A 123,959-nucleotide genomic window follows, 5' to 3' on the forward strand; every position below is an offset into this window, starting at 1 on the left:
TGGATATCATCCATCTGGGGAAGGGTACTTCACAGGGAGGGAACAGCCAACATGGTGGCCAGGAGGAGGGAGCCTGCTTGGTAGCTTTGAGAAAGAACAAGCAGGAGCATCAGTCAGGGCACAATGTGCAGGGAGGGGAGGGAGGGGAGTGGGAGAGGAAACCAGAGGCAGGACATTCAAGCTCCTGTATGAACTTGGGCTTGGACCCTGAGCAAGTTAGAGCTACTGGAAGGGCTTTGGCGGTGGCATCCAGAGACTCACACAGCTGAGTCAAGAATGGGGGGAAGAGGGCCAGGGCACAGGTTGGTGACCAGCGAATGGCAGTCCTAGGAGGTGAGCTCCGGGCTCCCCCACCTTACAGAGGAGGCACAGGTGGTCCAGCCCCCTGGATGGAATGGCAAGGCCACACCTGGAACCCCAGTCCCTGGAGGCCAAGCCTCGGGCCCTTCCCCTTGTCCTGCAGAGGGGCAGTGAGACAGGCGCCCCTCCACAGGGAGTCCCACAAGGGGCCTCACAACTCAGCCTCCAGACCCCCAAGTCCCCTCGTCTGACCCCTGGCGGGCAGGGACCACTGGCCACCTTGACCTGGTTCCCCTCCCTGCCCAGCAACACCCTGACCTACCGAGTGGCCCTGGGAAAGCACAACCTGACAGTGGACGAGGAGGGCTCCGTGATCCTGGGCGTGGACACCATCTATGTCCACGAGAAGTGGAACTCCTTCCTGATTCGGTGAGTCCCCCTGCCCAGGGTTAGGGACGGTGGACAGGGAGCTGCAGAGCCTGCCCCACCCCAGCCACACCCTGTCCCCCCCACACAGCAGGCAGGTGATGAGGCTCTGCTAAGAGGAGCAGGGGACCTTCCTACCCCATCCTTACCTAAGCACTCCCAGGAGGTGCCCCAGGAAGGAAGACCCCACCCCTCCACACTGCCTCCCCTGACTCTCCTGTACTGGGTCTGGGCCACCCACGAGGCAGCAGGCCTGATAGATGCCCTCTCTCAGTTAATCTCCCAGCAGCCCTGGACAAGCCACCAAGACTCAGAGAGGTTAAGGAATATGCCCCAGGGTGCACAGCCCAGCACAAGGCCAGCTAAGAATCAAGCTGGGTCTGTTTAGGGTTCCCAGCCTCCATTCTGGTCATGGAAAATATTGAAATGGCATCTTTTATTATTATAAGCACGCTGTTTTATCATTATACATACCCCGCTTTTATTCTTATGATTTTCAACTTCATTTGTGATGGTGCGCACCCCGCAAGGTTGAGAAGTCTTCTGCTTCCCGTCTCTTCTGATCTGCCTTTCACAGTTGGAATGCTTAAGGACACTCTCTGGTCACCTTTTCGTGACCACAGCTCACAACCCCAGGTCTCCTAGCACAGTCTGGAGAGGTCAGGGCCCCTCTGCCCACTCATGACCTCTGCTTTGGATTCCAGCAATGACATTGCCCTCATCAAGCTCGCAGAGCCTGTGGAGCTGAGTGACACCATCCAGGTGGCCTGCCTGCCAGAGAAGGACACCGTGCTGCCTCAGGACTACCCCTGCTTTGTCACTGGCTGGGGTCGCCTCTCGAGTAAGTACAGACACAGGGGGAACCTCCAGAGGCTTCCTGGAGGAAGCAGCTGTCAATCAGCAGCCACACACACCTCTCTTCCTTTCTGCCTGAACATTTTCACCTCTTTTTGAACTGTACAATAATAACTGCTAATATTTATTAAGCACATATTATGTGACAGATGTTAACAGATGCATGTAATGGGTGCAGGAAGGATTAAATAGATTTGTTTAAGGCAGGGCTTGGCATGTTGTAAGTGACATATGAGCCCACTAAATAAGCCATGTGGGGGTGGGGAATTAGATCTTATGGTATACCCCATGCCCAAATAGATTGCAGCTGAATTAAAAGATTAAATGCAGGGGCAGGGCATGGCTCAGTGCAGAGCGCTGGCCTAGCATGTATGAGGTACTGGGTTCCAACCTGAGTACCCCATAACAAATAAAATAAAGGTATTCTGTCCATCTACTAATACAAAAAAAGGTCTTTATAAAAATTTTAAAAAAGGAAAAATATAAATGCAAATGAATGGAACTATGGGAAACAGATTCAGAACAATTCTTAGGACATTTTGGGTTAGAATGATCCTTAAATATTTAACCCCAAAGTCAGACCTACAGGGAAAGGAGTGAGGATTCAACCCCCAGAATCCCAATGAAAGACAATTCAATCTGGGCACCGTAGCAGGAAGATCACAAGTTCAAGGTCAGTCTAGCTACCTACCCATTCCCAAATTAAAAACAGAAAGGGCAGCCAGGTGCAGTGGCACACTCCCATAATCCCAGCTGCTCCAGAGGCTGAGGCAGGAGGTTCATGAGTTCAAAGCCAGCCTCAGCAATGCCCAGGTGCTAAGCAACTCACTGAGACCCTGTCTGTAAATAGATGTGGCTCAGTGGTTGACTGCCCCTGAGTTCCATCCCCCGTAACAACAACACAAATACAAAGGGTTGGAGATACAGCTCATAGGTAGAGCACACTGGGGTTTAATCTTCAGCAACACACACACACACACAATGTTTTTATTTAAATTTAAAAAAAAAAAAACAGACAACCCAGCACACATCTGTGTCTTGAGGCTCTGAAGGTAGCCCCTGCACCCCTTCCCCACCTTTAGCAGATCCTTGGCTGGCAGAGGGTCCCAAAGAGCACTTGTGTGGTCCCTATTGAGTTGTAGCAGGACTCAGCTGCACCCGTCCCAGGCTCTGGCCCCCGCAGGCCTGGGCTAGGAGGAGCAGGGCAGCCTGGCTGCTCCCTGCTCACGGCCCACTCCCTCCCTCCCCAGCCAATGGCCCCATCGCTGACGAGCTACAGCAGGGCCTGCAGCCCGTGGTGAACCATGCCACGTGCTCCAGATGGGACTGGTGGAGCTTCTTGGTGAGGAAAACCATGGTGTGCGCAGGGGGCGACGGCATCACCTCCTCCTGCAACGTGAGTGTCCAGACCCCACACAGGCCCTGCTCCAGGCAGCCACACCACTGGGGACACTGGAGGGTGGGGCAGACCACATCTCTCCTGGCAGGAGACTGAGCCCTGCCTGGGCCTGGTAGGCTCAGGGGAAACCTGTCACCACTGCCCCAGCACAGGGTGACAGGAGGAGAGCTGAGCATGAGCAGCTGCATTCAATTCCCTGTGCCACCCCTTATTAGCTCTGTGACCTGGGGCAGACTGATGAACCTCTCTGGACCTCAGCCTTCCCTCTGATGGAAAGCGCTGTAGCAAACACTTCCCAGCCTTGCTGTGGGGACTAATGAGTCAAAGGGCCACAGAACAGGCTTCACTGAAGTCTCTGTGCATGTCCCTGCCACCAGCTGCGTCAGTCCAGGCAGGCTGGGGCGTCAGGGAGTCTGAGAACCACAAAACTTCTAAGATAACCAGGGACTGTCCTGCTTCCTGACCCACGCCCTCTCCCCACTCCCACCCTCCTGTCCTGCCCAGGCTCCAACAGGGCTCCAGGCCCCAGCGGTTCTCTGGGCAGCTCACAGAGGCTTAGCCATGCAGACCTGAACACCCAGGAAACCAGGGCACAGAGAGGGCTGACATCATCCCGATCATACAGCCAACCAAGGGCTATCCTGATGCCCCAGGACTCCCAGAACCAGGCCAAGGCAGCCCCACGCCACATTTCTGTGCCTTCCTCACCAGGAGCAGGCTGAGGCCAACAGTGGGTACTGAGGCTCACAGCTCAGCACATGCCGGCCCCAGCCCACTGCTCAGTCCCCAGCCTGTCCCTGGGGGAGGCCTGGGGACTGATGCCTGCTGGGGTCACCTGCAGGGGGACTCGGGCGGCCCGCTGAACTGCCAGGCGGAGGACGGTGCCTGGGAGGTGCATGGCATCGTCAGCTTCGGCTCCAGTAAGGGCTGCAACGTCCGTAAGAAGCCCGGGGTCTACACCCGCGTGTCTGCCTACATCGACTGGATCAACCAGGTGGGCCCCGTCCACGCCCCGCCCAACCCTCGCTCATTGACAGAGTCGACCACGCCCACTCCCGAGCCCCTCCCTCTCTTTGGAAAAGCGCTGGCTGAGTGCTCACTGCTGCTGACCTGAGTTAGGTGCAGTGAAGGTCACAGTCAGGAGTCCCATCCAGCCGTCCCTGGGCTTCAGCACACACCTAGGTCCCCGCCCAGGACACATCTTTCCCCCAAGAGGGAGCTTTTTCACCGTAGGGAGCGGTGGGGGGTGGGGGGAGTGCCAAGTGGGGCTGGGTCCTGGGTTAGAGACCAGGGCGACTTGTCTGGGCCAGAGGCTGGCTGCTGTGCCATGCACATCCCCTCCCCAGGCCACCCGCACCCACAGAGCCTCGTGCTGCCCCAGAAGGTGGCAGGTCCCAGCGGCCTAATACTGTCCCCTGCTCCTCCAGAAAATGCAGCTGTGATTCGTCTCTGGGAACCGCCGCAGCCAATCCCACAAGAGCAATAATAAACTTCCTTCCCTGAAAGTGGCCTGGACCTTGATTTCTGTCCCCCGCCCCTTCTCTGCTGCCTGGCCAGCTCCCCAGGAGCTGCCCCTCTCTACACAGAGGCCCACTGAGAGACACCCTCAGCCAGGCTGGCAAGGCCTAGGAGGAAGCCCCTGGGGGTGTTCATGGGTCAAGGGAGTCCTGGGGCCACGTGGGTACCTGAGGGGCCAGGATTAGGACGCTTGGAACATTTTTCCCCTCCTCTGACCAAGCTATGAATGAGGTGGCTCTGATAAGCTGACATCTTCTCTGGTCCTGCCGCCATAGTGAGTCTGGAGGGGCCTCAAGGGCCCCAGTGCAGGTGGAGCATGGGCTCTCCCCAAGAGCAGCTCCCCAGCCCAGAGCAGCCAGGCCCCAGGAGGATGCACAAGCTCAGGCCCCACTGGCCCCTTGGGGAAGGAGCTCCCATCAGGCCCCCCAGCCCCAGCCCCAGGTGATGTTGGCCTGGGCTCTGTGCTTGGAGCAGCCTGTGGTGAGCCCTGACAGGGCGAGATCTGCAGGGACTCCAGGGGGAGCTGTCACTATGGAGGGACAGGGAGGGAAACTGAGGCCCCCAGAGGAAGAGGGGCCAGGGCCCCGAACACACAGCCTGAGGAGCTCGGGAAAGGAGCTCTCCTGTGGCCCATGGAGGGCCACAAACACAAGCAATCCAGTGTCCAGTGGGGGACAGCCGAGGAGGGCACGCACCCTCCTTTGGCCACTGGGGCTTCTAATCTGTAGTGCTCCTAAGAAAGTGCTGATCTACTGGGTGGTCCCCAGCCCTAGACTCTGGCCTCATAGGAGAGCCTTAGCTACAGCTTTTCTGATTGGTCCAAAATTATTCCATTTCCCTATCAGACTTCAACTCCTGGAGTTTAGGACCTGGGACCTGCCTCCCACCCTCCCATGATGCCTAGCAGATTGTCAGGAAAGACTTTATTTACTCAGCAAGAAATGGATTCCACAAGGAGCCAGGCACCTGCTTGGTTCTGGGAATCCAAGGATTGTTTGGACAACATCCCTGTTCTGCTAAGGGAGCAGATTGCTGCATGCCTCAGTACTCATGCAAAAATAGAACAAGAGACTGGAGACACTGAAGCCACTGTCAGCTGGCAGGAGGAGTCTGGGATGGCTTCCTGGAGGTGGTGACACCTCAGCTGAGTCTTAAAACTTAATTAGAGGATCTCTGTGTACAGAAGATACTGCTGATTGCCTCACCAAAACTGCGTTCCCAGCCACCTTCTCTCATGTCTGTTTCTGTTGGAGATCATAAATGCTAATTATTGACTGTCCCCAGCTCTGACCTAGGGTAGCACCATTAATCTCTATGTTGATTGAGCACTTAGTATGTGTTAGGCTCTCTTCTGTAGGTTTTACATTTATCTCTATACCCCCAAAACAACCTTATGACTTAGACTGTTATTAACAACATTCGCCATTTTACAGATCAGAAAACTGAGTTCAGAGAAAGCCAGTGACTTCCCAGCGTGGCTTAACTAGAAAGTGGTGGAGCTGAGATCCAAACTTTGGTAATTTGGCTCCAAAACCTATGTATCTGACTACCACGCGGCACCGTCCTGCTGTGTAAGGAGAAGTTTGCTAGAAAAGTAAATGGTTCCTGCCAACAGGGGCCTGAAACAATTGCTGCTATGCCTTCCCCTTCTTGTCCTGAATATAGTCATGATGGCCAGAGCCAGGGAAGCTGCCTTGTGGCCAAGAGAACTGCAAGGACATCAGCTCAGACCCCACCATGTTACACATCCCAGGCCAGCAATCTATCTCTCCTAAATGTCTTGCTACATAAATAAATAAATAAATAAATAAATAAATAAACCTGATTCATTTTTGCCACTGTAGTAGGCTTTCAGTTACTTGCAGCTCAACACTTTCCTGATTCATATCAGAGGGAAAAAACAAAAGAGGTCACTTTCCTGGCTGAGGGGACAACTTGAGCAAAGCCACAACTACCACACAGAAAGAACTCTAGCAGCTGGTCTTGCCAGAGCAGAGGAGGTGTTGGGGTTTTATTCAGAGGACACCCATGGAGAGGTTTTAGACAAAGAAGTGAGGACTGAGCCAAGCACAAAGGTGCAAGCCTGTAACCTCAGCAACTCAGGAGGCTGAAGCAGGAGGATTGCAAGTTCAAGGCCAGCCTCAACAACTTAGTGAGACCCTGTCTCAAAAAAATAAAAATAGGGGCTGGGGATGTGGCTCAAGTGGTAGGGCGCTCGCCTGGCATGCGTGCGGCCCGGGTTCGATCCCCAGCACCACATACAAAACAAAGATGTTGTGTCCGCCGAGAACTAAAAAATAAATATTAAAATTCTCTCTCACTCTCTCTAAAAAAAATTAAAAAAATAAAAAAAATTAAAAAAGGCTTGGATGTGGGTCATGATGAATTGCCCCCGGGGTGTTCAATATGTAGAACCAAAAAATTAAAATAAAAAGGACTGGGGATGATGTAGCTCAGTGGTAAAGTACCCCCGGGTTCAATCCCCAGCCCCACAGAAAGAGAGAGGTAAAGGCTGAGGTCATGTGTACAACGAAGTGTTCTGATGACCATGTGGAGGGTGGCTTGGAGCAGGCAAGAGGGGAAAGAGTGGAGGCAGGGAGGCCAAGTTAAGAGGCTTCTGCAATTGGTGTAAACCAAAAACATGTGGCCTGGGCAGAAGCAGTAATGGAAAGGAGAAAGGGAGATTCAGTTATTATCTAAGAGGTACAAACTGAAGTGTTGAGAAAACTCCCAGCCCCAAATCTATATAAACTTTTGGGAATGTGATCAAATGATTGTAACTACTATTTATTAGCTAATACATAGTAAAACATGAGCGCTGTCCTGTTCATTTAACAAGAGTATGAAACTCTCAGGCTTAGAGACAAAATCTGCTTTTGTCCCCAAGAATCAATGCCCTTGGCCCCAAAACCTTTGCACATGATGCAACGTGGCACAAAGGGATTTTTCAGGTATGACCAGGTATCCTGAGAAGGGGTGATCATCCTGTATTAAATGGCTGGGCCCAGGGTCCTTGTACAAAGGAGACCTGAACTGATCGCAGGGATGCACACCTGTAATTTGAGTAACTGGGGAGGCTGAGGCAGGAGGATCACAAGTTGGAGGCTAGCTTCAGCCAGTTAGTGAGACCCCATCTCAAAATTAAAAAGTAAAAAGGGCTGAGGGTGTAGCTCAACAGTAGAGCTGGTTCAATCCCCAGTACCAAAAGGAGAAGGAAGAGGAAGAGGAAGAGGAAGAGACCTAAGGACCAAAGCAGGAGTCGGTCAGGGAGAGATATGCAGATACTTCCCTAAAGGCTTTGAAGAGGGAGGGGGCTCCCAGCCAAGGAGCACAGTGACCTCTAGATGCTGGAGGAGGCGGGGCCCTCCCTCCTCCGTCCAGAAGGAGCACAGCCCTGCCAACACCTTGACTTTGGTCCAGTGAGATAGTGGCTTTCTGATCTCCAGGGCTGGAAGATGATAAATTGGCCTGGTCGCAACACTGCACCCGGGGTGACTCATTATAGCAGCAGCAAGTTCCTGTGGCACCAGCCACCCTCCTGGGTTGGAAGGAACTTTCAGAGAAACTGGGTGAGCAGGAGTGCAGGCTCAGGAAGGACTTCCTGGGACCTCTGGGATTCATGGACTTTATCCAAGAGGTCCTAACCTGACTGTTGGAAGGCAGGGAGCAGAGACACCAACCCTCCACTCGGCCTCCATCGCCTGCCTGAGAGGAGGGTCCAGCCAGGGTGCCAAGAGCCCTGTGCCAAAGGTCCACTGCGATGCCACTAGGTGTCCGGCTGTGGTTGCTATAACTAGTGTGTACCGAGCACTTGGACACCTTGCTGGGCACCAGCCAGGGCCCTCGCCTACACTATCTCATCTAATCCTCACGAACACCCCCATGATTATCCCCCTTTCTAGAGGCTCAGAGTGAATTAAAACCTCACCCCAGATCACACAGCTAGTGACGGGACACCAGGACTTAAACCCAGGGAGTGTAACTGCAGGGCCTGTGCAGCCAACGAGTGACCTGCCCACGCTCAACGCTCAAGTCCTCTAGTGACAAGGGGGGGGGGTGCTGGAGGGAACTGACAACTTCAGTGACGCAGACAGGGAGCCCAGGGACATGAAGACGGGAGGAGAATGCTCCACATGGCTTCCAGCCACCTCATCAGCTGCTGTGGGGTGCAACCACCTGACCACAAGGACCCTGTGGCGGGCCACGGTGAGCATCTGTTGGGGCCAACCAGGGGTCAGTGGTGAGGCTGCCCGGCTCCCTCGGCTGGCCTCGCTTCTCTGCCTGGTGGCCTGCTGGGGCTGGCTGCCTGGTGGGACCCTGGGCAGCTGGGCTCTGCGTCTCTCGAGCTTACCCCTGGAGGCCACTGTGCTGAGGTGCGGCAAAGGGCATGGATAGGAGGGGTGGAGCAGGGCCACCTGCCACTCCCATGTCACCTCTGACCCAAACTCACAGCATAAATTACAGCAGGGGAGAGGAGAGGGCACCCCCAGGGCTGCAGCTCTGAACCCCAACAGTGACAGGCAGTGTCAGCCACCAAGGCACTTACCTTTCTGAGCCTCGGGTCCCCTCATCTTCAAGTGGACACCTGCCCTGTGTCCCTCTAGGGAGATAATGAAATAACAGGGCTGTGCGTTGATGGACTCACTGCCGCCACAGCCTCACACCTGAAGCCCTGGTCTCAAGTCTTCCCTCTGCCCTTTGTCCCCTGGGAGAGGGAGCCTCATTCCCAGCAGGCCTCAGCCTCCAGCATGTCCATGGGGACTGTCCCCAGAAGCTCACTCTTGTCAGCTTGAGACACGTGTCTACAAAGAGTCACGTGGCAATGGGCTAAGGAGCCACATGAAGACAGAGAATGAACTTCACAATGGAATAAACCCAGCTCTATGACAAGGTCGCCAAGTTCAGCTGGGTGAGGCCGTGCACACCTGTAATCCCAGTGGCTAAGGAGGCTGAGGCAGGAGGAGCGCGAGTTCAAAGCCAGCCTCAGCAACCGCAAGGCACTAAGCAATTCAGTGGGAGCCTGTCTCTAAATAAAATACAAAATAGGGCTCAGTGGTTGAGAACCCCGGAGTTCAATCCTTGGTACCCACCCACCCACTCAAAAAAAGTCACCAAACTCAATTTAAGCTTTTGAGATGAAGAATGAGACTTCCAAAACAGTTCACCGCTGTGCTTTCTGCGTGCTTGACTCCAGGTCACTGTCGCTGCTGTAAATGAGAGCCTACAACCAACCCAGTTTTGTAAATAAAGTTTTATTGGAACATAGCTATGCCCATATGGCCCCTTGGCCCTACTACTGCAAAGTTGACTGGTTGCAACAGAGACTATGTGGCCTGCAAACCTAAAATATTTGCTGTCTGGCCCTTTCTACTAAACCTTTGCCCACTCCGATCCACTGGGATTCTTGGGAAAGTCTGAAGAACTGTGCTATTCTGATCTCGAGGTTTGCCTGACGAAGGAACTAAGAATGGACGTTTATTGCGCATTTACCATCCTAAGTGCCTTAGATGAATAACAGGTGTTCAGTTCTAGCCAGCACAGAAAGGGCTCCATGCCATTGTTATTGTTTCTATTTGACAGGTGGGGGTGGGGGGGTGGGGACAGGAATAGAGGGACCCAGCCGCGACCTGGTACAGAGCTTCTCAAACCTTAAGTGAGGGGAGCAGGGCCCCCTGGAGAATTGATACACTGCAGATGCGGAGGCAGAGGTCGGGTGGGGGGCTCTGCATCTCCACCCAGCTCCTGTGCACCAGGCCACATGCAAGGGTCCAATCCAGTCACTGTGCAGAAGCTCTGGGTGTAAGGCCAAGCCCTGAGCCCCGAGCTAGGTGGCTTGGAAGCCTCATTCTGAATGAGTCATAAACCCATGAGAATTTCACATCTGCCCCCACGGAAACCCCAAGGTTGCAGCCCAGTTTAGAACTTGACAGACTGCCACACGGTCAAATAACCTGGGGAACTGCATCCCAGACTGGGACAGGGCTGCAGCGGCTCCTTGCTGTCCCCCTCTGCAGCCTCCGCTTTCTCTCCTCCCACTGCAGTAGCCTGGCGCTTTGCTGGGGGGGCGGGGGCGGGCAGCCCCAGCCGCAGCCCCCGCCCGGCTTCACCCAGGGTCTGAGCGGGGCCTGGATGCCCAGGACCCAGGGGGGAGCATGTGCTCCAGGTCTAGCCAATGGATGCGCTGCATTCTCTCCCATACCACAACAATTGGTTCAGGGATGGTCAAGTGACCAAAGGTCGGTCCAATCAGAGAGTTTGCAGGACTGTGGGCGGGGAGCAATCAGAAGACTGTGACCTTTTGCCATGAGGGGATGTGGGTGGGCAGCAGAGAAATGGGGAGAACTCTGGAAGAGGGTTGATTTTGCCCCCCAGGGTACGTTTGGTAATGTGTGGAAACGGTTTGGGTTGTCACAGACTGCAGTGGGTGATAGTGCTGGTATCGGGTGGGTGGAGGACAGAGACCTTGCCAAACATCCTCTAGTGCACAGGACACTCCCCCTAACAATCATCCAGCCCCAGATTCAGAGCTGCAGTTCAGAAAGGCTGGGCCAGAGATTCTGCAGTGATCTGGTCCCAAAGGAAGGGAGAAGCTGGTGCTGCCACAGGCCACTTGATGGAACCTGAGAAAGTAGAGACAAAAAGCAGAGAGAAACCTGGGACCATATCAGAGTCCTGAATCCAACTGTGCCTGAAAGGAGCTCTGCTCCTGGATTTCCATTTTGGGGTCCAATGAGTGACTTTTTGGCCTATGCCCATATGGGTGTTGTTTTGTGTCCCTTTCAAATCCTCACAGCAATGTGGCGAGACACATTTAGTCAAGCGTTTTCAATGCCAGGACCAAAAAAGTCCTGATGAGAACAATTTCAGGAGGAAAAGCTTATTTGGAGGCTCAGTTTCAGAGGTCTTAGTCCATAGACAGCCAGCTGCATTCCACAGGGCTCCAGGAGGGAGGCAGAACAACCTGATGGAAGGGTGTGGCAGAGGAAAGCCAGCCAGGTCACGGCCACCAAGAAGCAAGCCCTCAGGGACCCACCTCCTCCAGCCACACCTCCCTGCCTACAGTCCCCAACCAGTTAGTCCCTGTCAGCAGATTAACACACTGATTGGGGCTAAGGCTCTCATAACCCAGTCATTTCACCTCTAAGCTTTCTTGCATTGTCTCATGCCGCAGTCTGGCTGGGCACAAATCAGGAGCCACTCAAGAGGAACAAACTTTATTTCTGAACTCCACCAGCACACTCCACACACGCTCCCCAGGAACTCTCCCGAACAACACGTGGCTCCTCCAGGAACCACCAACCGGAAATCCCGCCTCCGGCACTTCCCCAACCAATGGGAACTCTCCGGGAATCCCTAGGAGAACTCCAAAGTAGCAGGCTAAGGTGGACAGCAGGGGTCTAATATACACAGCTTAACATAACCATTATCATCTCAATGGCTTGCTGGCGTCACCTCTCAACCACGCTGTTCTGGCAAAAATGCCATGCGTCATTCGGACTCGGCTATGGCTCTCATCAGTCTCACACATGAATTTTTTGGGGACGCCTCAATTCTGCCCCTGGCCCCCAAAAGCTCATGCCTGTCTCACAGTGCAAAATACAGTCAGTCCATTTTCAAGATTTCCCAAAAGTCAAAAGGGCAAACTTTCCCATTCCATGAGAGGCAAATAGGGACACAGAAAGAAGGGATGGGATCAAAACAAGACCAAAGGCATCTGGGGCACATGACATTCTCTCCAAATGGGCTTGTGTAGCTCCCCCCTGTGGCTTTGCTGGTTGCAGCCCACCAGGCTGAGAAACTGATGTGACTCCATTTTTGAAAAAAACAGCCTCTACTTCAGAGCAGGGCCTGTCCAAAGGTGGGGGTGCAGGGATGACCCAGGTTCCTAGGCATGTAGCTACCCTGCTGAGTCATTTGTCGTAAGTCCTTGACTCAGCAAATGCAAGTTCCCGAAAAGACCAAAAGAATGCTTGAGACCTAATTTCGGACCATAGCAACAGCCAATCAGAGCAAGACAGGTAACAGATCTGAAATGCCAGGTGACCCTCCCAGGAGTTTCGGTGATTGATAAGGTGATTAGGCCACCCAGCAGTTTAGCATATACACTCTTGCAACCCCTGGAGGCCTAAACCAATCAGTTCAAAGGAATCCCCCTCTTGTACTAACCAATCACCCCTACCCAACTTGTTCCCACCAGGGAACGTGCTAATCAATGTTAAGAGTTGTTGTTTGATTTTCCCCTCGGTGTGAAATGATTTGCTGTGTGACGTTGTGACACATAGAGTGTCCCCAAGAACCTATAAAATCTCACTGAACAAAGGACCAGGACTCAGTCCCTGGGACCGCTACGTCGGGAACGGTTGTGAGTCCAGGCTCGAGCTTGCAATAAAGACTCTCATATGATTGCATCGGATTCGGCTCCTGGAAGTCTATTGGGGTCCCATGAATCTGGCATCACATGGCCTCTCTCTTGGCTTGTCTTCGCTTGATTCCTGGAGCTTTCCTCAGGCCTGGCGTTCCTTAATCTGGGGAGGAGGGGTCTCCTTAATCTGGGGGGAGGGGTCTCCACCGCAGCTTTGGCTTCCTCCTCACATCTCCACCTGTCACCCTCTCAGGAGCAGCCTGCAGGGAATCCACCCCTGCTGCACCTTGCCTGGCCTCCCAGGCCTTCCTCTGAAAGTCCAGTGGAAGCCCCCAATGACCCCCTGACCCCAGAGCTTTCCTACAGAACCAGCACACATGGTTGCTGCCAAGGTTTCCCTCCATCTTGAGCAATAGCCAAGCCTCCAGGGACCAGGGCTGCAGCAGCCTCTGAGTGCCTGGGTGGCTGGGCCTGGTGAAGCAACTTCCTAGGCCCCCCTGTGCAAACTGGGTGCCCACTGGTCTCTTCTCTGAGGAATTTTTACTTTTATCCCCTTGAGCCTGAGATGCCCTCAAGCCATTTTACCTATTGTCTCAGGTTAAGGAATTTAGCATTTCTTTAGTAGCTATAATGTCTTTAACAAATCCAACTTCTTTAGCCACAGTTTTACTTGCAGTTTTCTGGCCAAACTGCAAACTTTTCAGACCTTTATGCTTTGCTTTCTGCTCCTGATTATCACAGTACACTTGGCCAAAAGCTGCCGGCCATATCCATGCCACGGCCTGAATGCTCTGCTGCCTGGAAATCTCCTCTGCCGGATTAGCTAGTCCATCACCTTTAAACACAGTCTCACACAAAGTCTCAGGTCATGGACAAAAGTTGACGACTTCTTAACCAACACATCACATGAATGGCCTCTCCTCCAGTTTCCTCCTCTGAAGCTCAGGACCCCGGTCTCGACTGTCCACAGTCTCCCGGCAATCCGGTCCTCTGATCTCCCACCAGAATCGCCTCTTAAACTCTGCTTACAGCAATCCAAAACCTTTCCAGCTTGCATCTCTAAAGTTCTCAAAACTCCTCCCACAGACTCCAAAAACCTCCTAAAGCTTCTAAACGGCATGGCCAGGCTAGTCGCAACAGCAACCCCGCTTCAAGCTACCAATTTCTGTTTCAGTCAGCTTTTTGGCTGCTGTGACCAAAAGACCTGACAAGAGCAATTTTAAGGAGGAAAAGTTGATCTGGGGGTGGTCAGTTTCAGAGGTCCTAGTCCAAAGACGGCCAGCCCATTGCTGTGGGCCCAAGATGAGACAGAGCATCCCGGAGGGAAAGTATGAAGAAGAAAGTAGGTCAGGACCCGGCCTCCAGGAACCACAGAGAGAGTTCTCACCACAACAAAATATTAACCCCAAAGGCTCAACCCCAGGGACCCATCTCCCCCAGCCACAGCCTCCTGCCGACAGTCACCCAGTTAAGCCCCACCAGGGATCGGGTCAAGACTCTGAACCCAGTCACTTCAGCTCTGAGCTTTCTGGCCTTGTCTCACACACGAGCTTTGGGGGCTGTGAGCTGCAGGGTAAACTGAGTACCCAGGCCCCACGCTTCCTTACCCTTTGGGTTATTTGGCACCTTTTCCCTTTACTTCCTCTTGTCAATTTGCAACCCACGCCTAGCCTATGCTCAGTCCACTTGAAGGCAGAAGATGACACCCTTAGCCACCACTGTGTGACCCAATCAGTGCACACCAACAAGGCAGCTTGCAGACCCAGGGACCCTATTAGACTTAAGCAGCACACCAAAGGGCTATTAAAACTTTCTCCTGCCAGCCCCCTCCCCCTCCCCCTCCCCCTCCCTCTCCCTCTCCCTTTCCTTTTTTTCAATAAAGATCTCTTGGTCACTCCAAGTAATCATGGTCACTTTCCTTCCTAGGGCCACTTCACATCTAAACCATAATGCCTGTTTTGTGAAAATGGGCCAGAGCGCCTCTGTGATTTGCCCAAGGTCACACAGCAAGTCCCCGGCAGGTATCACCTGGTGTTTGTCCAATGACTCACAAAGGAAAACTCTGTTTTTATATTAAAACAAACATATACAGAATGCCACATTCACATTTACCTTTAAGATAAAATATGACGCCTCAGGAATAGCTGGTTGCCGTAGTCTAAGGGTCCAAGGTGTTACAGAAAGTCAGGAGTAGGACGGGGACCAGAAGCCAGGTCCTCTGACATCCAACCCAAGGGGGATTCTGCAGCCCAGGTCCCCTCACCCTGTGCGATCCTTGGGAGGTTACCAAGTTCTTGGACTCCAGATTCTAACACATAACACAATCCCACAAAATACTGGCAGGCAAAGACTTGATCCAGGTCTACAGCTGATGTCTGAAGTTTTTTTCCCTCTGCTTTTCTGGTTGGAGAAAGAAGTAGAGTCTGTGACCACAGAGCAGGGCCACCTCACCCGCACCTTGCCTGCCTGGCACTGTGCTCTGCCCACAGCAGGAGTTAAGGCCCCAGGAAGAGCAGGAAAGCCCATCAGGAAAACGGGCTCTTTTTCTCCACCCTTCTCTTGCCAACAGGGGGCTTTTACAGTACTAAGATGTCACGCAGAATGTCATCTTCAGTGGCTCAAGTAATCAGACCTTGGCTCTGGAATCAGACCATCCTGGGTTTGAATCTTCATTCTGCTGCTTAGAAGCTGTGTGGTCTTGAGCTAGTCACTTCACCTCTCTGAGCTTCAGCTTCCTCATCTGAAATAAAGGACTTTCTTGCAGGGTTGTCTAAGGTTTAAATAACAAATGTGCCAGCATCTAACCTATCTAAGGTGCTTGGTGAGTGTCAGCGTGTCTGCCTTTATTGGCTCCTCTAAGAAGCTCTTGCTTTGATCCCATTTGGAAGACAGAGTTTGGAAAAATGCAAACCACTGTTGTCTTAGGAGCAGACCACAAAAGACATCTGATCCACCCCAGGGACGCTGTCCTCTGCCAGCACTCTCCTCTGTCCCATCACTGGGACTGCTAAACCCCAACTGTGGGGGTCCACCTTGCCCTTCTCCTAAGCATGTTCCCCTATGCTTTGCAAATCCTCCAATGCTCTGAGACAAGCTAGGTACATGTTTCCCTCCCTGTTTCACAAACAGGTGACCCTGGGCCTAGACACTTACATGACTCAACCTGGGTCACACACAAGCTATGGCATTGCCTGGAACAGGGTTTCTCGATCTCAACACCACTGACGTTGGGAGGGGGACAGTTTCTTATGCCCTGTGCATTGTAGGGTGTTTACCAGCCTCTCTGTTCCCTTCCCTCCAGATTCCAAGAGTACCCCAACCCCAGCCCCAATGACCCAAAACAGCTCCAGACATCATCCAACGTCTCCCAGTAGCTAAACCCGAGAACCACGGGCCCGGGGGCTCGTTGCCAGTTTCATCTTTTCTTTGAAAAATGCAACCCCAAGAACCAATAACCCATAATTTTCTTCTCTTGACACACACATAACCTCTTGAAAGTAGATAGAACTCACATTTCAATAGCTACCTTTGGCATCTTTATCGGTGTGTTTTCAGGATGACGGTAGAAGACGACGGAAAAAAACATTTGGACGCCAACCTTTTATTCCATTGAGCTTTGGGAAAATCTCCATCTTGCAGCTCCTGCTATATCGCCTGCTGATAATCAGCTCATAAAACAAGGGCTCAGCCACGGCCGGGCTTCCAGAACTCCCACGGACTCACCATGATCAAGACCCTACTGCTGTCTGCGTTGGTGGCTGGAGGTAACCCCATCACCCGGAGGCGCCGCTCTCCCAACTCCTGGTGGGACTGGGAAGGGGACCTCCCTGCCCTCCATCCCCACCTGGCCCTCTCCCACTGCACTCCACCCTGTGTAGTTATAGGAAGGTTGGAGTGGAGTTTCAGAGAAGCAAAGCAAAGCTGGACTGAGACCTCTCGGGGTCCTTCTAGAGCAAGGCTTTTCTATCTGGGTGCTGGGTGTGCAGCAAGCATAGTCTCCATTGATTGGGTGGCTGCTTCCTGTACTCGCCCCCGGTTCTCCTTCCACAGCTCTCAGCTGTGGGCTCCCCACTCACCTGCCCCAACTGAGCAGGGTGGTTGGAGGTGAAGCGGCGACACCCAACAGCTGGCCCTGGCAGGTGAGTCAACCACTCTGTACCCTCCTCCCACCCCATCATTTCTCATCCCCCCTTTGCCCTCCCACCCTGGGGTCTGTTATGCTGGCAGAGTTGAGGATTGGTGGGACCTCAGAAGGCAGCTTGGACAACTTCACCAAAAAAAAAAAAAAAAAAAAAAAAAAACCCACACATTTTTGTGTCCTTGGCCAACCTTGGGGCTGGGGAAGAGGTGCCTTTTCCAGCTTCCATAAGGAGCCACGCCACCCCACTACCCCTGCACCACCCCACTACCCCTGCACCCAAGTTCCTAAATAGTCTCACTCTGTTAACCAATCAGACATTTGCTTACACAAGTACTGTTATTTTTATGAGCCATTCATCACCATCTATGCAAATGCCCATGCTTTATGAAACCAATCAGTGCTGCTTATGCAAATTAATCTTCAATTCCATGTTATCAATGAAAACAAATGCTTCCTTACCTTGACGTAATATACAGAAATCAAGACTGAAACACTGTCTGGGACACAGGCCCACATTATAGACTTTTAGTGACCGGGCACACAAAGATGAGTGAATTTACAATTGCATAAACAAATGTAGGAAACTCTCCTGTCTGACATAGTTGGGACTGAGTAATTGAAAAGTTGGTATAGAAAAATCATTTTCAATCCTACATGTATGCTTTAAACATTTTATTTTGATTTAGAAATGCTTAATACACATTTTACTTATCTGTTCACCAATCTTTTGAATTCTTAACTTTCTTATAAAAACCAACCCCTGTAATATGGCACCTACGTCCATTTCTTTCAAGTAGAGCAGAACTTTTTTTTTTTTTTTTTTTTTTTTTTTAGCTACACATGACATTACAATGATCTTGGCAATTCATACATTTGAAACAATTGGGGTATAATTTCTCATTTTTCTGCTTGTACAGATTGCAGAATCACACTGGTCATAGAGTCACCTATATACATACAGCAATCATAATGTCTATTCTATTCTGCTGCCCTTCCTATCCCCCCTTCCCCTCCCCTCCCCTCCCATCATTTCTCTCTATCCAATCTAATGTGACACACTTTTTTTTTCTCTTCATAACATCATACTTGTATTCTGTATAATGATGAGGGTCTCCTTCCATCTTCCGTGCAACTCCCCTTCTCCCTCCTTTTCCTTCCCACCTCTCTTCCCTATTTAGTGGTAATCTTCTTCTCATGCTCTTCCTCCCTATCCCAAGTAGAGCAGAACTTTAAGCTGCTCCTGAAGCAATCTGGGTAATGAGCTGGTCCTGACTTTTGTCATCTCTGCCCCATCCCCACCCCTTCCCCGCTTCTTTCCACTTTTTTCACAGATGCCTAATTCAATAGCCCTTTTTTTTTGGGGGGGGGGATTGCCATTTTTTAAGAGTCACCATTAGCCAGTGTCTTCCAAGCATTTAATTTAGTTTCTCTATAAATCACAGCTCTATTTTTTAAAAACAAATTTTTAATACCTTTATTTAATTTATTTTTATGTGGTGCTGAGGACGGGACCCAGTGTCTCATGCGTGTTAGGCAAGCGCTCTACCCCTGAGCTACAACCCCAGCCCCCACAGCTCTATTTTTGAACTCATATTTCATCAGCTCTGTGTCTTATCAAAACACATTAATTGCAAGTGTAACTGATGGAAACAGGCTGGGAACAGACCCAGCTGGATCAGGGCACATTTCTAACCCAGGTGGTCAGAGTACCCGTCAGAGATGAGTGCCCAGGGGGTCCCGTGCAGCAGGTGCATATTTCATCGAGGGAATGGCATCTAGATTAAGGAAGTGACAACTGGGGTGTGGGGCGTAGCTCAATGGCAGAGCGCTTGCCTGTCAAGCAGCAGGCCCTGGGTTCCATCCCCAGCACAGCAAAAAGGAAAAAGTGTCAATGACAGAATGGTGCCTGATATTCCCCAATTTACACCCTTGGCTCTGTGTACTTTTGCTAGTTTTTCACCTTTTTCAGTCTCACACTGTTTTCTGTGGGAAGTTGAAGGGGGGCAACAGCCCCTCCCCCTGGGATCCCCAAACCCAGAGTGTATTTGTGCTGAGAAACTAATTGATGTTGCATAAAATACTTCCTGGTTCAATCCTTGCCTTGGGAACCAATTAATGTTAGTCTTGGGGAGCTCCCGCCCCTCCTGCTTCTGTTTCCCTGAGGAGGTTTTTGTTTGTTTGTTTGTTTGTTTTGTTTTTTAATTGGGTCGGGTGGGCAATCTAGCCCAGGCAGAGTCTCAGGTGAGGCAAGTGAAGCCCTCAATTTGGGAGAATAATTTAAGGCTCAGCACCCAAAATGAGTAATGTTTTCATGCAACATTTTTAAAAGCAAACTATGCAAAAATATCCAGGATGAACAAAATGTCAGAACTTTAGACAAAGCCAGGATTAATCAATGTGCCTGGCACTCTACTGCCTTCGAGGACTCTCCCACCCACCCCAAGACTATGGCCCTACCTCAATACCCCTAAATCCAAACCACAACGTGCTCTGCTCGGAAATACCATAAGCACTTTAGAAGTAAAGTAGAATTTTTTACTTTGTTATTGGTGTTCAGCATAGCAATAGGATTCACTCTGACATAATTATAAAAGCATGGGCTATAATTTGCTCTAATTCAGTCCCCAGTACTTCCTCTTCCCCTTCCCCCTCCCCCCTTCCCCTCCCTCTATTCGACTGCTCTTTCTGCTATTTACTTTTAGTTGATGATGGAATTCACTGTGGTATGTTCATATATGTACATAGAAAAAATAGGTCAGGTTCATGCCACTGTCTTTCCTATCCCTCCCTCCTCTCTTCCCTTCATTCCCCTTTGTCTACTCCTTTGATCTTTCCTCTATTCTTTTTTTTTAACCTCCCCCCTCCCTTATTTTGGATTAGCTTCTGCATATCAGAGGAAACATTCAACCTTTGATTTGGGGGGACTGGCTTATTTAACTTAGCATGACAGTCTCCGGATCCATGCATTACAAAAAAGTGTTCAGGAGCGGGGACCAGGCTCAGCTCTCTGCTCCGCCAAGTACTGTTGGTATGACCTGGAACAAGTAAACTGCCTTTTTGCACACATCGTATTAGAAATAGTTAACAGTCTTTACGGCACAGACCACACTGTACACGTGCTCACAGCTGCCTTAATTAAGACATGAGCCAATGCACACTCTGAGCTTAGGGCCGTGCTGGGCACAAGGTGAGCGGTCAAATTACTGGAAGTTCATAGTGTTGGATACTGTGATTATTAATCATCCTGAGGGCCCTGCATGGTGACCATTATGGTCCCTATCTCCCGTATAAAGCGATCAGGACCCAAAATGTGCCCAAAGTCACGCAGGCTTCAGGAGGAGAAGGTAACCTGGAACAGAGACCCAGAGGAATGGAGGAAATAGTTTGATACCTGGGAGAAAAATATTCCAGCAGCAGGAATATTTTATAAATATTTTATAAACAGGAATATTTTATAAATATTTTATAAACAGAAGCCAGGGCAAAGGCCCTGGGGCAAAAGTAGGCTTGGTATATTTGCAGAACTGATGGAGGTCAGCATGGCCAAGGGGAGGAGAGTGGGAGGCTGAGGTCAGAGAGGTGATGTAGGACCTAGTAGACCACCTGAATTTTGAGTTTTCACTGGGCAAGAGGGGGAGCCATTGGAGGTTCTGAACAGAGATATAATCAGATTTATGTGTAGAAAGGATCATTTTGGCTGCTGTGTGTTTGGGGTGAGGGGTGGGCCAAAGTGGGAGCTGGAAGAAAGATAGGCGACTAGGAGCAGGGGTGCAGCTCAGTGGTAGAGTGGGTGCTTAGCATGTGTGAAGCCCCAGGTTCCATCCCAGCTCCACCACCCCCCCCCCAAAAAAAAAAAAACCCAGAAGACCAGGATATCATCCAGGCAAGGGATGAGGCGTCTGGGACAGAGTCAAGATACAAGGGAAGCATTCTCTCCATGTATAAAGTTACCGCTGATGGGGTTTGGTTTTGTTTGCGTTGGTGCTTGGTATTGGGTATTGAACCCAGGGGCACCTGACCACGGAACTACACCCCCAGTCCTTTTTATTTTTTGAGGCAGGGTGTCTCTCAGTTTCCCTGACTGGCCTCAAACTTGTGATCCTCCCACCTCAGCCTCCTGAGTCTCTGGGATTGCAGGTGTGGGCCACCCAGCTGGCTCGCTCTTGGGTTTGAGTGAGGGGTAAGAGAGAAAGAGGCCCAGGGCGGCCCCAAGGATTTTAGCCTGAGCAGCCAGGAAAGTGGAGGTGGCATTGACCGTGCAGGGAATCCTGAGGATGGAACAGGTTTGGGGGAAATTAAGAGTTTGGGTTTGGACATATTAAATTGGAGGGCCGTGTCCTAAGGAAATAGTTCCGAAGAAGGGGCATATCCCAGAAAGATGTTCAGAAGTTAATTTTTAATAGTCTATTTAACTTTTCAATATTGTTTAATCATGCCTTTTTGTGTAGATTTGGACTATTTATATTCTACAAAGCACTAAAGGGTTTTTTACCCTGATGACTGAGGTTCAGACACCCCTTAAGTTTTGCACCTGGGGCGAGAGGTGCCACCTCACCTGCTCTCAGAGGAAGAACTCAGCCCACAGGTGCCTCTCCACAGGTCTCCCTGCAGTACAATGCCAATGGCCAGTGGCGCCACACCTGCGGAGGGTCCCTGGTGGCCAAGAACTGGGTCTTGACAGCTGCCCACTGCATCAGGTAACTAACTGCCTTTCCCAGGTCACCCAGGCCGCTCGCCCCACCAGCCAGTGCTCACCTCCAAGAGAGGGGACCCAAAGGCCTGAACCACACTATAAAGGGGCCTTGCAAATAACCACTTGCCTGGCCAGACACAAGTTTTAGATGACCTATAATTCAGTCTGCTGTCGACTGACAATCTTGGCTGGACTGAGGGACGGTGTGGAGGACGGGGAGGCCCACTTTCTGCCCTCCTGGGAGTATCAGATGTGGCCTCTCCATCTGGAACTGGGTCCACTTCACAGTGTAAATAACTTCTCTAAGTTTTAACATATCCCCAAGGAAAAAAAATGAGATAACAGAATTTTTTTTTTTTTCAGTACTACCACTAAGACACATTCCCCTGCCATTTTTAAATTTTTGAGACAAGGTCTTACTAAATTGTCCCAGCCGGTCTCAAACATGCCATCCTCCTGCCTCAGCCTCCTGGGTGGCTGGGATCACAGGCGCCTGGCAGTCATAACAGAATGTAGTGTGAATTAAACGAGAGGACACCCTCTTCCTCCCCATGTCCGAGGCTTACCTCACCTGGGCTGGAACTCTTCAGCATTCCACGTGGGTTGGCGTGGGTTGGCCCTGAAATTGAACCTACCCCCACCGGATGTATAGGCTTTCAGAGGGGGGTGGGAAAAACAAAGAGGCCGGGTAACAAGGCGTCCTGCCGTTCTAGATTCTCTCTGGACTCTTTACCCCTCCCTGGGCCTCAGTTTCCCCAAGAGAAAATAAGGGTGGAGAATTAAACTAAAAAGGGACTCTTATTTTTCTCATTCCCTCCAGAGTAGTATCAGATTTCTATTATCACAACTTTTATTAAGTCAGTTTATAGTTAGTATAGGGTTGTTATAATCGTCACATGGTGATGGGTTTTATGTTATGGCATTTCTCCTACCTAGTAACCAACAGATGGCTCCCAGGAAAGACGAGGTCCCCATCCCCACTACTGGCTCATGCAGCCATCACTTACTTGGGCCCATCCCAAGTGGCTCATCTCCTGGGTGTCCCTGCCAGGGGGGGGGGGGGCCTAAGGGCAAGGGACTGACCCTCTGTGCCCTCCCAGCTCCTCCAGGACCTACCGCGTGGTGCTGGGCCGGCACAGCCTCTCCACCGAGGAGGCGGGCTCGCTGGCCATCAAGGTCTCCAAGGCTGTCGTACACCAGAAGTGGAACAACAATCTGGCCCAAGGGTACGCTCTGTCTCAGGGCTCTGGGGGTGGAGGTGGCAGGAGCACAGATGGGGTGTCACCAAGGCCATGGGCTTACCCTACCCCCACCGCTTCGATCCTTCTGTAAGGAGGGGAAGGGCTCTGACCTCATACAGGTTTGGCCCGTGCAAAAGTTGCCTGGGGGGGGGGTGATGGGGGGGGCAGGGAGCAGACTCGGGGAGCAACCTGGGTCTCCTGCCTCCTGAGCCTGTAGGCCTCTGTGTGCCCCAGGCCATCACTGACCATGTGTGTCTAGTCCATGACAAGGGACACAGGGATGCTGATCTCAGTGGAGCAGGACACAGACCCTCTGTACTTCCTGTCCCTGAAGCCTCCTAACAAGGTCTTTTACATTTTCAAAGATGCCCAGCTACACTCCCTGGGGATCAGCCCAGGGAAATCTCTCTGCACTCTTCAAAGCCCTGCTTGGCTAATGCTCTTGAGCTCTGTCTCTTTCCTGACCAGGAATGACATTGCCCTGCTCAAACTGGCCACACCTGTCACCCTGACTGATAAGATCCAACTGGCCTGCCTCCCACCTGCCGGCACCATTTTACCCAACAACTACCCCTGCTACGTCACAGGCTGGGGCAGGCTGCAGAGTAAGTGCTGGCCCTGGCCGGGAGCACCCAGGCCAGGCAGGGAAGGAAGGTGCTGTCACCTGTCAGGTTGGGTCTCTCACCCCACTAGTCATCCAAGGTGGCCTGGGTTCAAATCCCAGCTCTCTCACTATTTGCTGTGTGACCTTGGGCACATTACTTGGCCTCTGTGCTAGTTTCTTCATCTGTGAAACGAGGATAATAACAGCACCTACATCCCAGAGAGGATTGAAGGAGATAGTCCAAAGGAGGCACTCAGACCAGTAACAAAGGCACATAGTAGCTGCTGTGTGCTAGTTGTTACTGTCACTGGGATTGAATGAACGGTACAGAGACCATATGACACTTCTGCGTAGCACAGATGGGCCCAGAACAGCACAGATTCTGGGACCTCAAGGTTCTGGAGCTCCACAGAGGTCCCTGGAGCCCGCATGGACACCCCCCCCCCTTATCCAAACCTGTCTCCTGGGCCACTTGGTCTTGCTACTGAGAACATGGTTGAGCGTGAGTCTTCTTTTGACATAAACCCAAGGGTCAGAAATCCCATGACAATATGCCACCAAAAGGGACAGAGCACCTACCCGTCCCTTATAAAATCACCAGAGGTTTAGAAGATTCTAGGGAGGTCTGTGCAGAAGAGGGATTTATTTTTCATAATGACATAAATCTATGAGTGACAGATGAGTACATCAACATTGATGCACTCGGAGAAATGACTACGGCCCCCTGACTAGCTTGTCTTCAAAACCAAGGACACAGGAAAACTGTGCAGAAGCAAGAAGTGTGGAGGGGGCGTCTCATGCAAATCAGATACAAGTGTGCCCACCTATTTGTTACCCAGAAAACCCCAGGGCAGGGAGATGGTGAGATGGTGGAGTGGCCAGGGCCAGGGATGTTCAAATGCTTGCCTGAAGATCACTATGTAACCTCAGCAACCCCCTCTGGACCTTGGTTTCCTCATCTTTAAAGTGGAAACTCTGTTGGTGAAGATTAGAAGACATGTGTGATAACGTGCCAGGTGTTATCCGAGTGTTAATTATATATCAGTGAGAGTGATCTTAGGCAAGGGACTTCATTTCTCTTGATTTCAGTGTCCCATGTATCAAACAATATTTATTGATATTTCTTCCAGGACTGCCTCTTTGGAAAGCCTAGTAAAGGGCAAGAATGCAAATGCTCCTTATCCTCTCCATTAGTAGGGGCGGTAATGCTGATGGGGTAGTATGTGACGGTGGCAGTGTCACAGGGGGCTACTAGGAAAGTGCTACCCTGACCACACCAACGATTTTTTCCAACTAGTGTGCTTTAAGATTTTAAGGATTGAAGAGTCTCAACCCTGGGGCAGAGAGACACAGCCAGCCATTAGGAACAGGCCAGAACCAGGAACTGGAGCCTGGAAGAAATTCATGAGCACGCCCTCGGAATTTCTTTCCTGGGTGGGTCCCCCTCAAGCTTTTCTCCATGGAGAAAAAAAAAAAAAAAAATGGCAGCCACTGCTGAGTCCTCCCTGGGAGGGAATTCCTCGTCTCCAGCCCAAATTCCCAGGAGAAGAAGCTCATTGGCTTAGTGTAAGTCAGGTGCTCACCCCCGAACCAATCAGCAGCGGCCAGAATACTGACCAATCAGCTGTGAGGGCACAGGATAGAAAACATGGCTGCTCCCACTAGAGCCATGGGAGACCGTGACAAGGGCCACAGCGAAAGGGGCTAGAGGGACAGCCCAACAGGTGTCACCACTTCCTTCTTACTCAGGAGTCCCCCTGTCCCTCTGATCCATTCTTTCTGGTCTCGCTCAGCCAATGGGGCTTCTCCCGACATCCTGCAGCAGGGCCTGCTGCTGGTTGTGGACTACGCCACCTGCTCCAGCGCTAGCTGGTGGGGCAGCTCCGTGAAGACCACCATGGTCTGCGCTGGGGGTGACGGTGTGACTTCCAGCTGCAATGTGAGTATCCAACGTCAGGGCTCCCTCGACAGGGGACGGGGAGAGGTCCCAGCATCCGTCCTCACCGCTCCTGGCAGAGCACTGGAAACCCCTCTGGACATTCCAGAATCTGGTCCTTATAATCTCCAGAAAAGGTGGCTTGTAGAGAGGCGCTCTACCACTGAGCCACAATCCCATCCCGAGATGGTGTCTTAACTGGGCTCTGCAGTTGAGTGGCGACTGAGATGGAAGGGGTTCTCATGTCCTTCAGACCAAGTGTGCCCTCAGTCTGCCCACACAGACCCCAGGAAACTCCTTGTCATGGGAGGAGGTGGCTGGTGGTGGATAAGAGCTCAGCAGCCTAACTGGTGTGCAGCTCCGCAGGGTCATTTGTGCCAGGACAACCTCAAGCAAGGTGTAGCCTCTGAACACCCCAGGTTTTCCTCTCAGGTGAACTGGGTACTCACAACACTTGCCTCATAGCTTTTGTAAGGAGATGAGGCCAATAAAGTGCTTAGCTCAGCTCAGGACACTCAGGGACAAATCAGCTCTTGTAAGTCCTACTGTCGCACCCAGAGCTGTGGCAACCCACGACAGAGCAGCATGAGTGCCTGAGAACAGGGATCCCCCTGGGCAGCCCCTTCCCTTCCCTTCTCTTCATCTGACTCTTGCTCAGGGTGATTCTGGAGGGCCCCTGAACTGCCAGGCGGCTGATGGCAAGTGGCAAGTGCACGGCGTGGTCAGCTTCGGGTCCACTCTTGGCTGCAACTACTACCGCAAGCCTTCCGTCTTCACCAGGGTCTCCAACTACATAGACTGGATCAATACGGTAAGAACCAGACCAGTCCTGAGCCCCATGGGTCCTGCCCTGCTCACCTGGCCCCACAAATGCCACCTAGGGTCTCTCAAAAGAGTTGGAGGGGGGGGCCCTCAGAGGAAGCTGCATAATCGCATCCAAAATTTCTGCATGTCAAATTGGGTGAAAAGCAACAGAGAGGGCGAGTTTGCCCAAGGAGGTTGGACACAGGACACCCCTCAGGCTTTTTGAGTGGGTTCCTTAGGATTAGTGGAGTATTTCATTTTTGCTTATCAGTGTGGGGGCCCAGACCCCACCATCCAGTGCTATAAATGACCATATTTATTTGCAAAGCCCAAACCTAATGGTCTGAGATACCCCCCAACCTTAATCATTAGAAATTAGTCCCCCTGGAGAGTATTCTGTAGGGTGACCAACCATCCTGGTTTGCTAGGACTGAGGGTTCCTTGGATGAGCGTTTTCAGGGCTGGGTTGGGATGCTTGTGGGCAAATGGGGCCAAGTTGGTCCTCCTGTGACTGTGAACATGTCCCCAGAGAGCTGTGTTCCTATGAGCTTCCACAACAATTTCTATTTTTTATTACAACCAACAAATTTGTTTACAACAATAACCATAAAAATCATTAAAAATAATTTAAAAAATAATCACTGGCCAATGGCTCAGGAGGCTGAGGCAGGAGGATCACAAATTCAAAGCCAGCCTCAGCAATAGCAGGGGGGTCTTCACTCAGTGAGAACCTATCTCTGAATAAAATACAAAATAGGCCTGGGGTTGTGGCTCAGTGGTAGAGCACCCCTGAGTTCAATCCCTCATACCCCAAAAATGATCATCCTCATCACTGGCACCAGTGATTAGAAGCAACTGGATGACAGGAAGACTCATCCCTAAGAAAGGGACTCTGGGGGCAAGTGGAGGAGGCGCACTGTCTGGGGACCAAAGCCAGGAGGGAGAGAGACTGCCTCGAGGCAGGTTTTAAGCCACCCCAGCATTGCCACCAAGTTGGTTTGCTCTTCTGTAAAGTGGGACTTGAACTCCACCAAGGCTCCTCCGCATTCTCAGGAGCCAGAGCAAGTGGGGACTGCGGTGCTTCTGGCGGAGCCTGCAAAGGAGGGAGCTGGCATCTGATCTCATTTTAAGTTTAATCTGCAGGAAACTGTTCAATTGAATTAAATTGTCGCTCTGTTACAAAACAAAATAGGAAACTGCAGCGTGAGCCTGGCCACACGAGGAAAACCATGCTGTCCAAACAAGCAGGTGGCTGCATCCGAGTTGGCCCAGACTGCTTGGTGGCTCCATGTTCATTTGTCCGACTTTGGGCTCTGCTTGGCCAAGTGGCCACAAGCCCCAGAGATTCCAAAACCGTTAGTTGATTTTCAAGGTTGTGTTGATGCTGGGGTATTGTCTGTCGACTGGAGAGCCTGACTGGATTTGGCAGGACACTTGCATGCCACTTTCAAGGAGCCACCAGCACTGCTGAGGGCCTCGCTGACTGAATGGAAGGCCTAGGACGCTGTTCCAGCCCCAGCTGCCCCGTGAGTCTGTGCAGCTGGGCCTGGCAGCACCTTTAGACCCAAAGCAGGGCCCAGGGCAACTGCCCTGATGTGTTGCCCAGCCTCAGCTGTTCCCAGCCCCAGAAGCAGCACAGCAGAGCAGGCCAGATGGCAGGGGGATCAATGGGAAGCCAACCTTGGGTGGCAGCTGGATGGAGGCTGCATCCACCCCAAAGCACCCAGGGCGGCACCAATGCCCAGCCACGGGTTCCGGAGTAGACAGTCAGCTGTCCCCTGGCAAAGGCTGTCCCAGCAGCTGCAAGAGGCTGGTAGCACCTTGCAGGGGTCCCAGGCCAGGGACACACCATGAGCAGCAGGAGGCACAAATAGCTAAACCCGGGGGGTGCTTGGGAGTACCTGCTAGGTGAACCTAGACAGGTGGTGGGTCAAGGTCAGGAGCTGCCCACGAGAGGCAGGTGCAGGGAGGAGATGGGTGGCCTGGATCCCACCCTCTCAACAGATGTCCCCTGGATGACAGCAACACATGAACCTTCAGCAGTCACTAGCTTTGTTTTCTTTTTCAGAAGGTAAAATATTTCTTTATAAAAATATTAAAATAATACAGAAGGGCATCAGGTAAAAAAGATGACGTTCCCCCACTTTCCGTCTCTACTCTGCAGACATCGTCACTGCTAACAGTGCAGGCTCGTGACCTGGGCTATGTGTGCAGATAAAAAATACCTACAGATGTACAACGATGCTCCCAGACTTCTAGCCCAAAACAGGGTCCAACTCCTGATCTGCCACTTAGTTCTCCACTTGATCCCCTGTCACATTTTGACCCAGGTCACTCCTTTGAGTGGTAACTGGTTTCCCCACTCCCACCATGAGGAGAGGGGCTTCTGTTTCCTGTTTCTCACCCTTACGTCGCTACGGTGAACATCCCTGCACACACATCCCGCACAGCAGCCTGAGGATCTGTGCTGCAGAGATCCAGAAGCTTCAGTGGGTCCTGGATCATCATAGTAAAGTGTTCAGGGGCTGGAGGTACACCTCAGTAGTTGAGCAGGTGCTTAGTAGGTGAGAGGCCCTGGGCTCAAACCCAGCACCAAAAAAAAAAAAAAAAAAAAGCCTGAATAGAATCTGGGAAGCAGTCTCTGAAGGCAGGTCGCAGGTGCCTCACAAACAGCACTTTGGATTTGAGAAACAAACTAAATAAAATCTAAGCCCACGCGCATCTGCATATGATTTTGAGGGGTTGACAGGCCCCTGATCTAAAGCCCAAACAGGACTCCAGGCTGAGACCCCTATTTACTGTAAGACCCCAGGAGTCAATGAAAAGCTGTGGTCTCCCCTTTCTCCCAAATGTCATCAGAATTCCTCAGGTGGAGACACTGCGGCACGGGCCACTGGCTTATTTTCTTGTGTGTGTCCTGCAGGTCATTGCAAATAACTAACCAAGGAAGCCTCTGGACATCAGAACTGGGAAGATGGCAGAAGCAAAATACTAATAAAGTGGCAATCACCACGATTCACATCTTGGTGTGACTTATTAGCAGACCATCCAAACCTCATGGTCCTGCAAACAAGGACAGCAGGGCCCAGGGCCAGGGCAGGCTTGGGCAAGCCTAGCATTGTCCAGGGCACAGCACGGTCATCTGAACCTGAATGGGGTCCCTCAGCAAGGAAGGCACATGGGAAGCAGGGGTCAGAACCTGGAAGACCTGGATCTGGCCAGATCTGGTAACCGTGTTCCCCTGGACAAGAGACTTGCCCTCTACGCTTGTGGTCTCACCCCTCCCCTGGGATGGAGGGGGATCAAGAGGAATAAGACCACTTTCTCAAACAGGCAGTCTCCATTATGAGGAAGTACAAAGCACCCGAGCAAAACGGGGAGACAGGCCAGAGGGCCCATGTTCACCTGAGAGCTGTTTGTGAAGACTAGATAATGCAATAAATTTCTGAAATTCAGAACTCCCAGGCCCCTGCTGCCACAGTCCAGAGCCCGAGCTTGTTGATTTAAGAGAAATGCCGGCTGGTTTGTAGCCCCAAATCCCTGCAGATGGATGATTCTCAAGCGTGGGCGGTTCTGTCCCCCAGGGCACATTTGGCAATGTCTGAAGATATTTTTGGTTGGCATGACTCAGGACTGGGGAGGGATGCTCCTGTATCTGGAGGGAGAGAGCCAGGAACAGGGCAGGGAAGGCCCATAGCAAAGGGCCGTTTGGCGCTGCTCCAGGGAGAACATGGGGTCACAGATCCAGGACTGGCCACTGATGAAGAGGTCCTGTGGATCCATGACTTTCTGCTCCTTTCCACACAGTTGGCATCTGCCTCCAGACCAGAAGCTGCCCTCCGGGGTTGGGAAGGAGCAGGCCCTGCACAGGCCACGGAACCCTCAACTTGTAGGAGGCCAGGCCTCTCCGCCTCCAGGACCGCAGCAGAAGGTCTTGGGATGACGATGAGGCAGGGGGAGCATCCCGGCCCCTTTAAGTTTTAAAGAAAAGTTTTTTCCGGAGGAAATTAAAACAACCAGGAATCTGTTTGTAAATTCCTCTCTCTGAAACAGCGTTAGCCACCTGCAAGAAGGAGAGCACAGGGAGTCAGAGTTCAGTTCCCAGCTGAAGCAAGCCAGGCTGGGGGGCCAGCACCAAATGGGCCCGGGGTGTGTGGTGTGCAGAGCTGGGACTTACCGCCTCTCTCCGTTATTACTTTTTTTTTTTTTTTTTTTTGCAACAGGGTCTAAGTTGCTGAAGCTGGCCTCGAGCTAGCCATTCTGCCATCTCAGCCTCCCTAGTCGCTGGGATTACAGGTGTGGCCACCACACCCAGCACTACTACAAGTTTAAAGAGCACAAAACACAAAATTTCAAAACCCAAAACTTAACAAAGTTCAAATCAGAACAAAAGCTTCACATGAAGAAAGGTCGAGAGAAGAGACTAGACCAGGAGTCCTGGTGGCCTCTGGGGGTCACCTACTCAGGGCTGTGGCGCCTACTCCCGGCACTGTGGGAGGTGGCTGCTTGCGGCCTTGGCTCTGCTGGGCCATGCTCAGGCCACAACCTCCCTCAGAAGCAAGCACGACCCCTTAGAGCCCCTTCTCATGGCGCAGAACACCAGGGCGGAGCAGGAGGGTCCAGAGGCAGCCACATACTCTGGGACCCTTGGAAGAAGCAGCTGCTCCAGATGGGGTTTCCAAGGAGCGGGCCGAGCCTGTCAGGCCGCCCTGCCCTTCCCTGTCTGTCACTCCCTGGAGCCCTGGATGCACAGCAGGGGCATCCAGGGTCAAGAGTAAAAACTATGCCATGGGGGGAGGGGACAGGGGGCCCACCACCAGCCTTCACTGAGCCATCCACTGTGGCAACAAGGGCAGCTATGTCAACGGGGACTCTCGGCCTGGGGCTCTGACAGAGCGAGGGGGCGTGGCCCTTGCAGGCAGAGAGTATCAAAGCCCAAGGCTCAGAGGCACACAAGGCCGCCTGTCCCTTGCCTTTGGTGTGGGCTTGGTGTGCTGCGCCCGCCCATGCCCTGAGGAGGACATGCTGCCCTCCAAAGTGAAATGGCACCCACCCTGAGCAGCAGGGACAGCAGGTCTTCAGAGTGAGCCCAGCACTCGAGGACGCTGTCCAGGGTCTCGATGTACCAGGAGCCACTCGAGGTGTCCCTCCAGGAGACGAAACCTGCGGGAAGAGGAGACTGAGCTCCACTGGAGAGCTGCGGGGGCCACCTCCGGACTGGGGCCCATCTGCTTGTAGCGGAAGGAGCCACGTCCCCGTGGCCCTGAACACTGGTGACCTTATTTCAACCTCGTGATCACCTCCTGAGCCTGGCTGCGACTGTTTTCCCAGCAAGGAAACCGAGGCTCTGAGAGCCCAATAACACGGGGGAGAGAAGGACACGTCTCAGCCCTTCCTTCCTCCTGTGTGACAGGCACTGTGCTCCATGATGCGCCAGCTCCTTGGATGATCCCCAAGAACCCCAATGTAGGATTACTATTCCCATTTTAAAGTGGAGGAGGCTGAGGCAGAGCTGGGGGAGGGTGAGGCAGAAGCACCCCAACTCAGTGGCTGTGCACCTCAGGCATCTCACCTACTTTGCCCTGAGCTGAGGCTCAGAGAAGTGAAGTAACTTGCTTGGGGTCACAGAAGCAGCAAGGTTCAGAACCAGGACCTCACAGCATGGCTGCCTGTGAGGCAGATGGGAAGACCCCCAGGGATGCGCTCACCTGGGAAGGTCGAATAGGACACAAGGATATCACTGGGTGTGGGCAAACTCGACACTGCATCCAGCTCGTCAGAGGTCCTCGGGCCTTCCTGGAAGGGGACAGCGTCTGGCTCAGGGTTGCTGCCAGAGGCCCTGTCTCCAGGAGAAGCGTGGGCCACCATAAACCCATGGTCTTTCTGCTCTGCAGGAAGCAGAAACAAGCACTCATCACCAAGACACACAGAAGAAAAGCCCTGGCCCTGAAGGCTTCGCTGGTGAAAGATATTAAAGCCAGGTGCTAAGATGTGATGATATAACTGCAGACTAATAGTCCTTATGCACATTGCTGCAAAAGTCCCCAATAAAATAACTAGCAAGTCAAATTCAGCAGCACAGTAAACAGATCACACACCATGGCCAAGGGGGAGTTACTCCTGGAATGCAAGGATGGCTCAGCACTGAAAACCAATCCGTGTAACCCAGCTCACCAACAGAATGGAGAGAAACTACATGACACAGAAAAAAACATTTGATAAAACAAACAACCTTTCATGATAAAGACACAACAAACTAAGGACAGACGGAAACTACCTGAATATGATAAAAGCCATGTGAGATCAGCAAAATAAAGGAAAGGGACCCAGAGGGTGAGAAGATGGAAGCGGGGGAGTGACATTAGCCAAATTACATTGTATTTTGTGCACACAAATATATAATAACAAACCCCACCATTATGCATAAGTAATATACCAATTAAAAAGGTCTAAAAACAAAAAAGCCACATGTGAAAAACCCACAGTGAACATCGTACTCAATGGTGAAGACTGAAAGCTTTTCCTCATTGCTATGCAACATGGTACTAGAAACTCTAACCAGAGTAATTAGGCAAGAAAAGGAAAAGGCGTCCTGTGTAGAAACTTCCTCTGTTCACAGAAGGCTTGATCTAATTAAGTAGAAAACCCTGAAGATTACACCAAGAAAACTGTTAGGACAGATAAAGATGAAATCAGCAAAGGAGCAGGGTACAAGTCAACACACACACACGTGCAGTGAACTATATACCGAATAATGAACAATCAGGGAAGAAAATTATGAAACCAATTCTAGCATCAAAACAAAAAGTTAGGAATTAACCAATGAAAACTACAAAACACTACTGAAATAAATTAAAAACAGGGCTGGGGCTATAGCTCAGTGGTGAACGCTTGCCTCGAATGCATGAAGTACTGGGTTCAATTCTCACCACTACATATAAATAAATAAAAATAAAGGACCATTAACAACTGAAAAAAATTTAACTAAAAGAAATTAAAAACAACATAAATAAATAGAAATACTACCCATGGCTATGAGTTAGGGAACAGTATTGTTAGGACATCAATATGACTCAACACAGCTATAGAATAAATACAATTCCCGTCAAAATCCCAATGATTTTTTTTGTTTGTTTTTTTTGATGGAGCTGGGGACTGAACCCAGGGCTGTGTGTATGCGAGGCAAGCATTCTACCAACTGAGCTCTATCCCCAGCCCCCAATGATGTTTTTTGCAGAAATAAAAAAACAAATTCTAAAATTCAAAAGAAATCTCAATGGATTCCAAAAAAGCCAAAACAATGTTGGAAAAATAAAAAAGAATAAAGCTGGAGAACCTCCTGACTTTAAAACTTACTACAAAACTAAAATAATCAAAACAGAGTGGTGCCAGCATAAAGACAGACACAGAGACCAGCAGACTAGAATGGAGCCTCACTGCAGTCCACTGATACTTCACAAGGGTGCCAAGACCTTTCAAGGGGGGAAGCACAATATTTAACAAACACTGCTAGGACAACTGGATAGCCACATGCAAAGGAATGAAGTTGGACCCTTCCTTAATACCATATACAAAAAATTAACTCAAATTGGATCAAGACCTAATTTTAAGACCTAAAAGTATAAAACTCTTAGAAGAAAACATAGGGTAAAATCTAGAACCATGAGCCAAGTAAACCATTTTTCTTTATAAAATAACCTCAGGTATTCTATTATAGTACCAGAAAACTGACTAATATGTGGGAGAGACCATAAGGAGGACCAAAGGAGACAGGGATGAGCAGAGACTGTGTGAAAATGAAAGGACAAAGTGGGCTCAAAGACAGGGGTGTGCGGGAAAGGGGAGAGGCTGAGTCATACAGAAATGCCAGCTGCATCTCCACACATGTGTTGTCTTCACACTGCAAATCTGATGCAAAGGCGTGGCCTTCAGGGTTATGCACTGTAGGCACAGCTTGGTTCTTAGCCTCATTAACTCAAAACTCCCTATAGAGCAAGACTAATCCCCACAGAATAAACACACAGCAGGAGGAGGGCTCCCTCCACACACAACCCACAACCACAACTAGGTGGCACATGTGCCTGCTGTCTGCCTTCTCGGCTTGGTGTCTGAACTCAAGAGGGGGTCACCCCAAAACTGACAGCTGAGCCTCATCAAGGCAGCCACCTGGCTTCCATCACGTGGACCACACGTGTCATACTGTGTCACACTGACTCCACACCAAGTTACTGACTTCAAGGCCTGCTGTTCAGCCCTGGAGCCATGCCACCTCTCAATGAAGGGGGTGGATAACATTGTGGCATTTTAAAATTATCTTAAATTATAACTGAGTTCTAAAATAGCATAGTCACCAAAATGCAGGGCAGAGTTTCTGATGCACATAAACAGGACACCCTGCAAGGAATGGGCACAGTTCTGCATTTCTGTTCTCGGCTGATGTGGCGCCACCGTGTGGCAACAGCACTGAACACCAGGCAGCAGAGCAGATGGGGAAAAGCAGCAGAAAAGAAACTCCCCAGGGGCTTGTCCCGCCGCTGCTGCTGCTGCTCCGGTGAATTCTGCTTTGTTTTTGTGGCGGCTTCCATGCTGTAGAGTCCCCTTGGGTGGGCTGGGCAGCTGTGTGGGATGATGGTGCCCACTTCTCTTAACAGGTCCGGCAAAGGGACAAGGAAACGACAGGCCTTTCAACTGTCTCAACCCCTGGAGAGTCCAGGCAGAAGGGACACCTGGGACAGAATTTCTGGCGTTCCCCACTATCACCACCATAACCAAGCCAGGAAAGCAGCACTTCTCTTTTGTCTTTTTAATTTTTTTTTTTTTTTTTGGTCTCTTTGTTTTGATTTTTGAGATGGGCCTCACTATATTGCCCAGGCTGGTTTCAAAATTCTGGGCCTCAAATGATCCTCCTGCCTTAGCCTTCCTCCTAAGTAGCAGGGACTATAGGTGCTGCCATCACACCCAGCTTCTTTTCTATATGAAAACCAGGAAATAAGCTAGGTGCAGTGGCACATGCCTATAATTCTAGGTACCTGGGAGGCTGAGGCAGGAGGATCACAAGTTGGAGGCCAGTATGGGAAATTAGTGAGAATCTGTCTCAAAATAAATTTTGGGGACGTAGCTTAGTAGTAGATCACCCCTGGACTTAATCCCGGATATGAAAGATAGAAGAAAGAAAGGGAGAGAGAGAGGGAGGGAGGGAGGGAGGAGTCGGAGCAGCAGCATACACCTGTAGTCCCAACTACTGGGAGGCACAGGCAGAAGGATCACTTGAACATGTAAGTTCAAGACCAATCTAGCGAGATCCAGTCTTTAAAAATCAGGAAGTGGAGAGGGACCCAAGCTTGTTCTGTCTCTCTCTGTGACACTCTCGCCAGGCTGACATGCACCAAGACCCTCCCATGCACCACAGCCTGCCCTTCCTCACCTCCTGAACCTTGAGCTACACAAACCTCTGTCCTCTATAAATCACCCAGTGTGTGGTATTTGATTACGTAACAGAAAATGGAGTGACACAGCATAAAGCAAAACTACAAATCATCCTTTAGGTTTCTTAAATCACCAAGACCCGGATTCTGGGGAATCCCAATGGCTAGATTCTTCGGTTTCTCCCTGTCGTTCAGCTGTGGCCTCTCTCCCCCCCTCAGTGGAAACGAAGGTCAGAGGCAAGACGACCAGGAAAACAGAAAGACAGTTTTCCACTCTCTCCACTGCTTTGTTTTTACCAAAATTCTGAAGTTGCCAAAGTCACAGGAGCCTGTGACGCTACTGCAGTGTAAAATGAAGACCACCCTGTTCAGAGCGGACAAGCCTGGGCCTCCTCTGGACAGCTGAAGCACGGCCACCCTGCAGCAGGGACCGTGCCTGGTACCTCTGACTGCCTGGAGCGGCCCTGTGGACACGGGAGGTGCTGCTGGGGACGGGAGGGACAGAGGCTCCTTCCCCATCAGGGCTGCTTACCCCCACCACAGGCCTGGATGAAAAAGAGCTTGGGCTTCCCCCCCAGGCTGGGGCAGCTGGTCCCGTTGAAGATGTTCACAATCTTCTCAACGGACACAGAACATCCATCTGTGCCGTAGACAGCACCCGGAAACTGGAGGTGGCTGGCCTAGAAGACAAGGACCCTGGTTAAAACCAAGACACAGAGGCAGAAATCCAGTGGCCTTTCCAGAGGCTTTGTGGGGGCCACACACTCAGAAGTTCCCCCTGGGGCTCTGGACTGACTGACAGAGCAGGTTGATCCTGGAAGGACCCTGAGCAGCATCTGTCCCTGGTCAGGCCAGCTATCAAGAGTGCTGGCCAGATGCCGCTAGACCAGAAGCCCCCCCAAGTGTGATCCCTGGACCAGCAGCATCCGCATCACTCAGAACATTCAGGAAATGAGGATCCCCGGCCCCGCCCGGGCATCCTCCCAAGGCGCTGAGCAGTCAGAGCTGCTGCTCCAGGGCTCTTCCCGTGCACAGGACCACATGGCCACCTGTCAAAGCTCTGGACACAGGTCCACATGGGGCCTGAGACTTCTCATGAGGGCTCAGGGGACACCCCTGCTGCCACACTGTGAGTGAAAGCCCCAAAAGGTAGCGCCTGCTGGTGACAGGCCAGAGTTCCGCTCTGGGAGGATGGCAGGCTGGTGGGCCAGACCATGATGGTTTCCAAGAAGGGGAAATCCTGATTTTTATGTGCTCTGAAAACACGCTGAAGGCCACAGGGGTGACTGTTGGGCTGTCCAACCCCCAGAATAAAAGATGAGGACTCCAAGGCCCGGGCAGGGGCAGGGGCTTGGCCACGGTGAGTCAGCACATCACTGGCCAAGCCCTGAGCATGTCCCGGTGCCTGAGTCCCCCAGAGCAAGGGCCTGAACACCCTGCGGGGCCTGAGGATTTGAGGGCCGCACACAGCTTCACACAGAACCGGGTGGAAGCTTCGAGAGTACAGCTCGCCCCTCCCTCGTGTCCTGCGGGCTTCTCTCAGGAGGCTGCCCACCCGGGGCCCCCTGGGAGAACGGCAACAGGTGGACAGGGCTGCACGGTTCTTCACAAAGCCGAGGGTGTGGTGGACATGAGGGACAGGAGTTCTGCAGGGCCTCTCGCCCAGCTTCGCCTGTGCCTGACGGGGAGCAGGGTCGGGGAGAGCCTCCTACCTGACAGCCGTGGGAGAGGATGACCACCGCACAGCAGTCCAGGGCACGGTGGTCCTGCTGCGCCAGCTCTACCAAAGCCTGGACCATCTTCTACAAGGGAAGGCTGCAGGTGAGCCAGAGCACTGGCCATCAGGCCACCCGCCTGCCGCAGAGGGCAGGGCCCAGCATTCGCCCTGCCTCCAAGGGCCAATTCTGAGGTAATCGTCACGACAGCCCCATGCTCAGGGGAAAAGGTCTGAGCTCAGGCACCTTCTTGTAATCCCACAGCAGCCCCCCAGGGGACTCTTCTGGCCTTCTAGACAGGGACACTGAGGCACGTGTCACATGCAGGCAGCAGGCCTCATGCCCTCCTGAGTGTCACCCTGGGCCACACCCCATGGTCCTACAGGGGCAGTGCTCATCTGGGAAGTCCCCAGCTTGCTCCCAGGGTCCCCTACAAGGCGCTGCCCACTTGCCTCGGCTCCCCCACATGCGGTGACAGGTACCTTGGCAGTCAGGTTGCACGTCACCTCCACGGTGAAATGCAGCGAGCGGAAGCGGCGCTGCATCTTCTCACAGTCCACGTTGGAGCCCAGGCGCGTGCTGAGCCCCGAAGCACGGGAGAAGCTCACATTGTTGATGATGAGGCAGTGGCCGCAGGGGTCCGCGCGCAGGACATATGCCTGCCCCAGGGACAGGGGACAGGACCAATGTGATTGGGGCTGTCCCACTTCCTGGAGGAGGTGACCCTGCTTCTCACTCAGGGGATGACAGCTGAGAGCTGGGAGAAGCATGGGGATCCCTTCCACTGCAGGCCCCACCTGGGACTCCAGGACACAGAGGGACTCAGGGAGCCGCAGGGCGGGCACTGGCTGCCCCTCTACCGAGAGACGAAGGCTCCCGACTCTGTGCTCAGGGAAGGAGCAGCTGGCTTAGAAAGCCTGTGACCCACTGGTGCCACACACCAGTCGGTGGCTCTTACCCAGGTGCACCTGGTGGGCATGAGGCAGCTGTGTCCGCAGACTTCACCCAGGTCTGGCCCCGGAGGCGGAAGCCACCTCCCCCGGCCCAGCCCCCTGCGACCCTCCCACAGCTGCCTCTTCCTGCTCTGGGACTTGCTGCCCTTTATTTGCACCTTCCCTTGCCGAACTTCCCTCCCCTGCCAGACTGAGGGCTCCCTGTGGCCTCCATCCCAGGGCAGTGCCCAGGAGCCACCCAACAATACACAGGTGGGGACAAGAGCTCGAGTGTCCTGGCATGGAACAGCGCCACGGCCGGTGCTGACGACGTCCCGTTAGGTGGGACCTGATTCTACCACTGGGGTGAAGCAGGCCCGCTCGATGGCTTCAGTGAGCACCAAGCCCAGGTCAGAGCCATGGACGGCGGGCCGGAACCTCGTTCCCCAACTGGGCTGGGTCCCCAGGACTCCTGACGGCTGCAGGGAAGGGGCGATGAGAGGGACAGGCCCCTAGTCTCATGGAGACTCACCAAATCTGCGTTTCCCCTGGACAGCTCCTGAGCATCTGGAGAGACAGACAGAAAGAGAAACGTGAGTGTTGGGGCCCCAGGGAAAGGCCAAGGGACCACGCCGGGACTCGGGACCCCGCGCTCTGCTGGTGATGGGATCAAGTGGCACAGCCACCGTGGAGAACTGAGTGGAAGTTTCTAACAAAGTCGAACACACACAGACCCTGGGCCTCTGGCCACATCTCCAAGAGGCCTCCTCATAAAGCCCCTGAGCGAAGCTACCAACCCAACAACAGGCTGACGGACACACAAACTGACAAGCAGCCACACAGCCCCCCACAGAACGGGCTACCACACACGCGGTGCCACAGGTGGCCTTAAAACAGGCGCTGCGTCAGAACGCCAGACGCTGAGGACTGTAGACCGGGCTCCACTTACTTGAATCCCAAAACAGAAAGGGTCAGAGACGTTCCAGGCAGCAGATGCCCATGGTCTGTGGGATCCGTGGCCTGGCACAGTGGGTCCTCCAGAAATATTTGCGGAAGGAGAATCAATGAGCGAAGATGACTCGATAATTTCAATTAGCAAGAATTCAAGTGGCCGCCAGCCTGTAAAGCTCTGAGACATTCTTTCCTTTTGAAGCAAGGAGGCCACTGTGCTGCCTGGGGTGACAGTGGTGCCCTGCTGTGTTCTGGCCAAGGTGCCACTTATGGCTCAGGGCTCCCACCAGGTCCCTGATGGGAACTACACCCTTGCCCTTTTAAACAGCAGTCCCTATGCACTTTATAAATTAGAAATGGCCTGATCTAGCCCAAGGACTCCTGTTAGTCTGCAGGCTTCATTCCGAGAATGTTTGCTCATTCCCAAATTTCTACTCACCCCCAAAAATATAACCATTAACCACTACCAAAGAGTTCACTGGTTCCGAATGGGGCTCACAGGCTGCAGGCGCTGGAAGGAGCAATTCAACTCACACACCAGGGGAAAGTGGGCGGGGCCAGCAGCAACAGGGACAGAGACCTGTGCACAAGAGCAGCTTCTCTCAACTTGTTCCGTGGACGTGGGGAGAACGCACTCCCATGGCTAAGTGTAAAGTGTATGTACAAAAGAACCAGTCTGATGGCCCGAGTCACTGGCACACGCCCATGTCTCCAGTAAAAAGGGGAGTGTCCAGGCCGGTCAGCGGCTTCCCTTCCCTCTCTTCTTTTCCTTCTCTTCTTCCTTTCTCTCCCTCCCTCCCTTCCTTTCTCTTTTCAGTACTGAGGACTGAACTCAGGGGATTCTCTACCACTGAGCCACACTCCAGATTTTTCCTTTTTTACTTGGAGACAGGGTCTCGCTAAGTTGCCCAGTGGCCTCAAACTCACGATCCTCCTGCTTCCGACTCTCGAGCAGCTGGGATTACAGGTGTGCACCATGGCACCCAGCTACCATTTCCAACTTAACACTTGAGCTGTGACTGTGGGAGGCCAACCTTACGGGTGACTGAGTTACACTCCCCAGCTGGGTGCTGAGGCGCTCAGTCACAGAAATGGGTGTGTCTTGCTACAGCCCCATGGGTGAAGCTATGCTCACCTGTTCCTTTGTAATATAACCCCTTGCCCTGTTTAGGAGAGAATGTTCCATGGAAGTGCCTTGTGTGTGTCCCCTTCTCTTACTGTGCCCTTGGGTGTGGCCTACCCAGGTGTCAGTCAACCTGCTGACAGTGGACATCATGAAGATAGACTCAGCCCCCTGAAACCTGACCCCTTGCCTCATTTGAATAGCTTCTCCTGGATAAAAGGGGTCAGCGCGTGCTCTCGCTCTCTCTCTTTCTGCGGACCCTTAAGGTCAGAGGAGCTGTCACAGCGACCCCAAAGAAAAAGATATTTGTGTCTCTTGTGTGGTTATTTCGTGCTGCCCAGTTAGCCCAGTTTAACTAGAATGACCCCTGAGCCTTTTAGTCGAGAGAACAGAAACCCGGCATGTGACTGCTCCTCTCTGCTACCCAGGGAAGGAAGGGGAGGTGCAGAACTAGCCCCTCAGCAGCCCTGGCAATTCAGAAATCAGAGGCAGCGAGCTGACCGACTGGATCCAGGCTCAGGCAGTGTGAGGCCCTGGGTGAAGTCCTTTCCCAGGGCTGCCTCACTCACCCGGAGCTGTGCTTCCAACAAGGAAGTCCTGTCATTTGTCCCTTTGAGCCAGAGGGAATCAGAGGCTAGAGAGCCTGAGTGGCCATAAGAGGAGAGAACAGCCACCAGCCAGGTGAGGGGCCAGGTAGCGTGAACAGCCAACTTCTACTTTCAAGAAAATTCCAACCCAGGTAGGGCATGGGCAGAGAAAGTCATGGTGGTGATTAATTTTTGTGTCAACTTGACTGGGCAACAAGGTGCCCAGGTACCTGGTTAGCCATTACCTGTGGGTGTGTCTGTGATGAGCTTCTGGAGGAGATGGTTGGCTCAGTGGACTGGGCAGAGCAGGGGCCCCGCCCAGCATGGCAGGCCTCCCCCACTCGCCAGGGGCCTGAGAAGAACAAAAAAGCGGAGGAAGGGAAATTGGCTCTCTCTGCCTGACTGCTGGAGCTGGGACGTCCCGCTTCCGTCTCCAGACTGGGACTGACACTTGAGTGCGCCTGGTTCTCAGGCCTTTGGACTCGAACCAGAGTTACATGAACCAGGATTGCAGAGCTGGGTCTGCAGCCTGGGGACAGCAGGTCGTGGACTTCTCGGCCTCCATAATCACACGAGCCAATTCCTTATGATAAGTTTCTTTCTAGATGCGTATGTACACAGAGACTGTTGGTCCTGTTTCTCAGAAGAACCCTGCCTGATACAGCCACCAACAGCTCTCCCAGCTCCCTGCTGCAGGAGGCCCTGGCCAGGACAAGCAGCCACACACGAGCCATCACATTTTTTTTTTAACATTTATTTTTTAGTTGTAGTTGGACATAATACTTTTATTTCACTTTTTTTTTTAAAGAGAGAGTGAGAGAGGGAGAGAGAGAAAGAGAGAGAGAGAATTATAATATTTATTTTTTAGTTATTGGCGGACACAACATCTTTGTATGTGGTGCTGAGAATCGAACCCGGGCCGCACGCATGCCAGGCAAGCGCGCTACCGCTTGAGCCACATTCCCAGCCCCACTTATTTATTTTTATGTGGTGCTGAGGATCGAATCCAGGGTCTCATGCATGCACGGCAAGTACTCTACTGCTGAGCCACAACCCCAGCACCCGCCACCGAGCCATCCCGTTTTAAAAGCTCATTCCATTCTGAAGCAAACGCATTTCCCCCCAGTGTACAGAGACAAAGCTCTGGTGGCACACAAACGGAGACAAGAAAGAAGATGAGCCATTTGTTCTTTGAGGCAGTAGATGGAGTGAGTGAGATCTTGGAGCCAAGGTTCAAATCCTAGCCCTGCCACTTATCTGCTGCATGACCCTGGGCAAGTTGCTCAGAGTCTCTGAGCCTCTGTTCTCCCTTCTGTATCCCAGGATGAGAGAAGCAGCTGCCAGCATCAGGGTTGTGGTGAGTTCCCAGTTGATGGGCACATCAGTCCTGCCATAATTGACAGCTCAGTAACACTGAGTGTGCCCATTTTTGTTTTTATTTACACTACTGCTCCAGAGCAGCAGGGGTACTAACCAGCACCCTGACATTTGGGGCTGGGTTACTCTATTTTGTATGGCTGTCCCATGTGTCATGGGATATACAGCCACATCCACAGCCTGTACCCACCAGATGCCAGCAGCACCCACTCACCTTCAGCTGTAATGACCAGATGTACCTCTAGGCACTGCCATACATCCCTGGGGAGGGGGACAAAATAAAAATTGCTCTTTGCTCAGACACACTGACCTTCTTGTAGCACCCTTCCTGGGCCGACTCAGCAAAGGCCCTGTGAAGTCCAGCCGGTGGCCCTGCTGCCGTAGCCCAGATGTTCCTACCCTCGATTGCAGAATGAAATCCACCTAAGAAAACCCTGGATAGTGCCCATGACCTCATGCCCAGAGCCCATTGCTGCACCGGAACCCTCATGTGACCTGCTCTCAGAGGCCCGCTTCTTCCCCTACAAACTGGAGATGATAACAGAGGGGCTTTCCCTGCCCGCCACTACCCAGCATCATTTGTTTGTTTACTTCTTGAGGTTTTTTAGTGTTTTGGGGCTTTTGTTTTTTTGGTACTGGGGATGGAAACCTAGTGTTCTACCACTGAGTTACATCCCAGCCCTTTTTATTTTATCTTTTTTTTTCATTACAATTCTTATTACACATATAGAGCACAATTTTTCATATCCTTGCATATAACATGTGTTCCTTTTTATTTTATCTTGACACAAGATCTCACTAAGTTGCCCAGACTGGCCTCCAACTTATGATCCTCCTGCCTCAGCCTCTGAGTTGTGGGATTACAGGTGTGTGCACCACCGCATATGGCCATGGCACAGTTTAGACCACCTAGAAAAAAACAGCATGCACAGTAAAGTGATATTCATATTTAAGGTGATCCTATTATCACTAGTATCATCCATCTACCCTTAGGACAGCACACTTCAAGTCCAGACCGTTGGTCCGAAATGACTCAAACGGACACTTCTCAGAACCAGACAGCAACATGGGAACTTTGTGTTTTGCCTGCCTCTTCCCTACCGGGCAATAATGCATAAGAACAATTCCAGCACCTCACTTCCTCATGTTGTTGGCTGCTCTGCTTTAGCAGGCTGTCTGAAGTCACAGTCATCAGGACAGACAGCACGTCTCACACGGCTCACAGGAAAACGTGTAGGGCATCAAAAAGGGCGGTCACTGTTGGCAAGGACGCGGAGGAAGGAGCACCTCTACCCTCACTTCACGAGATTACAAAACACATTTTTGAAAGCCAAGCTGGTAGCATCTATCAGAGGGATAACCACGATTTCTTTTGAAGATATACGTTGTTATGGGCCAGACTCCATTTTACCCTGAGACTCCTTATCATGTACAAAAGGCTTCTCCCATGGGAAAGCCCGCCTCTGTTCCCACTAATAGTCACCTAGCAGAGCATACTTGGCAACACAAAATAGCAATTCTTATACAATGTAAAATTGTTCTCTTTGGTTTCCATTTTTTTAAGAGAGAGTGAGAGAGAGAGAATTTTTTAATATTTATTTTTTTAGTTATCGGCAGACACAACATCTTTGTTTGTATGTGGTGCTGAGGATCGAACCTGGGCCGCACGCATGCCAGGCGAGCACGCTACCGCTTGAGCCACATCCCCAGCCCCTGGTTTCCATTTTTCTTGGGCAACGTACCTTGTCAAGATTGACTGTCTAGAAGTTAGTAACCATTCTCTAACATGAACTGATCATTTTGACCCCCTTCCCTTCTGCTGGCTTGCTGCCATGCCAACCTGGAAAGTCCTGTGGGAAATACCAATGTACCTGTTGCATCGTCTCGCTAACTGCCCAGCTCAGCTTCTGTACCTGCTTGCTTGCAGCTACGGCAACCGGATGTGGTTTTTGCCTTTAACTATCCTAAAATGCTCAGGCTCGGGACTGTTCCTTGCAGAGACACTTCTGGGTCTTGTGGGGGAGCAGTCATGGCCAGGCAGCTAAATAAAGACTCTTCAATTTGGACAAAACTGGGACTTCACGTGTTTTCTGAGCAATGCCCCACAACAACGTCTCCTGTCAGAGAGAGATGTGTGCCGGGAGGGGTGGGACAAATGACACACAGCGGCCCACATGAAGCTGCAGGAGTTGAGTACTCAGCACAGAACAAACTGGTCAATCCACAGCCCTGCTTTGGTGGCACCTAAGGTCTGAAAAGGTAGCTATCTCAGGACGCCTGGTTTGACCTCAGCCCTATAATCTATTCCTCTAACAGCAAGAGAAAGAGATATATATATAGTCAAGGGAGGACAAAGGTATGTTTGCTCAGAAGGGCACACCGCCTAGACTTCTGAACACCACCCTGCGCAGCACAGAGCAGTGATTCCCAGACCTGGGAAAGCCTGGTGCTGGAGATGGAGCCCACGCACCATAAACTCTGCAAAACCAGTTCCAATTAGGACCTGTCAGCCAGGCCAAGACCACCAAGAGATGCCCTCGGTTGTAGTCAACCCCAAGCCCAGAGGTGACACCTGGGCAGGATCTAACAAACTCCCTCCTTCCCCAATAAAAGTTGGGACACCAGGAAGTGAGCTGTCACTCTCCTCTGAGTGCACCTACCCTCTCCCTGGGTGATTTTCCCCATCCTCTTCCTCTTTTAATAAACTGCACTATACTTTGATCAAGTCTTGGGTCTTGCTTGAAATCCTCTCACACAGACACTGAGCTGAGAACATAGCGTGGCCTCCGGGAAGCTCAGGTGTTATCTTATCTCCGCTGCCAGGGCTAGAGAGCGGTCCAGGCAGAGCAGGGTGGCCTGGACAGCAACCCATTTCATTTCCATTTCCACCTTACACCAGCTGTGCGATTTGGGGACAATCATTTCCAAGTCTGTAACTTACTTTGTTCAACAGTAAAATAGGAAAACCATAGCACCTGCTTCACCCGAGTTGGAAAGATTAAATTAAATCATGCAAGCACCTGGCAGACAGCAAGCAGTGGATGACCTAACCCTACTGTTGTTACTAGCTCAATGCCACACAGGGGTCCCTTAGGCAGTCACAGAAGAGGAAGCACATGCCAGGTGAGGTTGTGCACACTGTAATCCCACAAGGCTGAGGCAGAGGATCCTAAATTCAAGGCCAATCTGGGACACTTAGTGAGACCCTGTCTCAAAATAAAGTATAAAATGGGCTAGAGAAATAGCTCTGTGGTAGAGTGCCTGGAGGTAGGGGTGGGGGACATGAAATATCCCTGGAGGCAAAGCCCTAACTGACAATAAACCACCAACAGGAGGTTAGATAAACCCTAAGCTGTTCAGAATAGGAGTTGCCACCACCCGCATGGAATGAAGTATTGACCACACAGCACAGTGACTGGATCCCACAGATATGACAGGAAGAAGCCAGACACTCCAGACTCACACATGGGATGTCACTCACGTTGCACTTCAAGCAAAAGGGATCAGTGATGACAGAGACTGGAACAATGACTACCTCAGGCTGAGAAGGGGGACAGACGGAAAGAGAAGAGTCTCCTAAGACACTGGCATATTCTGTACCATGACGAACTGGGCAGTGGTAACCTGTGTGGAGAGAATCATCCAGCTGCATTCCAGGGATTTATGCATGTTACTGGATGTAACCTTGTGACTTCAGGCAAATATTTCACCTCCCTGGACCTGGCTTCATTCCTGTCACTCAGGACAGACAGCACTAAATACTGCCTTTTAGGGCTGCTGTGAGGGAAGGTCAGGGTGTACACCACGCTACGCTGACCCCCTTCTGCCACAAGCCATGGGCTAGTCCAAGCTACTCACCACGACCCAAAGGCAAATCCAGAACAGCTGGGCTTCAACACTCTGATCAAAAACAGGGACACTCAAAATAGACTTCAGCACCTGCCAAAATTATGTCTCTGAAGACCTACTAGAATGTTCTACCTATCAGCACTCAGTAAGGCAACACCATGATTGAATTCTGAACCTCAGCCTACCTAGCTGTACCCAGTCACCAGTGACCACGCATCATGCCCACCCACCACCCACCCTCTCAGTACTCACGGGCATCCCTGAATTCTCCAGAACCAACGTCCACTGGCCTGAGAACTTCTGGCCTGAGCTTAGCTGGCGGGAGCTCCCTGGGCCCCAGCACCACCGGGGTGAGTTTTCCTGAGGCTGGCTTCACTGGATCCAGCATCATCACACGCAGCTCCTCTGGCACAAGGTCCAGGGATCTGACGGCCTCAGGATCCCGCTTTACCGCTTGCCGACTTGTCCGCAGCAATGAAGCCAGTGTGTCCTGGCCCGTGTCCTCTAAGCAGGAGATGAACAAAGGAAGGGCCTGCCTCCCTCGAGTCTCAAGATCGATGACCAGCTGCCGGGCCTGATCCCGGCGAGACCCAGAGCCTGCCAGCTGTTGGAGAGAAAGATCACACATACATTACCCCAGGCACCTTCATGTGGCCCTCACCTGTGCCCCATTTCCCACCTAGCAGAAGTCTAGACAACCAGGCCACCAGGCAGAAACTGAGCTGCACGTGAGCCCACGCTCCTCTGCAGCCTTTGCTCATCTGGTCACGTAGCATCTCAGAGGCACATGCTATGTGCCCAGCATGGTGCTACGTGCTAAAAGCACAGCAGGGACAGGGTCAGTCCTCAGGTGCAAACACCTAATGGGGGTACAAGGAGGAAAAGCACCGGTGACGCAGCAAGGGAAAGCCCACGAGGCTGTCAGGGTACAACCGCCAGCCAACTCAGCCCTGGGGGCTGGAAAGGCCCCAGGATGGGAAGGCTTAGCTGAGACCCCAGGGAAGATGAAGAATGAACAGTGAACTACAGAAACCGAACGGAGGAGGTGGGTAGTGGTGAGGGATGAGACCTTTGTGTGGCCAGGCCTAGAACTCATCCTGAGAGCTGTGAGGAGCAACCAAAGCGACAGAGTGAGATCTGACTTTTGAAAAGTCACCTGCGGACAGGGAGGACAACGGAAAGGAGTGAGCCACAGCCACACCGGGAGGTGCCAAAAATGGCTGGAATGGAGAGAAATGAGAGGACAGATCAGGAGGGAGAATCCACAGGACATAGGCACTGACTGGGTGGGCCGTGAGGACAGAACGATCAAGACTGACACAGAACAGGCGGAAGACAAGATGCTGGTTATCTGCTGCCCTTTCTTGGAGACCTGACACTGGACAAGTTCTTCAGGATCCACAGGACAAAAATAGAGGTGGGACCTCAAGATCCACAGGGATATGACACCATCTTGTCCTCAAAATTTCTACCGCAGCACTGTCCTAGATAACTTTCCATGGTGCTGCAAATCTGCACCTGAGCTGTTTGACATGCCAGCTATCAGTCACTTGTGGCTGTTGAGTGCCTGGGACAAGCAGATGAGGAACCCAACTTTTAATTTATTTCATTTTAGTTACTTAATATCCATTTAAATAGCCACATGTGGCCAATGGCTACTAAACTGAACAATAGCCCTCCATGTTACTGGGAGGATAAGTGTCTATGGCAAAATGGCTTCCTGCAAACAGACAGTGGTGTTGCGATTTCTCTGGGCACTAATGGTGATATTAGATGCATCATTTCATTTTCCCCCCTCAACCACTTCAAAGGGCTAAGTTACAACTTTTTCACCCTACTCCTGAGGGAAACTGAGTCACCAAAAGTTTTTTGTTTTAGTTTTTTTTTTTTGCTATTCACTAATACAGACTGAGCAACCCTAATCTGAAAATCAAATCCAAAATCCTAAATATTTGGAGCACAAAAATGATACAAGTGGAAAAATTCACTTTATGAAACTTTATTTCATGCACAAGATTACATAAAACATTATGTTAAAAATTATCTTTGGGGGAGAAGGACATGAATGTGTATTTTAAAGATAGTGGTTAAAAATAAATAAATAAATAAATAAATAAATAAAGATAGTGGTTATTTTATTTCTTAAAGTGGATAGTACATGGGTATTTATTTTATAATTTTTTAATGAGCATGTTATTGGTATATATTAAAAGTTTCATATACATAAGAAAATATATTTAATGTAATAATAATAATGACATAGTCAACAACAATAAAATTATTTAATTGTGCATCACTTTGGGAAAATAAATACCTTCAGGCAATGTGTATAAGGTATATATATGACACATCAATGAACTTCTTATTTAGAATTGGGTTCCATCCCCAAGGTACTTCATTATTTACATACAAGTATTTCAAAAATCTCCCAAAATCCAAAATCCAAAACATTTTGGTCCCAAGCATTTTGGATACAAGATATTGATTCAACCTGCATGTAACAAAGCCAGAATGGGGGTCCAGATTCATCTAGGTCCTAAGCCTGTGTGTTTATACCAGCCATACCAGTGGTGACAAAATGGCCACCTGTGGTTACTTGAAAAAAATTTGAATTTGTTGCTAACATCTTAAGTCAAGGGAAAATGACAGAAATTGAGATTCCCAGCCTCTCTCAAAATTTGAAAAAGGTAGCAACACTCAGCTAGAGATGAGGCTGAGGGCAGAGGCTGCTCTAGTGTCCACCTGTGGGCCTTCCCTTTAGCTTGTGGTCCCTGTGCATGTGTCTGAAAGCAAGGACTATGGCCTCGAACCACTTTCACTGCCCAGTATGGGCCACAGAACAGGTTCTCCTGATACTTCTTTTATTATTAACTGGTAATTACCCATATGACACTGGACCACTTTATCCTATTACAGATGCCTTCTCAGGACCAGGCCAAGCTCCTGGATGATGCAGAGGATGGAGCCTTGGCCTGTAAAGCAGCCCCTGGGGCACCAGCCAGGGGCCTCCAGCTGGCCATTCACACCCACCTCACATCATGGCAGGAAATACTCCTTCCTGTATCTTTACAGGCCTGTGGTGAGGCTCAAACTGGGCAAAGATGTGAAAGTGCTTGTTTAGAAAGCCTCAAGTTTGCCTTTATTAGTCCATCCATCCCCCACATCACGGCCTGTCATTTTCAAAACCTCTCACTTCATGCAGGAGGTGGGTGAAGAGGGCACGGGCACTCTGTGCGCCTGGCGCCGCCCCATTTCACATACCGTTTCGCTTCGTCCTCGGGCAATATCACTGCGGCCCCATTTCTCAGAGGATCTGACTCTCTCAGGGGACAGCAGTGGGCGTCCAGAACCTCTGTGCTACCGCATGAAAACACACAGCCTCCTCCTCACAAGACACGCGCGTGGTGGCAGCGCTGACCGTGCGGGGCGTCGAGTCGCCTTAGCAGACCCGCAACCAGGGGGGCCTGGGATTCTCTGGTTCCGCTGCAGGATTTCGGGGGCTCCCCAAGAGGGATGGGCACCGTATGTGCAACGCGGAGAGAGGAGGGCGGGAGCGGGGCCTTTAAGCCAAGGGGTGGCTTCTACAGCCTTCTTGGCACATCCTCGCGGTTCCCACCAGAGACGTGAACGTCCACGCGCCGCGCAAGGAGCAGAGAACGCAGACGAGCAGGGACACACGCGTACCTGGATGTCCTCGATCATGTCGGGCGTGAAGAGCTCGCGACTCAGCAGAGCGTCCCAGAGCGGGGCCACCTGCAGCTCGCTCACCAAGCGCACCCGGCAGCGCCGCAGGAGCTGCCGGTCCGCTTCATCCATGGCCGGCAGAACGCTGGACCCGGGACCCTGCCAGCTTCCGGGCAGCGGGGCCGCGCCCCGCGCCCCGCGCTCCGCAGGCCCCGCCCCTCCATCGCCCCGCGCCCTCCGCAGGCCCCGCCTCCGCACCGCACCGCGTCCCGGGAGCCCGCCCCTAGGCCGAGCCACAGCTACTTCCGAGCCCACTTGGCTCCGCCCCCAGCCTATCGCCCCGCCCCACAACCCGACCCATGACGCTGCTCCGCCCTCGCCCCGCCCAGGACCTGCCCCCACGTCATTCTCCGCCCTTGAGCCTTAACCCCGCCCCCTGCGTGCGGTTACGTCACTTCCCCGCCCCCTGGAACCGCCCCCACACCAATGCCGCCTACTTACCCTTGCCCCGCCCTCAGGTCAACCCCGAGGCCACTGCTCCGCCCCTGAGTCGGGGCTTCCCCTCGGGGGCCCTCCTGCGGCCCGCGCTGCCGCGTGCAGGTAACTGTAAGCGATTTTGCACCTTCTCCCCTCCCTGCCTTCGGCACGATGACCCTCTTTTATAGAGACTCGGGCACTCACACGACTAGCAAAAGGGAAAGCCCGGCCTAGAGCCCTGTCTGTCCTGACGCGTTCAGCCCCGTCCAGCGTGAGGCTCCCCTCTAGCCGCCTGCCTCCGCTCCCATTCCTCCCGGAGACTCGGATCTGGCGCTTAGCTTCCAAAGGCCTGTGTCTCATCCGACCAAGCCTACCTTACACAGTCTCCAAGCCCCCCTTCCCTCCCTCCCACCCTATCACATCCCACCAAGAAAAAACACTGGCAGAAATCTAGTCTTCTGAACGATGATAGTTTTCTTGTGCTCATTTCTTCCTACTTTTCAAAACTAGTTGTTCTGTTGAGCGTCTACTAAACGCCACCTTTGTACTACTCACTTTACAAGCTTTATATCACTTATCCCTGAGTAAATCCTGCCAGAGAAAAAAAATCTTTGCCTGATATACAGATGTAGACACTGGGGTTCAGGGAAGGGAAGTCAAAGATAGGCAGACATAGGCAGAACTCAAACCCTAACCTGACTCTCCACACACTTTCACCCCTACGGTATGGGGATTGAACGCAGGTCTACCACTGAGCTACATCCCCAGCCCTTTCTATTTTGAGATGGGGTTGTTGAATTGATCAGGCTGGCCTCAAACTTAAGATCCCCCACAGCTTCCTGAGTCTCTGGAACTGCAGGCGTGCACCTACTACACTGGACTTGACTCTACACATTTTTTGGGGGGGTACTGGGGCTTGAACTCAGGGGCACTCGACCACTGAGCCACATCCCCAGCCCCATTTTGTATTTCATTTAGAGAAAAGGTCTCACTGAGTTACTTAGCACCTCACCTTGCTGAGGCTGACTTTGAACTCAAGATTCTCCTGCCTCAGCCTCCAGAGCTGAGCTGCTGGGATTACAGGCATGTGCCTCTGCGGCCAGCTGACAATACACTCTTAATCAAGAATCCACTTTGGAATATGTCAAAACAAAAATACTGTAAGATCTCAATTTGCTTCATGATTCTAAAATCAGGAAACACTTCATCCCATAAAATGGAATGAACATTCTGATAAACTGAGCAGGGGAGGTTGACTTTCTAGACAAACCAAAGTTAAGGAAAGCAGAAAGAGGAAACAGAAAACAGATTAGTTGTTTCAAAGTTACTCTGTTGAACCAGGACGCAAAGACAAGACCACTGACTCCAATTTTAAATCAAATTAAAGCCGGGCTAGAGATCAGCCCAGCTCTCAGGAAAGAAAAGGTTTATATAGCATAAAAAGTGACAAAGGGGGGGTGTTTTGGGAACTTACAGCCAACAGGGTTCTGGCAAACATATTACAAGGGCAGATAGCAGCTTAATGATCTACATGTCATGATATTTCAAGGTAGGGAGTAAATTAAGATCCCAACATCAGAATTTACAAGGTGCTGCTGAGGTTTCAGAGAGAGTTGTTATCTGATCAAGGGGAGCCAGGATTTATGAGGCACCACTAAGGTTTTAGAGAGGGTTGTTATCTGATTAAAGGGAGCCAGGAATGGGTGTGTTCAGAGCATGGCCAGGAATTCCAAACAAGTTTAGAAATCTCAGTAATTTATAATAAAATAGAAATTATCTTTTCATGACTTTGTGACAAGATGGCTCCCAATCTTAAAATGGAATTAGGCTGAGTTCATCAACTTTCCTTACAGGTTAAAACAGGGGAGACTTGGGGCTGAAGATATAGCTCAATTGGTAGAGTACTTTCCTTGCATGCACAAGACCCTGGGTTCTATCCCCAGCAACACACACACACACACACACACACACACACACACACACACACAAGGGAGACTTATCATGTTGGCTAAAACTGGCCTGTTTGGGGATTGGCTATTATCTCTCTCCTGATTTCTCAGGTCAGATAAACAGCTTAGCTTTGGCTTGGTGTCAGAATTTTGGCTGGAGAGACTGAAGGATATTCAGAATAATAAGTCCAAGGACATTTCCACTATTTCCAACTGTTCCCCCACCTGTCCTCCTTCTCTGGGGTAAAATTGAAACTTTTGTCATTTAAAAGTCCAGGCCTCGGGCTGGGGATGTGGCTCAAGTGGTAGCCTGGCATGCGTGCGGCCCGGGTTTGATCCTCAGCACCACATACAAAGATGTTGTGCCCGCCGAAAACTAAAAAATAAAGATTAAAAAATTCTCTCTCTCTCTCTCTCTCTTTAAAAAAAAAAAAAAAGTCCAGGCCTCAGCCAGAGGGAAGTAGCACAAAAAGAACCTGATTGGCACCAGACCCCAATACCATAAGCCCCAGGAAATTCCCTATTCACACTCCTGTCGCACCCTAAGGTATCAGCCAACCCAAATACAATGAACTCCAGAAACTACCCTCCTGTCACCACCAAATGAAGCCTATATAACTGTAAGGATGGCCTTAACCTAAGAATGGCCTCAGCCTAAGTAACTCCAGTTTAAAATAAACCTGCAGGTCCACCAGGCACAGCCTCCAGAGCCCTCCAATATGAATCAGGCATAGCCTGATAAGGACATGCCACTCTCTACAACCCTGACAAAACCAAGAGTGAAGACCCTGGTGAGAATGGTGACTTCTCTTTAGGACTCTCTCCTCAACCAGCCATCAACTCCACCCCAGGAGAAGCCTCCATGAGTTCCGACCTGATCACGGCAGCCTGAGTGAGTGTGCATCTGCTGGACTTAAACCCTAAGACTCTAGACTTGGCACTTAAGCTGAGCGTGCAGAGGAAATGTCTGGCATAAGTCTGTCATGATTAAGTGTGTTTGCAGTGCTTAGAGTTAACTTAGAATTGTTTGTTTTGAATTGATTATGTCTACTGCAGTGCCCAGCACTAAAGGTTGTCATTTTCTTGATTAATAATCTAGTTCTTAATCTTGATTAAGTTCTTTATAGGTTCTTAATCATTAAAAAAAAAACCTATAGAGTCAAATTGTATTGAGTGATTTAAGCATTGAAAACAGCATTAGCACATGGACATTCTTCATGTCTCCCCTTGACATCCCTTAGGGTCGCAAGTTTGCCATCCTGAGGATAACCCAGACCCTTGTTTCAGCCCTCACCATTTTCCACCGTGAAAATGAGCCACACAAGTTGTTCCACTTATTGACTCTGCCGTTGAATAAGAAAGAGCTTGCAGATCTGAGGCCTGCTTCCCACTTCCAGCCCTCCTCCTTTGAGCAAAACTTTTGCTTACAGAGACTGTTTTGATCTGTTGGGGTTTAGTACCCACGCTCAGTCCAAAACAACTAATTTTGACTTAACAAATGAAACCACTTGAGCTGCAGAACGGTAGCTCAGAGGCTGGGGTGTAGTTCAACGATTAGAGCACTTACCTAGCATGGGACTGAGAGCCTCAATTCAGTCCCCAATACTGGAGAAAATCAAAAGCAGCTCCATTCTTTCACATATTTCACAAGTATTGGAGACTGCATGTGCCAAGGTCTGTGCAGGCACAAAGAATATAGATGTAGACAACACAGATAAGATCCTTTAAGGACTGAGGAGGTAGCTCAGGACAGAGCTTTGCATATCTAAGGCCCTGAGTTTGATCGCCCTCCAGGACCACACAGACAAAATAAAACCTTTGCCTCAGGGGCTTACATTGCAGTCAGGAGATAGATCATAAAAATTATAAACAAATAAAAGGTATAGCATGATAAATAGTGATAAATGCAAATGATAGAAAACTAAGAATGTTGTGGGGAGACTGCTCAGAAAAATACACCAAATTTGAAATCATTTGAAGAATTTTTATTTTACCTATATTGCCAATTATACCTGTACAGGGGCTGAGTCTAACAGAGTCCAAGTGACCCTCTGAAAGAACAGTAGCCCCCTCTGAGGGAAATTTGCTATGTAAGGAGGAAAACCACATCTATGGAATTTTTCAGTTAGTAAGCAAGCAAGTTACAGAAGCTAAAAAAAAAAAAAATAAGATTAAAAAAATTTAAAAATTTTAAAAAGAAAGCTGTTAGCAGAACAACTCAGTCAACCTCATCTTGGGTCCAGCAGGTGCTAGACAACAGTCAAACAGGTGGTCAGCTGGGGTGAGAATCTACTTCAAAGTCATATAGGTCACCAAGACCACCATATCCTGGGTTGAGTACATTTTGTGGGGAACAAAGTACAGAAGACAATAAGTTTTTTTGAATTTAGCAGGAAACAGCTTTCATTTTGTTTTCTCAGAAATGGGTCCTGCAACTGTCTCTTCATGGAAGCTATAACAGAAAAACTAAGGTGGAGCCTAGAATAGCTGAAATGGAGTCCCTACAGCCACACCTGTTTGCTCCTATAGCCATAGTTACTCCATTCTGCTGCTCCAGCAAGGAGGGAACTGTTACAAGTGATCAGGTAGTTTTACCACAGCAATTGCTTTACACACCCAGGATCAGTCTATAACCTATACCTACAACTTATACTCGTATTGACTTTATTGATTAGTCCACACCACAACAAGAACAGGGCAGGGAAATATGAAAGCTTTCTTCATGCCCCCAAAGGATCTCTGATGGCTCAAAAAAAGTTCACCTCATTCACCTGTGCCTCCACGTTCTCGAGTGGAGCTCCCCATAGGTACACAGGACCAGGAGTCCTGGATTCTAGGACTTGGTTAAGTCCCTGACCTTCTCTGGGCCTCAGCATACGGAGGAGTCAGACTAGAAAAGGATCCCTAAGGCCTCTTGCAACTCTGACGCTCCAGGATTCTATGAATAGGGTTAGAGAGAACAGGGACCAGCTATTGCTTCCCCATCTTAGTAACTGTTGCTAGACGAGGGCCATCTCCTGGTAGGAGTGGAAACCCCTCTGTGAATCCGGGAGGTCCACCAGGCATCCCATAATGCATAGCGACTTCGCCTCGCTAGGAGGCACGTCTCGGTCTCTTTGGTCACGATCAACCCTTCGGATCCAGCCAGAGAGTGCGCCTCGTTTCTATAGCAACCGCGCCAGGTCCATGCGACCACGGCGGGTAGAAAGGGTCAAAATATATTCGCAAACTAGCATATCTAACTCAGGTCAGTCTCTGACTTTGGTGCACGGGCCCTTTAAGTATCACGTGCCTTCCCTCTGCCGGGTCCCCGCCTCTTTCCCCTCCCCAGGCCGGGGTGAGCGCTGGTGTGGACGGGAAGCTCCCGGCCCGGCGGACTAGCTGGAGTGCGGACGCTGCAGCCGGTTGGGCCGGTGCCCTTTCCCGGTAACTCCTTCCCGGCGTGACGCGCAGAGCCGCGGACGCGGCGGGGCCGGGCAGGCTCAGGGATTTCCCGTCAGTTCCTTCTCGTTCCGGTCCCCACTGGGCCCGGGGGGAACCGAGAGCCGACAGGGCCCAGCCCAGGGCTCTCGGGGGCGGCGGGGGAGGGGGCCGCCTCCTGGAAGGTTGCGACCTGTGGCTCGAGGCCCGGCTGAGACCTAGAGCGTGTCCCCGGGAGCCGCCGCCTGGTCCGGGGGATGCTGCCCCGAGGGCGGGCATCCTACCTGTTGGGCAGGTGGTTTCCTGCCCTGAGGCCCGCACCGTGGAGCTCGAGACTGTCAGCAGAGAACTTCACAGCCCCCGCCCCGCACCTCTAACTGAAGGGACTGGACTGACACAGTTGAATCAGGCAGCGCAGCCCTGCGTGGCAGAACTAGTGCTAATGCCGCCCCTCACTGTCGGCTCTGCTTCGTCTTTTACATACGTTTAACCCCCCGTGACGATCCTTCCAGGTGGTGATATTCATTCCCCTTTTATGAATAAGGACTCTGAGGCTTAGTAAGTTTAAGTAACTCGTCCTAGGTCACAGAGTGGCGTAGGACGGTAGAGTCTGGCTCCCAAGCCCATGTGCTTAACCAGTAACCACCTCGCCTTCGCTTTTTTGTTTGTTTGTTTGTTGGACAGAAGAGGTTGTCTTTAGGAAAAAATTGCTTTAGGATTTGATTCGGCTTGCATGCAATTCTGAGCATTGGTCATCAGATTAATCGATTTTGTGGGGACTCCCAGGCAGCATTAGTCTTCCACTTATCAAAAATCCACTGCTGTTAAGCTTTGCCCCTTTTGAATAAAGCATCACATTACACACTTGAACCTTAACACATAGTAGCTTATGAGATGTCAAGACACATGTGGCCCATGGAAAAAGCATTGTATGGTAAACACAGATCATAATCTTGGGATGTGAATGTCTGTGATACTAGCCCTAACATGATCATGAAACCTCCCGGAATATTTCCAAAATCTACAATGAACCCAATCACTACACTCACCAGAGATAGAGCCAAAGACATTTTAAGACCAGGCCTATTCTTCACTCTTTGCCATTAGTTCTCCTTTATGTAGAAAACTAAATAGCAACTGCTTTTTCTCATCTGAAGTTTTCATTTGTAATGACCATATTGGTGATGATTAAATTAAAAAGAAGTTTGATTTTTTTTTTCCTAGTTCGAAGGGACATGATGAGAAAAACATAAAATTGAGGCATGCTGAGACTTGCCTAGAGTATTTCACTTTTATATTTGTACTTACTGAAAGCCCAAGAACAGCATAGTGATTTCACTCTATAGTTCAGCACATGGTAAATCTTGTGACTTCATGATTTTATTTAACATAGTCAGTGAAGTCATCTTAAACCACATATTTTAAGTTTTCTGTCAGGGTAGATGAAATAATGTATTTGAGATATAGTTGCCCTGATTATCTTACTAATGTTTTCACACTCACTTATTTCTTCATCTCATTTTCAGTCATTTTTAAAGCTTTTCTAATCCAAGGATTCTAGAGAGTTGCTGTTATCTTTTCATCTATAATCGTTCTTAATTGTGATATTCAAGAGTGGTAGTGAGATTGTTGATTTTAAAAGATATGGTCAAACAGCTTGACATATTTCCCGCAAAACAGGTTTTGTTTATTTTGTTTTTCATCTATATATCTTATACCTTTACCTGAAAAGCAAGACTGTAGAGGTTTCTACCACTAAAACTTACTGCCTCTTCAATCATTTCAGCTCTGGAAAGGAAGAGAAATGGAAGTGAAAAAATTGAGCATTTCCTGGCAGTTCTTGATAGTTCTGGTTCTGATCCTGCAAATTCTGTCTGCGTTGGATTTTGACCCATACAGAGTCCTAGGGGTCAGCCGAACAGCCAGTCAGGCTGATATTAAAAAGGCTTATAAGAAGCTCGCCCGGGAATGGTAGGTGAAACAAAGAAATGGAAGTTTAATATAAGCTAAGAAGTCAGCAAAGGAATGAAGCCTCATTCATAATTGGCTTATATCTGTCTCTGTTTCTATGTTCAAAATATATATATATATACATATATACACACATATTTGTCTAGAATATTTATGTAGAACTAATGTTTATGTACTACAATTTTTAGTGGTAAGATTCAAGATTATATTTACTATGAATTCCCTTTTAGGAATACTTTGGCTTAAATTCTTCCCTTAGTACTGTTAGCATATTTAGCATTAAACTAAAGTAAGAAGAAACTTTGATTAAAAAAAAATGCAATCAACAATGGGTAAGCTAACCTTCCCATGATATGTTATTCATAAATTAATTCTTTATTAGTATAATTGCTAAGGGGAACACAAATATCATGTTCACTTAAAAAAATTAAAGTGCTATGGATTCAACCCAGGACCCCTCACACATGCTACGAAAGTGCTGTACCACTAACCTACCTCCCCAGCCCTAAATTATTAATTTTTCAGCTTTAATAAACAGTTTAGAGCCAGGCACAGTGGGGCACACCTGTAATCCCAGTGACTTAGGAGGCTGAAGCAGGAGGATAACAAGTTCAAGGCCAGCCTCAGCAACTTGGCAAGGCCCTGATCAACTTAGCCAGACCCTGTCTCAAAATTTAAAAAAAGTAAAAAGGGCTGGGGTTGTAGCTGATAAATGACCCATGGGTTCAATTCCCAGTAGAAAAATAGAGAAAGTTTCAAGAGCTTTTTGCCTTCATTTCAAAAAATAATATTCAGGAACTGAGTACATAACTATTAAGAAAAAAAATTTTAGTAAAATAATTGTTTTTGTTTGTTGGCAGAATAACAATAAATCTAAAACTTATTTTGGATAGACATCATTGGTTTCTCCCATCAAAGGTTTGGCTATGACACAGAAGAATTGTTGGTTATGTAGCTTATGTAGCTATCAGGGAGAGGAGAAAAAAGTTTAGAAAGGACACAGGTTGAACCAACCATCAGCAGTGAAGAAAAGTTTGTAATAGGTGCTGTCATTGAGCACCTACTGTATACTAGCCTTCAGTTTTATGCATCTTATTTCATTGAAATCTTATAATTGGGGTTGGGGTTGTAGCTTAGTGGTAGAGTGCTTACCTTGCACGTATGAGGCACTGGGTTCAATCCTTAGCACCACATAGAAATAAATAAATAAATATTTTTTAAAAAAGAAATTTTATCATTAACCCATGAAAGAAGATATCATTTGCCCTGCTGTACAGATGAGAAAATCAAGGCTTGGGTTGGTAAAGGTACATTACCTCTCAGTTCCATGGTTTGATGTCTGTGCCATTAGTATTTTTTTTGGGGGGGGAGGGGTCTTTTTGCAGTTGTTGTTTTTTTTTGTTTTTTTTGCTTTTAATCATTTAAAGTATGGGTGAGTGGGTTAGTGTTTGTAGGGGAAGGATCTGAAGGGGAGGAGGGACTTGGGCAGGAGCAGAGCTGCCACGTGTGGGTGATGGAGTGTGACTCTGCCTGGCACCGTTCTTCTTCAATAAGCAGATGCATCTTAGAATCGGCCTGGTTGCAATAAAGGTAAAAGAGTTTAAAATATAAGATTTTGAGCCAGATGCAGTGGCACACACCTATAACCCCAGCAGCTTGGGAGTCTGAGAGTATCACAGGTTCAAGGCCAGCCTTGGCAATTTAGCAAGGCCCTAAGCAATTTAGTGAGACCCTGTCTCAAAAAATTAAAAGGCTGGAGATATGGCTCGGTGGTAAAGTATCTCTGAGCTCAATCCCCAGTACCAATATGTGTGTGTGTGTGTGTCCATGTGTGCATGCACACACACATATATATACACACACATACACATACATTGCTCTCAATAACATTTCAAACTCTTGCTTTGTGTTTAAGGCAAAGTATACAAATCTGCAGTTAATCCATATGTATACACTTGGACAGGGAATAGCCTCGAATAGTAGTTTCAGAGCAGAAAAGATAGCTTGGGGACATGGGACCTATTAAATTGTACTGCTTTGACTTTTCTGTCTTCCAGAGCTGAAAGGGGTGTTATGATATTAATTAAATGAGTCATATGCTTCTCTTCTTTAATTAGATTCTCTCTAGGATTAATTCATCACCATACAAAAATATAGTGTCATCTAGTGAAAATCTAAAATTTTATTTTACTTTTGTGTCTCTACTATACTGTTATTTTCTGCAGCTTTGGCCATGGCAGCATTTTATCACTTGGAACAGTTTCTCATTTCACTTCATAATGGTTTCATAAACACTGAAAAAAGCTGTGTTTCCCTTGTAGAAGGGAGAAGTGGTTGTTAGATCATATTTTACTAAGTGATTTACTAACCATTTCTTAGACTTCACAAGAATCTTCCCTTGTTTGGTGAAACCACTTGAAATTATCTTTTTCCCCTCAGGAAAACTATGTTTCTTTCCCAATAATTAAGTTTTCTCCTAGGTACTTTTCATTTGTCATCCATATTAGCAAAATAAAAGGGTCCTTCTACCCCAAGAAAAACAAATTAGTATGGCATGGCTCAGGCAACTGCATGGTTAAATGATTTCGTCTTGTTCTCTGCTGTATTTTTCTGTCTTTGTTTTTATTCCTTTAGTGTTTAAGGCCAAGGTACCTCCTCGATAGCCAGGAGGTACCGTGCACACTGTTCTCTTCACTGGAATTTAAAGGTTGCCTATCGTTAACAGCTCAAGAGATAATTTCATATTCATTGAAAACAGCATTGGAAATACTTTCTTAAGGCTCAACTTATCCTTTTCTAAGTGTTTTCAACTTTGCGGTATCTTCCCACATTTAGGAAAATGCTCTTTCTAAGCTGACACTGTCTTGTGCTCTCCCTGGTTCTTAAGCCTTGGCCACCTTGTCGCAGGATCCATGTTCCCTAAGCCAGCCATCCTTGAGATTTTGCTTCAGTCTCCCCCAAAAAATCCCTTTCTACCCTTCTCCCCCAAATTCTTTTTGTTAAATCATTTGTATGACTGCATAATCTTATCTACTCAGCCTTTAGCCTGAATTTGAAATTGGAAACACTTTGTTTTTTTTTTTGTTTGTTTGTTTGTCATTCAGATCCCTTCTGTGGAGCCGCCCTCTCACTTCCTTAAGTCATGCTCTTTTCCTCACACCTAGCCAGGATGTTTTTCCCTGACTAACATCCATAACAAGGGTTAAATAGTGAAGGAGGCATGATGTCCTCATTCAAGAGCAACCATTTTGAAGTTTCCTTGTTTTTAGAGAGACCAGAATATGTGGTGTAATTAATTCAAGCATATTCTGGCTAGAATAAGTTTGTCAAATTGTAGTTTTTTAAAAAATTATTATTCCAAGACACATGATGTGTTTTAGTCATTTGCTTTCCTGTGAATTATTTTCCTTTCCAGGACCTTTGCTAGGGGAGATTTAGTAGAGGTTAATAAACAAGGTTACATAAAGAAGAAAACTCTTTTGATATACAGGATGTCTTGAAAAATTAATCTATACAAAACACAGATTTAGATCTTGGTGGGTTGCATGGAAGTAAACTTAGCCCCAGCTCCCTAGGGCTTTAAAAGCCCCAAAGCTGAAATTAGTATAAACACTAAAGGGTCATAGAATGATACATGACTTTAAGAAGATGAGACAGTTCATTACCAGCTGTAAATAACAGCAAATGTTGAAGATTTTGTTCATATCAGTTGAAGTAACTCTGCAAGAATGATAGACGTTTTCACAGCTTAAACACGTGGCCTTGGAAAGTCATTATCCTTTCATAGGTAGAAGGCAGAATGGACAACCAGAGTACTGATGAACACTAAAGTGTTCTAATTTGAAAGCAGCAAGATGCTGCTGGAAACCTGCATTACTTTCATCGCAGAACCTTAAAGCTGTTTCTTAGGCTTGCCTGCGCTGTCACAAGACACACCTGCATCAGTATCAAGCTAACATGAGGGAACACTGCTGTCCTGAGAGAAAACACCTGTTCTTCAAGGATAAGTGATTTAGCCTGAACCCACTTGAGCAGCGTTGGGGAGCGGAGCAAAGACAGGCACGTGTCCTCCATCTCAGTGAAGTGCCATGCTATCTGGCACTTTGAAAATTTGCCCAGCTGGGAGGAAATTGCCTATTTCAAAATTTCATTTATTATAGCCATGTGAAGCAAATGATTGCTTCTACCATTTATTTTAGGAAACTGTCCTAACAAAATGTCTTCCATTTGCCTCTGATGTGGTGAACTGTGTATGTAAGGATGTTAAGTAATTGTGGGCAAAGAAGGAAACCCTGTCTCACTGGCTACCCGTCTGTGTTTCAGGCATCCCGACAAAAACAAAGACCCTGGAGCAGAAGACAAATTCATTCAGATCAGCAAGGCTTACGAGGTACTATGTCAACCTGTGGTGCAGCCACAAGTTCTTTGACTTGGGTGGTCAGTTCTAGAATATCCTTTCTGAAAAGCATGCTCCGAGCCGGTTTCTGAAAAATGGTGGAGAAAACCTACTTGCCACATCCACTATGTTGAATCATGTGCTTGATCATCAGCTCTTAAAAAGTCCAGCCTATTTTATTTTTTTTAATATTTTTTAGCTTTAGAGGGACACAATACCTGTATTTCGTTTATTTATTTTTGTGCATTGCTGAGGAGGATCGAACCTAGTGCCTTGTGCGTGCCCCAACCCCAAGTCCTGCCTTTTTTGGGGGGTGGAGTACCAGGGATTAAACTCAGGGACACTCAACCACTGAGCCACATCCCCAGCCCTATTTTGTATTTTATTTAGAGACAGGGACTCACTGAGTTGCTTAGCGCCTCGCAGTTGCTGAGGCTGGCTTTGATCATCCCGAGCCGCTGGGATTGCCTGCACCATCTTGACCACCGAGCCCTGCTAAGTACTGCATTTTTTTTTTTTTTAATTTTTGGTAGTTGTGTATGAACAGCATGCCTTTGTTTTATTTGTTCATTTTTATGTGGTGCTAGAATTGAATGCAGTACCTCAGACATGATAGGCAAGCGCTCTGCCACTGAGCCCCAGCCCAAGTCCTGCCTATTTTAAAGGTTTAATTAGAATTGTAAAATTGCCCAGAACGTGTCTTTATTACCTTTATAGAAACTTACCTTAAAGAATCATACTAGGTGGGGTGGCACACGCCTATAATCCCATTGGCTTGGGAGGCTGAGGTAGGAGGATCACAAGTTCATGCCAGCCTCAGCCACTTAGCAAGGCCCTGAGCAACTTAACAAAACCCTGTCTCAAATAGAAAAGGGGGGTGGGGCCGCTGGGAGTGCGGCTCAGTGGTTAAGTGTTCCTGGGTTAAATCCCCAGTACCAACAAAAAGAATCGCCACCATTGTGCCTATGTTTATTGACAGTGACACAGTGCCCAGATACCTTTAAACACAAGGTTTTCATTAATCTTCCAGCACAGCAGCTCGAGTAGCTTGGTCTGGGATGAGCTTAACAGAGAATTCAGCAAATACAACTGAGCCCCTAGGTTTGTTACCAGACAGGGGTCCAAGGAGGTCCCTTCTGAGAGGCAGTGTCACTTTGACTTGGCCCAGATAGAGTTTTTGTTTGTTTGTTTGTTTGTTTTATTTTTGGGATTTTTTTGTGTGTGTTTTTTTAAATTTTTATAGTTGTTAGATGAACACAATATCTCTATTTTATTTATTTTTATGTGGTGCTGAGAATCAAACCCAGTGCCTCACATATGCAAGGCAAGCGCTCTACCCCTGAGCTACAAATCCAGCCCGACTTTTTTTTTTTTTTTTTTTTTTGGAATGGACATAATTATTATCTATCCAGATATTGAAAGTGAAGTGAGATGTTTGACATTATGGAGCAACATAAATAGAAATGTGCGTCATGAATTCAGTGGATAGGCATTAATTCATTTAATGGGATCTACTGAGACCTCATCCATGTTAAGGTTGGCATTCGGTGTGGGATACAGTGACAAATGAAACACTCCCTGCTTTCAAGGAGTTTTGTTTTTTGTTTTTTGATTAGGTATATATGACAACAATTGCATTTTGATTCATTATACACAATTGCAGCACAACTTTACATTTCTATGATTGTACACAATGTAGCATCTCACATGTTACTAAGGTAACGATGTCTGTCTCATTCCACCATATTTCCCGCCCCCATGCACCCTCCCTACCTTCCCTCCCCTTTGCCCAATTAAAGTTCCTCCATTTTCCCTGCCTCCCTCCTCCACATTAAGGATCAGCAACCACTTATCAGAGTGAACATTCGGCCTTTGGTTTGGGGGGATTGGCTTACTTTGCTTAGCATGATATTCTCCAACTCCCAGATGGACTCTTAACTTATAGCCCGGAAAAGAGGAATTTGAGGGTGTGTGGGAAGGAGGGCACAGGCAAAGGTTGGTCAAAGGGCAGCGAAGCAGAGGCAGGGCAAGGAATGAGCCCTCTATGTGGAGGATTTTGCTGGGAAGAGAAGTGCGGATTCCCAGGCATACTTTTGTGAAAATCAAATTCTGTGTCAATCATTTGATATCCGGGGTTCAGGGTGTTTCATGTGTAAGCAGTCCAGCCATAATCAGTTGTGGGCACATTGTGTAGGTCTGTGGATCTGGTGACATTTATATCGATTATGTTTTTGTTCTGGTTGATCTGGTACAAACGTGCCCTGGAGGTTTTCTTCACCTAACTAAAGTGACAAGCATGGCTGGTCATGCTCATAGATCCGGGTCTCCATCAAGTAAGGTTCTCTTGCTCTATCCCTAAGAGCCCACCTGTATCAGCTTGACTCATCTTCCTAAACAGATTCTCGAATGCTAGATGTCAAAGGCATTTTTAGGTAAAACAAAGCCAACCAACCCACAGGCCCTGGACTCAATTCTGTGGCTACTCTTTGGGACTCACAGCTTTCCCTACCTTGACCTGAACTTTCCAACCTCTAAAGTATGACCAAGTTAGTTTTCCTGTGACTGAGCCCTGGGGGTCAACGCTATGTTAAGTTTAATCTATTTTACTGAAGGGCTCACTGCCTAGATCAAAGTCTTTAATGCTGACACAGGCATGAGTATCTGAACACCTGAGACACGTCAGCCTTGAGTTTTCTTCACTGTTTCTTTCTCTCTCTCTCTAATTAATTTTATTTTTTTACATAAACGGAGCACAACTTTTCTTTCCCTGGTTGTACGTGATGTAGAGTCACACCATTATTACCCATACCTAGGGGTGATAATGTCCATCTCATTCCACCATCCCCCACCCTGCCCTGTTTCTCTTGAGAGAAGTTTCTCGTATGTTGAGACTGTGTGTTTAGAATGTCTAATCATGTCTTATTCTCTACATTTATATTCTTCCTGCTTCTCAAACTGTTTAAGAAAAGTCCTTTAGTTTAACCTTTTTATGGATTAGATTTCTCATCTTTCTTTCTTTCTTTCTTTCTAGATTCTTTCCAATGAAGAAAAGCGATCCCACTATGACCACTACGGCGATGCTGGGGAGAGCCAGGACTACCAGAAGCAGCAGCAACGGGAATATCGCTTCCGCCATTTCCATGAGAATTTTTATTTTGATGAATCCTTCTTTCACTTTCCTTTCAATTCTGAGCGGCGGGACTCCATCGATGAGAAGTATTTATTGCACTTTTCCCACTATGTGAACGAAGTAGTTCCAGACAGCTTCAAGAAACCCTACCTCATTAAGATCACCTCGGATTGGTGCTTCAGTTGTATCCATATCGAGCCTGTTTGGAAAGAAGTAGTCCAAGAACTGGAAGGACTGGGTAAGATAATTCTCTCCATTGGGGGAGACGTATTCACCAGGTGACTTTTATGGGTCTCTGGGGGAAGGGAGCAATGAGCATGATTTCTCAGCACATGGTGATCAGTGCTTTCCAAGGGTACATTTTTGCAGAGGGTAGATGTGTAAGCAGCTTTGGTTTTGCATTACTGATTGGAAGCTTTATAGATACATTAAATACCTACCTAACACATAAAGAAGCTAACAAATTAATTATGGTTGATTAAAGCAGCCCCCAGTATTGGGGTTTGTTTTGTTTTATTTTGGTTCTGGGCATTGAACCCAGGGGTACTTTACCACTGAGCCACACACACACCCTGCCCTTTTTATTTTTATTTTGAGACACACTCTTACTAAATTGCCAAGGCTGGCCTCAAACTTATGATCCTCCTGCCTCAACCTCCTGAGTCACTGGGATTACAGGTATGTTCAACCACACCTATCTTCAAGCCTCAATTTTATTTATTTATTTTTTTTTTATGAGAGAGGAGAGAGAGAGATAGAGAGAATTTTTAATATTTATTTTTTAGTTCTCGGCGGACACAACATCTTTGTTTGTATGTGGTGCTGAGGATCGAACCCGGGCCGCACGCATGCCAGGCGAGCGCGCTACCGCTTGAGCCGCATCCCCAGCCCCAAGCCTCAATTTTAATGCCAGTGGGTACTGCAGATGCTACGGTACTTGTCATTTCACTGTGCATGAGTTTTCTAGGGCTGCCTTAACAAAGTGCCACAGCCTGGGTGGCTTAAAGAAGAGGTTTATTTTCTCATAGTTATGAAGGCTAGAAGTCTGTGACCCCAGTGTCAGTACATTTGGTTTCTTCTGAGACCTCTTCTCTGCTGGCAGATGGCCAGCTTCTCATTGTGGGGCCGCATGGTCATCTCTCTGAGCATCTTTTTTTGTATCTTTACCTCTTGTAAGGACACATCATTTTGGATTAGAGCTCATCTTAATGGGCAAGTTTCACTGAATTCCTTCTAAAAGTTTCACTCTTAGCTCAGGCTGCCACAATAAAACACCACAGGCTAGGTGGCTTAAACAGTAGGTTTCTTTCTCACAGTTCTGGAGGTTGTAAGTCCAAGGTAAGGGGCCAGCTTAGTTGGGTTCTTGTGAAAACTCTTTTCCTGGCTTATGGGCGGCCATCTTGCTGTATCTCATATCTCTTCTTATAAGGCCAATAATCCCATCATAAGGATGTCACCCTTCATGACCTAATTTTCTTCCTCTGGCCCCTGTCCAGATAGCATCATAAATGGGGTGAGGGCTTCAACATAAGGATTTGGGGAGAACCCACATTCAGCCCATAGCAGTCTGCAATAGCTGTAGGGTACACATTAACCTCTCTTTCACCCATATTTACTTCTTAGTGCCAGGAAGATAGTAGTGATTCTACTATTTCCTAAAAGTTGGAATTACTGAAATAAGTATGTGTATGCTGTGTTTTATAGGCATTAGCAGACCAGTTCCTCAGTACTTAAAAGGGAACAAACTCAACCCTAGGGGCTGAGGGGCCTGGATTTCTCTGGAGAGAGCAGGCTGCTGGAAATCATTGGTTCATTTATTTTACAACAGATGTTGAACCTGTTGTCCAGAAGCACTTGGGTACTCAGATTTGGTGGGGTGCTTTCCTGAGACTGACTGAAGCTGCCCTTGAAGAAGCTGAGGGGCAGAGTGTAGCAGGGTCTGGCGTGTGGTGGGCTGTCAGTGGATGCTTAGTGTGGCCAACTGTGAATGAATGAGATTCTAGATAAGGTGGAAGTCACAGAATCAAACAGCTCCTTCATCACAAGGCATAGGTATGTCTCATGCCATGCTCAGTGGTATACTGAAAACTAATCCAGGAGCTGATGTTGTCCTAGAGCATAAACACTAAGCCACTGCATGGTTAGGACCAAAATCAAATCAGGGCCCGAACTGCATTTTAAACATGCCAGACAAACATAGGTGGTGTGAGGCAGCACAGCACAGTGGTCATGGCTGTGGGCTTAGAGATCAGGTGGACCAGTGTTCACATGTCAACTTGTCATTTACTGTCTTTTTATCCTTTTGAAATATTATCTAAGCCAGGTTTCTTCACCCCTAAAGCAGGAGCAATAATGTCAAACCAGCCATATCATTATGAAGATTAAATGAGAAAAACTTATGCCAAGTGCCTAATAGATATTAAGCACCTAATAAATGAAACTTAGGGAATTTCTGATTAACTGGGTTTTATGGTTTACCAAAGTAAATTTGGGGGTTGGAGGTGGGCAGGGGTGGTACTGGTGACTGAGTCCATGGGCACCACCACTTATCCACATCCCCAGCCCTTTGTATTTTAAGACAGGCTCTCATTGAGTTGCTGAGGCTGGTCTCAAACTTTTGATCCTCCTGCCTCAGCCTCCCAAGTCACTGGGATTACAGGCATGCACCATTATGCCTTACACCAGAGTAAAACAAATTTTTTTTTTTTTTTTTTTAAGAGAGAGTGAGAGAGGAGAGAGAGAGAGAATTTTTTTTTTAATATTTATTTTTTAGTTCTCGGCGGACACAACATCTTTGTTGGTATGTGGTGCTGAGAATCGAACCCAGGCCGCACGCATGCCAGGCGAGCGCGCTACCGCTCGAGCCACATCCCCAGCCCATAAAACAAATTTTTTAAAATATTTTTTAGTTGTAGTTGACACAATACCTTTATTTTATTTACTTATTTATATATGGTACTGAGGATCGAACCCAGGGCCTCACATATGCTAGGTGAGCGCTGTACCACTGAGCGACAACCCCACCCCCCAGAGTAAAAATTTTTTTAAGTGTCTGTTATACAAACCCCTTTTGAAAACTCTCTTAGGTGAATTACTCCACTATCTTCAAGCTCATTAACTGCAGAGCACGGCTTTTGACTTATGTTGAACTGACTGAGCCTTGAAGAGGTCTGGAAGCTGGCTGGGCAGAAAAGTGAGGAGTGGCGTCCAGCCGCAGGAGCAGGGCAGCAGAGAAACAGGAGCACCCACAGACCAGCTGCAGCATCGTGGCCGGGCGAGGCTGTGTGGGTGAAAGAGGAGGAAGCAGGAAGAGCAGCGAGGAGCCAAGCAGGAAGGAGCCTGGACTCCAGGCCAGGGGAGCTGGGCTTGATGCTGTAGTGTGTAATAAGGCCAGTAGTACAGGATAGGGTCTGTATCCAGAGGAGTGGCGTTATCACATCTGCACTTCAGAAAGCCTGCTGGGAAGGCCATTTGAAGGGCATTTGAGGAAGGTAAGAACGGAGGCAGGGAGTACTCCAGCCCTGGCAAGAGAGCAGCCACTGACCTGGACAGGGCAGCAGGGAGAGAGAGATGGAAAGTGCAGGCTCTCCTGGAACCATTGAAATGTAAGACATGAGAAAAGAGGAGAGAGGGGTCAAGGTGGACTCTGCACTTGAGCTACCAGGTTTCAGGGAACACAGTCGAGAGCCGAGGCAGCAGGGGAGAAGTGGTCAGAAGTAACTACTGCTTGAGTGGTCACCATGACACACACAGGCACAGTCATGACGCCAGCTCGCGTCCACCGAGTGTGCCGTACACCAAGTGTGCCGCACACCCCATGTCGTTATCAGTGCAGCTCTTATTAGACAGCCTGGAAGACAGGAAGTTGAACGTGTTAGGTTAGGGGCTGGGGCTGGGGCTCAGTGGCAGAGCACTTGCCTAGCACATGTGAGGCATTAGGTTCAATTCTCGCACCACATAAAAATAAATAAAGGCCCACCAACAACTAATTTAAAAAATGTGTTAGATTAATTAGGTTTATGGGACATTTTCCCTTTTGGAACATTCAGATTGGCTGAAGATTCTTGACAGCTGGTTCTACTTGGTTGTAGTTTGGTGACGTTGAGATGAGGTCAGGACCGTCCCCATGGCTGTTCCCCATCTATGAAGTAACAGCACACCTTAGGAGGTTGCTGAGAGAATATTTCTATTTTGAATCGCCAGGAGCAGCACAGCCTCAGAATTAGCTGAGTGATCTGGGGAAGCTTGGACCTCATCTTAGAATTGGTCCCTAAAATGCAGCATGTGGAGGAAGTAGAACAGTTCTGCCTGGAGCAGCGGTGTCACGCCTCTTTAGGGTCAGTCGACAGCTGTGCAACGTTGAAATAACCAGTGTAGAAAAGCAGCCGCCATCAACCGCTGCCCCGGGAAGGAGGGCCCAGAAATGGTCAGCACCATCCCCAGCCTCAGGGAGTGCACCCCTTAGTGTACGCAGAGAGTTAACATGGACCTCGCATTTGCAAATGCAGAACAACATACTGCTGAAGGAGGAGTAGGTAGGGGGACCAGGGAATTTGTCCCACATTCTGTTTTTTGTGTTTGTTTTGTTTTTTGGTACAGGGGATTGAATCGGGCGCTGTACCACTGACTGCATCTCCTCAGTCCTTTTTTTTTAATATTTATTTTTTAGTTGCAGTTGGACACAATATCTTTATTTTTATGTGTGCTGAGGATCAAACCCAGGGCCTCGAACGTGCTCTACCACTGAGCCACAATCCCAGCCTGCCTTTTTCATTTTTTATTTTGAGATAGGGTCTTACTAAGTTGCCCAGGCTAGCCTCAAACATGTGATGCTCCTGTCTTCAGCCTCCTGAATCCTTGGGATTACAGGCATGTGCCACCACACCCAGTTTATATTCTCATTTAAACCTTTTTTCTTATCAATTTTTGTGTGCCAATTATTACATTAGGCACTGAAGAATATGTAGTAATAATTTTACTGGTTGAGCATTTCTTTACCTTCCATTGTGCTAAACACTTGTATGGATTATCTTTATCTGCAAAGCAACCCAGTGAGGGAGAGGCTATTGTTATCCCTATTTTATGAATGTAAGAACAGGCAGAAGAAGGTTAAGGAATAGATTCAAGGTCACACTATCAATAAACAACAATGGTGGGGTAAGGACCCAGGAGTCTCACCCTCTTAGACACCACACTGTGAGCACTGATTCAGAAATAAGAAAGTCCGGCCCAGTGCGGTGGCATATACCTATAATCCCAGAGGCTTGGGAGGCTGAGGCAGGAGGATCACAAGTTCGAATCCAGCCTCAGAAACTTAGCAAGGCCCTAAGCAACTCCATGAGACCCTGTCTCTAAAGAAAATATAAAAAAGGGCTGGGGATGTGGCTCAGTGGGTAAGCACCTCTGGGTTCAATCCCTGGTATTTAAAAAAAAAGAGAAAGAAGTCCTGGTATGTACTCCCAGAAAATTCAAGAGATACAGTGAAAACATCCCAGCACACTAGTACTTGTTGGGAGTTGCAGACAGTAATGAAATGATACTTGATTTCTAGGTTGAGTACCTTGAAATTAAATATCAATGCAGGGAGACCCCATTTGGATGCCCATGCAGTGATTATTCACCATGACTTCTTATTTAAAATGAAAAAATTGGTCAGGGGTGGTGGTGTATGCCTATAGTCCAGCTGCCTGGGAGGTTGAGGCAGGAGGATCACCTGAACCCAGAGGCTCATAGCCTGGGCCACATAGTGAGAACTAGTCTCAAAAAAAGAAGAGCCTGGTGTGATGGTGTACACCTGTAATCCCGTTACTCAGGGTGCTCACCAGGAGGATCACCAGCCCTAGCAGTTTAGTGAGACCCTGTCTTACAATAAAAGCAAAAAGGACTCAGGATGTGGCTCAGTGGTAAAGCACCCCTGGGTTCAATCCCAAGTACCAAAAATAAAAAGCAAAAAATTCCTCTCTTTCAAGTATTTGCTGTGTATAACAATCTCATATAATCTAGGAGAAAAATTTGCATACAAATTGATATATATATATATTTTTTTAATAGCAATTAATTCTGTTTTCTTTCACATCATTTTGCATCTTCATGGTTTGTTTAGCAGCAGGTTTGTTTTTAGCTAAATTTGACAATGGTGGATTCCTCCACTGGCCCTTTAAGGCATATTCAGAGGTGGAAAAAAATAAATGTTTATGTAAGTGTACTGAGTGGGGGAAGGAACATCCCTAAAGGATGCACTGTGTGTGTAGGGCTCCGCAATGACACGAGGATCACTTGGCACCTCAAAATACAGGCATAGCCAAGAGGTTCAGCGCTGCTCAGAAGGAAGGCTCTCAAAAAGAGGAGAAAATATGGTGTTTTTAATTTCCCAGGGCATACAAATTGTCCAGAAACACAGGTCCATATGAGAAACAACATCACTGAAAGATGTCCCCTGTATTTTTTTTCTTTTAAGTTGCTACTAAGGGCTAGAGGTGACACAGTGGCAGAGGACTCACCGGCATGTGGGAGGCTCTGGGTTTGATCAAACCCAGATCTCAGCACCACATACACAAAAACTATGTTGCTCAAGTTTATTGGCCTCTGGGCAGGTCTGTCTGTCATCTAGCCAGATCCTGCTGAATCAGGACAATTATGTGTAAATGATTTCACTTGCTATTGGCCTCTCTCAACTTGTTTTAAGAATCCTGAAATTGTGTGTAATCCCAGCAACTCAGGAGGCGGAAATAGGAAGATTGCGAGTTCAAGGCCAACCTGAGCAATTAGTGAGACCCTATATCAAAATAAAAATATAAAATGGGCTGTCAAAATAGCTCAGTGGTAGAGCAACCTATATTCAGTCCCTAGTGTCACATATACACATGCACAGCATCCTGAAGTTAAGGAGTGGGGAGGGTAGCTCGGTGGCAGAGTGCTTGCCTGGCATGGGAGAGGCTCTGGCTTCCATCCTTAGTGCCCACCAAAAAAAGGAAAAGAATCCTTAGTGGGAGAATTTGAAGATAGAGGAGTTGGTGGAAACTTGTTTGCTGTGACTTGAGACCCTAAGTCTTGCCAGTCCTCACGGCCCTGTTATAACAGTGCTGCGTCTCCCGGCCACTCTGGGTGGGATCCTGGACAGGAGCTGGACAAAAATAACGACGCCATGACTACAAGTTTGGAAGCTTCAGCCCTCCCTCCATCCTCCATAAAGCCCCTGAGCTTCTGGGGGCCAACATGTGGTGTGCTGGAGGGGCACTCCCAGGCAGGCAGTAGCTGCATACCCCTTCCCCATGCCTTGCTCTCTGTGTCACTTCCCTGCAGTTTGTCACCTGTGTCCTTTATAGTATTCTTTGTAATAAATAGGTAAGCAGTCCTCTGAGCCACTCTAGCAAATTAATCAGAGTGAAGGACAGGATCATGGGAACCCTTGATTTAGAGCCAGTCGGGCAGGGGTGCAGATCACAGCCAGGGGCTTTGAGCTGGCATCTGACGTGGGAGCAGTGCTGTGGGACCCGGCCCTGAGCCTGTGGGAGCTCCTGCTCTCCAGGTAGGGAGGTGGCATCAGAACTGGTTTGAATTATAGGATCCCCGCCTTGGTGACCCCTGGAGATCTCTTGCTGTTTAGGGAAACCCCTGAATACCTGGCATCGGAAGTGCAGTACAGATGTGTGTAGGGGTGAGAGTAGGGAAATCGGTTTTGTGTTTCCTTTCGCTTTTATGACTTCAGTGGATAACAGTAGGGCACTAGCAAGGTAGCTTGATGACACAGTTCCAGTGTGCCCTGCTCTGCCCAGCTCTCTTCTGATGCTAGGTACACGTCAGTGAACGAAACAAAGATTTTTGCCTTCATGAGGCCTCTGTTCTGGAAGGAAAAGGCAGGCAATAAGTAATCAACAGAGGCCGAGGCAGGAGGATCATGAGTTCAAAGCCAGCCTGAGCAAAAGCGAGGTGCTAAGCCCTGTCTCTAAATAAAATACAAAATAGGTCTGGGGATGTGGCTCAGTGGTCGAGTGCCCCTGAGTTCAATCCCCAGTACCCCAAAATAAACAAATAAATAAATAAATAAAAATCAACAGAAAAGGGTGGCACCTGTTGTATGTTAGAAGAAGGTAGCAGGGGCCAGGGTCTAGCTCAGTGGTAGAGCACGTGCTTAGCACCTGCAAGGCTCTAAGTTCCATTCCCAGCACCACAAAAGACAACAGTAAGCCTGCGCTGCTCCGTAGGCAGAGGCAGGAGAGGCAGGAGGATCGCTAGTTCTAAGCCAGCCTGGGCAACTTTGTGAGACACTGTGTCAAAAAGGGCTGGAGGTGGAGCCCAGCGGGAGAGCACCTCTAGGTTCAATCCCCAATACTGGGGGCGGGGGGCAGGGATGGGGAAGAACACGGGATAGAGTAAGCACTGTGACAGGAGTGAAAGAAGCAGGGTGCTGGGCCCCGCACGTGGGGAGTGCTGCTTCACACACTGGGCCAGGTTGACCCATGGCTAAGAGCAGCTCCTTGAAGCTGATGAGGAGTGAGAGGCGAGATGCACACCTCAGCAAGCGCCCCCAGCGCCAGGCCCAGGCAGGAGGAACACACTAGCTAGCGTTATATAGGAGCAAAAGTGCAGGGACGGAGCAAGCTGCAGGTGGAGTGGACCCAAGGCAAAGGGGACCAGGAACCACAGCACAGTGGGTTCTGTTGGCCTGTTTGTGGATCGTGGGTTTTATTTTGAGTGAAATGAGTGAGTCTTTGCAGGGTTTGAGCTGAAGAGCATTGTGAACCATTTTTATGATTTAGAAGGAACCACCTAATAACTATATTAAGAATAGACTGTCAGAGCCAGGCATGTGGCGCAGGCCTGTGATCCAGCCACCAAGGGGCAGAGACAGGAGGATGGCAAGCTTGAGGCCAGCCCTGGGCAACTTAGCAAAACCTTGTCTCAGAATAAAAATCAAAAAGGGCTTCCATGCATGTATGAGTTTGTCCGAATGAACCCAACAACTGTGTGTAACTATAAGACTCTTACAAAAAAAAAAAAAAAAAGTAATTTAAAAAATTTAAAGAGCTGGGGATTCGGTTCAATGGTAGAGCACCCCTGGGTGCAATCTCCAGAACCAGAAAGAAAGAAAAAGAAAAGCAGGCAAAACCGAAAGGCAATCTAGGAGATTAGTATAGCCACCCAGGCTAGAGAGGGGGTGACTCAGGATAATAGAAGCGATTTAAAAAAAAAAAATAGTCAAATTCTGGCCACACTTTGAAGAGAGAACCATCAGGACTTGCTGACAGATTGGACGTGGGATGTGAGAAGTTGGAGAAGTGGAAGATGACTCCTCAGATGTGTGGCTCCAGTAACAGGAACGAGGGAGTCACCAGCTGAAGTGGCAGAGGCGTGGGCTGAACAGTCATAGATCAGGAGTTGCGCTTTGAAACTCAAGAGTCTGTTAGGGGCTGGGATATAGCTCAGATGGTATAGTGCTTGCCTCACATGCACAAGGCCCTGGGTTCAATCCCCAGCACCACAAAAATTAATTAATTAATTAATTTTAAAAGTCTATTAAACATCCAAATGAAAATGTTCACTTGTTATTTGTTGGCCATTAATCTTTCACGTGAGTAAATTAATCTTCCAGTGAGTAGCAGAATACTAGCCCTCTAGATACATTGGTTGAATCAAAGAACAAGAGAAGTTATTAAGGAAATAAGGATCAGATGACCCCCACTTTATTTTAGGCATACTGTACATACAGAACATCGACAGATACCAAAATATTAACAGGTCAAGTGGGATGTGGGTTTTCAAGTGATATTAACTTTATAGTTTCTTTTACTTTTCCAGGAATCTGTATTTTACTAATATCTCAATAAAATAATTTCTATAATCCAGGCATGGGGGTGAATGCCTGTAATCCAAGTGGCTCCTGAGGCTGAGGCAGGAGGATCACAAGTTCAAAGCCAGCCTCAGCAGCTTAACGAGGCCCTAAGCCAACTCAGTGAGACCCTGTCTCTAAATAAATACAAAACAGGACTGGGGATATGGCTCAGTGTTTAAGCACCCTGGATTCACTACCCAGTACCAAGATGATGATGATGATGATGATGATGATGATGATGATGATATGTTCCCAAAGCTTAGAGGACTGTGATTTTTTTTCTGTTGACAAATCGTAGGTTTGTTTTTTACCATGCTAAGTTGTTAGACACTAAGGTTATTCATGGGTTTTATTTCTTTATGGGTAGGAGCATGGTGTACAGATTGTTCTTTCACCATTTAAGTATTTCCTCATGATATATTCCCAAAATTAGAAGTAACAGATTTGAGATATATGTGCTTCTTAATATTGCCATTTTGTGGGGCTGGGTTTGTAGATCAATGGTAGAGAGCTTGCCTTGCATGCGCGAGGCACTGGGTTCGATCCTCAGCACCACATAAAAAAAAATAAAGATATTGTGTCCACCTAAAACAAAAAAATAAATATTTTTTAAAAAAAGATATTATGTCTATCTACAACTAAAAAAATATTTTAAAAATAAGCAAATAAATAAATATTGCCATTTCTGCAGAAAAACTGACCAATCTAGAATTTCAACAATGAAGATACAAGCCAGCCTGTTAGAATGGTGCTCTCTCCTGCCGGGTGCAGTGGTGCACATCTGTGATCCCTGCTCCCCAGGGGCTCAGGCAGGAGGAAGATTGCAAGCAAGGTGAACCTGGGCAACTTAGTAAGGCACTATCAACTTAGCAGGACCCTGTCTTAAAAAAGGAAAAGGGCTAGGGATATGGCTCAGTGGTAGAGCACCCCTGGGTTCAAACCCCAGTACCAGGGAAGGAAGGGAAGGGGGAGGAAATTCTCTCCTGCTAAGTCAGTTTTAATTTCACACCGAAAACTTCCTTGTCAGTGTTTCTCCCAGCTGCCGTGGGGCACACAGAGCCTACATGTAGATTTTTCATACTTTGCAGGTGTGGGAATCGGCGTGGTCCATGCTGGGTACGAGAGACGCCTGGCCCATCACCTGGGAGCACATAGCACACCCTCTATCCTGGGAATCATAAATGGGAAAATCTCCTTCTTCCACAATGCAGTTGTTCGTGAGAACCTCCGGCAGTTTGTAGAAAGCCTTCTTCCAGGGAACTTGGTGGAGAAGGTGAGTACCTGGGGAGAATATGGCAGGAAGTGGTTTACCAGGTGCCTGGCTGCCCACAGTCTACCTGTGACACTCTCAGACCTGAGTTTCATTTTGAACAGGATAAGATATATTAATTCATCACTTTAAAATGAATCATTTAAATGAAGACCGTAGGAGACTGAAACAGATGAAGTACAGAGACTGAACAAATTCATTCATGTTAATAAACATCTTGCAGATTTTACCTTGTTATAGGTAAAATTTGATTTGAGCCAAAATTACTTGTTTTCTAGTCAACAACGACAAAAAATTAGATCCCATAATAGGATAAAAGATTTCTTTGTGGCTCATGAATTGGTTCATGCAGAGTTATTTGTCTTGTGAAAATATTCAAATAAAATTACATTTGCTCATGCATTGAATGTTCATATCTATAGAAAACACCAGATTCCATGAACTCAGTTATTATTTTGGGGTCTCTGAAAACTTACAGTGATACAACAATATGGATGAAATTCATGAAGAAAAACTTGATCTAAAGAAATCAGACATACAGGGCTGGAATTGTGGCTCAGTAATCGAGCACTTGCCTTGCATGTATGAGGCACTGGGTTCAATCCTCAGCACCATGTGTAAATAAATGAATAAAATAAAGGTCCATTAACATCTAAAAAAAATTAAAAAAAAAAAAAAAGAAACAGACATACAGTTCATATTAGTTTCTGATTTGTATATTTAAGCACCTTAATGTTTTTCCAAGTGTGTTAGGATAGGGATCAAAGCAACTAGGAAAGGGCTCTTATTGTACTTTAAGTAATTCATTCATTCACAATACCAGAGAGGAATTATAAAAATTTCTACAATATTTTTTACCTGAGCTGTTTACTGACTGTCCCACCAGGGTTATCCACAGGAGAAAGATTCGTTGGAGTTGGCTTAAAAGGTCAGAGAGCATCACAGGCTCCTAAAAAGAAGAGAGGTTGTTACGATAAGTTCTGAGACATTTATAAAACATCTGGTCTTGGGGTGGGGCTGTGGCTTAGTGGTAAAGTGCTTGCCTAGCATGTGTGAGGCACTGGGTTCGAACCTCAGCACCATAAATAAATAAAATAAAGGTATTGTGTCCATCTACAACTAAAAAATGTATTTTAAAAAAAAATCTGTTCAGTGCCAGGTATAGAATAGTGTTGAGGACACTTTCTGAGCAGCTCCTGGGCTTTGGAGTGTTTTGGAGCCCATCCTAAGAATTGGAAAAGGCTTCTTTACAGAAATGGTACCTATAGTGAGTTTGGCAGGTAGGTGAGAAAAGGAGGGAGTGAGCCGCAGGCTCCTTGGTGATTGGGTTAGATGGGTTTACAGGAACCTGGCTGGGAGAGCCTCAGAGTACCTCCAGGCCCTGCAAGAAACCTGGAAGTAACAATTCAAATGTGGAACTTCTAAGTGAAATTACCTGATGTACAGTGGGATGGGCTACCTTATTTTTATTTATGCCATTTAAAAATGGCAAGTATCAACCGGACGAAGTGGCGCACACCTGTAATCCTAGCGGCTTGGGAGGCTGAGGCAGGAGGATCACAAGTTCAAAGCCAGCCTCAGCAACAGCGAGGTGCTAAGCAACTCAATGAGACCCTGTCTCTAAATAAAATAGGGCTGGGGATGTGGCTCAGTGGTTGAGTGCCCCTGATTTCAATCCTGGTACCGTCTCCCAAAAAATAAGTAAATAAATAAAATGGCAAGTATCAAATATCTTTGGCTTTAGTAGATCAAGAAGTACACTCTCAGGTGTTGGTAGTAGAGTACATGCTTGCTTATTAGCATGCAGGAGACCAAATCCCCACCATGGGAAAAAAAAAGTTACATTCTACCATTAAGCAAGAATCAGGGGGCTGGGGATGTGGCTCAAGTGGTAGCGCGCTCGCCTGGCATGCGTGCGGCCCGGGTTTGATCCTCAGCACCACATACCAACAAAGATGTTGTGTCCATCGAGAACTAAAAAATAAATATTAAAAATTCTCTCTCTCTCTCTCTCTCTCTCTCTCTCTCTCTCTCTCTCTCTCTCCCCCCTCTCTTACTCTTTCTTTAAAAATAAATAAATAAATAAGTAAGTAAATAAGTAAATAAATAAATAAATAAATGAAAATGGTGCATGCCCGTAATCCCAGTAACTCCAGAGGCTGAAGCAGAAGGATCAGAAGTTCGAGGCCAGCCAGTATAACTTAGTGAGATCCTGTCTCAAAATAAAAAATGAAAAGGGCAAGGCTAGGGAAGTGGCTCCGTGCTTGAACACAACTCCCCCCACCCCCACCCCCAGGTTCAATCTGCAGTACCAGGGGAAGAAAAAAGTTGTCTGTATTTTTTACGTTTTGCAGACAATCTTTTACACATATCTAGTTTTTTAATTTATTTTACAACAGGAGTATAATATATTTGTTAAGAATAAATATTGAGGGCTGGGAATGTGGCTCAAGCGGTAGCGCACTCTCCTGGCATGCGTGCGGCCCGGGTTCGATCCTCAGCACCACATACCAACAAAGATGTTGTGTCTGCCAAAAACTAAAAATAAATATTAAAAAATTCTCTCTCTCTCTCTCTCTCTCTCTCTCTCTTTAAAAAAAAAAAAGAATAAATATTGAAACTAACGTCCTCTTTTCAATTTAAGGTTACAAATAAAAATTACATCCGATTCCTCTCTGGCTGGCAGCAAGAGAATAAACCGCACGTCCTTCTGTTCGACCAGGGGCCTACTGTGCCACTGCTGTACAAGGTACTTATATCTGGAAAAGTGTTCTTATATTTTAGGTGGAACACTTGTAACCTGTGTGTCTTTTTGTAAGTACAAGTGAATCTGAGCCTCCCTAACCCATAAAACCAAAATCTGAAAGCTCCATAATCAGAAACTTTCTAAGCACTTTTATGGCACCATGAGTGGGAAATTTCACACTCAACCTCGTGGATAGGGCACCGTCAAAATGCAGGTGCGCTAGAAATATTGCGTAAAATTACTGTCAGGCTGTGTGTGTCCAGGGGATATGAAACAAATCAGGTGTGTCATGGCTCGGCCCTGCCCCCAGGCTGTCTCACTGTGCATATTTTAATATTCCAAAATCTGAAAAAATCCAAAACACTCTTCCCAGGCATTTCAGACAAGGAACACTGAGCCTGTGCTAGTTAATTGCATGAGAAACGTTTGAAGCCCAGACATTTTCCTCACCGGTGCCCATGGAGCACCTCAGGGTGCTGATCACCTCATGTGCGAGTGCTCTCTGCCCCCAGGTGCCCTCCGTCCCTAGAGGAATCTAGGGGTAGGAATATTATCCGTATTCTAGAGACCAAGACGTGAGCTGAGGCTCACGGCGGACATCCAGCCTGCCCCTGGTCTCACTGCACACCTGCTCTTTGTGAGACCCTGGACTACACTTCCCACTCACCTCTGTCATCACTGTGACCTGAGATGAGAGGAGAGTGCCCGTCCATTGGCACAGCCACTGCCTTCTGACATAACTCTCCAAACATCCCAGCCTTAGATCTAGTACAAATCTCAATAAAATGATTATTTTACTTTATCTGTGGAAAAAAAAAAATAGCTGTTTACTTTTATTGGTACAATTTTTGTGCTGGAACGCCATGACATTCAGGAGGTGTGGGAGGGTGTAAGAGACCTGGTGGGGCTGTGTGGGGATGTGCATCTCCACCCATTGATGTCAACTTGCCATTTGATTTGTACCTTAGATGGCATGCTATAAACTTCATTTTCTTCTCCCTTATGCTCTCACAGTTGACCGCTTTTGCATACAAAGATTATTTGTCATTTGGATATGTATATGTCGGTTTGAGAGGGGTGGAGGAGATGACCAGGCAGTATAACATCAATGTATATGCCCCCACCATCTTGATCTTTAAAGAGCACATAAACAAGCCGGCTGACATGATCCAGGTACGTGAGAATCTCCATGTTTCAAGATAGACTTCACATTTACCTGGGCTTGGTGGCCACACCTGTAATCCCAGTGACTTAGGAAGCTAAGGCAGGAGGATTGCAAGTTCAAGGCCAGCCTCCACAACTCAGCAAGACTCTGTCTCCAAAAAAAGGGTTGGAGCCGTAGCTCAGAAGTAAAGCACTCCTAGATTCAATCCCCAGTAATTTAAATGAAAAAAAAAAAAAAAAAGAACTATATACTTTACGTAAACTCTCCCAAGGCAAGCTGCTTAGCATAAGTAACACTGGTAGCGCCAGTTGTTTCCTGTAGTCTAAGTAATTTGTTTTCCCAGCTATATTGTGGTTTGACGTTAGAATTTATTAATTCATACTTCTGTCAGTGGCCACTGGGGGGCTTTGAGGAGCAGTGTTGCCATGAATATCATACGTCCCCTGCTGCACCTGAGTTCAACAGGACAGCAGTTTCATAATGTGGTCACGGCCTTGGGAGTTCCAAAGACCCTTTAAGAGGGAATCTGAGGTGAAAGCTGACTTCATGATAACACCAAGACATAATTTGCCTATTGCACTGTGGTGACATTTGCACTGACAGGACAAACAGCAGTAAAGCTGTCAACACCTGTGCAGGAATCAGGGCTCTGTAAAACATTTCTGCAAAAATGAGTGGAGTGAGGCTGGAACTTGATGAAAACAACTGATGGCATCCATTGCCAGTGATAAATTCGGACTTCCAAGAAAATTTGAAGTTCAGAAAATTTACATTGGCAAATTGATAGCTCCTCAGAACTTTCTGATTAGATTGGTCCATCAGTGCGATGTGATTCTTTTTCCGATAGGTATAATCAACCATATCAATGTACTGAAGGTCATTGAACAAATATTCCAAATGACCAATGCATGATATTTTAGAATCAGGAGTGTACTAAAATAGAACATGAAAAAATATCCATTCTAAGTAAAAGGTAATTGATAAACTATCCAGCATTTATTGTGTCAACGCAGCAATTAACCCTAAAGAAACTACCATTAATTGAGTTTTGATATAGCAAATAGTCACAGATATCTGAAAACAAGCCTCCCTTTTCCAGCAGTTATCTGTGGGAAGTGGGGTTTCAGCCCTGGCAATCAGTGGGGTGGGATATTGAGCCTAATAAAATGTTAGCACTGCACCCTGTAATCCCAGTGACTCTGGAGGTCAAGGCAGGAGAATCACAAGTTCAAGGCCAGCCCTGGAAACTAGGCAAGATCCTGTCTGAAAATAAACTAGAAAGTGCTGGAGATGTGGCTCAGTGGTAGAGCACCTGAGGTTTGATCCTCAGTGCCCCTCAAAATAAAAAATTTTAAAAAGAGCTGGACATGTAGCTTATTGATAGAGTGCCCTGGTTTAATATAATATCTCTCTCTCCCTCCCTCTCTTTCTCTCTCCCTCCCTATCCCTCCCTCTCCCTCCCTCCCTCTCTCTCTCTCTCTCTCTCTCTCTCTCTCTCTCTCTCTCTCTCTCTCACACACACACACACACACACACACACACACACACACACACACACAAAGTTCTGGTCAGAACAAATGTGAAAGTCGATATGAGAATCCTATCCTTTGTTTTGTCATCTGGGGAAGTTTGGGTGTTTTGTTTGTTTGTTTGTTTGAGGGAGTTTGGGGGGTTGTTTTGTTTTTGTTTTTCTTCATAAAGCATCTTGGCTATTTTTAGTCTTTTGTACTTTTTTATATATATTTTAAATTCTGTCCATCAAGTTACATCAAAAGAAACAGAAAAAAAAAATCTACTGGGGTTTTGAGAATTTGTACTGATTGTTTAAATCAGTTTGAACACAATCGGTTTGGGGAGTTCGTACCAATTCTTTAAATCGATCTTTACAAATCCGAGCCTTCTAGCCTGTAAACATGACGGCTCTGTGGGATTTGCTTGGGTGCTTTGTGTGTGTGTCTCCCTAAGGTGTTATGATTTTCCCTGTGAAGAAATTTTTTTCTCAATTTATTTCTGATACCTCATACTTTCATGCTATTAGAAAGGGAATCTTTTTTGTTACATTTTCAGTTTGCTGGCATAAAACGTATAGTTGACTTAAATACTGATGCTGCATGATCATCCATCACTCTTGCCAAACACTTACTGGTTTAAAAAATTGATCTCTGTCATCTTTTGGATTTATTAAGTACACAATTGTATCATCTGAGATTAATGACAATTTTGCTGCTTCTTCCACCCCCTGTTTTCTTTTTTTTGATCCTTTCTTGCTGAGCTCTGGTATAGATGAGAAATGGCGTGACGGGGGGGGCACCTGTGTTTCATCTTAAACTGCTTTGGCAGTGCCTCAATAAGTATTTCTCAGAAGGCTTTTCAGAGATACTTTTTATCAGATTCAAGAAGTTCTCTGTTCCTTAGTGACTGAGTTCCTCCATGAACGCTGTAGATTCTTATCCTAAGCTGTGTTTCACATCTGTTAGATCCTAGACTGGCTTTGAACTCCTGGGTTCAAGCCATCTTCCTGCCTCAGCCTCCCAAGTAGTAATTTTGACAGTATTTTTCTTTTAATTCTAAATGTATTCTAATATCTGATAGGCTTTTTTCTTGGTAAATGGCTTATTCAAAGTGTGTTTAATTTCCAAACATAAAAATGGATTTCTGGGCTGGGGATGTGGCTCAAGCGGTAGCGCGCTCGCCTGGCGTGGGGCCCGGGTTCGATCCTCAGCACCATATACCAACAAAAAAAGATGTTGTGTCCGCCGAGAACTAAAAAATAAATATTAAAAAAATTCTCTCTCTCTCTCTCTCTCTCTCTCTCCTCTCTCTCCTCTCTCTTTAAAAAAAATGGATTTCTGGCTTATATTCATATTAAGTTTTAGTCTGATTCATATTTTTAGTCTGCGGCCATGCCACTCTGAACGCACCCAAGCTTATCTCATATTAAGGTTTAGTTTAATCACATTATGTTCTATGAACCTGCTGCCTCTGATTTCAGTCCTTCAAAATGTATAAAACAGTCGTCATGTGATTTTTTTTTTTTTTTATTTTGGTACTGAGGATTGAACCCAGGGGCACTTAACCACTGAGTCATATCCTCACCCCTTTTTATTTATTTATTTTTTTAAGAGACAGAGAGAATTTTTTTTTAAATATTTATTTTTTCAGTTTTCAGTGAACACACATCTTTGTTTGTATGTGGTGCTGAAGATCGAACCTGGGCCACACGCATGCTAGGCGAGCACGCTACCACTTGAGCCACATCCCCAGCTCCACCCCTTTTTATTTTTGTCTTGAGACTGGATCTTGCTGAATTGCTTAGTGCACAACTAAATTGCTGAGGCTGGCTTTGAACTTTCGATCCTCCTGCCTCAGCCTCCCAAGCCAATGGGGTTACAGGCATTCAGGCTTGTGCTACTGCACTTGGCTCTCATATGATTTTGTAGTCTGTCTTTAATGTGTAGTAACATTGTTACTTGGGAGTTTATTTTTAATTGTATAGCTTGCTACAGATCCTGAATGGAAATATATTTGCCTAAAATTCAAAGTAACTGACTTTTTAAATTGTCAGCATGAAACAACAACCTACAGAAGTTCTCTATGGAAAGACCCCTTGACTTTTGCTTTGACCCGAATAGCAACATCATTCCATCTCATCCTGCATGGTTGGCCTAGGTCACTGTATTCATTTACTCAGACTGGCCCATCTAACGCGGTTTTCTTACTTTAGCCAGGGTCCACCAGGTTTTTATTAGTCTTTTAAGTAAAGTCAACTTGCAGTGAGAAAACTGAATCCAGTTAATTGCTTCTTGGTTCTCCCCCAGGCTCGAGGTCTGAAGAAGCAGGTCATTGAAGACTTTTTAACCCAAAACAAGTACCTGTTGGCAGCCAGGCTTACCAGCCAGAAGTTGTTCCATGAGCTCTGCCCAGTGAAACGATCTCACCGACAGAGGAAGTAAGGCCCAAGCCTTTTCCTGTCTTGGAGTTTACTACAGGGGTACTGAGCACCCACCTGGTGACAGCATTTATTCTTCATTCGTCAATTAACAGCTGTGATGTTAGTGGGTATTTTTAACCAGGGTACCTTAGGGCCAAATTTTTGGTTGTGCCAGCCTGGCCTCGGGGTCAGAGCACACCAAGATGTAACACTTTAGCTGGAACCTGACAGACAAGCAGATGTTAGCAGGTGTCAGGAGGCAGGTCCCTTAGTGAAGCATGAGCATGACTGTTCCTCTCCCTACAGAGCATGCATGCAGGGCGAGTCCCTGGAGATCTGGAGAGAGCCAGGACAACAGTTAAATGATAGGGAAAGTGAGGTAGGGTGCAGAGGAAATGTCAGAATGATTAGCCTGTGATTTCAGTAAAGAATGTGGAATGTGATTGTGCAGAGTGTCTAAAAAGCCTGGAAATACAGGGAAATGTCTCGTATACCTTTTTCAGTTAGGTACAATTAAGAATCAGTGGGGCTTTAAATTTAGGATTATTTTATCTGTAAAAGGTATCTGATCATATTGTTTGAAAATATTGTTTAAATTTTAAAAATCCCCCTGTATTTTCAGACTTTGCCAATTCCTTTATAGTCTGAGAGGGAAGGAAAAAAAAAAGACTTTAATTAGATTTTTAAAGAGTGTCCTGAACTATAAGGATTGTCATTTACATAAAACGTGTTCCAAACCCACACGCCTGGCTTCCTTACCGCTGCGGCCCTGGAGCAGGCCCCGTCTCCCATGCAGCCTCCTGCTCGCCTCTGCGCCTGTCTCCTCCTCCTCTGCTCTAGGCCGGTTCTTCACACACCAGCCGTGATCTCAAACACCCAAACCCATCACTCTCCATCCTGGGGTCTCCATGCTGTGGTTCTGTCTACCCGGGACACTCTGGCCTTGTTGCCTCTTGTGCATACTTCATTCAGGTCCCTGCAGAAGTGTTACCTTCTTAGGTGCCATTTCCCTCACCAACCCATGACCTCCCCCAACACTGGCCTCTCTATATCCCTTTCTCCTATCTTTCTTAGAGCACTGGTTGTTTATTGTGAAATCTGTTTGTTTTCTGTCTTCCTCACTGGAACGTGAGCTCTGAGGGCAAGGAAGTCCTCTGTCTTCCCTGACATGTAGCAGGTGCTCAGTCAATGTTCAGGAGAATGAATGGCTGAGCTTACATTTTAACCTTGCAAAGGAAGCTCCTTCAGAATGAGGTTTGGTGGCCGCTGTCCTAAGATAGATTCAACTAGTCTTCCCTGTGGTAACAGAACTGGGACAAGATGGCTTCCTTAAAAGGACCTTCTGCATCAAGGATCAAGGCCCAATTGCCTAAAAGAAATTCCTAGATGTTATGGAGTTTGGTGTGGGGAGAACATTACTAGTTTGGAAAAGGAACAGGTCATTACTGACTTGGAAGTCTCAGAGATGGCAGCTCGCAAGCTGGGCACAATGATGGGCGCCTGTAATCCCAGCTACTTGGGAGGTTGAGGCAAAATAATTATAAGTTCAAGGCCAGCCTGGACAACCTAGCAAGACCCTGTCTCAATATAAAGAATAAAAAGAGGGCTGGGGATGTACTCAGTTGGTAGAGTGCTTGCCTTGCATGCACAAGGCCCTGGGTTCTAATCCGCAGCACCACATTAAAAAAAAAAATCTGCCCCTGGGGTGGACTCAGCAACATATTAAAGGCAATAAATGAAGAAAAAAAGAATTTAAAAAAAGAAAAGAAAGGACCAGGAATGTAGTTCAGTGGTGGAGCACACCACTTTCAATCCCCAGGATCACAAAAAAATAAATTTAAAAAAGAGATGGCAGCTCTCCTGATGCACAATATCTTCTTCACTCTGTAAAGTGACTCCTCCTACCCTTCATCATGGATAGCAGATTCTGCCCAGGAACTGGTCATAGTCCTCTCTCTCGTTCTCATGCAGGTACTGTGTGGTCTTACTGACTGCCGAGGCTCCCAAGTTGAGCAAACCCTTCGAGGCCTTCCTGTCCTTTGCCCTGGCAAACACGCAGGACACCGTGCGGTTCGTACACGTCCACAGTGGGCGGCAGCAGGAGTTTGCCCGCACCCTGTTGACGGACAGCGAGGCATTTCAGGGGAAGTCAGCGGTGAGCCACGGATTCTCTCCTGACCCAGCCCCTTCCCAAGCACTGCCCTCGCTTCCATTTCCTTCTTTCTGGGGGACATTGTAAGGCTACTCTGACAACAATCTTCCACGTGGTCATTTTACCTCCTAGAGGTCAGCCTAGGCCTCCACAGGAAGCATCTCTCCTGCGAGTAAAGGTTAAGGTACATCGGCCCATCTCATCAGGTTGCCCAGATCTGGTCTGCAGAATCCAAGATGCCAGATTTTACAAACCCATAGGCACTGATGGTACTCCTGGCAAGTTCCCCCGCCTTCTGCCTTTTCCGCTTCATCCTAATGGATTTCTCCTTTTTCCCTCTTCTCCAGAAGCATGGCGTTCTCCTCTTGGAGATGTAGCTAGTGGTAGAGCATTTACGTAGGCCCTGGGTTCCATCCCTTGCACTGGGGGAAAAAAGAAATTCTCTGTTCTCATTTTGGTAATCATTTAAAAAATTTCTAAAAAACTAAGGTTTTGGGGACTGGGGACTGGGGCTGGGGCTCAGTGGTAGAGCACTTGCCTAGCATGCGTGAGGCACTGGGTTCGGGCCTCAGCACCACAAACAAATACATAAATAGATTAATTAAATAAAGGTCCGTTGCCAACTAAAAAAAAAAAAAAACGCTTAAGGTTTCATTTATTAAATTATAGAACGAAGCCACTTGAGGGGGAGAAAGAGCTTTAACTTTTGACAAAAGCTTTGAAAATTCACCATGAAAATGATTCTGGGAGCTGAGCCAGAAGAATGACTTGAACCTCAGAGTTCACAGCCAACCTGAGCAACATAATGAGACACCTGTCTCAAAAAATAATAACTCCTTTTATGAGAAAGATTTCAATCTCTTGCAAATATTTTAGACTCTTTAGCATTTATGTTTGAGCCTACTGCTGACTTCTCTCATCCATCCTCCCTGCAAAAATACAAACAACTATAACTTATGATGCTTTTGAGACTTCTCATGATTTTTCTCTCCTTGTCTCCCAGGTGTCTATTTTAGAAAGACGTAACACGGCAGGAAGGGTGGTGTATAAAACCCTGGAAGATCCCTGGACTGGGAGTGAGAGTGATAAATTTATCCTTTTGGGTTACCTCGACCAACTTCGGAAAGATCCAGCTCTTCTGTCCTCTGAGGCTGTGCTCCCCGACCTAATGGACGAACTTGCTCCCGTGAGCATCATCACCAGGGAGGGTGGGCTGCCAGGGGGCCCATGGCCTGCCAGGGCCAGCGACTAAGTCCTGCTAAGAGCAGAGTGTCACAGCAGCTCAGTGCTGTGGGGTGGGGACCCTCCTCTGGTCAGTGCTGACCATGTCCGTTTTCTCCCTTGATAGATCTTTCTCCTCCGGTGGCTCTACTCTGCCTCTGACTACTTGGCCGACTGCTGGGACGGCATATTCCATAGCAACTGGTAGGAATGATGCTGGGGTGGGGTGCCCTTCATCTGCTGATACCAGCATCACCCATTTTCTTTTGGAAAGAGCCCATCCTCCCTTGAGTTCTATTTCTTTCTCTTTTTTAATTGCAGAGCTGTGGATTGCACCCAGGGGCACTGTACCACTGAGCTACATCCAAAGTCTTTTTCACTTTATTTTGAGACAGGGTCTTGCCAAGTTGCCTCAGCCTGCTGGTCTCTGAGATCACAGGCGTGCACTACCATGCCCGGCCTACTTTGATTTCAGTGTGCACTTAACATAGCAAGTGGAAGAATTTTTACAGTTTCCATTAACTGCTCACCTGCTTGCTTTCAGCAACTTCACTTTTTTAAAAATTTGCCAATGAATCTTTCCCATCGGCTGGGAAAAGATGACCCACTGCCCTTTCAGAGAGCAGAGCTAGGGCCTCTGGTGCTCAGCACCAGTTTGCAGGTGCACCAGTGAAGCAGCGTGGTGGGCACAGCAGGATGCCCACACTGCTTCTCAGTGAAGAGGCAGTTCTACCCTTTTCTCCTGAAGGGCAGAACCACCTCGAATTCACACTTCTAACTCCTGGCACCCAGCAGGGCCCCTGAAAGATGGCACGCCCTTGGTTGGTGTTGCAAGAGTGTAGAGTTTTAGAATAGCAGCCCTGGGAGAGATCGTGTAAAACCATTATTCCCTCCCTGCTCCATGCCTTGACCCCATCTGGATTATTCTTTCTTTCTATCTGTCTGTCTGTATGTATGTATATGTGTGTGTGTGTGTGTATACATATACATACACATATATACAGATATAGATATATAGATATGCACACACACACACATAGATATAGATATAGATGGGCTGGGGCTGTAGCTCAGCATAGAGCACTTGCCTAGCACTTGTACGGCACTGAGTTTGATCCTCAGCACCACGTAGAAATAAATGAAGGTTAAGAATATATATTATATATAATAAATAGGTAAAATATATGCATATAATAAAGTTGAGATCATTCCACAGACGTTTTAATCACTGATATCTCAGCATCAGAAGGTTGGTCCACATTTACAATTTAAATCCTTTTTATCCTGTCGTGTCCCCCACAGAGCTTCCTAAGCACAACCCATAACACTGAGATCCCCAGTCAGACTTCCTGAATGAGCTGTTTGAATCAGGACTCGGAGGGCACGCCCTCCCCCTCCCCGCCGCCCCAGAAGCAGCGCTGTCTGCTGGGATGACGGCTTCTGGGCTGGGTTGGTTTCTTCTGAGAACTGAGAGAAGAAACTAAAGCCCGGCACCGCACAGGCACTCACCCAGCTGTGCTCTTGGTTTCAGGCGGGAGATGATGCCCCTCCTGTCCCTCATCTTCTCTGCCCTCTTCATCCTCTTCGGCACAGTCATCGTCCAGGCATTCAGGTGAGTGCAGAGGGCTGCCCACAGCTTAGGTGCTTTTTTTTCATAAAATTTCTTTTCATTGTTTTTCCCCACATTTTTTGCTGGTGCATTATTATTGTCATCATGTTGCGGGTCGTCGCGTGTTCATTTATACACACAATATCCTTTTTCCTTCTTTAGTGACTCAAATGACGAGCGAGAGTCCCACCCTCCAGACAAAGAGGAAGCCCCTGAGAAGGTCGGGAAGACTGAGCCGAGCTTCACCAAGGAGAACAGCAGGTTTCTCCCACACCACCTCCGCTGCCCTGGGCGCCCGCCCTGCAGATCCCCAAGCAGTGTCAGGACTCGAGTGTGTAGAGTGGCTGGCTCTGCTCCTGAGTGGGAGATGGGAATACAGGTTGAGCGCCCCTGATTAAGACCCAGAATCTGAAATGATCCAGGATCTGAAATTTTTTAGCACCAACTTAACACCACAAGTAAAAAGTTCCATACCTGATTTGTATGACGGGTCATAGTCAAAATGTGGGTGCACCAGACACACAGTGTGACGTTCCCTCTGGGCTGTGTGGGTAAGGGGTACACAGAACATAGGTTAATTCCATGTTTGGATTTGGGTGTAACTGGGCACAGTGGCACACACCTGTAATCCCAGCTGCCCGGGAGGCTGAGGCAGGAGGATCCCAAGTTTAAGGCCAGCTTCGGCAACTTAGTGAGACCTTGTCTCAAACAGTATAAAGGATTGGGGATGTATATCTGTGGTAAAGCACCTCTAGGTTTAATCCCTAGTATAAAAAAAAAAAAAAAAAAAAAAAGCAGATTTGGGAGCTTGCCCTACGATATCTCATATGTATGCAAATATTTTAAAACATGGAAAAATCTAGGGCTGGGGTTGTGGCTCAGTGGTAGAGCACTCGCCTGGCACATGCGGGGCCCTGGGTTCGATCCTCAGCACCACATAAAGTAAATAAATGAAGGTGTTGTGTCCAACTGCAACTAAAAAATTTTTTTAAAAAGTGATGTTTATCTTTAATAAATAAATAAACAAACAAATAAAATAAACATGGGAAAATCTGAAACCTAAAACGCTTCATCCTGAGCATTTCAGATGGAGGATACTCAGCCTATCCAGGGAAAGGCAGCTGCTGGCTTGTGTTCACTAAGACCTCCTAGGCATCTAGACATACGACCTACTTACTTTATGCCCTGGGACTTTGCTTTCTCAGTCACAGATGTAATAATGAAGGCAGGAAGTGAAAAAGCACATCAGGCCACGTACAGTGGCACACACCTGCAATCCCAGTGACTTAGGAGGCCAAGGCAGGAGGATCACAGGTTTGAGGCCTGTCTCAGAAAGTAAAAAGGACCAGAGATATAGGAGTGCTTGCCCAGCACATGGGAGGCCAAAACTGCAACCCACACTTACAACCAGGAAGGTGGTAGATTACCCAGAAGCAGAGTGGCATGTCACCATAATTCATAATAGTGTTGATGACTGATCTGTTGAGAGCACACAACCAACATCGAGGGACCTGGGTCTCTGCAACAAAGCAGACCAATGGCTGCCTCCGTAGTGCCACCCTTCAGCCTCGGGAGAAGGGCTGCTGTAGGCCAAGGGCTACTTACTGAATCAAGGTTGTCTTGTCCTGCCACGTCAGAGTCGTCATTAAATACCATGGTCTGGTTCAAATACAGCCTCTCGGCCAAGTGCAGTGGCGCACACCGGTAAGTCCAGCAGCTCAGGAGATGGAGGCAGAGGATCCCAAGGTCAAAGCCAGCCTCAGCAAATTAGTGAGCCCTAAGCAACTCGGCAAGACCCTGTCTAAAAATAAAAAATAGAATAAAGGGAGCTGTGGACATGGCTCAGTAGTTAAGCACCCCTGGGTTCAATCCCTGGTACAAAAAAAAGAACACAGCGTATCATTCAACTTGTTCCCTTTTAAAGTAGTGCCATCAGCTGCCCTGGTAACAACTTCTCCCCGTTTCCCCACAGCAAGATTCCGAAGAAAGGCTTCGTGGAGGTAACAGAACTCACGGATGTGACATACACCAGCAACCTGGTGCGCCTTAGGCCAGGCCACATGAACGTGGTCCTCATCCTGTCCAATTCCACCAAGAACAGCCTGCTGCAGAAGTTTGCCCTGGAGGTGTACTCGTTCACTGGGTAAGCGCGGTGTGAGGAAAGAGAACCCAGAAAGGAAAAGACCTCCGCGGATCAGAGATGCTTTGCCAAGCAGTGGAGGGGCACGATTTCCAGAGGGAACTGGCTCTGGCTACGCCAAGGGCTGAGCTGTGTTGGGTTTATTAGCGCCCATCAGGGGAGGAGTTGGTCAGATACTTTTGGGGGTCACGGGAACCTGGGCAGATCTGGGAAATGACGAGAGGTCAGAGCCCCAAGTTTCCTTTTTCCTGAGGGGTTGTAAGTTTACCGCCTTCAAGGAGTCTGCGGGGGTGTGGAAGCCGCAGGGAGAGAGGGAGCAGGTATGCACCTTTGGGTGAAGGGCCCCCGGGGACCACCGTGCCCACTTCTCTGTGGCTGTGGGCTTGATCCATGCAGCGAGGTCTTGGACACATCGGGCCATCACCGGGGCCCTCTTTTCCCCCTCAACTTTCATGATCTCTCTGTTCAGAACAGAGCTTGAAATCCATGCTGCTCCCTGAGCCCTTCAGAAAACAGACTGGCCCCGCCACTCTCTGAGCCAGCAATGGGTGGGGGCGGGTGAGTGAGCCAAGGGAATGTCACAGGCCCTAGGGCTTCTTCCTGTGTCCAGGCCCCTCCTTTTCCTGTCCTTTCCAGTCTGACTGGCGTGGGAAGCGCCCTGAGTCCGCCCCTTCTCCCCACAGCAGCAGCTGCCTGCACTTCTCCTTCCTGAGCCTGGACAAGCACAGAGAGTGGCTGGAATACTTACTGGAATTTGCTCAAGACGCAGCCCCGATCCCCAACCAGTATGACAAGCACTTCCTGGAGCGGGACTACACTGGCTACGTCCTGGCCCTGAACGGCCACAAGAAATACTTCTGCCTCTTCAAACCCCAAAAAACGGTGGAAGAGGAGGAGGCCATGGGGTCCTGCGGTGACCTCGACCCCTCCCTCCCCCTGGGCGAGTCTCGGGGGAGACCCTCCTGCGGCCTGGGACCGCGGCCCATCAAGGGAAAGCTGAGCAAGTTGTCCCTGTGGATGGAGCGCCTGTTGGAAGGGTCCCTGCAGAGGTTCTACATCCCCTCCTGGCCCGAGCTAGACTGAGAGGCTTCAGAAAGAGATGTGAACTCTCCAGCTTTTTAACATGCCCCAGGAACAGGTATTTTTCAGGACTCAATCACCACGGACAAAGCATAGATTTTAGATTACTCTTTTAGAACAGTGGTGGGAAGAACCTCTCCGTCCGGCCCTCACTCCCGTCCTCACCTGGGAGGGAAACACGCTACAGGTTCGAATTCTCTAGATCAAAATATTTCCCTTTGGGTTTTTTGACTTCAGTTGAATGCCGCACTATTTAAATAGACTGCTCCTTCCCTCCTCTTTGCTGCCTCTGTCCCGGGCTCACACCACCTGCCCCTTCCTGGCCCTTCATTGGAGAAACAGCGGCACCCAGACGGAACCTCAGGAGCCTGTCCCACAAGTCCAGTCACTTGCCCCTGCACACCCTCAGGCCCGCGCTGGCCCCTGCTGAGCTTCTGCCCAGGCGCATGCTCCCCACCCTGACCACCACCTTGCCTTCTCGGCCTGCCCCTTGAACGAGGCCTGGTGCCAAGCAGTCTCATGCACAGTGGTAGTTCTGGGAGTCAGTGGCAAGAAGTGCATCTTGCGGGGGATCCCCCACAGCAGTTTGCCAGCCACAGCTTTGAAAGGAAAGGGTCTAGTGGGGTCTCCGGATTGGAGCCTGGTTTTCCTCCCCAGCCAGGGGAAGGGAGGTCTGGGCGGCAGCTGGAGGGATCCTTTGTGAGCATCACATCACCCCCCCCATCCCGGGGAGGAGTCTGCCCTGCAAGAGCACTGTCATGACTTTGAGCCGTTGACCTGTACGTTCTCAGATGCCTTTCTGCCTGTGATTGTAGGGTGTGGATATTAGGAGCCATAACTTGTGATCTTGTTCTCTGAACGTAGATAAGCTGCTATATAAAGCCAGTAGATGTCAGACTGAAAACAGATTATTCCTGCCTGCCAGAGTCGGGGAGGAAGCTCTTCACTCCGGTGGCGTCTGTCTAGTAACACTCTAGACACATCTTTGTATCAAGGAACTTAAACCCTCAACAACTGTATTTTGAACACTGTTACCCAAAAAATGCTTTGTCTTCAAGTCGTCTTTTGTGACAGGTGAGCTCAGACGGACTCTAGGCCCATTTTGCAAGCAGCCTGCCTTCCGCCTCTGGCTGTGCTTTGGCACTATGGCTTTGTCGCTGTTCCCCTCTCCCTTGACGGTCAGCTGTGGGTTTGCTGCACACTCTACATGGGCTCTGGGCCCCTTGAGGGCAGGCCTTTGTTTTTGGGGCCAGACCACCAGGAATTTGGACAATTTCCAAGAGTGGTCTGTCAAAGCAAATGCCCTTTTGTAGAGTAAAGGGCAAAAATCAGGGATGGGTCATTTACTGAGTTAGTGTTTCTTTAATCATAATTGCTTTAAACCAAGCCACTTGGATCCTGAATAATTTAAACCTTGAGCTACAGTGGTAAATAATAAATCATATGAGCCCAGGAATTCATACAGCTTCATGGAGTCAGTCTAGAGCTTTATTTAAATTATAAATAAATCACTGCCAGGGCTTCATTCTTCCCACGATCCTTTGGAAGTGGATGCTCACTCTGGAATCCCTGTCTCGTGGCACCCAGCCCCGGGAGCTCCTTAGCTCTTTGATACACCAGTCCTTAAAATTAATTTCTGGGGTTTTGTTTTGTTTGGATACTAGGGACTGAACCCAGGGACACTTTACCACTGAGCCACACTCCCAGCCCTTTTTACTTTTTGAGACAGGGTCTCGCTAAGTTGCTGAGGCTGGCTTTGAACTTGTGACCCTCTGGAGCCACTGGAATCACAGGTGCACTATGCCCTGCCGTTGTCTGGATTTTTTATGGCCTGTTGCTCATGTGAACAGTGCTTTGTTCCATTGGCAGGCTTTTGTTTTTAATTTCTGGTACTAATGGAAAACCAAAAACTCCCCCCGATTTTTCCCCCCTTTTTGTACCATTAAAATGAAGAGTACCTACAGACCACTGCACTTTCCATTTGCACTAGGAAAGGAAAATGGTAACCGGAGTTGACAATAATCCCGGCAAATATTTCAGTCCAAAAATTCTGCAGCTCTGTCGGGGGCTGGTAGATGTGTTCCACAAGGACGCTAGGGAGCTTTATCCTTAACCATGCAAGCCTTTCCTCCTGAATGTTATTTCCATGAGTTTTATTTTGTGTCAAATGTATGAGCCGTTGTCACACTCAGCCAGTGCCACCACTTCTCATTCTGATGTACGTAATCACCGAACCCAGTTGGGGTGTAACTCTCTAGTGTTCAAATATCAACGCTGATAAAGTTCTCAGAGGTGGGTATTTCTGGTCTGTACAGACTGTGCATCATGTTTAGCAGAGGAATGAGAACTAGCCTGAAGTGAGTCTTTGTAGAATACACTCCCATCTCAGAAATACTTGTTTATCACTCAGGTATTTGTCTAACACTGACGTCCTTGGCCCTTCCTCTCCACCAGCAGGACTGCCCCGCCTGGGAGGCATCCTGGTCTCCCAGGAGAGCTGGGTTGTGGTTTTCAAATAGGTGGAACTCCTCCTGATTCACATCCTCTTCTACTCTAGCCTGTTACTTATTATCATCCTAATCAGTTTGCAGCTGCCATTAGTGCTTAAGAGTTCCCCTGGCGTAGAAAGACAGGGGAACTATTGTTAAGTGATTTGCTTTGTTTGGGAACAGAAATTGGAAACAAACACCCAGCCTTGTTTTGTTTTGGGTCCCTTTAAAATAGAACTCCTTAAAAGCTGATGCAGGGGCGGGGATATAGCTCAGTAGGTAGAGTGCTTGCATCTAGTGCAGAAGGCCCTGGGTTCAATCCTCAGCGCCACAAAAAAAAAAAAAAAAAAAAAAATACTAAAGCTGATACAGGGCCTGGGGAGTGGCTACACCTGCCTACAACCCTAGCACTGCAAAATAAAGAAACATGCAAAACACTCTTAGCCTCAACTTACATTGTCTCTTGAAAAACATATGGCAGCTGCTGACCCTGTTGAGTTTATTCAGAAAGATGATGGTACTTGGGAGACATAACTAAGAAGGTGACTATTTTGCACTTTTGATACCCTTAGGAACGAATAACTTATTTGGCAAATTGTGTCTTTTTTATGTTTTAGGGTTTTTTGTTTGTTTTTTAAGTTTTGTTTTTTTGTATTGTGAACAGGCACTGAAGCTGATATTATTTTGTTTTAAGAATATTACAGACTGGAAACAAATAAACTATTTTAATGTGTGATGACTGTGGGTAGCTCTTGAACTGCAAGATGATCATCTTGAAGTTTCTCTCAGCAACGCTTGGCATCAGCACAGCCCAGCTGCAGATTTCAGGAACTGCTGGCCAGGAGAGTGTGTTGGCTTAAAGTAAATAATGCAAAATTGAGTCTCCTAGAGAGTGGATTAGAAGGTCCATCAAGGGCTCAGCTGATGTTATCTGGGCTTCTGGGGACATTTCTTTATTAGGAACTGCATGTTGTTTTCTTCAAAGATCATTTATGTTTTCAGTGATCCTGAAACCAAGATGTGGGGGCTGGGAATGTGGCTCAGTGGTGGCATGAGTGAGGCCCTGAGTTCAGTCACAGTATCGCAAATAAATATCTATCTTTTTTTTTTTTTTTAAGATAGAGAGGAGAGAGAGAGAATTTTTAATATTTATTTTTTAGTTATCGGTGGACACAACATCTTTGTTTGTATGTGGTGCTGAGGATCGAACCCGGGCCGCACGCATGCCAGGCGAGCGCGCTACCGCCTGAGCCACATCCCCAGCCCAAAGGAGCTCTATCTTAAAGGAAGAGTATAGAAATGTGGAGTCTTTACACTGTCCTTTCATAATTTTTTTATTCCTTCATCCCATTTTTAGATGACCTTGAGTGAAATTCTCCCTCCACTTCTTCTCCTCCTCCATCTTTGATCAAAGGAAAAAAAAAAAACCTAAGCAGTGTCAAATGCCTCAGTTTTTAAAGTCAATTGAAACCCTTAGAAATGTGTTTGGGTTAGAATTCTGAATGTCCTTGTTCTATAGCCACCAATGACCCTGAGCAGCAAGCTACCCTGGCCTACCCTCTTCAGTACTCCGACTGCTCGCTAGTAAGCTCCTGAGGAGTGGTTGGTAGTGCATCCATTTTGTCTAGAAGAGACAAGGTTCAGGCAGTTGCCACTTTAGGGAGAACACACAGCATTTCAAACAGCAGGTTAGCCGCCAGGAGGGCTGTGTTCCCTAGGACAAAAGCAGAAGAGTGAGACCCGGTGAGTGGGGCACATGGCCGCCCTCCCTGCTGCCCATCCCCCAACTCCCACCCTGAGGGTGCCCCCCTGGCAGTCTGCCCTCCTCAAGCAACAAGTAGAAATAGTATTTGAAATTCAGAAGCTTCTTGGTTTACACTTAGATCTTTTTCCCCAAAAGGAAATTTTATAATAACGGCATGTACTATATTACATCTCTCCTCTGAGGTTAATAGGCCTAACTTTATGAGCTTTTCTAAATCAAAATTATTGGCCTGGGGGTGTAGCTCAGTGGCACAGCACATGCCTGTGCATACGAGGGCCTGAGTTTAGTCCCCAGCGCCAAAAGAAAAAACAAAAAATAAATTTAAATTATTAGGACAGCACCTGCTTGGAAGATCTTAACCAGCCAACACCCGCCCCACTGTGTGTAAACATTATGCTTTAAGAACTTACTTACATAGCTGGGTGATGGCAGGTATATTATGAAGCAGGGCTAGTGGCACTTAGGCAGCAGGGACAGGATGTTCCATCCCTGTGTGTAATTCTCTGCCATGCCTCCTGTCTCTACACTGTCTCACTCATTCTCCCCAAGACTGCTGCCCAGGGCATCCCACCAAACCCCTTTCCCAGCCAGAAGATGGCTGCTCTTGGTCAGTGACCCCTTAGTCAGAAGTGCTTTCACTTGTCAGAAGAGCCAGCCTGATTTCCTTATCTGTGAAATGGGAATAAAGGACATCTCAGAAAAAAAAAAAAAAAAGAACTTACTTACAGCTCGTTGGTAGGGGGCTTGCCTCACATGCATAAGGCCCTGGGTTCAATCCCAGCACCACAAAAAAAAAAAAATTTACTTTTTAGGGTTGGGGATGTGGCCCGTGGCTCAGTGATAGAGCATTTGCCTGGCATGTATGAGGCCCTGGTTTGATTCTCAGCGCCACAAAAAAAAAAAAAAAAAAAAAGTATAAGAGGAGGACAAATCATGGCACCCATCTCCTCCTGATGTGGGCAAGCTATTAATACCTGGCACCTCCAGGGTTTTATCGGGGTTGCTACTCATTTATAGAGGCTTATTTTCTCCCCTGTCAGACATACTCAGCAGGTTCCCCAGGCTGGAGGTGGTGGTGCACACCTCTAACCTCAGCTACCCAAGAGGCTGAGGCACAAGGTTCACAGGTCCAAGGCCAGCCTGGGCGATTTAATGAGACCCTGACTCCAAAAAAGGCAGGAGGTGCCCCACTGATAGAGAACAAGGGCTTTGGGGTACTTCCCCCAACTTCACCCTCTTTCAGCAAGAAGCAGCTTAGAGACGTAGTCGCCCATTTTTCCATAGAAATGCAATGTAGAAACTGGCAATGGGGACATGCCACAGTGGGCCACCTTATGCTCTGAATACAGCCCTTGCTGCTCTGCCACTGCAACTTGATTTTTTAAATGGATGTGGTTCTCTTCCCCTCGATGCTCCTCCCTAATCCAGGGGAAAAGGGATTGCCTTTCTTCCCCATTTTAGGCACAATTTTCTGTCCCTGAGTACACACCCACCATAGGAAAGAAGTAATCTAGGCTTTGGGGCTGGTACCAGAAGATCTCAGAAATGACTATCTCCCAAATCAACAAGTGGATTACAACTCAACAGACCAGTGGACTGTAGCCTTAGAGTCACCTTAAATCCTCCCACCCACCCCCTCCCCATTTCCTACTGATGGGCAGAATCAGCCTCGGGGACAGAAGTCTCCTGTGTTTCTCCTTTGCTAGCAAAGCAGTAAATCTTCTTTTTCTTTTTCTCAAAAAAAAAAAAAAAAAATAGGGCCGGGAGTGGGGTGTTGAGGGAATGCAGCTCTTTGGTAGAACACCCTGGGTTCAATCCTCCATGCCAAAGAAAACGTGAGCCAGCAGCTGCCCACAGGTCAGTTTTCCTGCTTACTCACCAGAGAGATCGTACAGCGGGGAAACCTCCACAAGATCACAGCCCACCACGTTTAGGCCCTGACAGCCCCGGATGATCTCCAGAGCCTGTCCAAGATTAAAACCATACTAGTAAGTTGTCATTACTGTAATCATTAACTTAGAAAAATGACCAGTGGAGAAGATTCCGTAGGTTGCTCCGGGCACATGCCCATCCTTAGAATTCCTGCTTTTATCAACTGCAGCCACACGGGTGGCCTCCCAGAGACACGAATAACTAGTGCCCGATCCCTGCTCCTGAGCTTCACTGATGATGAGACAGGCCAATCTGTTCAATGAAGGGTTTTAAGGAAAGCAAGTCCAGAATAGAAAAAGCACAAGTAACAGCCTGGAGAGGAGGAGGAGGAGGAGGAAGGCTTCCGAAATGTGGAAACATTTCAAGGCCTTGGCTAAGCTCATGCAGAAAAGGAGGACATCCCAGGCCCAGGGAAAGAAGGGGTAGACACAGTGATGGGAGGAGCCCAGGTAGTGAGGTGTGGCCTGAAGACAGGACAAGGGAGGGCAGGTAGGAAGATGGCGTGGAAAGGGTTTCCATCCTGCAGGCAGGAAGCCCAGAAGGAGGATCTGCAGAGGGTGAGGATTTTGTTTCAGAAATCCTTCCAATTTCTGAATTCTAAGGGCACCACAGCCAAGGTACAGTGCTGCACGTCTGTAATCCCTGCTACTGGGGAGGCTGAGACAGGAGGCTGGCAATTTCAAGGCCAGCCTGGTCAACTTGGTCTCAAAAAATAAAAAGGACTGGGATGTAGCTCTGTGGTAGAGCACCCCTGGATTCAAGTCCAGTTCCATGAAATCCTCTCCTGATACTAAAGACTACAAGTCCTAGGAGAGTGGGGTGTCAAGTTTTCCCTGGCCCAGGACTCTTCCTGGGGAAGGCTCCTTACCTGACTAGGGGTGAGACCAGCAATTTCAGGCGTCCCTGTCCCCGGGGCATAGGCAGGATCCAAGGCGTCAATATCAAAGCTGATGTAAAGGGGTTTGCCTCCCATCTGTTGCCTGACCTCCGCCATCAGAGGGACCAGCGACTTCATCCAGCAGTCTTCAGCCAGGACCACACGGAAGCCCTGAGGAGGGGGCAATGGAAGAGCAGGAGGTCAAGGCCAGCTCAGTTCTTCATGGGCACATCACATCGGACCCTCAGCCTCCACGGGGAGGAACTGCTGTCCCCGGTTCACAGGTAAGGGGAGGGAGCAGGGCCAAAGCTAAGCACTGAACAGGGAGCAGAGGGAAGCTTTGCTAAGGCAAGAGACAGAACCTGGGCTGCTCACAAGAGCCCCTTCTGGATGGTTCTGTCCAAAATACTGCCTTGGCAAGCCCCAACAGCAAGGGAGGTGTCTTCCCACTTGGATCTTTATCCTGTGTTGACCCCAGAGCCACTCTACCAAGTGGTAAGGATGAGAAATCAGAAGGTGGGGGTCCCAAGGGACCCCCACCTCTTTTCTGAGAGGTTGGTTGTTTCTTTTGGCCTCCCCAGCCCCCAAACAGGCCTCCTCTGCCTTACTAGCACCCTCACTCCTCTTTGCCACATGACCCTCTTGAAGCAAAATCAGCCCTTTGACCCCACCTTGAACTTGATTAGCAAAGCTCTGGCCATGTGATAGGCAACGGAGAGGAGTTGGGGGGCATTCAGTCTGTCACCTGGTTCCTGTTGTATCTGTAGGGATCCAGGGTCATGGAAGAGCCCCGGATGCCAATCTGCACTACCCGCTGACAGTCCAGGAGCCCCTCCTCCACGCACCGCCGGAAGGGTGTCCCATGGTAGAGCTTCTCCCCCAGGGCCTTGTCGGCTGTGTCCAGGTGGGCGTCCACATGCAGCAGCCCCACAGGGCCATACCTGAGGACAACAGGACAACAGGACAGCTTAGAGGCCAAACATCCCTGTGGGGCCCAAGCATAGCCACCCTTCAGGTCGCCAAAACTTGATGACAGTTCAGAGTCACAGAGGAGAGACTTGGCCTCAACTACCCACGTGCCAGCTGGTTTGTGTCTTCAAATCACTTAGCATCTCAGAGCAGCGGTAAACAGAGAGCAGCCAGGCAGAAAGAGACATGTAATTAGGCTACCACCCAGGGTCTCCCATCCAGGACTGCTGCACCTTCAGAGGGCTGGACAGGGTGGCAGTTGTAATTCCAGCAACTCCAGAGGCTGGGCGGGAGGACTGCAAGTTCAAGGCCAACCTTGGCCACTTAGCAAGACCCTAAGAAAGTTAGGGAGGCCCTGACTCAAAATGAAAAAGTAAAAGGGCTGGGGGTGTGGCTCAGTAGTAAAGCACCCTGGATTCAACCTCCAGAACCAAAATTAAACGAATAAATGGATAAATAAAAGAGGCCGGGAGGACGGGGGAGAGCTCAGCTGAAGGCCAGACCAAGCAGCCACGGCGATTCCGACTGCGGCACCAACAGGGAGCTGTGAGCCGGCTCTTCTCCAGAACCATCAGCAACCCTGAGGGCTCCCCACGGGGACATGTGGTGCCTGCCAGTGGGAGGCAGGCGCGGCTTGGAGACAGGATCTGTCTCCATGTACCTCCAGCCGCAAAGCTGCCCATACGCCCTTCCCAAAAACTAATTCTGGAGCTGCCACCCACTGCCTCAGCCCTCTGTCTCCTCCTCCAACTCAATTAGCCAAAGCTGGTCAGTCCCTGGTTGACTTCATCCCTGAAAAGACACTGCCTGTGGAAGGGGCCCTGGCACGAGAAAACAGGGGCCCTTCACTGCTGTGCCCGTCACAATTTGGATTCAGCCCCTGAAGCAAAACAGAAACCAAAGTGAACTGGGGTTGTGTATTTCACAAGGGGCTTGCCTTCCCCAACAGGCCAGTGGAGAGGGCCAGGCACGCACCAGAGCAGGTCTGGGCCAAGGGAAGGGCCAGAGACTGACAGACACACCTGGAGCTCAGCCTTAATTTTTTTTAATTTTTTTAAATTTTTTTAGTTGTAGATACCTTTATTTGATTTACTTATTTTTATGTGGTGCTGAGGATCAAAGCCAGTGCCTCACACGAGCTAGGTGAGCGCTCCACCACTGAGCTACAGTCCCAGCCCCTCAGCCTTAACTTTGATCTCAGAAGCAAGTTGGTTGGGAATTTCCTGTCATTCCCAATAACCTGAGTCCACAGCAGTCACCCAATGCCACCTGGCAGCAAACCGCTGCTCCTTAGCTCCTGAATCTTTTTTTTTTTTTTTAATATTTATTTTTCAGTTTTTTGGCGGACACAACATCCTTGTTTGTATGTGGTGCTGAGGATCGAACCTGGGCCGCACGCATGCCAGGCGAGCGCGCTACCGCTTGAGCCACATCACCAGCCCCAAGCTCCTGAATCTTGAAACCTCACTTGGCCAAGCCATTTGGGACTTACTTTTTTGCCAGTGCTTGCAATATGGGATACGTGATTGTGTGATCTCCACCTGCAAAGCATAAAGTAGAGAAACATCTGGAACATGAGTAAGATGATCATGTGCAACAACCCCGAGTTTGCCAATTCTGCCTCCCTTTCAGCTGGACTAGAGGTCTAAAAACACAGCCAAAGAGAGATCTTGGTCAGTAGAGGGATGCTTAAGATGTCACTGTCACTGAAAAGAGAAAATTAGATGAATCTATGAATTGAATTGCTTACAAGTAATTCCCTAGAACAACTCTGTCCAAGAGAACTTTCTGTGATGATGGAAATGTTCTGTCTGCACTATCCAATATGGTGGCTGAGGAACTGCATATTTTAATTAATTTAAACTTAATATGTAGCTAATGGCTACCCTTTTAAGCAGTGCAGGCCTAGGAAAGTATTACTATTGATAATTATTAATAATCAATAGTTGGGGGGCTGGGGATGTGGCTCAAGCGGTAGCGCGCTCGCCTGGCATGCGTGCGGCCCGGGTTCGATCCTCAGCACCACATACAAAGATGTTATGTCTGCCAATAACTAAAAAATAAATAAATAAATATTTAAAAAAAAAAAAAATCAATAGTTGGGGCTGGGGATATGGCTCAAGCGGTACCGCGCTCGCGCCTGGCATTCGTGCAGCCTGGCTTCGATCCTCAGCACCACATACAAACAAAGATGTTGTGTCAGCCAAATACTAAAAAACAAATATTAAAAAAAATTATTAAAAAAATAATAATCAATAGTTAATATTTATTTAAGCCTAAAATAGGCCAGGCACAATGATGGGCAGTTTATGTGTTCATTTGTGGTAGCAGAAATCAAGCCTACACCCTCTCACATGCCAGGAAGTGCTCTACTACTGAGCCACATCCCCTAGCCCCTTTCATTTTGAATTTTTTTTTTTAATATTTATTTTTTAGTTTTCAGCGGCCACAACATCTTTGTTTGTATGTGGTGCTGAGGATCGAACCCGGGCCGCATGCATGCTACCGCTTGAGCCACATCCCCAGCCCGCCCCTTTCATTTTGAGACAGAATTTCACTAAGTCACTTAGGGCCTCACTACATTGCTGAGGCTGTCTTCAAGGTGCAATCATCCTTAGCCTCTTGAGTCGCTGGGACTACAGGTGTGTACCATCATGCCCAGCTAGGGTGGGCATCTTGTATGCCCATTCATTATATACTTCTTCCACAATACAATGGGTAGGCATTATTACTATGCCCATTTCACAACGAGGAAATGAGGCACCAAGCAGTGGATACGGTAACACAGCTAGTGAAAGGTACAGCTGAGATTTCAAACCTTCCACCTAGAAGCCAAGGTGTGCAGACTACCATGCTGTGCAGACTAGGACCTCTCATTTGGCAAAAATAAATTGGAATATTTAGAAAAAGTTCTGTGTCATTTTAACTATTTACAAATCAGAGAAGAAAAAAATAAGAAAGTGAGAGTGGAGGAGGGTGAAGGGAAAGTTACCCTACGGGTTGATGAGGATCCTGACCAGGACAGGCACCCTTTGCAGTTCTCCGCACAGTCATGATGAACGTTGTCTTTGAAATCCTTGGAAAGTCACAGGGAGTCCCTACTGGCAGCCTTCCCCAGGCCTGGGTTGGTGAGACACATACTGAGGTATAACATTTAAAGGAAGCCATAGCACTTAGTAAAAGATAGATCCTATTTTAACACAGATTTTTGTTTGTTTGTTTGCTTGTTTATTTTTGTACTGAGAATTGAAACCAGGAGTGCTCCACCACTGAGCTATACCTCCAGTCTTTTTTACTTTTAATTTTGAGACAGGGTCTCACTAAGTTACTGAAGCCGGCTTCCAACTTGTAATCCTCCTGCCTCAGCCTCCCAAGTTGCTGGGATTATAAATGTGCACCATTATGCCAGGCTTAACACAGTATTGTTGAAGATCAAAATCAATGCAGGGCTGCAGAGATAGCTCAGTGGTAGAACTCTTGCTAGCCAAGCATTGACAAGGCCCTTGGTTCTACCCCTAACCTTACAAAAGATTTTTAAAAAAAAATCTGTGATGACCAAAAAATAAAAATAAAGACAAGACCAGTAACCATGCTGTTCCAGCCATGCTGGAGCCAAAGACAAAAAAAGAAAAATTGGTAATATTTATCCTGCCATATTGATTTTGATTGCTGATTTTTTTTTTTTTTTGGCATCCTTTAAATTATACACCAAAGCAAAGGCCTCATCCGCCTTCCCCTAGTCCACCAGCCCTACCGGCCACACTACTCCAATATTTTACGTATCCTGTCCCCAGGGACTAAAATAAAGGAATTAGAATGTTCTCTTTCCTACTGTTACCATCTTCTGCAGAAGTATCAGTACTCAAGCGAATGACAAATGAGCCCAGAGAACTCCCCTCACCCTAGCAGACATTACCCAAGGTCAGAGGAACACAACCAGCTGCTACTATTTTCTGATAGGCTTCTTGAATTAGCCGGCAGCTGTCCTGAAGGTTGTAAAGATTGACATTCACATCGCCCAGGTCAGCTACCATGAGGGACTGGAAGGGCAAGGCCCCGGTGCTAGGATTGACTGTCTGGAGCATCACAGATTCTTCCCGGATGCGTCGGGGCCCGAATCTGGAGGAAAAGAATCACCTGTCAGCCCCATGCCCAGGTGCAAAAGCTCTCTCTGCTAGGCCAGGCTTTGCCAGCTCTCTTCTGCGGGTTTTTGCCTTGCAGGATGTTTAACAGCTTCTCTGGCCTGTACCCACTAGATGTCAGTAGCACTTTCTCCCCCAAGTTGTGACAAGCAAAATACTTCTAGGCATTGCCAGATGTCCCCTGGGTGCAAACCCACCCCTACTGAGAACCACTGATCATTTATATATATATATATATTTTTTTTTCTTCTTCTTCTTTTTGCGGTGCTGGGAGCCAAACACAGGGTCTTGTGCATGCTAAGTAAGCTGTCTACCTCCCAGCCCTAGGTTGTATATTAAAGAAATTAAAGGAACAAATTTGCTGGACATGGCGGTGCAACCTATAAGCTCATCAATTTGGTGAGGATGAGATAGGAGGATTACAAATTCTAGATCAGCCTAGGCAATCAAACAAGACCCTGCCTCAAAAAAATGGGGGGGGTGGGCTGGGGATATAGCTCAGTGGTAGAGCAACTCTGGGTCCAATTCCCAGTTCTGCAAATAAATAAAAACACAGAGTTAGAGGCCCACTCATCACCACTTATTAAATGACATTAGATAATATTTTAATCTCCCCAAGACTCAGTTTCCAAATCCATATGATAATAATGGTATTTGCTTCACATCCTTGTTCTAAGAAATTAGGTAATCTATGCAAAGTGCCTTACATTTAAATAATAAATGGTGGCTTTGGAACTGGGCCTATGGGCCACACCTGTAATCCCAGTGACCCAGGAAAATGAGGCAGAAGGATCACAAGTTCAAAACCAGTCTTGGCAATTTAGCAAGACTGTCTCAAAAAACAAACAATTAAGGGCTGGGGATGTAACTCAGTGGTAAAGTGCCCCTGGGTTCAATCCCCAGTACCTACATAAATAAATAAAATAAGACTTTGACTATTCAGACAGTTACAATCACATTCGAAGAGCCGAATTAGAAATTGCTGATGCTCAATAATTAGGAAAAGGGGTTTTACTTTCTCTATTTGATCCTGAGAAATTTTCCTTAATTTGAGCTTCTTTGCTTCCCCCCCCACACCCCCAGTCAGTTATACTTAGAGATTTGGGGAAGGGGCAGCCAGTTTCTGTTCTCAAACAAAATGTCACCTTCCACTGTAAGGCCAGGTGGAGAGAGCAGAGAAGGTACCCACATCCTCCATCCCAGCAAGGTCCCAGGAGGGGGCTCCAGAAATCCTTCCTGACCAATGGATGAGGACCAGTCCTCCAGTCACGTGTTGAGCCCTGGACGGCTTGTGGAGGAAGGAGGGGAATCAAAGGTCTCTCAAACCATTTTGGAGCGGGCCACCGGCTTCTAACCTACCCAGGGTGAGCGGAGGTGTCTGTCCGCGCGCCTTCCACGCTCCATAATCAGTCCCAGCCACACGTCCCAACCCCGACGCCGGGGACCTTACCTCGCACCGGGCCGGTTGGAGGTCCCAATGTCCAGGGGCACCCCAATGAAGGCAGCGTCCAGCCCCTCCGGGGAGGTCTGCATGGGCAGGCGCATCATGGAGCAGATGCCCACCGACCGGGCCACCAACTCGGAGCTGGGCGGGTGGTTCCGGGGCACGTCGGAGGCCCGGCGGCTCGGGCTGCGCCCCGGGAGGCAGAGCCCGGTGGCAGGACGCGCAGGCACGCTGGACCCCAGGCCCCGGGTGCAGCGGGACGCCAGCAGACGCAGCATGTCGCCCGCCCGCTTCCAAGCCCGCGAGGCCACGGGACCAGAGTGCACCCGAAGGGTCCCACGAGCCCGCAAGGCGAGAGTGCCAGCCCGGAGGGAGCCGCCGGGCTCAAAGGACAGGGCGCCCTGCGGATCAAAGGCGGGGGAGGGCCTCGGGACCAGCGTCTCTGCCCCCAGCGCAGGCTGAACTTCAGCCTCTGGCTCCGTCGGTAAACAGCCAGCAGGGCTCCCAGCTCCTGCCACCGTTCCTGCCCCAGCTGCGCCCTGCGTCCCCCCGCACCTGGCCTCTGGCAGGCTCTTCTCCCATTCGGAGTATCATTTTTAAAGCCCAAAAGGTTTGAAGGAAAAGAGATCTTTCATCAAGCAATGGAAATGGAAATGCATTTTTAAACAATAATGTATCAAGACGTGTCTGAGCTGGTTGCTTTGGCGCTCACGGGTAATCCTAGCGACAGGGGAGGTCAAGGCAGGAAGATCCAAGTTCGAGGCCAGCCTCAGCAATTTAGCAAAACCCTGTCTGAAAAATAAAGAAATAAATAAAAAAGGCTAGGGATGTGGCTCAGTGGTAGAATACACCTGGGTTCAATCCCCAGTACCGGCAAAAAAAAAAAAAAAAAGTGGAATTCTCAGGAAGCAGTCTAATCTTTATTTTTTATTTATTTATTTTTTTTCTTTTTTACTGGGGATTGCACACAGGGACATTGTATTATTAAGCTACAACCCCAGGCCATTATATATTTTTAGTTTTTGAGAATGGTCCTGCTAATTTGCTGAGGCTGGCCTCAAACTTGTGATTGGAGTTGTGTGGATTACAGGTGTGTGCCACTATGCATGGCTAACTTTTTTGGGGGGCAAGGGGGTGTGGTTATTGGGGATTGAACCCAGTGACACTCCTACTGAGCCACATCCCCAGCCCTATTCTGTATTTTATTTAGAGACAGGGTCTCACTGAGTTGCTTAGTGCCTCACTTTTTGCTGAGGTTGGTGTTGAACTTTCTTTTCTTCTGCCTCAGCCTCCGGAGCCCCACTGGGATTACAGGCAGGGTGGTGCCCAGCTAATTTTGTTTTTTTTTGGTACCAGAGATTGAACTGGTACCAAAAGTGACTGTGATGGAATTATGTGAACCATTCAGTGTTTGTTTGTTTGTGTGTTTGTTTTCATCTCTGACATTGGATGGCCCAAGTTTGAATTAAATTGTAACCTCTAGGGCTGGGGTTGTGGCTCAGAGGTAGATCACTTGCCTGCCATGCGTGAGGTCCTGGGTTCAATCCTCAGCACCACATAAAAATAAAATAAAGATATTGTGTCCACATATAACTAAAAATAAATAAATAAATATTTTTTAAAAAAAAATTGTAACCTCTATACAAAGATGACACATTGAACCCCACATCACCCCAGCCTCCACCCTGCAGGACCAGGACAAAGTTCTGGACAAAGTTCACGGACCACTGAACCGCATCCACATCCCTATTTTGTATTTTTAAAATATTTTTTATTTTTATGTGGTTCTGAGGATTGAACCCAGTGCCTCACCTGTGCTCCGCAAGCGCTCTGCCACTGAGCCCCAGCCCCAGACCAGCCTATTTCATATTTTATTTAGAGACAGAATCTCAGTGAGTTGCTTAGCGCTTCGCTGTGGCTGAGGCTGGCTTTGAACTTGTGATCCTCTTGTCTCAACCTCCGTAGCCACTGGGATTACCAGGCATGTGCCACCGTGCCCAGCCCTAACTTTGTTTTTTCAAAGGAGGGCTGAGGGTGTAGCTCAGCGATAAGGCATTTGCCTAGTATTCACAAAGTCCTGGGCTTGATCCCCAGTGCCACACACGCAAAAATAAATAAATAAATAATAGATTTAAAAGGACTTGGGACAGGGCACAGAACCAGAAGTCCACTAATCTGCTATCCTCTTTATTTCTAAGAAGAAAAATACACCAGGGAAGGAAAGGAGTGACTGTGATGAACTATGTGACCCATTCAGTGTTTTTTTCATCTCTGACATTGGATGGCCCAAGTTTGAATTAAATTGTAACCTCTATACAAAGATGACACATTGAACCCACATCACCCCAGCCTCCACTCTGCAGGACCAGAACAAAGTTCTCTAGTGGTAAATAATGAGTTCATTGTTGCAAGAGACCTTTCGGCGAGTCCTGACCATTTTCCAGAACAAATTCAACAATTTCTGATATTGTCAACACTCAGATTCTACTATTTGTTTCATATCATTTGTCCTAAGTGTATCATTTTCTTTCTCCTGATTTTTCTTTCCGTAAGGAAAATAAAAAGAGACACAGACACGAGATACAGAGGCAGGAAGAAGAGAAAAAGAGTGGCTGTCCCTCCAAGCAGCCAGGTTTCTTTATATCAAAAGTTCCATAGCTCCTTAGTACCGTGACTACATTATCATTTAGTATTCCTTTAATCCCAGGTGCTAGATAATTGAGATCAAAGTCCGGGCCCTTTAAGACAGCCCTCTTTTCTCTAAGGACATTACCATAGTAACTAGATACTGCACCTGTAGAGTTATCTTACTAGCTTCAAAGAGAAATTGCTGGGCATTCCGAGGGTGGAGGACAGAGCACCTGTTCCCCCCCAGCCCCAGAGTTTGCTCACCAGAGAAACGCTTCCCTGTGCATTTCCATCTTCAGAGTACCTACAGGTCCCTATATTCCCAGGAGCTGTGTGCCTGAGGTGAAGGTCAAAACTGATAAGACTCCAATACAGAGTTTCCTTGTAAAGTACATTGCTATAGCAGCCAGGCATCCAGTGTCTTTGCACAGAAACTTCTTAGTCACCAAGCAGGCCACAATCATGCAGTTTACCAGAGACCCCAATCCCAGACACAGATTCTACTATTTCTTTCATATCATTTGTCCTGAGGGTATCATTTTCTTACTCCTGATAGAGCTATGCAAGTGCTGTACCACTGAGCTACACCCTTGGCCAAAAAAAAAAAAAAAAAAAAATTGATATTTTTTTATCATGTTTAGTGTATTAGTTCATTTTCTCTTCCCATATCAAAATGCCTGAAGCTGGCTACTTATAAGAAAACTCACACAGTTTTGGAGGCTGAGAGACCACGCTTGGACATCCCTGTTGGTTAGCCCTGTGCTGAGGGCTACACAGGGGTTGCTATCACAATGGTAGAATAAGAAACAGGAAGCCAGTCTTGTTATAACAACCTACTCTCTTGGGAACAAAATGGGTCCCATCAGAACTACATTAATCCCTTCTCACAGTGACCCCAATGACCTAATTACCTCCCAATACACCTCCACCTTTTAAAGTTGCTGCCACCTCTAACATGGCCACTGGAGACCTTTAGGGATGAACCACATCCAAACCATGCCATTTGGAATACATGCCTATGTTAAAGAAAAAAATTCAATCACACTTGCTAAGGCGCGGGAAGGAAGACTTCACTTAGGATTGTGGAAATGGGTACGGGACTGTTGCAATAGGGTTCTGCAGAGAGGAGACAGAGATCCGGCTCCAGTCAATACAGTATGGTGAGTGGCTATAGCCAAGGAGCGGGTTATGGGGGACAGTCGATGGAGTGACCAAGAGGAAATGCTCTTTACCAAGGGTAAGGAGTGTCCTGGCTCAGTCGACCTAGCTGGATATTCGCTGAAGACAGGCGGGGGTGAGCAGCCTTCACCTGCGGGAATTGATTGGATACTGAGAATGATCCGATATCCACAGTATGGAGTTCTTGCTAAATTGACTTTGTAGGGTTCTTTGCTAAAACTTGATTTTATAAGAAAATACACAAAAAGGCCCAGAAGATGATTCAGAAACCTGAATAAAGTTTGACCAAGCAAAGAATCTGTCACAGAGGCTGGAGATGTGGCTCAAGCGGTAGCTCGCCTGGCATGCGTTCGATCCTCAGCACCACATACAAACAAAGATGTCATGTCCGCCGAATACTAAAATAAATAAATAAATAAATAAAAATCTGTCACATCCAAGTGTGTCCAAATCCAGCCAGGCACAGAGGCGGACACCTGTGCCAAAAGCCAAGTGCCAATGTCTCGGCTTGGCACAGAATCACGAGCCACCACACAGCTTTGTAGGTTCAAACAGCAATTCTTTATTCCGGATCTCACACCAGCTTCCACACGCGTTCAGGGGCAATTCCCAATATCCCTCACAATTCACCTACTCCACGAGGCTTTTTCCAAATCCCATTTAATCTCACAAGAACTCAACAGGAACAAGCAGCAGGAACACCCTAATCCCAGCAGCAATAATCTTCAACCTCAACTTCCCTAAAACCCATATTCTTAAACTGGGAAACGCCTTAAACCGGGAACACCCTAAACCCAAGGACCTGGGTACTTCCTCAAATCTGCAGGATACTTCCTCAAACCTGGATCCACCCTCGATTACCTTGAGCAGGGTCATCTTACTAAAGCATACATGCAATGTCCCATCGAATGTCCTAAGCAGCATGGGGTACGCTGGCAAGGAGATTTTGATGCATCATACCTACTTGGTAATGGCCCTCAGCACACCTGTAATCCCAGGGACTCAAGAGGTTGAGGTAATGCCTAGCATCTGTGAGGCCCTGAGTTCAATCCCCAGCACCACCAAAAAAAAAAAAAAAAAAAAAGAACAAAAAGAGGCCGAGGCAGGAGGATCATAAGTTTGAGGCTAGCTGGGAAACTAAGTGAGAGCTTGTCTCAAAGTTATTTATTTGTTTGTTTGTTTATGGTTGTATTGGTACTGGGGATTTGCAGGGTTTCTGTTCTCGACTAAAACGCTCAGGGGTCACTCCAGTTGAAATGGGCTGACTGGGCTGTGCAAAATAACCACACAAGAGACACAAGTACCTTTTTCTTTGGGGTTGCTGTGACGGCTCCTCTGACCTTAAGGGTCCCCAGGAAGACAGAGAGAGCACGTGCTGTGCTGACCCCTTTTATCAAGGAGAAGCTATTCAAATGAGGCAAGGGGTCAGGTTTCAGGGGGCTGAGTCTATCTTCATGATGTCCACTGTCAGCAGGTTGACGGACACCTGGGTAGGCCACACCCAAGGGCACAGTAAGAGAAGGGGACACACACAAGGCACTTCCATGGAAGATTCTATCCTAAATGGGGCAAGGGGTTATATTTCAAAGGAACAGGTGAGCATAGCTCCACCCATGGGGCTGTAACAAGACACACCCAGGCAAGAAGACCGTCACTAGAACCCTAGAAGAGCCTGGCAGTCTAGCAGCATGGGTGCCTGATGCCACATGCCCTAGCAGGGGACTTAACTCAGTCACACATGAGGTTGGTCTCCCACAGGGATTGAACCCAAGGGCACTTTACCACCGAACTTTACCACTTTTCATCCAGTCCTTTTTTATTTTTTTTTGAGACAGGGTCTTGCTAGATTGCCAAGGCTGACCTTGAACTTGAGGTCTACCTATCTTGGTCTCCATAGTTGCTGGGATTACAAGCATGTGCTACCACCCCAGGCTAAAATAAAAAATTTTAAAGAAGGACTGAGGATGTAGCTCAGTGGTAGAGTGCTTACCTAGCATTCGTGAGTGAGGTCTGGGATTCAAAGCTGTTTATTTTGCCTATAAGGGTATACACTCAACAACACCTCATAGTATAGTTCACAAACTCACATGGAGTTACCTCCAACAATACCATTTTTAATACAGAATGCAGTGTGAGCCGGGTATGGTGGCGCACACCTGCAATCCCAGGGGCTTGAGGGGCTGAGACAAGAGGACCTCGAGTTCAAAGCCAGTCTCAGCAATGGCAAGGAGCTAAGCAACTCAGTGAGACCCTGTCTCTAAATAAAATACAAAAGAGGGATGGGGGTGTGGCTCAGAGGTTGAGCGCCCCTGAATTTAATCCCTGGTACAAAAAAAAAAAGATTTTATATATATATATATATATATATATATATATATATAGAGAGAGAGAGAGAGAGAGAGAGAGAGAGAGAGAGAGAGAAAGTGAGTAGTGTGTATTATTTGAACATGTGATTGGTTATTCAGTCTCAGTTCAGCATGACCCATGAACATCTGAAACCAGATTAATCTCACCACTTTTCTCCAGATACTAAGTTATTGGCCCTGTCTATCCCTCATTGTCTCTATCCCTCATCTTCTAAAATGAGCCTCCTGCCATTCATTTACATGTGTAAATGTAGCCACCTAGGAGGCTGAGGAGGAGGATCCAGGTTAGAGGCCAGATTCAGCAATTTAGCAAGACCCTGTCTCAAAATTGAAAAAATAAAAAGGGACTGGGGATGTGGCTCAGTGTTAAGCTCCCCTGGGTTCTATCCCTAGTACAAAAAAAAAAAAACACAAATTAATAATAATATAAGCCTCCTAGAGCAAGAGAAAGGGAGGAAAGAACATGGATTTATCTAAAGACCCATACCTGAAGGGGAGAAAAATCACTGTTATGTGGTTTCAATGTCAAGCCAGGAGAGGGCCCAGAAAAACCTCTGCTTGATCTGCTAACAGAGAGGAAGAGAGGAATTCAGACAGTGGATAGAGCTCTCCCTCAATCAGGTGACAGTTTATATCACAGTTATGACACAATTTACATCTGTCCCCTTCAACTGACACCTGAGATTATGGTAACAAGGTAACTTTAGGAGAGACCCGAAAGAATGGACGCCTCTCAAACCATCCAGAAAAATAACCCAGTCATCTGACTTCATCCTGAAAGGGTAAAGTTTCTAAGCTGCAAAGCCTGAGTTAAAATGTAAAGGACCAGGCATTGTAAACCTGCTTCTAAACTGCAAAGCCTGGGTTAAATTCCTGTAGCTGTTAGGACAATACCCAAACTGCCCAGTAAATATTCCTCCTGATCCTCTGGTTGTTTAATAACTTAGGACCCTGTGTAGCCCGACACGTAGGCATTCAAGGCCCAAAACCAATCAGTTTGAATGTGTACCCTGCTTAGAAGTGACCAATCACCCCTGCCCAGCCTGTTCCCGCCAATGAATGTACTAATCAAGTCTAAGAATTGTTGTTTGATTTTCCCGCAGTGTATGATGATTTGTTAAAGGAGACTATGATGTGTGTAAAGTCACCGCCCTCCCCAAAAAGTGTACTTAAGCACTGCTCAACCCCTGCCCGGGGCTCTGGGCTGCTCTCCTTTCCTGAGTGGGCATGGAGCCTCAGCATGCTGAATCAATAAATCCCCTTCTGCCAATTGCATGAGTGGTTTCTTGGTGGTCTCTTTCTCCGACGCTTCGCCGGACCCTTACATTTGGTGCGTTGGCCGGGAAATGCACATCGCCAGACAAGGAGACCCCAACCGACTCCTTTAGGGGGTAAGTAAGGCGGAACCTCCTCCTCCTCCTCCTCCTCCTCCTCCTCCTCCTCCTCCTCCTCCTTCTCCTCCTTCTTGTTTTTCCTTTGTGATCACCTAGAGCTTTTTGGTATTTGGCTCGGTGGACAGCATGAGCTCTCAGAGCTTTCTGGTTTGGTTTGGATTGGCAGCTTGGCTGCCAGCGGAGAGTGTGAGTTCTCCCTGGCAGTGGTAGACAGACGTGTCCTGAAGCCACAGGCCACATTCTCCAAAGGGACGCCTTGGAGGACTCGGGGAGGGACAGAAGTGCCCTCATCTGGGGGGACAGAAGCACCCCCGTTGGGTGCTGCCAACCCGTCTGGTTTTGCCGGCTACTCTTTTTCTCAGGTTGAGTTTACTGTCTGGGTTGAGTTTACTGTCTGTCTTTAATCTCTGCCTCTTACACGTTTACTGTTTGTGTCACGTTTGTATTGTCTCTCTGTGCTTCAGAACGGCACACCCTCGGAGTTGAATGGCCCCCAGCAGGGTCCCTCCACCTCCCTCTAATCCACAAAGTCAGAGATATTGTCTTTCAGCCGGGGCCGCATGGCCATCCAGATCAACAGCCATATATTTTAACCTGGAAGGACCTCTGCGAATCTCCTCCTGCATGGGTGGGGTCCGCGCACTCCACCCAGAGGATTCAACCCGGCGGTATGGCAGATCTGTCCCGCCCCCATTCCTCCCAGCCCCTCCACCCATCTGTCCTCTCCGACCCTTCGCCATCTCCCCTCCCCGGAGGGGGGGATGCTCCTGCGGGCGTGAGAGATGGGCGGGCAGGGTCAGGGGTAAGGTCAGTGGGGGACTGCCCCCCCTCCGTCCGCCCAGCGAGCTGGGAAGGCGGCTCAGGGGCACCCGGCCCTTTCCCTCCCTCGTGAGGGTAGAAGGGACCGGGTCCCAAACCCCCCGAGTGTTACAGCCCTCCCCGGCCTCAGCAATCACCAAATCCTGGGGCCGAAGAAGCGAACGGGTCTTCCCGGAGTCAAGTTGCTTGGGAATGCAGCCCCAAATCCGGTGGTAAACTTTGCTCCCCTTTGTTAAGCAAAATTAGGAAAACAATGTTTTCTTTCTCTCCCATAGTCAGCTTGAGTGGAAATGGAGATGCCTGCTGGGGATTTAACAACTTTGACATCTCGAGTTGACTTTTCTCAAAGCCCTGTCCTCATTATTAAATTGGTGTTAATTGGCTTTGAGGGATGGGAACCAAATTTCCAGTCACAAATTTTGACACTCCCGAGGGGACTTTTAAGGAGTCCCCACTCTGCTTTCAGAGTAACTAATCCTATAAGTTAAAGATGGAACTAAGGGACTCCCAGCAGCTGCCAGAGCCATTTTGCTCTGGGGAACTCCCTCATTCATTACCTGCACTTTAAGGATTACTCCATCACTGTTTAAAAAAAAAAAAAAGAGGGAACAATGGATGCAGTAATGTGTTGATATTATGGATTGTTTCTTGGGAATGATCTGGGCTAAAAGTGTATCTAAAAGATGATTTTTTTATTGTAACAATCTGGTATCTGAAAGGGTTTCTAAAGCATTGCACTATCTTGCAGTTAAAAGTTGGGTTTAAGCAAATGTTTAGTTTGATTTCAGATAGTTCATGCTAGAAAACTTAAATACTTAGGATAAAAAAAAAATTAAAGAGTTTCAATTTTGAACTGGGTAGCCTGAGAAGATTTCACTAGGTGTACCAGCACATTAATTTGGGCAAGGATAGTAAATTATGATATGGTATCTGTTCCCCTCAGTGTGTAAGATTCAGGAAAAGAGAGTGTTAAATTACAACGTTGGTCTGGCTTATTAAAATGACACTAGATAATTAAACAGCAACAGTCTTGGAAATTTTCAAAGCTTAATTTTGAATACACATGGTAGTGTATGGTTCTTTTTAAAATTTTTCAGGTGATTTAATATAATTTAATACTACTTTAGGAACTTCAGAACAAAGAAAGTAGCTTAATGATCCTAAAGAAATTTCTTCCGATGGTAGAGATCCTATTTCCAGTTTTATGTGAGCAAGTTTTTCTAGTGTAAAAAGATATAAAATTTTGGGAATTGCATCTTAAACTTGTATCATAATTTTCAACATCCAAACCTGGAAATTATGACTTATGGTTAAAATGCCTCAGACATGAGGTTTCTGCTCAAAATTCCAGTTTTCCCAGTTCCTTCCAGACCTCAGCCAGGGCTTAAGTTGATATGCAAACAGAAGAAGCTTGGAGCTCAGGCCCAAGGGAAAAAAAAAAGAGTAAAAGTGTCTTTTTACCTGAACTCAAACTAGACCAAACCAAGAAGTAAATTGTATGGTATTTACTAACTACTGGCCAGTCATCTTTTGTAGGACTCTTGCTTTTTCTTAGATTCTGTATTCTTTTTTTGAGCTCATGATTTTGATCCTACAGACAAGTTAATGTTTTCTGATCAGTTCTATTTTTGATCAACTGTGGAGTTCTTAAACGTTGCAATGAGATTTCACCTGAGAAAGCTACAAGGCCATTACTATTGTGTTATGTATCACACTTTTGTTATGTGTTGTATGTCGGTATGTCTGTATGTGTGTATGTCCATATATCATGCAGTGATATGACAATTGACAGATGAGGAGTGCTCATAAAAAAATTAAAAATGGATCCAAATGTCTTTGATTCACGTAACTCAAATGGCTCATTTTAAATTTGGTAAATAGATTAAAAAAAAAGATGTCTTTAAAATTAAGCTCATAAGCAAATGGGAAAGAGAAAGAGAAAAGACATCATGAGTCCTGTAAAAGAATGTTGGTGGGGGGCTGGGGATGTGGCTCAAGTGGTAGCGCGCTCGCCTGGCATGCGTGCGGCCCGGGTTCGATCCTCAGCACCACATACCAACAAAGATGTTGTGTCCGCCGAGAACTAAAAAATAAATATTAAAAATTCTCTCTCTCTCTCTCTCTCTCTCTCTCTCTCTCTCTCTCTCTCCTCTCTCACTCTCTCTTTTAAAAAAAAGTAATTAAGAGGGTTTAAGTAAGTGATATAAAGAAGGTCTGTGTAAGTTGGTTATAAGTGTAAGTTTTTTAGCAAGTAATCTTAAAGAAATTAAACAGCTGGATAAACAAGTGCTGTTGAGTATTGTGCTATGTTTTTTCTTTAAAAGCTAAAGTTGGTTAATATAAAAACATCAATGTAATTGGTGCTATTAATGTGTTCATATCTTCCAGGTATACAAGTCTGTAAGGTAAAATCTTCAAAAGAACATTATATCAAGCTGGTGTTCTAAAGTTGTGTGGTAATTTTAGGCTTAACAGAAAAACATGTTAGAGATTTATTTATATCATTTGTGTTCTGTAACTGGACTTGTTATCAATAAGATATGTAAAGTTCTATGTTACTTTCTACTCTGAGATACAATTTAAATGTATTTTTAAGTTAATGAGAGCCTAATCTGTGTGAAGGTTTTATTACAAAACACAAAAATTCTTTGCTACTTTTTTACAAGAGGTTAAAAGCTTCCAGCCTTCCCTTAATTCATGTTTTAGATGTGATATTATGTTGTGTTAGCTAATGTTCATGTAAACCTGAGCAACAGTTTATGTAGACTTTGTAAAATGATGTCTAAAAAGCAAAGATCAGCTTCAGAGCTATAATACTTAAGATTTATAAAAAGCGCCGCCTCACTTGAAATAAGGCTCTGTGTTCCATCTCACTACATGTGAGAGCGACTATGAAAGAAGCAGACCAGATTTCAGTACATTTAAGGTTGTGTCCAAAAGTTGTTTTTTGTCACGATTGCCAGGATCTCAAACAGGGGATTATAATGTATAACTCTGCCAGAATTCAAGGTAGCTATTACATAAACTAAATATGTTTTTTTTTTACCCAAGTTAGTTTTGCTTTGTAGTTTGCTTATAGATGGTCTAAGGATTGCCTGTTAATGTGTTGCAGAGGTACTACTTTAAGAACTCACAACCTGGGTTAATTTAAGATAATGAGTTATAATGAGTCATCACCTACAGGATAAAGAGATAGGTATTAAAGCCCAGTACTCTTAATATAAGGCTGTTAACTTATTTGCTAGATTTTAAGATTAAGTTTTAAAATTAAAAATTTGGCTCTTTCCCTCTGAGTCAGTCTGAATCAGGGAATAGGGGACTTCTCCAAAGGGCTCTGCAACTCTAGGCCACATAACCTCCCGATCAGGGAGATTAATGAGACCAGTGGAGGACAGGAAGCCAGTCAGTGCATTTGCTGTAAAAAGGAGGGTCATCAGAAAAGGGAGACATCCCTGATGCTTCCGAGGGATGCCCTATGGTCAAGCAAGGCCTGGACCCATCCTAGCGCAAATGGCACTAGCAGAACTGAGAAGCTGCTGTAAGTTCCCTGAGGACTCCCAGGGAAACTCAGCTGACTGTTAACAATAGATAGAAACAAAAGTCAGTTTGACTTGCTTCATCTTAAACACTTAGCAAAGACAGTCAAAGCCAAAACACAGCTGTTCCTGGACATTTAAAATGATAATAATAGTTAAATGTAACTTCCATAAATAAGTAAACTGGAGGCTGCAAAAGAGATTCTCAGACAGGAATGCCTGATAACTGTCAAAAGGAACTGCCAGAATAGTTTTAGTTTAAGGTCCACAGATATTCCTAACCAACGCAGGTAGGCTTAATGTTTGCTAAGATTGTTATCCAGCCCTAGTAACAGAATCAAAGATTTGTCTATTAGACACAGAGGTCATACTAGTAAAAGGATTTTGCAAGATCGGATGGCATTAAATTATTAGACTATATCTAAAGGAGAAGGATATCTGGGTAAACCTAAATGTTAGTTGTTATGTTTACATCCCCGACATTTCTGGCAATGTGACAAATATCCTTAAAGATTTACATGCTCAGATAGAAGCCATGTCCTCAGCAACTCTGTCGTGGAAACAGTATCTTAGCTCCTGGTTCTTGGTACTTCCTGGTGGAAAACATTGTTAGTTTTTGTCTTGGCCATTTTACTCATTCCTGAGCTGTGGCATTTATTGCTACATCAATATGGTTCCAGTACTAATGAATTCTTGTTTCTCTGATAGACCACCTATCACTCGAATGGCCCTCCAGCCTATTACTTCTCAATTGGACTTTTATCATGGACCTCTCAATAGACCCAGTATTTTTAAGGGGGACTCCAAACTGCTTGCCCCACACCATCCCTTTTCAGCCTGAAGAAGCCAGAAAGATCATCTTCGCCCCCCTTCCTTACAGCAGTAAGGAGTTCCCAAATTAGAGGGAGGAATGAAGCCAGATTTAAAGTTAGGTAGTCAGTGTAGTTAGATAAATTGGGGTCTAATACTGAGTGGAATCTAAAATGGAGGCCATGCTGAAATTGATTCCAGGAAACGCAGGACAACTCATGGTAATCAGACAGCAATATGCTCCACTGACAGAGATGGAAAATGAGATTCCCCAATAATTATGATTCATTACTTTTAAAATTAAAAGTAATCAGAAAAAGGAGTGGGGAATGAAAGGGTAAAGTTTCTAAGCTGCAAAGCCTGAGTTAAAATGTAAAGGACCAGGCATTGTAAACCTGCTTCTAAACTGCAAAGCCTGGGTTAAATTCCTGTAACTGTTAGGACAATACCCAAACTGCCCAGTAAATATTCCTCCTGATCCTCTGGTTGTTTAATAACTTAGGACCCTGTGTAGCTCGACACGTAGGCATTCAAGGCCCAAAACCAATCACTTTGAATGTGTACCTTGCTTAGAAGTGACCAATCACCCCTGCCCAGCCTGTTCCCGCCAATGAATGTACTAATCAAGTCTAAGAATTGTTGTTTGATTTTCCCGCAGTGTATGATGATTTGTTAAAGGAGACTATGATGTGTGTAAAGTCACCGCCCTCCCCAAAAAGTGTACTTAAGCACTGCTCAACCCCTGCCCGGGGCTCTGGGCTGCTCTCCTTTCCTGAGTGGGCATGTAACCTCAGCATGCTGAATCAATAAATCCCCTTCTGCCAATTGCATTTTCTCTGACGCTTCACCCGGACCCTTACAATCCTGACACCTCCGAAGTTTTAATACATATTAGGCTATCTTAATGTAGTCTTTGCACCACTTAAAATTTTTTTTAATATTTTATTTTAGTTAACTATTTATGTACTTATTTTTTATTGCTTTGCTGAAGTTAGGTTTATCCTTCCTCCCTTAATTTTTTCTTTTTCTTTTTTTTTTTTTTTTTTTTTGGGTTGGGGGGGAGCCAGGGACAAAATACAGGGGCACTTAACCACTGATTCACATCCCCAGACCTTTTTATTTTTTTATTTTGAGACAGGGTCTCTCTAAATTGCCCAGGCTAGCCTCAAACTTGCCATCTTCTTGCCTTAGGCTCCCAAGGCCCTGGGATTACAGGTGTGTACCCTGCACACACTCTTAAAGTTTTCTTGAAGAAAACACTGAGATTTTTTTTTCCCAAGCTCCAGCTGTTACCGCTGTTGCCCGGTGACGAGTTCTTGCTCCCCGATGTTGAAGAATAACACCAAAGAAGCACGCCGAGGCAAGGTCAGAGTAGAAATTAGAAGTTTATTAAAGGACAGAAGAAAAGACTTCTCCCGGAGGAAGAAGGGGACCCAGAAGGTGGAATCCGTGGAAGTGCAGGTGTCTCCCCTTTTTATAGTTCTTTCAGTGATGGAATGTAGGTGGGAAGGCCCGAGGGGTGGGACACAGGTGGGCCAAAGAAGTGGTCTGAGCAGGAAGGACTTCATTATCACTCCTTTGTGATGGGCTGTCTTCAAATCTGCTGGGGGCTATTCATTAATACTTCTTCCAGGTGGACTTTGGCCTAGGGCCTTTTCGGGACTTCACTAACATTCCATGAATTGTCCTGAGTTTTCCCTGAGTCATTCCCAGCATGGGAATTTTAGATTTCACTGGGTATTAGACCCGATTTACCTAACTACACTGACTACCTAACTTTAAATCTGGCTTCACAGCCAGTCTCAGATACAATTGCTTTAGATGGCACTTCATGGCTGTAAGGACTTCAGTTGCTGCTTCTACCTGCCCCCTCTTGGTACTAGGGATTGGACCCAGGTGTGCTGTACCACTGAGTTTATTGAGACATGGTCTGGATAAATTGCTGTGGCTGGCCTCAAACTTGGGATCCTTCTGCCTCCACCTTCCAAATGGCTGGGATTACAGGCATGCAAAACCACACCCACCGAAGTTAGCTACTTTTGAGTAGCTCCTCTTGTCTACAAAGTGAGAACTGCCACTTATCCTTCCTGTCTACCCAGTGATGACATACTGTAGCCATCAACCTGCTCCTTAGAGAGAAAGGCATTAGACAAATGCAAAGGATGATTATTAATTTTAAACTATATACTCTGACTAAATAGACCTGACTCAAGTTATTAGTAAAACCGAATACTCAATAATTGATGATTAAAGGGACTGTAACTTAAAGGACACATGGGAAACTGTGTTTTAGACAAAAATGTCTCTTTAAGCCAATGTGTGCTAAGCAATAAAAAGGAAGAAAACGTTGTATGTGCTTGGAGGATAAGAATGCTTGAAGTTCAGATAGAGGGTTCACATAAGTCAAGCGCCTGTGAGACAATGTGTCCTGTGGTCTAACAAAATCAGTGAGACCATAAAATATTTGTTCTCTTTTACAACTTGCCTTTACATCTCAATTTCTTCTGAATTCAATGGTTGACATACTTTCATTTGTACTTCCAATTACCCTGTAAAATATTTATGTTTGATAAGAAACCGAAATGCTAAGACAATGATGTTATTGTACCAGGACAATTAGAGATGGCCTGACCTGTTTGGTTTAGGTCAGAGAGATTGGTAGAGAAGGAACCTCATCACTTACTGAAGAACTAAGAAGGGGACAAATGAATCCCCGGTGTTGACACCTTTCCCAAAGCTACTATAAAAATTGTTTTGGAGCTCTTTTTGTAGACTTCTCTTGCCATGTTGCCCAAGCTGGCCTTGAATTTCTGGGCTCAATCCATCCTCCTGCCTCAGCCTCCTGAGTAGCTGCTACAGCACCAAGCTAAAATGAAGCAGTTTTTGATTGGATTGGTTTTTTATTTGGGCGGGGGCGGGTACTGAGGTCAGATCCAGGGCTTTGAATATGGTAGGCAAAAGTTCTACTGCCGCCATAAAGCACTTGTATGTTCAAACAGGAAACTTTATTGCCCGAACTCCACCAGCACTCCAGGCACATTCCCCCCAGGCTCCCCGCCTACCCCACTCGGACCTCCAGGAGAACTCCACTGGAACTCCAAAGTGGTGGGTGCCAGAGGCAGCAGGAACCACCCTATTCCCTGAGCCACCCTATGGCTGGACAGCAGGGGTCCATATACAACTGAATACACAGCTTAACACAACCATCATCATCTCAATGGCTCCCTGGCATCACCTCTCAACCACTCCCTTCTGGCAGAATGCCATGTGTCATCCAGACTTGGCTGTAGCCCTCAACATTCTACCACTGAACTACAGCCCCAGCCCTTAAAGGGTACATTTTTGTAGATAATTCCAATCATGAATAACAAATCTCAGAAATTTCCATTTTGCCTGGCTTCCATTTTTCTGCTGGCAGACAAGAAAAAGATTGCAAAAGCCCATCAGCAAATGTTGCAAGAAAACACCATAAGCTCATCAACAGCTGTTTGCTCAAAATAGTTTATCCATCTACTCCAGCTCTCACTGGGCACGAGCCAAGTGCCAGGCATTGGTTCAGTCTGCCAGGGGTAGAAAGCAGGACAAAAGCTTTCTTCCTCTGGAAATAACTGGTTATAAATTCAACAGCCTGGTGCAGTGGTGCACACCTATAATCCCAGCTACTCACGTAGCTGAGGCAGGAGAATCTCAAGTTAGAGGTCAGCCTGGGTGTCATAAAAAGACCCTATCTCAAAACCAAAAGAAAAACAGACTGGTGATGTAGCTTAGTGATAGAACAGTTGTCTAGCATGTGTGATGGCACTGGGTTCCATCCCCAGTACCACAAAACAATAAAATAAAATAAAGATACACTAAACAAGAAAAGAAATGTCAATATGCAGTGATTTGGGGGTGTTCCAAGTGTTGCAGATGGGCAAGATATTTGGACTTCTGCTTTCAGAAATAGAGACAAAGAAACAGACTTTATTTACTTTGCTGCCTAGAACAAAGAAAAGAAGGACCAAAAAAAAGGAAAGAAAGGTAAAAAAAAGTTCTTAAGTCCCACTGGACATTGGTGCTGGGGCTGTGGCTCAGGGGCAGAGCACTTGCCTGGCACGAGTGAGGCCCTGGGTTGGATCCTCAGCACCACATAAAAATAAACAAATAAAATAAAGGCATTCTGTCCATCTACAACTACAAAAGACAATTAAGAGAGAGAGAGAGAGAGAGAGAGAGAGAGAGAGAGAGAGAGAGAGAGAGAGAGACCCACTGGACATTGGGCCACAGAGGAAAGTAATGTTCTGAAAAATGGACAACAAATAAGATCAGTGCGATTATTGTCCCAGTTCACTGCCTTGAGAGTTCCCAGGCTACCGTGCAGAGAAGGAAAACCGGAAGCCAAACTCGGTGGAATCCTTGAGTTGAGCAGAGCTGAGAGTCCAAGGAGGCAGAGGCAGCTAGAGCATCAGAGAGGAGGGGGCCAGGAGAGAAACCCAGAGGAGGGTAAAGGACTGTAAGGGACTCGCGAACGACGACGGAGGAAGAGACCACCAAGAGACCGACTCATGCAACAGCAAAAGGGGGTTTATTGCAGATCCAGCTTGCTAGGGCTCCAGGCTCACTCAAGAAGGGAGAGCGGCCAAGAGCCCTGAGCAGGGGCTAAGCAGTGCTTAAGTACACTTTTTGGGGAGGGCGAGGGTTTTGCATACATCAGAGCAAATCATCATGAGGCACGGGAAAATCCAACAACTCTCAAACATGATTAGCACATTCATTGGCGGGAACAGGTGGGGGGGAGTGATAGGTCAGTCCTAAGGAGGGGGATACATTCAAACTGATTGGTTTGGACCCTGAGGTGCCTATGTGCTGAGCTGCACTGGGTTCAAGTTGTTAAGCAACTAAGTGGTCAGGGGGGATTATCTAATGGGCAGTCCCGGGAATTGTCCTAACAGCTACAGGAATTTCAGGCTTTGAGTGTAGCTTAGAAACTTAACAATACCTGGTCCTTTACATTTTAACTCAGGCTTTGCAGCTTAGAAACTTTACAATACCCGGTCCTTTACATTTTAACTTCAATTTCTTTTACTCTTTCAGGACATGCCTCTAGAATTCAGCAGACCACTGCTGGGCACCTGTGTGTAAGAAAACGCCTTGGGCAGGCATGGTGGTGCATACCAGCAATCCCAGCCATTTGGGAGTCTGAGGGTTCAAGGCCCGCC

The 123,959-nt window shown here is 47.7% G+C and overlaps 5 protein-coding genes across 10 annotated transcripts in view; 3 read left to right on the forward strand and 2 right to left on the reverse strand.

The window, feature by feature from the left end:
- Positions 1-5,963, forward strand: part of LOC144249172 (chymotrypsin-C-like) — a 6,980-nt gene extending 1,017 nt beyond the window's left edge. Inside the window, exons 4-8 of the mRNA XM_077791377.1 lie at positions 607-729; positions 1,431-1,567; positions 2,832-2,977; positions 3,822-3,974; positions 5,901-5,963. Of these exons, the coding sequence (XP_077647503.1) occupies positions 607-729; positions 1,431-1,567; positions 2,832-2,977; positions 3,822-3,974; positions 5,901-5,963 (622 nt within the window). The remainder of the gene's footprint in view (positions 1-606; positions 730-1,430; positions 1,568-2,831; positions 2,978-3,821; positions 3,975-5,900) is intronic.
- A 10,621-nt stretch (positions 5,964-16,584) lies between these two features.
- On the forward strand, positions 16,585-29,277 carry LOC113191186 (chymotrypsin-like elastase family member 2A). Its single transcript, XM_026400857.2, has 8 exons — positions 16,585-16,624; positions 16,911-16,999; positions 21,601-21,698; positions 22,795-22,920; positions 23,404-23,540; positions 25,333-25,478; positions 26,134-26,286; positions 29,203-29,277. The coding sequence occupies exons 1-8, from the start codon at positions 16,585-16,587 to the stop codon at positions 29,218-29,220; spliced, it is 807 nt and encodes a 268-aa protein (XP_026256642.1). The 3' UTR covers positions 29,221-29,277.
- On the reverse strand, positions 28,336-50,103 carry Casp9 (caspase 9). The gene is made up of 9 exons (XM_026400856.2): positions 49,923-50,103; positions 46,491-46,842; positions 38,884-38,918; positions 37,902-38,078; positions 37,417-37,506; positions 36,237-36,384; positions 31,988-32,167; positions 31,333-31,442; positions 28,336-30,342 (listed from the first exon to the last, which is right to left on the reverse strand). Exons 1-9 carry the CDS (start codon positions 50,052-50,054, stop codon positions 30,253-30,255), a joined length of 1,314 nt encoding a protein of 437 aa, XP_026256641.2. The 5' UTR covers positions 50,055-50,103; the 3' UTR covers positions 28,336-30,252.
- A 3,126-nt stretch (positions 50,104-53,229) lies between these two features.
- Dnajc16 (DnaJ heat shock protein family (Hsp40) member C16) lies at positions 53,230-95,636 on the forward strand. Of its 6 annotated transcripts, none has more exons than XM_077791143.1 (15): positions 53,230-53,240; positions 57,555-57,739; positions 62,063-62,129; positions 65,167-65,503; positions 76,186-76,370; positions 79,012-79,116; positions 80,128-80,286; positions 84,097-84,227; positions 86,181-86,364; positions 87,365-87,547; positions 87,710-87,786; positions 89,114-89,194; positions 89,354-89,452; positions 91,164-91,334; positions 92,015-95,636. In XM_077791143.1, exons 2-15 carry the CDS (start codon positions 57,573-57,575, stop codon positions 92,412-92,414), a joined length of 2,346 nt encoding a protein of 781 aa, XP_077647269.1. In that variant the 5' UTR covers positions 53,230-53,240; positions 57,555-57,572; the 3' UTR covers positions 92,415-95,636. The 6 variants fall into 6 exon arrangements, with proteins under 6 accessions (XP_077647269.1, XP_026256568.2, XP_026256570.2 ...); XM_026400783.2 differs by lacking the exon at positions 53,230-53,240 and adding an exon at positions 55,685-55,774; XM_026400785.2 differs by lacking the exon at positions 53,230-53,240 and adding an exon at positions 55,685-55,774 and having other exon boundaries at positions 92,018-95,636.
- A 516-nt stretch (positions 95,637-96,152) lies between these two features.
- On the reverse strand, positions 96,153-106,492 carry Agmat (agmatinase (putative)). Its single transcript, XM_026400829.2, has 7 exons — positions 106,036-106,492; positions 104,360-104,562; positions 101,936-101,984; positions 100,220-100,415; positions 99,466-99,645; positions 98,545-98,629; positions 96,153-96,614 (listed from the first exon to the last, which is right to left on the reverse strand). Exons 1-7 carry the CDS (start codon positions 106,305-106,307, stop codon positions 96,541-96,543), a joined length of 1,059 nt encoding a protein of 352 aa, XP_026256614.2. The 5' UTR covers positions 106,308-106,492; the 3' UTR covers positions 96,153-96,540.
- Between the last annotated feature and the right edge of the window lie 17,467 nt (positions 106,493-123,959).

This window comes from Urocitellus parryii, chromosome 11 (assembly GCF_045843805.1).
Source record: "Urocitellus parryii isolate mUroPar1 chromosome 11, mUroPar1.hap1, whole genome shotgun sequence".
NCBI classification, from domain to species: Eukaryota; Metazoa; Chordata; class Mammalia; order Rodentia; family Sciuridae; genus Urocitellus; species Urocitellus parryii.

What these genes read in the sequence shown, in the direction of transcription:
- LOC113191186 (XM_026400857.2), top strand. Translation starts at nt 16,585, where the DNA reads ATGATCAAGACCCTACTGCTGTCTGCGTTGGTGGCTGGAG. An exon ending in GTCTGCGTTGGTGGCTGGAG is followed by an intron (nt 16,625 to 16,910) that starts GTAACCCCATCA and finishes CTCCTTCCACAG; the next exon opens with CTCTCAGCTGTGGGCTCCCC. An exon ending in AACAACAATCTGGCCCAAGG is followed by an intron (nt 22,921 to 23,403) that starts GTACGCTCTGTC and finishes TTTCCTGACCAG; the next exon opens with GAATGACATTGCCCTGCTCA.
- Casp9 (XM_026400856.2), bottom strand. Translation starts at nt 50,054, where the DNA reads ATGGATGAAGCGGACCGGCAGCTCCTGCGGCGCTGCCGGGTGCGCTTG. An exon ending in TGGAGAATTCAGGGATGCCC is followed by an intron (nt 38,919 to 46,490) that starts GTGAGTACTGAG and finishes CTGTCTCTCCAG; the next exon opens with ATGCTCAGGAGCTGTCCAGG. An exon ending in CCAGGGGAAACGCAGATTTG is followed by an intron (nt 38,079 to 38,883) that starts GTGAGTCTCCAT and finishes TCCCTGGGGCAG; the next exon opens with GCATATGTCCTGCGCGCGGA.
- Dnajc16 (XM_077791143.1), top strand. Translation starts at nt 57,573, where the DNA reads ATGGAAGTGAAAAAATTGAGCATTTCCTGGCAGTTCTTGATAGTTCTG. An exon ending in AAGAAGCTCGCCCGGGAATG is followed by an intron (nt 57,740 to 62,062) that starts GTAGGTGAAACA and finishes TCTGTGTTTCAG; the next exon opens with GCATCCCGACAAAAACAAAG. An exon ending in GTCATCGTCCAGGCATTCAG is followed by an intron (nt 89,195 to 89,353) that starts GTGAGTGCAGAG and finishes TTCCTTCTTTAG; the next exon opens with TGACTCAAATGACGAGCGAG.
- Agmat (XM_026400829.2), bottom strand. Translation starts at nt 106,307, where the DNA reads ATGCTGCGTCTGCTGGCGTCCCGCTGCACCCGGGGCCTGGGGTCCAGC. An exon ending in TTGTGTTCCTCTGACCTTGG is followed by an intron (nt 101,985 to 104,359) that starts GTAATGTCTGCT and finishes TATGCTTTGCAG; the next exon opens with GTGGAGATCACACAATCACG. An exon ending in CTGGTCTCACCCCTAGTCAG is followed by an intron (nt 98,630 to 99,465) that starts GTAAGGAGCCTT and finishes AATCTTGGACAG; the next exon opens with GCTCTGGAGATCATCCGGGG.